The sequence below is a fragment of the Phaethon aethereus genome (genome assembly GCF_964289735.1).
Source record: "Phaethon aethereus genome assembly, chromosome: 1".
NCBI lineage: Eukaryota > Metazoa > Chordata > Aves > Phaethontiformes > Phaethontidae > Phaethon > Phaethon aethereus.
This window is the reverse complement of record NC_138575.1, coordinates 216,293,175-216,437,353: the sequence shown is the minus strand read 5'-3', so window position 1 is coordinate 216,437,353 and position 144,179 is coordinate 216,293,175. Positions and strand designations below refer to the sequence as shown.

Below are 144,179 nucleotides of genomic sequence, written 5' to 3'. Positions count from 1 at the left end.
AATGCAGTTCTTTCTAGGCACACCAAGGTTCTGGGTAAAATGTGCAATAAATACGATACCTTTTTTGGTTTGGAAATCTTTAAAAATGTGGTATGTGTCAGAATCCAGTCAGTAATTAATAATTCTCAGCCTATGGCTTATTTGTAAATCATTTGTTTGCATACTTTACTATCCATTACTCAGGTCGTGTGGCCGATTGCTGAAGGCTTTGTCTGCAATGCAAGAGGGATCTGTTCTTCACCTGGAGGTACCTGGGCCAGATCAGCTTTGCTCCCCCCAGCTGCATTTTTCCTTGAGTTTACAGAGATAGAAGCCACTGTGCCTTGCTTCCATTAGGATTTATACTGGGATAGCCAGCTGGAGAAAGACAGCTATTTTAATGGAAAAAACCACTGAGCTTGTGTTTGTTTTTTGTTTGCTTTGCAGTGAACATGTCATTTTTGTCCAAGACATTGTTTCAGCTCCCTAATTGAATGACGGAAATTTTTAAAGCAGAACAATGAAATGGCATTCTTCTGAAAAAAAATCTGGTTGTCATCCAACTATTTGCAAATAATTCTGATTGCAGAAGCCAGAGTAAAACAAACTCATTAACGTATTTGTGAATACATTTGGTATTTTGTATTTTTCAATAGATCCTGCTTACTACCACACTTGGGCATTGCTTTGTGCAGAGGAGGGAATCCTATTTCCCGTCCAGCATCACCGGTTTCTCACCCATTTGATCCTACTCAGTAAATAAAGTCATGCACCATAACAGCTCAGCTTTCCTCCATGTTATGCTCCATGAAGCTTTAACTCATTCTGATAAGAAACAAGATATCTAGAGGTAAGCAGGAGGCCCAGCTAAGAATATAACTGAATAACAAGCTCAATTTTTTAATGCCTTTCTTGTTATTTAAGGTCTGCTTTGTCAAGTGAGGTGACATTCAGCATTGAACTGGATCTCAGAATCTCAGCCTTAGTTGTTTCTGCTTAATGCAATAACCTCTTGAATGAAATAGTTTATTTCCTGGCAAAGGGCTTAACAGAGAAATTAGACTGTGCTCTGGCATGGCACTTACTTAAATTGGCTTCCAGAAAGCTTGTGATTATCTTCTGAAGCGGCTGAGCCAAGAGTCTGTTCTTTATCAGTGCTTCTTGGTCTGTTCTCTCCTTTTCATACCAGTTCCACACAGGACTTCAAGCTAACGTTGGAACTGCTTGGGAAACTGTTCTAATTTGGTTCAGGACATCACTCCTAATCTTTTTGTAGCTTCATTTTGCTGCAGCCTGTGTCTCGTGCACATGTAGAAACCCTGATCATTATCTTCTGAAAAAAATGACTCAAGCTTTTAGGCAACTGCTAATATTATTGATTATTGCCAAGTATTATTGATTATTCTTCCACCCATCTTTCCTTCCACTCATTTACTGCTCCACATGTTTGCTATTCCAAAGTCAAAGTGTTGAACTTCACAATTTTTTTCTAGTCTATGACCCACTGAAGTCAATGGAAATATTCATATTGACTTCAGTCTCTCTGGGTTATGGTCTAGGTCCAGAAAGACATTTTCAAGTTTTGATACTCATTATAGCTTAAGAGAGAAGTGTTTACCTCCAGGAATGTAATTCACCATGCTAAGCAGGCACTTAAAAAATATAATTATCTTTTTCAGCTTCTACAAAGAGAATTGTGTCTCATTCCTAGCAGATAAGTACCATTATAATTGTTCGAGGACACACTAGCATCTCAACAGAGAAGCCAATATTCAACTCGTGTATTAATGAAATTATCTTCTCTCTCTGAAAGGTTGTCCCTCCAGAAAAAGATTGGAACATGTGGGAAGGAAGAGATGTTAAAGCTTCCATTGTTGATGTTCATACAGTTCTTGTTTTTAATAATGTCCAGAAAGACACATTATTCTATAAACATGAGTTTATCAGATGGACAGCCTGACTATGGAAAAGAGAAAACCACTTTCATTATCAATATAATAAATCAATCACAAAGGACTATAGAATGACTTTCTTTTGTTCTTGAGACATACCTCTACAGGTAAAGTGGTAAGTCATCTCCCCACCATTCATTTTTTAGTCTATTAGCTTGGAAATGCCCACAAACTCACAGCAAATGCAAGGCAGTATGAGGTTTGTGACAGACATTCCCGCATAGGGAAATGGGACTGCAAGTCTGAGAGGTTTTTCAGTATGCTGCTGGCCACTCTTGAAACCATTACAACCTGCAGTCTAGAAGTGAGTCACTAGGAGGTGAAAAACTTCAAATCCTTTTTTTCTAATCCCTTGAGCTGATCAGGCCCTTTCCTCTATTGGGCATGAATGAAAAAATTAAATTTCCAGAATGCTTAAAACAACATCTCCACCTAAGTATTTTTGCATATGTGGGCAAAACATGCAAAACCATTAAAGCAACGATAGAAAAATCCAGAGGAATGTGAACTATTTTAAAACGACCAAATGTCACAGAAGCTTCTTCATGAAATTTATGCAGTTTGCTAGAGAAAAAGACCCTTGCTATGGTGTGTTCCATCATCCTGGATAACTCTGTAACAGGAATGCAAACCTGTTTAATTCTGGAGAGTGATCAAAAGTAGAAAGAAATGCATAGAAACAACTTTTGCTCTATTGACTAACAAGAGGTTATTGAGTTAAGGGAAGAAAACAGCAGGAACCACTGCTTGCATGGTGCCCTAAGAAAGGTGCTTCAACCCTGATCTGAATTGCTGACAACTCCCAAGAAGTTTAGGTGTAGCTGGTCAGCACAAGGTTCCAAAGCTGAAGTCTACAGAGAAGTTACTGGCAGCGTGCAAGGAACTTGCTCTCCTCTTCCTCGCTTTCCAGCCACTAAATTGCTTTAAAAGAGAACCTAGAAACACGTTAAATGTTTCCTGATAAATATTTTTCCACATACACCATTTCTGTACTTGTCATAGAGCTGTTATGACAGTGAAACGTTCAACAAGCCACTATTTCTGCAAAGATGCCTGGCACATAATGTCTGCGTTTGAGAACCTGGGATTTGAATGCCAGTAGATCCAAAGCAGAGGAAACCCGAAGAACTTCATAGCTCTAACAGGGATATGGAAAAGCTTCCTGGTTTAAAAAACTAATAATAATAAAAAAGCCTGTGAAAACTGGTAACTCCACATTTACGTCTGGCGTTATGTGATCCTTCCTCCCTTTGAGTTACAGTGGAGACCTTGTTCCACCTTCAGAAAACATCCGGCTCAGTGGAAGGAGGATGTTTGTTCTGTTCTTCTGAAGAAGTTTGAAGCAGAGCCCAGTCTGAGGCCCCTGATGAAAGGCTTCATGATGCCACACTCCCTTGAGGAGATTTTGAAGGAATCTAATTTGCTGTGAGATACAAATGAAACTATTTTCTTGAACAGGTCTTTCCCCTTCATGCATAATGTAATCCTCCTTTTAAGCTGGTGAATTCCTGTCCTCCAGTTTTGCTGAGGCACACACTGACTTGTTGTGCGTATCCAGTTATAATGTTAAAAAATATCGAGTGCTCTGACTAGCATGGCTGGGCTATTTGCAATTACGAGTTACCAGAATTTTCAAATTTTCTGGCCAGATTTTTGGTCCTAGCAACACGTTTCTCAGCTGATAATCTAGGTCACCCGGATATTTTTAAGGCTGATGTCATTCTTTGTTTCTTTATGATGAACGCAGAAGGTATAAAAAGAGTTTGTTTGTCTGTTTTACATTTATCCTGGAACAGAGATTGGAGAACTTGCAAAAGTATTATATAAGGAACCAAAAAAATGAGTCTTAATAAGCCAAAGTTTCTCTTGTTGCTGCCCATTAAGTCCAATTTCTGACACACACCCTGAAGAAAACTGTCTTTTCAAGATCCCATGCCTTATATTTATTTGACTGAAACCACTGAAAAATTCTCTGCTGAAACAAAGGAGAAAGCCGATTTCCAGATTTTTAAAAGATAAGCAACAATCAAATTCCCAATCAAATGGATTGTGATGCCTCGAAAAATAAACAAGTGAAACCATTTCTGTCTCAGATGCCTGGTTCTTATATTGTTAAAACCAGGGCAGTTTATCTTTCTAAACTGTAGCACTGTGAGAAGATCAGTGGTGCTGTGTGTGTCAAATTCCCCTGAAACGGCAATCCTGTCGTCTTTATTTAATAACTGGCCAGCTGGGGCCATGCTTGGCTGCGGTTAACATCAATGATTTGACTGAAAGGACTAAAAAAACAGTTAAATGCCTAAAAGTGATCACTCACGGAAAAGCATCCCTACGAGTCAGAATGACTTCAGCTTTACAGTAGCAGAAACAAGAGTTAGAGACTTGCCCGGTATCATTCCCACCCATGCTAATGACAAGTTCACTGAAGACAGCAGCTTCTGCCTCTAAATGCAGGATGGAAATAAAACAGAAATTTTGACTCCCAAGGTTTTTTCAGACTATGTTTGGCTTGAAGTGCTGGTCCTCATGTCAGTAGTCCGTGCTGGTGAGATCCCCCCTGCAGTGCTGCGTCCAGCTCTGGAGCCCTCAGCACAGGAGAGACATGGACCTGTTGGAGCGGGGCCAGAGGAGGCCACAAAAATGATCCGAGGGCTGGAACAGCTCTGCTGTGAGGCCAGGCTGGGAGAGTTGGGATTGTTCAGCCTGGAGAAGAGAAGGCTCCAGGGAGACCTTATTGCAGCCTGCCAGGACTTAAAGTATGGAGACAAACCTTTTATAAAGGCCTGTGGTGATAGAACAAGAGGTAATGGTTTTAAACCAAAAGAGGGTGGATTTAGAGTAGGCAGAAGGAAGAAATTTTTGACAATGAAGGTGGTGAAGCCCTGGCCCAGGTTGCCCAGAGAAGTGGTAGATGCCCCATCCCTGGAACCATTCCAGGTCAGGTTGGACGGGGCTCTGAGCAACCTTCCCTAGTTGAAGATGTCCCTGCTCACTGCAGAGGGTTGGACTAGATGGCCTTGAAAGGTCCCTTCCAACCCAACCCATTCTATGATTCTATGATTCTATGATCTGTTCAGCAGATGCCAAGCCCACTGCTTAGAAAAAGTCAGTCACCGTGCTCTGACAGTACAGCCTGCTCCTGTAAAGCCACTTTGGAGCAATCTTGTATCATCTGCCACAGAGTCAGAAAGGCTTAAGAGCATTTTTATAAGTCAAGCTTCTTGTTTGTTAAGTAGCAAACAAAGTGGATCAGATTTTTTCAGTTCCAGCTCCAGCAGGTACAGCTCCTATTTGATCTTGGTATGTTCCTTTCAAGTCTCACTGGGTGAAAATGGTGACATTTTCATTTATTTGCAAAAAGTCCTTGTGAACGTATCCACTGTTCCATTTGGGGGTAATTTGATAACGTTCAAATAACTTTTTAATCCATGCTGCCGCATGGGAAGATACAGAAAGCTGTTTTCACTTCTGACATCTCGAGCAGGAACAGTCCACATCTGGGTTTGACTTCTCTTGATGACATTCAAGAAATTCCATTGCTTGAGGAGTTCTGCAAAGAAATACAAGGAGACAAAATCACCCATTACATAATGCCTTGGTCCGGATGTCTTGGACCAGGGAAGCTAGCGAGAAATACCATTTTTATTATACATGATGAACTCAGACCCCTTGAGCTCCACTGATTTTGGACCAACAGGGGTGACACAGGTGTGCCTCCTCTACAAATCTCAAGCCCAAGAGTAACTACAGCCAGTCTGGCCTCTAGCAGAAATTAAGCCAAACTCAGTACTGCTCGTTACTTGAGCAATACAACCTTACAAGTAAATTTCAAATTTGTAAAAGAATATATATAAAGAGCACAATCTTGTCCAAGTTGTGTAGGCATCTCGATGCATTATATAATGTGCCTCTATGCATTATATAGGATGATAACAACTGATTAGATTCCCTACCTAAATGTGCTCTTGGCTTTGTGGTTTATCCATTACAATACTAAAAAAAATGCTATGTGAAAATTCACTTTAAACACTTCATTAACCTTCTTAACTCTGACCCAGCATGATGACACATGCTGAGAAACTAACAATATATTTTACATAGCTAATATATGTCTCTGTCCCAGTAGTTTCTGAGGACAGAATAAATAAACGTGGATTTTCCAGCTGTACCAGCTGAGGAAATTAAAGACCCTCCTCAGTGAAGCACTTAGCATCTTGTTAATTTGAATAGCTCCCAGGAAAAGCTTTAAGCAAAATAAATGACCGCTTCCCTTAACAAGAAGTTAGGGCCAGCAAATAAGCAAATTTGCATATGGGAAATACTTATTATTCACCAGCACTAAATGTTTCCTGTTCAAATTGGCAACAGAGAAGAATCTCAGTCTCTAGAGTGTTTTACTGAGGAGCTAGGAAGTTAATGGGAGAGCGAAGATACTACTCATGTCTACCTCAGAAAGCAGGCTAAAGCCAGCATTGATAGTTCTGCTGAAGTACTCTCATATTTTACATTAAATGGGCTCTTATTTTCTTTTTTAAATTCATATCTAAATAAGGCAGGTCTGAGGAGGGTGCAGGATTAATGCAGGTGGATTCTGATAATACAAACAAGATAGCAACTACAAGGGCAAAGATTAACTTTGCCAAGATTTTCAGAAGTATCTATGGCTTTTGGTACTACTCAAATGTGACTACATTGTGACAACTGAAAAGGACTCAATTTCACAGCTGAGGAGCACAGTTTTTCCAAAAACAGGCTTTCTGAGATATTTCAAGACTACTTGGATATTAAAGATGTTAGTGCATTCAAATCATGAGTATCTTTGGAAAATCTTAGCCACAAGGGAACAAGCTTCTTTAATAACGTTGCAAGCTGTGTGAGATAACCAGCTTGGCTTTACTTTTTCTGGCTAGCTCATAATGCAGCCCCTTCTGAGAAAAGCAAGGAAAACAGTTTGCTTGAAGTATGGCAAGAGGCTGTACCATTAGGGGAGCAGAAAAATCTTATATTCCTCTCATTGTGCAACAAAAGCCAACCAAAAACGCTCAGATGTCCTCTTTAAGTGACCTGAGAGAAGCTACCTCACCATTTTGGCAGCCGTCCAGAGTGTTCATTTTGTGTCCAAAGTTGGGGAAAAAAGGCCATAGAGGCAAATGATTTTTCAGGAAGATTGACACACAAAAAAGCAGTTGGAGTATTTTTAACAGAAGCAAATATTTCACACAGTTTTACTTTCAAAGGCCTGGCTGTGGCTTTTGTTTAGTTTCTTTTGTACTTGGCTAGATCCCAGTGTACAATTTGCAGAACATGATCTGCCTTTCCTGCACCTATGGGTTTTTTGGTAGCTCAGGATTAGCATCTGTTAAAAAACGCGTCTTGGCGATCTCAAGGCAGCACATTCAACTCCACTCACCAATATCTTATGTTAACGAGATCAGTGGCAGCGTGTGGGTTATATGACACGGGGAATAGCTCATCTTGGGCACCTCATCAGTCATTAGCAGTCATAAAAGCGATAGGTTTCCCACAGTGACTGAGCGTGGATATCAAATGTAATAGCAGCCAGAATTAAGTGTTTTTTAGGTTGGGGGATTTTGTTTAAACAGCTGTATAAATGGCAGAAGATGGACCCATTACAAATATGTAGCTCTTAGATATGGAGCACTGCATATACAATAATACTGTAAAGCAAATTTAAAAAAGAAAGTTCTCTCTCTCTCAGCTGCACGGGTGCCCCAGTGCATGCTGGCTGCCCTACTCCAGTCATGCACAGCAGCCACAAATTTACTGGATGGCCCGTGTGACACAAACAGCACAAGGTAGCAAGAATATGCTGGTAAATGTGACTCAGGAGAAGAGGGTACACATGCATGTATAAGGGATGTGAAGACAGACTGTGGCTTGGTTTAAGAACTGTGCATTTAAAACTGGAGAGAAAGCATCTGACACAGAGTCATGTAAGTGGACAGACAGTCTGGCTTTGGTGGCACCAAAGAGAGGTCCTTGGTCTCACCATAGAGAGGTGCAGGAAAGAAGAAGGACGAAGTTGAGAATGGAGCGCAGAGATAAAGAAAATATCTTCACGTCACCCCCACCTCTGGCTTTTATTGATTGTTGTCTTCATCTTCCTGCATCCTACAAACACTTCATATCATTGTGCTCTCAGCAAGAGAACTGCTCTACATGGAATATCCAGCCTGCATCACACAAGGGCTCCTCAAAGCCTTCTTACATTTCCTACATGACGTTGAACAGACAAGCTCTTTAGGCCACTCCCCACTGTCTCTTCCAGTGCAAGAGCATGGGGCCATCGGGTGAAGCTAGGAGAGGCCAGGTGTGGAACAAACAAGGAGATGGCTCTTCATGCAATGGTTTGACCATTGTCCCTTTCATCTCTGTGTTTTAGGGACAGGTATTATCCCAACTCTGAAACAATTTCAAAGCCCTCTCCCAGAAACTAAGCAGGGCTGAAGAGGGAAGGCAGAGAAAAGGAAAAGCCAAATGACTACAGGGAACAGTGACTGAAAAGACGGAAAGAGATAGCAATAAAGCTTTAAAAATTTAAAAGTAAGGAACTGGAGTGGGACAAAGAGCAAAGGACTCCTCACAGCACCACCACTCTGGTAAGCTGCTGAAACAGCAGTGCTATTCTGTCCAGGAGCAGGAGGATGAACGGAAACAAGCCTCACAGTCCTGGGGATCAGTCAAGCTTAATCCTCCTGTTAACACAATTGACTGGCTTGGCCAAGGCTAGAAGCAGGTAGGTAAGGAGGTCCCACAATGTGGGGGGCATCTTAATTGGGACAAGTGTAAATAAAAAGGTGAGGAAAAAAGTGAAGGAAGAGATTCTGGGGGAACAAAAAGAGGGAACATAGCCTGGCAAACTTGATCTAAATGTGTGCTAAGCCTCACCTTGCAAAAAAGGCATGTCAATAAACATGTTGAGCTGCTCTATTAACTTATTTGTGTCATAGAACCATAGAATCACAGAATGGTTTGGGTTGGAAGGGGTCTTTAAAGAACCTCTAGTCCACACTCTGCCATGAGCAGGGACGCCTTTCACTAGATGTGGTTGCTCAAAGCCGTGTCCAACCTGATCTTGAACACTTCCAGGAATGGGGCATCCACAAGTTCTCTGAGCAGCCTGTTGCAGTGTCTCACCACACTTGTCATAAAAAATTTCACTGCTTGAGTGGGAATTTTCCATTTTTTGCCCATAATTGTCAGAGGGATTATATCAGAATATAAATTGGGAGACTGGATAACTAAGATCAGTGGACAAGAAAACAAGAAGAGAAGAAGACTCACTCTCAGGGCAGAACGTCTTGGCTAGTGATTCCCCTGGAAATAGGAAATGAAGACCAAGAGATGCAAGAATGATGACTGGGTTCTCTTTGCATGTGTTTCCAACAGAGCTTGGCATTGTTACCAGTACAGTTTTGGTAGTGGTGAGATATCAGGGATCCTGGCCACAGGGCTGTCAGTGCTGTATACGCCAGCAGGCCTTGGCTCTCGAGCCCACAATGAATAAAAGAAACAAGAAGAGACAATAAACAGATGGGAAAACTATAAAAGAAAATGACAGGTTAAGGAGCGAACATCCATGTGTCTTACCCATGACATTTAGAAGATATCTATCACCTTGTTTTATAAACCCCAAACAAAATTACAGAATGTCCTAGAGGAACCACATATTTCTCTCTGCTCCTCTGGAATGACAGTGGTAGGTGAACTCAGTCTTAAAAAGATGATGGAGAGAGGCATCTGAAACTGGAGTCATTACTGAGACAGACAGCTGGATGGAGGAAGACCAGTTTGTGGCATAAATTTAAGTGCAAGAACACATATTTTTTGCCAGGTACCAGCTGTTTTGGAGACTCATTTGGATGATTTTTAAGTATATTAGTTGCTTGATCTGACATAGAATTCATAATTCTCTCAGGGAATCCTATCCAGCTCCCATGAGGCATGCCTTGTCCTAAGGGTGAGGGAAGATACCTATCTATCACCATGACATTCACCCACTAGGATATAGTCTTTCTATTAAGTTAGAGGCCCTGTTTTGCCACCCCCATACTTAGATTACATATCTTGTTCACTGGGTGTTATGGTCTTTGCAAATGCATTCCAAATTCTGCTTGATTTAATCAGTGTAATTTTCTCTTTCCTAATGGATTGGCCTTTCCCTCTGTGAGCCAGGAAGACTTCAGCTGCAGCAAGAGCAGGGAGGGCTCGCTGGTGTCACAGCAAACCTCCCACCATCCTGCTGTTCACCACATTTGTTCCCCGCTCCTCTACCAGCAGCTCCTCCTCTCAAGGTCCACTTCAATTCAGTGAAGGCAAGAAGCCCTGTCACTTCTTACGGCCACGTTGCTGCCCCTGTAAATACAGGCTCCTCAAAAACTCTGTGTCACTTACTGGCTGCCTCCCGTCTCTACAGTGACAAACTGCAACCTACGACTCAGACTGATGGAAAATTTATACCATCACAAAACCCCCTCTTGCTTCTTTTTGTCGTCCCCAGGACCTCGCAGAGACCTGACCTCCAAGGTCGTGGCAGAGCTGCTTTTGACATGCCCCAAGAAATGGTAGGAGTTTGCCCCAGACCTGCCCTCACATCCTAAATTTCCTCCCGCTACTTCAGCCAGAATTTAATAAATTTGGCTCTTTTCCAGGAATGGAAACAGAGGAGAGAATATCACCTTTAATCTCCAAGTCTTGCTTTCCCCATCAGTAAAAGAAGGATAATAAAACACATTTGCACACCTCTGAGAGCTGTTGTGAAGGATAAATTAGTTAATGCCTGTAAAGCATTCTGTAATTGCTCAAAATGTTGTCATGAAAAGCGTGAGCAGCATGTGAAAAAGGGATCACCTTCAGAGCCCAAGTGATGCTGAAGCCTTACAGAAAGCCGTTTTAAGAAGAGCAGCACTGTATTCTGAGCTCACTCTTCAAGCGGATGAAAACATTGTATTGTGGAAAGCAAGGAAAAGCCACCACCTGTGGGAAGAGCCATCCACGTTGGCCTAAAGCTCTTCCTTTGCTCAGAAGGAAAATAACTAGCTGTGGAGGTGCGAGCAGTACCTACCTGACATGACTTCCGAGACGTAGGCAGGTATCAGGAAACCTGTTGTACTGCTATTACACAGCACAAACTGTGCGCTTGGTCTGCGACCAGTTGTGAATGAGTCTGTGGGACTATGCAAAGGACATTAAAAGAGGCACTATCAGCAGCCCAGATCTTAAAACATCATGACTCAGATTTCATTACCATGAAATTTGCCTAAAAATCTCAACATTTCCTATAGGTAGCAATTGTGGAGAGGGGTTCCCCTTCCTTCCAACTTCTGAGTCCCTAAGTCCTTTCTTTGCAAACATTAACACCAGAAGCCTTTCAAAGAAACAAAAAAGAAGTTGAATTTCTCATGTAACCACTCAATTCCAGAAGCTGGGGTTTAATGTAAAATGCCAATAATTACAAATGTCAACAGCAGAGCTAACAGCTTGGTGAAGTATCCTCTGTTCTTGGCAAAGGCTTCCTACAGGTGGCAAGTTTGGGCTCTGTCTGCTTCTCATAACGCACAGAAAGGGGCAGGTTGAGGGAGGGACACTTGTCACAATATGATCCCTCACATCTAAAATCACCTCTGTGCAGTGAGGACTTTTGCTAAGGTATAAAGGCTGCATAGATTTGTACTGATTTGCTGAGTAAGTGACTTAGAAATAGGTATGGCTTCTACCTGTCCTCACATTTCTGAGTCATTAGCCAGCAAGGCAGTGGCTCAGTTGCTTTCCTCCTACATGAACAGCAATATTTACAGCACCCAGAAATAGACTGAGGAGGCGAGACACCCAATCAGTCTGAAAGCCAAAGAGCTTAGCTGGTTCCATAATTATGTTTTAAAATACCTGCAGTCACATCTGCAGAGCAAAGCAGGATATGTACTCTCCTCCCCCTTCCTCCTCCTTTCCATGTGAAAGGTATGGCGCTCTGCTGCACTGTCCGAGGGCTAAGGTCATGTTTGCTTTGATCTGATAACAAATTGTATAAGAATAGATGGTTGGCATTCAAGAAAAAAAACCTGCTTGTTTTAACTTGTGGTTTATCATCCGAAGTGGAAACAAGGATTACTTCTTTTCAGGGACACACCAAATGAAGGACAATTTGCAGGAAGCAAATTCCAGACAACTGGTCCACTCTGCAGCAACAACACAATAAACCCAGCTTTTAATATGGCTTCCAGCTACCTCTTGTACAGGAAATTTTGATGGTTGTGAGGTGGCGTGGGCTTGAAACCCAACAAGTCCCAGGTTCTGTTCTTGATTCTGCTACAGGCTTGCTTTGCAACTGCTTATTAGTTTCCAGAGAGGAACTAAAGAGTTCAATCTTACTTAAAATAAATTCCAGGGCATACCACCTTTGGCAAGCTTCTGTATGGAGATAATAGTGTTTGCTCCTTAGCTTTACAAGGGTATTGGGGCTGTTATTACAACTGTAGTACTTTGACCATGTAAATGCTACGTTGTCATAATTTTATCTCCTCTCTGTTATGTCTAAAACAGGACTTCAAGATTTATAGGTCTCTCAGTCATCCTTCTTTCCTGGGTGTCAAAGACATCAGGAAATTGTGCTCACCTGTGAGAAAAGCTTGTGAGTCATTATTAAATACATCTGAGGCTTTGAGTCCCTTTTGGAGCTTGTTATTACATCACTAGAAGGGAAGTTAACATGGCTAGAAACCATAGATCAAGGATGCATAATTTATCACCTGCTCTGTGGGTATCGATGGCACTCACAGAATCATCTTCTTGGAAAAGCTGGCCCTCTGACACCGTTGAGTTTCTTTATTTCAGGATCAATATAATCTTCCTTCAGGGACAGATTTTTACTGCAAATAAATATGCTTCAAATTCTATCATCTTCAGAACCATGACTACAAACTCTCTCCAATGCACATACAGAACTCCTATACAGCCCTTTGGATACGGGCAGAAATTCTGATATATAAAATGCTCCTTCAAATAAAGGTTGCTTAAGAATTCTGTTTTTTTAAATGCTTCAACTCTTTGTTGCTATTTGAAACCCTCTAAAGCCTCAAATGAAGATCTCTCTCTTTCTTCCTGAGCAGAAGTCCTGTTGCCTTGCTTAGTCATTTTGAAAGGCTGAAATCTCAATATTTTATTTAAGAACGGGGAGAAAAGCAGTGGAGTATTCTGTTTCACATTTGTTAAATACATAAATGAGATGATCAGCCACAGGGGACTGGGCAGGGAGGAGGTCTGGAAGATAAATCACAGTGGAAATTCAGTAACTGTATTTCTCTTTTAAAATAGCCTTGCAATAGTTTGAAAGGACATTATTTATAGAGCACCACATGAAATAAGAGTTTAACAGGCAAGGCAAACAGAAGGTTTCAGTCCCAAAGCATGGTTCAGTATTCAGTCACTGGACTGCCAAAGACCACTTGCACGATTTTCATATCCCCAGACTCCCACTCTTGCTTGCACGTTCCACCTCTCATCGCCTTTACTCTGTGCTGACACACTTTGGAGCCACATCACAAACTGGATCAGGGAACTCTGATCCGACTGAAAAAGTAACCCTGAAAAAAAACAGAACAGTGTTATTTTTTGGTCAGGTTAAGTTCCCTGGTTGGCTTCATCACCCAGCAGCACAGACGCTGCATGCGCAAAGGCAGCACATGAGGAAGGGGTGGCCGTAGTGGGAGGAGGAGAGGAATGTCACAGTGCCTGCTTAAGCCACCAGCAACGCCGACAGGCCGATTATTAAACTAGTCCTCTGGTGCCTTCACCCTGATGGTCTGAGGACAGGCTTCCCTTTGGACATGGTGAGTCATTCCCTTCACTAAATGGCACTATTCACAGCAAAGAAAGCTGAAGGTTGTCCCCTGTTCTTGTGACTTTTGTGGGATCCTGCAGTCATGTTACCCATGTGAGAATCTCAGCAGCCCTTTGGAAAGGTCAGTTTAGCTTGAATCCCTCCTGGCTGTTGAGGAAAAAAGCATGAAAGTCAGATCCTAACAGCTCAAAAAACTGAAAGCAAAAAGAGGAATATCACACCCATAACAGCAAAAATGTAACACCACCATAGCCCATACCATGTCAAATGTATGTCTTTTATTTAATTCCTTTTCATTAGCTATTTTTTTTGCTGTTCATTAAGGGAAAAGCAGCTTTCAATGCATCCTACTTTGAAAAGTGTGTCCCAAGAAGACAGCAGTAGAGTGTATGTCTGCATTAGGGGCACAAGAAGACCAAGGGGCAGACAGTTTTGGAAGGAAGATAAGGGCATAGGATACAACGGCAAGGTGGAAAAAATGTCAGGAAGGAAACAAAGACCTAAGGGTACATTTACTCCATACAGTGAATGAACTAGCTGGGTTGCAGTACACACTGTAGGTAATCTAGCTCAGCAATCCATCTCATTACTACACCTACCTGCTCAGCAGGCTGCTAGTGTGCTCTGTAGGTGTAGCCAGAATTGTATTGGCCTTGCAAAGGAAAATAAAGACCTCTGTGAAGATGCAGGAGGTAAGCGGAGACCAAAGGCAGGCATTTAAACCTGCAGAGAAGATAATAGCTGGCTGAGCAGATGAGATACATGGATTTTATGGCTGGTTTCAGCTCAATTACGGGGAACAGGAGAGAGTTTGGAGGGCCATTAGAATTTTTTTTCCCGTATTTTGTCATGCATGGGCCACCCAGGGATCATAGCTAGATCCTCACATGTTCTGACCAATGAAACTATTTAATTAAATGGAGGGTTGCTTCAGCATGATGCTGTGCAAGCTTCAGTTTCAATCATCAAAGCTTCTTCTGTTCCTGTGCTACAGCAAATGCCCTTGCAGCTTCTTAGGGCTTGGAGAAGTGTCAGCACAGTTATAAGGCAGGGCATGTGACTCCTGAGACTTGTGTCTTGCATGGAATCAAAGTTGTGTCAAAAGCCCTGTACTCATGGGAAATCCTCTCCATAATTAACATTTATATAACAACTCCTTTACTGGCCAAACACGTGTTTACATTCCTCCCATCTGTTTTTTTAAGAGACAGCGCTAGCCAGAAGTTTTTGCAAGAGCACTGGAATTAGGTCTTTGTTTTCAGCTATGCTCCATCTACCCATGAGATGTTTAACAAGGCTCTAAGGGGACAAATGCTCCCACATATCCCTTCGTTTACCAGAGCACCTGGATGCATTCTGCTTGTGTTGAGAACACGTATCAGGGAGAAGTGGCAGAAAGCCTGCGGGGTGACTGAGCCATCCTGCCTCCCCCCACCAGTGGGATATGGCATTGGGCTAGAAGAGAGATCTAAGGATCTTTGAGGAAGGTTACCCAACAAATGTCTCTCACCTAAAGAGGTCACAGCTCCGTGGAGTGTGCTGCAAAGTGAATCAGTATCTCTGACTTCAGGAGAGGCAGGATTTCTGCCTCACTCTCAAGTCTTTGGGGCCTTTCTTGTCTTTGTGCCTCCTGTCTTGGTGTTTATTGGCTGTAAAATGGATAGGCTATAATGATCTTCACCCACTATGACTATCAGATACATCTTATAGACAGTCTGATGTGTATAATCATCAAAGTCTCAAAAAATGGAAGCTGGAACAAGAGTAAGATGTGGTCCAGTTGGCTTTTCAGTAACTCCTCTTCTGATTGCAGGTTCCCCTTCAATCTGGCTCACAGCCCCAGAATTATCTAAATTATTTAATTTTGGTTATAATCACAACCTCACTCAGGACTGCTACAACCTCATGAAGGGTCAGAAACCCAAATTTGGGAACTATTGCCTAAGAGTGCTCATGTTCTGCTGTGGTTTCTGAAGGATAGTGTTTTGACAGGCAAACCATCTGTGCGGGGGAAAGTCACTCCTATGAAATGATGAGCTCTCCTTTCTAGGAAACAAAATTATCTGGATTAGGGCAATACCAAGAGAGATGTTCTGTGAAGCAGTTTGGAAAAGTTCTTCAGGTAACTGTTTCTTCTAAAGCCATGAAATGTCACATCTGGGAATGAGGCAATCTTCATAATTAAATTCTTGAAAAGAAATAGTAAGCATTTCTAAAGACAGAAAAGGCCAGTAAATATACATTTGTTAGCTGTCTGCACAGCTAGTAGGGGGACAGGGTTGCTCCCAAACTGAGTTGGGCTGTCTATGGAGAAGTGAATGGTGAGTGCAGCTGCCACATGCACGATTTTATTGAATATCCTTCGTAACCTTACTGGCAGGAATTCAAATTGCAATTTAAAGCAGTAAAACTTTGCAGGGAGGGTAGCAATGCCCCTCCTCAAGGTATTTCTCTGGATTCAGTCCTCACTGCTTCAGGAAGACTCAGTTTTATCTTTTTGTAACAGGACTGGTTTGAAGTCTGCATCTGATTTTATCAGAGGCTTTCTTATTGGACTTCTCATGTTTTTCATGACTCTTGAGAGTATCTTTGCTTAAGGATATGTGTTTGAGAATGACAGAAATCTACCCTTAAATTTGCACAAGAAAGTATCTGCTTAGTCAGACACTGCAGTTCCATCATGCACAGGCAGGGACTACATCTAGGCTAGACCTTGTAAGTGCTAATTACACTGATGTTTGTTCCTGTTTAATATCCCATGTTAATATTATACCTCTAACTTCACTGAAACCCCTCATGCAACTAGGCACATGGAAATTAAAAAGTGGTGGCTTTTAATATCTTAACATTTGAAAATATTCACTCAAGTTGAAACACTTTGCAATTTCATTTGCGATGAAAGACTGGATTCCCAAATCAACGAAACTATTTGTAGGAGATGATGTTACTCTGTGTCAGTAAGAACACCAGGGTTTGGCAAAAAGAACTTACTGATTTCAGTATGTAAGTAGTTTTCCTCAAAATTTTCATGTCACTGATAATCACATTGTCTAGATTTCATTTCTTTCAGTAGTCCACAACTTTAAAACCGTGATCTTCTCTTCTGTTAAAATACGTGGACTAATCTCTGGTAAACCACCATATTTGATTTCATTGAATATGTTTTAACAACATTTTCAGTTAGCATAGCTAGTTCACATGCCAAGTACTGCATTTTTTCATTCCCCACAAAATCAGGACAAACTGTACGTCTCCTGCTGTGTCCGAAGCCGATTTGGCTAACTTTCAGCTATGCTAATTACAGAATACAGCAATCTTATTTTTATCTGATTTTAAAATACTACAGATATACTGCTGGCAATTTTACTTGTTTTGATGCAAAATGAGTTAATTGTGCAAAAAGTTCAGCAGTTTGTTTTCTGTTATTCATTTTCACATCCATGCAGAGACACACACTCATATACATGCTATAATGCTAAGAGATGTCAAACAATTATAAAGATTTTTCAAATTCACTTCCAGGATAAGGTTTGAGAATATAAATTTGGATAAACTTCAGCAAACAGAATGTCACAGAACAGAGGAGAAGGTAAAAGAAAGAGAATAGCAGTACCGAGGTTTAAAGACCTTTACTGAACCGAAATACTGAAAATTTTGGCATGATACCAAAAAGTTCTGTTTCAAAAAGAATGTTTCTAATGTTTCTGAACACTTTATTTAACCATCTGAAAAAAAAATTTACTAAATAATGCTTATTAGCATTAAGCACTCCAGCCAACATACTTTAAAATATTGTGAACCTAAAAAAAAAAAGATTGATTTGATGTCCCAAGAGTAAAAGGGGTTTGCTAATTTGAAAATAAAAGCATTAAGATCAGGCAGGCACTAAATTTGCAGTCCCAACTCCCTACTCCTCACCTACACAATTTATTTCCATACTGCATTGGTAACGCTGGCTGTACTCTTAGCTTACAGGGGCAAAACCCATTCTGTTTGAAGTCGGTGGGCATTTTGCCATAGATTCAATAGGAACAGAATTTGGCATCTGAAAGCATGCTGCGTGTGATGAAATATGGACCTGCAAAGTATTTGATCTGTGGTTTTACCTGCCTACACTACTGTTTTCCTTTACAGATGTTCTTAGTTAAATGTTCTTTTAGGCATCTGATCTTTCAGGTCAACAAGCCGTTGCACAAACTACTTATTTTCTCCTATTTCCTCCAACCGGGTTATGTAATCTGAATCAGTTCAATGCATCTGATATTCATTTTTGCTCTTTATCGCTTGTTGGCTTTTGGGCTGTGAGGGCTAAAAAACGCAGGTGTACAGAATGTTCATCTGCATCTTGCTTTTGTAGTTCTTCTTAGGTTTCAGCTGCTGTTGCAATGCGCAAAATCTTTAGCGATGAATAGGCTCTTGGAGAATGTTAAAAGCAAGCACCAACACATGCAGGGTTAGTGTTTGACTTGAGAATATCCCAGTGCAATTTGAGAGACTATAATCCTTTCTCTTGGATCATTATTCCTTCCTTATCCCTCCAGCAGCAAGCACTGCCAACACGTCTGGCTTTCCAATGAAAAGGGACACTATGAAAAGGCAAGGGAGGGCTTAACTGGTTAGCGAAAGCACGGAGAAGAAGTGGTCCAAAGAGGAGGACTGGATAGGTGGGTGCATTAGGAATGAGATACAGATCCTCCACCACTCTTTGCTCCTGCATTCAGATAAAAATGACCAGTAAAAATTCTGGTGATTTGGTGATCCATGGAAAGTGAATTCGTTGGCCTGCAGCCAGCGCCCAGTGGAAAGGTCCACATGACACAACTTCCAACACAGCAGACCTCTTCTGATCTGAAGTCACAGAAGTTTGTTGCCAGATTCACTTGTAGCTTTAAATCGATATGGATTTACCAGGAGGCTACCAAGGGAATTTTGGCCTTACTGTAGCCCCCCTCCTACTCCACTGCTGTAGTGCTGGCAGTTCACTTGTTCCCAGCGTATCAGCTCATCCTCCCTCTGGTACCTCAGCCCCATCCCCAGTCGGTGGGGAGCCAGAGAGAAGGCACGGCCTGAGGCAGAACTGTGTGTATGTATTCTCCTGCATTTGGCCCTCCACTGAGGGATCTCCTCGAGGCCGATGAGCTGGCAGAAAGGTGGGTTGCCTGCCTTATGGTTGTGAAAGCAGCGCTGTGTCCCTGCCATTCACATCTGGCCTGCATCTGTCCCTGGCCTCAGTGGAGGAAACAAGCAGAATGTATAATCTGATCACTTCTAGACAGGAGTTGTGGCTGAAGCACATTATCAAGATAAGCCTGTACCACTGCTACTCTGAAAGTATTACTTTTTGAGCTCTAAGATATAGAACTAGGAAACACAGGATGACAGAGAGGTGAGAACAGTCACTCTGATATTACTTGTAATCCTTCGCTTCTCAGAAGATGAAAAATACAGCAATTTTAAATATCCAGCTAATTTCTTTTTTTATGCATTTCCTCCATTTCACTGAATGGAAAGCACTTTCCTTTATGTACTTGTGTGTACTGGAATGAACTAGGACAAATCCTCTACTGATTTTAAGGTTCAGAATAGCTTATACGCCATCAGAATGTTGTGAGGCATTTAGTTAATGTCCTTTTCAGTGCAGCAGTTTGATTTAATCAGCATGAAGTCTGCCCACGTGTAAATGCAGTCACTGACCCCTGAAGCCCGGAGCCAAACACCGATAGCCTGACTCACTCCAGTGGGCAAGATTCAGATCTCATATAAAGACCAGGGAGTGGGACTTACCTTTACAAGGTTTGAAACGAACTCATTGGCATAAATGGATTTATTCATTTGAGGAATGGAACCAGGATTTACTTCTGCTGCACAGACCCGGTCGTGAGAATACTTTTCACACATAGGTTCTCTTCTGGGTGAGAAGCCCCATTCAAGACCGCATTGGCAGGACTGGACCCAGCTATTTACTCTCTATAATTGGCATTGCCAGCATCAACATTTTTGTTTCAGCTCCACATCAAAATTCATGTGGGTGTTAAAGCTTTCCCAGACATAGAGCATGAGCACATGAGCCTCAACATTAATGAGGGAATCTATTAAGCTCTGCTGCATGTATGTGTGTGCAAGAGTGTGAGCATAAGTACCAATTATAGCTTGGCAGCAGACTGAAATGGCTGTTCCATTCATACCCTGCATTTTTGTTTACTTAGAACTTTCCTTAAAAATATCCCTTTGGGGCTGAAGTGTGTTACGCTTGCTTTTGGCTCAAAGGTGACTGAAGAGAATGATAGGAGCTGCTCCTGAGCTACAGGAGCCCGAAAGGAATGCAGTTCCTCCTGCACTCGCCCTGCTGGCTTGGCGCTTGTGAACTGGCAGGGGAGTGAAATGAATGACAGCGCGCTCCCAGGAGTGCCCAGGGAAGGATTCTTATCAAATGCAGTCTCCTGCCAAGTCTCACAAACACTGCCAGATTGGAATGATGGGGAGAAGCATTTGGCAGCTAGGCCCTAGGTTTTTGAGATGAAACTAAGGGGAAGGGATGGAGACAGTGTCACTAGCTGGGATCAGATCACTTGTTTTTCCTGTATGAAAGATGGTCTCCAGAAATTTTGGGGAAGTATATTGGTGCACTTATCATGCTGGTAAGGCTGTGTTGCAAGGTTTGTTTACCCCTTGGAGCATCTGAGAGAGTTACTGTGAGATTGCCCGCTGCCAAGAAAGGATGTGTAAAAAAAAAAGTCCTTAGGAAGGAGCAGATGGACTGCATTAGGAATGCTTGCTGGTGGGCAATGCATGGCAGACACCAGGGACAATGCACCTCTCGCTCTTCAGAGGTGTCAGTGTTTGACACATCCACTGGGAATTGTGAACAAAATGCAGGGGAGCTCGTTTCCTTTCTCTCTCACACTCCAAAAGGCATTTGTTACACACATTTGTCTGCCAGGTAGCAATCCTGGTTTTGAAGGCATTTGCTTATAGCATTAATGACACGATCAATTTTGCAATGTGCAAGTTACATGTCAGGGCAAGGAGAGAAAGGTGTTATAACACAAAACAGAATTCAGAAGCATCATATTTGTTTTCCACCTCTACTTAGATCTTCTCATATGGCATGGGAGCTCCTACCCAGACATCCTATTCCTAAGTGAATGCAGTTAAAATTAATTCTGATTGCTCCTCTCCTGTGAAACGGTACTGACTCACTTTTCTCCCTTCCTACCTGCTTTTCTCATGTCAAAATTACATTAGCTCTCAGGCAGCTGCTTTCTTCCTTGAAAAAGTCAGCTTCCTTTTGGGGAACAGAACAGTAAGGGACATCAACTACTAGTTAACTGAGGCTGCGTGAGAAGGTGACACAAGCTGCAGAGCTCAGAACACCCTGTATGAGGAAGGATGGTGGATATTGGTCTTACATAGAGAGGCACAAAAGAGGAAATGTAAGAGGAACAAAAGAAACATCAAAACTGGCACCATTTCCAGAAAGAAGGAAGAGAATCAAAGAAGAGATGTCTGATTCAACATGGACTTGAGGACATTGGCTTTGTCTGCAAGGACAAGAGGTTTTGGACTACATGTGAGAACAGAGAGGAACTAGAAGAAAAACAGGTGCCGTAAGAGGAATGCAGAGCAATAGGTGATTTCAGCAGGAACATTCTGGATAGGCTCAAGGTGGGTATCTAGATGGAAGAGGGTGATGTATTTGAAGCAGGAATGAACTGAGCATAGAATAATGATTATTAGGAAATGAAGTAGGTGAATACTTAAAGTTTGAATGATCACAGAATCATAGAATAATTTAGGTTGGAAAAGACCTTTAAACTTATCAAATCCAACCATAAGCCTAGCACTGCCAAGTACACCACTAACCCATGTCCCTAGTGCCATAGCTACACATCTTTTAGATACCTCTGAGGATGGTGACTCAACCACTTCCCCGGGCAGCCTGTTCCAGTGCTTGATAACCCTTTCAGTAAAGACATTTTTCCTAATACCCAAACTAAACCTCCCCTTGAGGCCGTTTCCTCTCGTCGTAGAAACACAGGTTCATACAAATTGGATACAAGAGAAGCAAAAGTAAAATCTGGTGGGTCATCATGTTACGTGTGGGCAAGAGGAATGTTGGAGGTGTAAACAAGCACATCTGGGGTAGTGGAAAGGGGTATAAATTAAAAAAGTAGCCCAACTCTGTTGTGTGTTGTGGCTATTTTGTGATATTCCGGCAGTCCTCAATGGTCGTGCCTCCTCCTCCCCCAAATGGAACCTGGCCACTTTGCATACATCTGCTGGCTGCCTGATCGTGGTGGCAGCATGAATGAGGAATGAGAACCACATGCCTGGGCTACTTTATTTCACTGTGACACTAACAAGTGTCACTTTGACCGTAACTTTTCTATGTCCCAGTTTCTTTATGTTTATCTTCTTAGAGGAGCTTCAAGAACAAATTAATTATTGTCCGTAAAATTATTTGATGAAGTTGCTATGGTCACACAAATTGTATTGAATTCTTATTATAGTCAAGCTGAAGTATGACTCTAAATGTCTTCCATAGAAAAGCAATATTGGGTAAATCTTTGCCAAAGTCTTTGAAAATTATTTTTAAATTATTATACAGCAGTTAAATGGGCAGAGTCCTCCTAGGCCAGGCAAAATTCGGCTACTCAGAAGAGCATCAATAACCTTGGATTGCTGTATACAGCCAGTGAGTGGCCTGGTTCTAGCTCTGCAGCTGCTCTGGAGTTCTACATTGACAGAGGTGCACGAGAAATGAACCATATAGTCCTAAGAAGCCAGGGACATGGGTACATGTCATAGCTAGGCACATTCAGGAAGCCAAAGAGCTGGTGTTTTCTGTGTCCTACAGTCTATTCTTTCCTATATCTTATGCCTTTAACTCAAACAGCTGCTAAAGTCCTGGGGCTGACATCAAATTCACCTTTCTTTAAAAGTTGGGGAAAATACTATAACCCTTAACAGCAGAGGCAACTATGGTGATTCTTGAAATGGGTCATGGGAAACATCTGGACTGTAGCATGTTTCTAAATCATTTATACAACACTAAAAGAGTGTTTTCCAACCTTAGTCAGGTGGCTTCATTGCCTCTGGCTTTCCTTCCCTTTGCCTCCTTGCCCCATCGCTGTCCCTCTTACCATTCTCTTCAGCAGTTCCATCTCTGTTCCGTCGGCCCAGCCCTATTTTAAATTTTTTTCCTCTCTGCAACTTTTCCTCATCAGCCCCCTTCCCTTCCAGATTATGCTTGCTGGGATTTTCTTGCTGTTTCCAGATATGCTCTCAAATCCTTCGTAAGGAGCCTGCTGCAGTTTATTAGCATGTGTTGTTCAGCTTTGTGCCTCACCAGTCTTGTGCCCCAAAAGGGCTGATTTCTAATAGACTTGAAATTCAGCCAAAACACCTGTTTTAAATCTGAAGCTACATCTGATTAATAGTGCCACCCAACCCACAGCTTTCCCAATCGTTTGCAATAGTATGAGGCATGGAGGAAGGGCATGGATGCCAGCAGCACTGCGAACACCAAAGCACCCAGTCAGATTGCTAGCACCACGCAGAGTAGAACTGACACTGTCGCAAGAAAGTGATATACATAATAAATTACAGAGGTCACACTGAGGCAAGATTTTCAGCACCATACAGTACCCATGGGGAGAAACAGCCCTGTCAGCTTGTCTGTCCTTCCAGGATCGCTGGATGCCAGTGACACACTGACACTTCTTTTGGGGGCTTGTGAATGGAAGATACAGTGTTTTCGCAGAAGCTGGATCCAGACTCTGGAAGGACTTTTCACAAGAGAAAAGAATGTTGTTTAGGTTTGCCACTTCGCTAAATATAGGACTCCTATCTTTGCATTAGTTTCTCTTCAGATATGTACTCCTTTCTCCTTTCATTCTCAAGCACACCCAGGCACACAAACAAAAACAAATGAGTTATAAACTAATCAAACTTGTTTTCTTCAGGTGGGAAAGGAAAAGAGATAATACTTTGATTTCAATTTCCAAATCTTTGGGAGGTGCTTAGATATTATCTATCACAGTACTTCAGGCTTCTCACTGTAATGGTATCAAGTGGCTCCCGAGCAATTAAAAAGCACCAAACAATTACAAAAATGTTTTCCCATAACTTCTCTCTCCCATTTCTGCTTATGAACAAAAATAACAAGCAGAATTTTTAACTGTGGGGTAAAACTGTGAGGTTTCTGTGCATATGAAGAGCGGTACAAAGGTTAAATTTATTCTAGGTTTTGGACCTCTAAGACTGAGGTCACTTTTTGTCCCTTTAGGAATGAGATTATTTTGTCCAAATCTGGTCTCAGTAACTCCTAGAGTCACAAGCTTCCTCTGTTTGGATAGTTTCACTGCTCCTGGAGAAAGTGACACGTGTAATCAGAGAAGGACTGATGGAGCCTAAATAACTTCTCCAAATAGCAACTTGAAGTGGGGTGTTTAAATTCTGGTTCTAGCTGAAGTTAGCGTAAAAAATACCAGCAGTCTCAAAATTATTTATAGTCCTGATTTACAGTACAATTCAGAAACAAGACAAAAAGATGATGTATTCACAGCGATATGTGTTGCCGTATCAATAGCAGTCTCAGTGTTTTCATGGTGCGAAGCTTTATGCTAAAGCTGTCTTATCTCAAACTCCGCTGCTGTACATGTCAATGATTTATTTCCCCAGCATGGATACTTGGGACTCCAGAAACTGTTCAGAAGACGCCAAGAAATACAAACACAACAGTATCTGCAAAGAGCCTGGCATTATGAAGGAAGCAAGTTCTACATGTGCAAGCGCTCCTTCCGCACACACAGCAATGGCATTATTTGGGTTCAGCTTTTGCCAGATGTCCTTCCTCTGACACCGATTGTCCTGATGCATTATAAACAGATAATCCTACTTATATGCCCTGTGAAGCAGACAGAGCTGAGTGTCATTCGTATACTGCTTCTGTTTTAAGTTGCCTAATAAATATTTCAGTGGCTTCATGGGTGAGGGACAGTTCCAAGATGACTCGTCAGGAGGCACTTCTGGGAGAGGAAGAACATTCGTTTGCTGGAATCCTGTGGTTTTGCTGCAGTGTTTGCTGCTGTGCGTTCGGGAAGGAGGAGAAGAGCCCTGGTAACAAGTAATGAAAGCTGCAGATAGCTGGGGGGCTGTGACCGGACTTGGCAACGCACCGTCGCAGGGAACGACTCCAGTAGCTGTTCCTCACTGTCCGCCGCTGCGTCTGGGCCATATATGTACCAGGCTTACAGCAGGCTCGTTAAGGAACAGTCAGCTAGCTTTTGTGAACCGAAATGTTAAGTGACTTTGTGCAAAATCCCAGCAAGGCAAGGACAGAACCACCGACTAAGTTCAAGAGTCCTGAGAGGCATTAGCTGAGTAGCAAAACAGTGGGAAGCTGATCATGAAAGACCTGAAAACCACCAATTTTTTAATGCTTGCCATGATGTACATTTGAGAAATTTTTGGCAAGCTTTCAAAGAAAAATAACTCTGAGGAGAAGCATGATCCGGCAACCACACAGCTCCAAACTCCTCCTTGCCTGGGAACAGATTTTTCCTTTGCACTTCCATTGTCTAAGGTGACACCGAAGGAGTTTCCACAAAACTTTCCAAGCTGAGAAATACAAAAACTTCCTTCAGGCCGGAGACACCCCACTTGGTCCACGAGATTCCACGCAGCGCTTTAGCCCGCCCTGCTGCACCCAAAGCGGGGCCCAGCGACGCTCCCACCCGCCCACCGCTGCCCGCCCAAGGGGAAGCGATACCCCCGCCCCCGGCATCGCCCAGCTTTGGGGGGCCGTGCCTCTCCTCCTCCCCGCGGCGCTGAGGGGACGGAGCTGAGGAGACGGAGCTGGGACCGGGCCCCCGCCTCAACGGTCGCCCCGCAACGGCCCCAGCTCGCCACACCCGCGGACGGGCGCGCGCGCTCCCACGTGACATCCTCCCCCCCCCCCCCTCCACTTCTTGCACTGAGGAGCTCCGCGCGGGGCGCGCCGGCGGAGGAGGGGCGGTGCGTGTCACGTGGGCGGGGCGCCGGGGATCACGTGATGCGGGCGGCCCGGAAAGATCCGAGGAGGAGCTCCGCCGCCGCCATTTTCCTGCGGAGCCCAGTCTGTGTCCCCTGTCCCCGGCCGGGCGGAAGGCGCGCAGGGGGAGGGGACGGCGGCTGGGGGAGGGGGGTGGGAGGAGGAGGGGTCCCTGCTCGGGTGACAGGTCCGTCCCTGAGGGCGGAGCGGGGTCCGCCTGCGGCGCGGCGGGGTGAAGAGTCCGTGCAGCTCCATCCCCCGGCTAGTCCTCCCGTCCCGGCCCCTGAGGAGGGAGCGGAGCCGCTCTCCGTTCCAGCGCCGCCAGCAACCCGCCATGTCCGGCCAAAGCCTCACCGACCGCATCACGGCGGCGCAGCACAGCGTGACCGGCTCGGCGGTCTCGAAAACCGTCTGTAAGGCCACGACCCACGAGGTCATGGGGCCCAAGAAGAAGCACCTGGACTGTGAGTACCGGGGAGGGATGGCGGCCGAAGGGCCTTCCCTGCCCGTCCGGCCGGGCTCCCCCCTGTCCCGGGGTCCTGTGGGGCGGAATACCCGCTGTGGGGCTGCCTCCTTTCCTGCCGGCCTCGTCGGGTGGAGGAGCTCTGTCTGCTTCAGCATAGGACGTTCTCATGGCGGGGAGGGGGGGTAGGGTCGGGGACGTGGCGATGGAGAGCTTGGGAGAGGCTGTTCAGTGTATCTGCTTTCCAGAAGGAGCCTTATTAGCCCTTCCCTGTGCACAGGGCCCTGGACAATGTGAGCTTCTGAAGGGCAGGACTTGCCCCGGTACCCCCCGTCTTGGAGAGAGAGAGAGAGAACCACAGAAGCCAAGCAGAGGAATGGACTTTAATTTCCTTACTAATTGATCTCACTTGTGTTTTGCTAGAGCAGCGCTCCCTCATTGTGTACAGGATGTACAGGAGTTTCAAGAAGGAATAGCTGATCAGTTATCTTAATTCTTTCCCAGATGGTCTACTAGGAAAAAAAAATCGCTTTTCTGTCATTCTTGTAACTCTTCCATATAGAAGAATATGTGAAGTGAGTGCTTGAGGGGCTAACCTCTCTCAGTAAGGGTGTTCTCAGTCTTACTGTTCCTAGTCTGTCTCACTCAGGAAGATGGGACTTCTTTAGGCCTTCAATACCTCAGCTTAACATCCTGTACAGCGACTGGCCATTTTTCAGCTTCTATTAAAAATAGATCCAAGGTGGAAAGGCTTAAAAGGTTTTCTATCAACTGTGTTCCATCCAGGTGATTATGAAGAGAATGATGAGCACCGAAGTTCATATTAGTGTATCTTCCACTAAGCTGTAAGGTCACAGGACTGAGGGTGTTCTTGGCTTGAATACCTGATTATCTCTCATCTATTTATTCTAGGCCCTTTAAGGACCCTTCTCCCCCCCCCCCCCCTTCATTCTCAACAATATGTAATGAAAGATACCAGAGAGAGATGTGTGTCTGTGTCTTCTGTATGCATGCTTTCTTCTTTTCTCCAACCCACGGCTGTGAGGAGAAGGTTGGGTCTTCATGTATCTTCAATTTGTTGAGTTGCTCTATATCCAAATGAAAAGACCAGATGATAGTACTAGGATTAATTGTACCATAGTTATTTTGTCTTTCCACCAAAACATGTCTGACTTAAACCTTTAAGAAATTCTTATTCTATGAGTACCTAAGAGGGTTGTGATATATTTTTTCAGGGTAGCCCCAGAACAGCTGTCTCAGTTTCTTTCTGGCATTCCCTCTTCCATTTCTTCTCTTGCCTGAAGGCTGAGTAGTAAGTGAGTGGCTTTGGTATTTTTGGTCAGCCCAGGATGTCAGAAGGCTGAGGAGATCTTTGGACTTTAAGTAACTCTAGTCTCAGGTAGATAAAACACCTTGTCATATGGCTTATGTATGAAGTTTTGGTGCTGTTGGATTTCACACAACAGAAGGGAGGCTTTCTGGAAAAAAACTTTGGCAGGTTTAGCCTGGAATAGTGCTAAAAGTGCAGTTTAAGTAATACGGTGTTTAGCAGCTGAATTATTTCACAGTAAAAGCTTTATGAAGAAAAAAACATCAAACTAATCAGACAACTCTTCTTCAGACTGGTGTGTGTATACAAGGGTGGCGTTCTCAACACAGTTGCTATGGGACATCCTAATTGAGACCTATAGGATGCTGCTGTAGAAGGGTGCTTGAACTGCCTTAGAAGCTATCTGGTAGTTGCTGGGTGAGAAGCGCATTTCTGTATTTCCCTTGTCTACTCTAGACTGTCAAAGGTCCTGGTTCCTGCCTCTTTCTCAGACAATTCTTTTATCAGAGCAAAGCAAACTTGGACTTTTTTGTTAGTTTTACTACTAGTCCCTTTTTTTAGTGGTTAACATAAATCATGGGTAGATAAGTTTTGTATGCTGCCCCTAATAAGTTTGTTGGGTGTCTCTTGTTCCTGGCATCAGGAAATAACACACGGTTTCGTATCTTGAAATTTTTCTTTCTTCATACTGTTTATGGTTGCGTGTTTAAAAATGAATGCTTTTTGCACAAGCTGTGACCCAAGCCTCACCTCTGAATTATTTGCACACATCTTCCTTTTACAACAAACAGTTTAACTACTAGATAAATCCTATGAACTGACATCTCACTGTGAATGACAGTTAATGTACCTGTCCTCATAGGTGGCATACTACTTAAATATTTTTCTAATTATGTGTTTATTGTGGTAATGATAGTTAAAACTTTGTTAAAGGTTGTGTTCTGGATGAGTTGATAAGCTGAGTTTTTCTAATACTGTCCTGGAATGACATTTTGGTTTTGTAGCATTTTCTCTGATCATGACATACGTTCTTGTTAATGTGATATTCTTGTTGCTTGTACAGATCTCAAAATCTCTGATTGTCCCGATTCTGAAATTCTTTAAGAATTAATTCTTTCTTAATTCTTTTAAGCTTGAGCCATCATGAACACATTTAAGTAGCTCAGCCTCACATTAACCCCTACAAATGGGGCGAAATCCAACATAGGTACCCATGCACATGATTATTCCTATCCTTATTTATCTTGCTCGTGACTGACTATGGAGTTCCAAAACTGAAGCGCTCACTATCCTGGGTTTGTATATTCCTTCTGTATTTCCCTCAGTGATCGTTACCTTAATAATGAAAGAATGTAAAATGGCATTCTTAGCCCATAATGTTAAAAAGATAATCTGCTCCAAAGAACATTCTTTCTCTCCCCTTACAAAGCTTAATTGCTTGTTTGGTTTGAGGGAGAAAGAATTACAATTCTAATTTACAAGTGGACATGGTTTACGATAGGTAGCAACAATCATCTTAGCCATACGCTTATGCTCAGGATATGCCTTTTCTCCTGTTTTGGGTGTCCAGTCTTATAGCTGGGATATGGAGTTTCTGTAATCTAAGCATAGTTTATGAAAAGTCTTTTACAGAAAACCTAGTTTCACTAGGACTTTGCCCTAGTTTTCGCACCTCTTTGAGCAGTGATAGCTCAAAACTGGTTTGTGGGTTTAGTTTGTATGCTGTGACTTCTGCAGCTCTTTCTTTTGTGTTTAGCTTTTGGTTGCTGTGTTCAGTGCTATATAGTGATGCTAAGAACAAGTTGCTTTAGGTTGTTTGAATGTAAATGGTGCTGGAAAACTTATCGCCAGATTTCACTTTTTTTTTACATGATTCTGTTGGGTGGGGGGAGTGCTGCTTCCATAGGTATATGTAGTGGATAATTCCTATTAGGAAGACCAGAAGACACTTAATACTTAATGACAAATAGGAAGTTTCACTCGGTCAGTTCAGTGAAACCGCTGTTGCAGTGATATCTCAGCAGCATAAAAATGTTTGTGTACGTGTGCATGTTGTGGAGTGTAGTTAAAACAACTTTGATGTGAAACACATTTAGGGTTGGGCTCTTGAATGAGTATGGCATAGTAACCCTATCTGCTTGTAGCTAATGGAGTGGTGCTCTTTAAAGGAGAATGTGGATGGATGGCTTGGAAGGAAGTTGCAATGCTGTAATTATCCATTCTTAACATGAAATCTCTCTATAGTTATGCCAGAGTGTAATTTCCTTGACATCTTGTTGTGAAGAAAAATCTGTATTTTTAAGGAAGATGGTAAACCAGCACCCTGCCCTGTGTTGTGTAGGTGTTTGTGAGAAGCTATGTAAGTGAAAGTAAACTTAATTGAGCTTGTTGGGAACTTATTTCCCAATTCCCTAGTGTCAGCTGTTTTGGTTTTGTCTAGAGGCTACTACTAGTACAAATAAGAGTCCAGGTAAAGACTTGCTTTATGTCTGTGCTGGGTACCAAATGAGGTGATACCCAGAGTGTATCTTGCAGAACTGAGGGACAAGGATCATTGCTTACCTGTATCTCACAAGAGATTTGTAGTAAAATGGGGAGAAAACGGCTTAAGTGCTCACCTGCATTTACATAGTGAAGCATAACTGGGTTATTTCAGTGATGTGGCAAGTTAACTCCTGTGTCTGTGGGTACTACTGTGTTCTGCAGTAGAAACAGATTATCCACAATCCTTTTATGGTATTGTAGTACTTAACCAAATTCATATTTTGTTTCTGGTTTTGGCAAGATTACCTGAAGTTTCTCGTGGCTTTGCTTCCCATTTTATAGTTGACTTAAATTTCTGGAGGCAGTCCATTGTTATTTTTGCTTAGAACTGTTCTGTGTAACTGTAATTACTTCAAATACAGATAATTGCATTATTACAGCTTTCTTTTGAAGTATTCCTTTTTTCTCTCTGAGCTCTTCCATGATTCCTTTATCACTTCTTACTTAGCCAACTTTTCCTAGCTTTCTACTAGAATTCCTCTGGAATATTTGTTTGTGCCTTTTAGTAGAGCACAAGAACTATCATACTCCTCTACACTGCCAGAGGGCCAATTTTCTACCACAGCTGCTCATTTGCAGAAAGAATAGCCATTTAGTTCTGCAGCTGTTGTTTTACTTTACTTAGCCTGAAGCAGTATTCTACTTCGGATGAAGTAAGAGGCAGGAACAAAGGAGGAGAAGCTGTAAGACACCTGCAATGAGCTTACTGTGAATCTTCATACTGCCATTGTTTCCCATCAGCTGTGGCTGTTCAGGTGCCCTTAGCTTTGGGCTGTAGTTCTAGTTGTGATTTTTTTTAATTTTAAAATTTTTTTATAGTGCAGTCATCTCTTCTAACTTCTAAAAGTGATGTTTGGAAGAGGCATTCTTTTGCAGTTCAGCCTATGACCTAATGATCTATTTCAGTCTTTAGTTCCTAATCTGAAGATCAGGTTTTGATCTGTAGATGTGAAAGTTTGAGTTGTTCCTAGTGACTTGGCTCACAAAGTAACAGTAGCTTGCATAATAATACAGAAGAGGTGACTTATCCAACATGGAATTTAAAGCTTCTCTTTTTTGCATTGTGTATGTTGCCTTATGTAAAGTACGTGATCGGTATGCTACAGTTGCAACTGATGTTAGTAGAATGTTGGGAAAGTTCACTTGTAAAATGTTGCTGACTTCTTTCTCTCCTTGGAAAATGCAACATGTTTTCTGAAGAAGAGACATCTTCTGTATTTGAAAGCTTAATTTTTTTAACAACCTTCTTAAGTTTCTCAATATCTTTAAAATCTTTTCACTCTCAAACATCAATTTCTACTTTAAAAATAGCCCACTGGTCTACTACTGGTCGGATATGCGTGCTCATATTTTCTGTAAATGGTGCAGAAGCTGTTCCTCAAGCATGTTAAAAGAAATCAGGTAAGTATTGTAAATGCTTTTTTATGAAATCTGGAACCCCTGTACTGCGACAGTTGTTAAACATTTCCAAATAGTTCATAACACAAGTTTAAAGCAATAATCTTAAGTATGTGTTCTTACTTCTGGGTATCTTAGGAAAGTTGTCTGCTGCATCAGCGAAAACTTTGCTTTGTGTCAAAGAACTGGGGTGTTTTTTTTGTCCGTTAGTATGTGAGTTTAACCATTTAGATTTCCTGTTGCTTGAAGTCTTAATGCTAGAGTAGTTTTAATTTGGAGCTGAATGTTACCTTGCAAAGGCTTAGGTAGGAGAGAGATTTTTCTTACTGAGTACGTCTGCACTGGATTAGAAGTAGACAAGAAATAACTGGCCAAAAAACTGCAACCAAGTGGAAAGGAAAAAAACCTGATGGTGATATAAAACTGTTGGTTTTGATATTTTCTTGCTCTTCTAGCAGTTTTCTCATTGTGAAATGAGATAGTGTGAGCAGGCAGGGTATGAACTTTTATTAACTATGCATCCTTCTAAACTCAAAGGAAGTACAAAAACTTTGCACTTCGTGTTTCACCCCTAGCTTTACGTCAGAGCTTTATCAATTAGCTGGTAGTTTCTAAACCTCAAAATTATGTTAAGTAAATTCAGTGCTATGTTGTGGTACTCTCAAGTCTACCAATGGCAAATCCAACTTATGAGTAATATGTGACAAATCGGGTATTGAGATCTGAGAAATTAGGGAACTAAGCTGTATTTAACTGTGTGAAAGTAACTTAATGAAGTTAAGCGTTTCATAAAGACTTAACGAATACGCTGGACTTTCTGATTGTGACTAAACATCTGCATTATTTTGCTAAAGGAGCTTTATTAATAAAGTGAAGCTTATCTGGATCATTTGTAATAATAAACCTGAGTAAATCAGGCTTTTATAAGTTTTACCTCAAAACAGGGGGTGTAAAATAGCATGGTCCACACCAAATTCTAGGTTGGGAGTGTCAATTCTTAGCATGAAGCATAAGAAAATTTACTGGAGTGAACACTGGTGGCATAAAGGGAAATCCTGTGGTTTTGTTTTAATTTATGCCAAGACGTATACATGGTCTATAAAAAACACAAAAGGTAGGGTTTATACTCATTCTAAGCCCTCCTATATCATTTCCTTCAGACCTGTGTTCATTTACTGAGGAAGAGCTTACCATATCAACACCTTCTTTTTCCCCTTTCCAACACATTCTCCTGAGAAGACACTTTGGAAATCTTCACTTAGTGTTGTTCTTTATTGCTTCCTCCCAAGCAAGCTGTCCTTCAGCTACAACATCTGTACTCTCTAGCAGCGGTGCCATTCTAGCAGCAGTGATTCTTTTGCTTATATGGGAAGTGATAAGTTTGCACAGGTTGAAACTGCACTCTGGTATTTCACATATTTACTCTAAATATAGTACTTGCAGTAGCATGTAGCTCAGCTATTCCAGTTGCCAACCATGTGTTATGACATCAACAAAGTATCTCTATTGTTTGTAACCTTTGTTGATTTTTTTAAAAAAATAATTTATTTAATACAACTTAAAGCACAAATTATGAATCTTTAATAATGCTGTTTCCTAGTCAAATAGTTAGTGTATAAAAAACACATGTTATGTGAAAAATAATATCCATGTTACTAGCTTGTAAAAACTGGTTTTTTTTAATCCAGCTGAAAAAGGTGGTAATGAAATTCATATCATTCCTCAATTAGGTTTGTTCAAAAAAATCCCCAAAACCAAAAGCCCAACAAAACAAAAGCAACCCACTGGTATTCAGCTGCACGGAGTAAGTTTCTAAAGTTACAACAGTAAACTGGATTTCCAAACCCAGAGTGGGTAACATACAAATTTTTAAACTAAACTCAGGTTACAAACAAGTAAGCATGTTCTAAGGTGGTTTTTTTGTTTGTTTTGGACTTTTCTGTGCCTTTAATCTGGCAGTAAATCCACTCAGAGCAGCTCTGTAATTTGTTGCTCTATCTGCCCAATCAGAAGGTTGAGTGTCTTGGCTTTCAACAGGTAGAAGTAGGTGTTCTTGGTTCCCTGGTGTTCTCAACAGCTGCTTGTAAGCTGCTTTGCTGTTGGTGATCTCTGGATTCTTCTGGGGTGGCTAGTGAGCTGTGAGGCGATATGGCAGTGTTTCTGTACCTGTCTTTTGCTGTTCAAGTGTGTGCTTTTTGTTTTGGGTTTAGTTTCTTTATGTAGTGTTGTGCCCCTCTTTCCCCTCCTCCCCATATGTTCAGAAATCACATCAGCATTTCACCTACATTTGTTTGCAGTTGCATGTGGTTTATTTGGCTGATATCTTTGCTCTTGCTGACAAATGAGTCAATATTTAATTGGAAATCAGGTCACACTTGAATTTGATTTATCCACTTCCCCTCCACCCCCCCCCCACCCAGTATTGCCATCATAGTTGCAGCTGTCATTGCAGTCTATTTCAAACTTCATGAATTTTTTTGATCCACAACTCTGTGTATTCTTGACCTGACCTAATTTTTGATGTAAAATGTTAAAAGTTGTTTAAACTACTGTGATAAGTAGTTAAGTTACGGTTAAGCTGCCATACTGAGAATGGTAGTATAATTTAATTGGATTTAGTTGTCAGTGCCTTTTTGTATTTGCCAGAAGCCATTGGTATTCATAATTCAGCAAATATACTGTTACGAAGAGATTAAAAATAACTTTCATTTAAAAATCAGTCTGTTAGGAATACTTACTTCATTACATATAGCAGCTACACGCAGCTGTAGTTCACAAAGCAATTCTTCATTTCTATATTGATGTAAAGCTAGCTTCATAAAGTCTAGCTTACTCATGCCTTCATCCTTTTCTTCTCTCTGACGAGTGGTACTTAAGGTTAATATTTACATAAGTGTGTGCATTTGTAAGTTTTGGGGTGAAATTCATATGTTTTACTTGCAGTTACTTCTTACTCATCATGAGGTACAACTAGTACTGTTCAAATCATAGTTGCAGATAAATAGGAAAAAATGCCTTTCTGAGCAATATCCTTGTGTTCTTTTTTCCTCCTGAGAAACCAGGTTTGTTTACTTTTTAGAAATATACTGTAATCTTTAGGTAGATTTTAGTTTCAAATTAAGTCTCAGGGTGACAGTCCATGTCACTGCTTTCATTGATACAGACATGCTGTAATTAGCTGTTTTTATTCAAATCACTGAATTTGGATTTATTATCCCTTAAATAAAATTTTGTCTAATATATTAATAACCTGTATTAAATTCAATAGGAGTTATTTCTCCCTGTTTGCATTTCAGTCATGAGTGTCACAGTACAGCATTGCAGAATAAAATTTAGAGTATCAAAAATATGTGAAGTGAATTTTAATCATAGGAATAAAAGAAAAGTCAATGGAAGCCAAATATGAACTCTTTTGCATTCCTGGACCATAGTTATTTATAATAAGGATATGAAACGCATAGTAAGCTGCTGCATTTGATTAGTTGTCTGATGGAAAAACTCAAGACGCATAACTCCTAGCTGTAAACTGTTCGAAACACAGGGACTAGCACATGATGTTGTGCTTTGGGAGAAAATGATGGTCTGGATATAGACTTTTATCTTTAGGTTCTTGATTGTTAATAGGGAGCTAGCTCAGACTTTCTTCCAGATCTGTTCAGTTGGAATGCTTTGCTACAACAGTAGCATCATTAAGCCTATCAAATGTAATTAAAGCTAAAACATAAATTAAGTAAATTTCCTAGCAGATTACTTTGCATAAAAAATACAGAGTACGTGAAGTTTGTTTCAGTGTTGAATTTGGCATGCAAGTGGATGGAAATCCAGAGAAGCTTTTGTGTTAGTTCTCAGATACCAGGGGACAGCATGGTTAATGGAACCTCTGATGTTTGGAATTACATTGAAGCTCTTGCGTTTCCAGGGGCTGATTTTCTGTTTTGTTGGTTTTTGCTTTTTGTTTACACACAGGTTTTTTTATGAGGAGACTTGCTTCAGATGTAATTATCTGTAAAGGAAATACACTGTGTTGGAGGAGATACTTTTGTCCTTTAAACTGTTAATGAGGAACCTTTGTAGGTGGGAATGTGGTCAGCCTCTTCGTATATAGTAGGGCTCACACAAGATGTTACAACATCTAGTTTTACTATAGCTCCATATTCTTTTTAGCTCTCTGAGGTTTTAACCAGTGAACAAATCTTATTTTGAAGCAAATGGAATAACTATATTTTGCATTGTTAGAGATTTTCTTTATGGAACAATTTCATTTCAAAGATAGAATCTGTCTGAAGTCACCTTTCTTTCACTGAGGATCAAAAGGCAGATGATATTTACTTCTGCTCTTGGCTTTAGTTTATCTTAGAGGCTGTTTGTGATAGGGACATGTCTGTGTGCATGGTAAATAGAGAAATTCCCAACTGAAAGCTGTGGGATACGGAGGAGTTCTTTCTGTGTACAACTTCCCTTACCGGTCCAGTTTCAAACTTATGGGTTTGAAACTTTGTTTGCTCTAAAACTCTGTGAAACTTTATTAGTGACCACGTGGTTATCAAGTGGTCATGAACGATCTCTAAAACTGGGAGATGAGGTGAAGAGCTGATCTGGATTTATGAAACTCGGACATAAAAGCATGGTTGTAAGAGGGTGGATTCCTTTTTGTAAGCTCCTTTGCTTTATCTACTGAAAATCACTAAAGCTTAATGTATGGTGCTGGAAAAATACACTTCATTTTCACTCTCCATGTTCAATGAAGACCATTCCTGTTCCACCCTAATCTGTATCACAGTATATTTTAAAACATCTACTCCGAGCAGCTTTGACATAGGCTGTAAAGGGTGGTTTTGATCCTCTAGCTCTTGTGCCCTTGTAAAAGGGTGCTATTCACATCAGCATTGAAGCTGTACTTGGCATGATCCAGGATGAGTCTTGTTTGCCTGGGGAGCTCCAAATATCTCATGGGAGATGTTAGTCTAAATTGAAGAAGGAAGTAAAAGCTAAATCAGGCAGGCATTTCCAACATTTCTATTAATAGCATGGAGGATTTTAGCTGTTCCTTTACTTGACTGCCTCCCTTCATGGGAGAGCCGCATACTTAGAGTACATGAGTGTCAGTTGAAACAGTTTTGTAAAGACACCTGTGTTTTGATGGGGGAGAGGTGATTTTTCTAACTAGTTTTTTTTCTTTGAGCTCCAGTGCTCAGTTTTATCCAGTTCGCTAACAGTTCATGTCAAAATCTGATCTGATATTAGACAAAAGAAAAGGTATAAAAGTGTCTGTCAGTGACAAATCTCCTTTAATAAGTTTACCTTCTTTAAGTGTAAAGTGTGAAATAGAATATGGAATTGATGGAGCTTGTGTTAAAATGGCTGCAAGAAGTACTGTAGGTTCAGGTATCTTGAATTTTAGTTGCTTAAAAATTGGTAATTTAGAAAGTAGTGACACTTTTTAAACCAAAATTACTAGAATTTTGTACATCGCCAAGTATGTTAGCATGGAGGGAGCAGCTTCATGGGTTTTGTTGTGGTTCGTCCTGCTATTCCTGCTGGGAAAAATTAAGATTAGTCCCACTTGGGAGTAGACAGAAGTCATATAGAGATCGCTGGTATGTAGATAGCCTTTCACATGAAGAAATCACATGTGAGATGGGGGGAAGGAGCAAGGAATAGAAGGAGAGCAACACAATTTCAAGTCTAGAATTCATTTCAGACTTTATACTATCACCTCAGTCCCCATGCTTTGTTACAAAGCTGGCTATTTTTCTTTCAGTTTTTCAGCATAAAGTAAGAAAGATCTCAGACACATTTTGCAAAACTGTGTATTTAAGGTGTTTTGGGTAACATCAGGGAGTACAAAACTTATCCCGTTTGATCTCTGATATACTAGCCCAAGTACCCAACTGTGTAAACCTGTGCTGTCTTGCTTGGCTTTCTGCCAGTCACTTTGTAGGAGAAGGACAGTGTTTGATTTTCACTGAATGATAAATATTTGAAGTTTGGGGATTTGCTGCTTTGCACATTCAAATAATTTGTCAGGATTTTTTTTTTCCTTTAAGAAAACGCATTGTATGATATAATAGGCAAATAACAGACCAATGAGGAAAGCAATTTAAGTTAACTGCTATTTGGTAAGGAAAGCTTTGCAGCAAGCTTTGAGCAAGGGTTTTTGTTGCCCCTGCATTCTTAGTGGAGAGAGAGAACTCTTATGGTGAAATTAGTTACTAGTTGGGTTACTAGTTTGGGGTTGACCAGCTTCTTTTTACAGAAACCACAGAAAAAAAAATGATTCCTCAGCAAAACTCCCTCATGAAATGTGTTTTGTGTTGTTGCTTATTAGCAGTGTGATTTTCTTGACTTTGCCTTATTTTCCCCACTTCTCCCCTTTTTCCACTTTTGTTAGGCTACTTCATATGTCATGGTTTACAAGGTCTTAAATCAGAGCTAGTTTTCATTAAGACCTGTTAAGCTCTGTTTAGTCAGCTAAACCAGCCAGCAAGCAATCATCTGACAGGGCACTGTGGGGGCATGCTGTAGGTATTTCCTGAGAGATCAACAGAAAAGTAAGATACACAGATTTTCCATGCAAAATAGGAAACATTTCATGTCTCAATTGTAGTATGATGTGTGTGACGTTTATTCATAGTGAGAACCTGGGCTGAAGCCTACTATCTGAGGAGTTTTGCTCTAACAGGTGGGCATCGTGATATTTATAAGGAAAAGCATGTCACACTGTTGTGTAATAAATACTACTAAATAAAAACAAAAATCTAAATAGTTTTGACTTGCTTCTGTTTCTTATATGCCAGGAAATGCACCACTTTCAGTAAGTTCATGTACTGGGCTTTTGATACTTCCTATATTAAAAAGAATGTAAATCACTTAAAGTGTTTTTTGCATCTTTATGATGTTCGAAGAGCATGATTTAATAATGGTTCCATTTTAGGATATAGCTTAAACTTCTCTGATGTTAGGTGCAAAAGTTTCTCAGATTTTTCCCTTTATTGGGTTAAACTCCCAATTTTACCACTCTGTAAGTATATGAAAAGCAGTTAAATGTGGAGTGTGTGTTTTTTAGCCAATATGCTGCAGGTGCAAAAGGACATACAATAAATGCTGTTGCAGCATTAGAATCTCTTGACAGTACAACTTATTTTGTACAACAAACTAGCATGAACTCTTGAGAAAAGAAGGCATATTTCCACTAAATGATATGTGTGGGGTGGTTTGTTTTTTTTACAGTGTTTGACTGGACAGCCCTTTACTGTAGGTGAAGCTGTAGAGGATGGTATCTGCCAAGAAATATGTCCTACTGTGCATTTAAATATTTTTATGATTACATTGGATTTATTGTCTTCTCTAATTTCCAGTTTGCTGAGGATACCAGTGCACTTAGTGTGCTGCAGGCATTACACAGTCTGGGAGGCTGTGTAGTAGATGATGTTTTTTGGCATGAGTGCTTTCCAGAAACTGGAAAACCTTTGTTGTAAAGAAGGTCATAGTCTGACCAGAAAACTTTGTTGTACAGAGGTGGATATACACATCTTCAGCACTGATGGAGGTAGGCAAATACAGAGGCATAACTCCTTTAACTCAAATACACGTTTCGTGACAGCTCCCAAAGGCATTCAGGAAAAATGTGCTATTCTTTCTCTGAATTAGATTCTGTTTAGAAGGAAATCTAATTTCCAAAGTCTTATTCTAAAATGGGAGAGAATAACAGATATTCCAAACAATCTTGTGAGAGTGAGTAAGACTTTTGAGCTAGTGAAATGAGACTGGTATTGAAGCAGGAAGACCTCAGATCAGATGGTTTTGGTTATTTCTTACCTTTAGTTATGTCTGTTAAACTGTCTAACTAAAGATGCAGCACTACCATTCAAAGGGGAAAAAAAATGTGAATTACATGTGTGTGATTGGTTCTAAAATAACAAAGATCAGGAGAATTTTTTGGCTTGAAAATCTGTTCAGTGCAATCTGGTGGCAGGAGGTCAGGCTAGCGTTAACACTCGAGAGTGGTTTCGGTTTCACTATGCTGTGGAGTGATGGTAAACCACTAATAGAAAATTACTTTGACATGTTTTTTAGCATAAAGTGATGTGGAAATTTGACTTCTAAGAAACACCTAAATTGCACTTGTGTGAATACTTTGTATATTTAGAAGATACATATATTTAGATTTAGAAACTGTGCTAGAGTGTTTACTGACAAAATGTGCTGTGCATGAAGGCAGACGTGTTTTCTCTGTTGGTTTGCCTGTAATGCGGGATTAAGGAAGTTGCAGGTGTTGGAAGGCAGTGTTAACAGGTTTGATCTGAATCCCATATGGACCAGGTGAGCTCTGGGACTGGAAGCTTTGGAAAGGCCATTTAGCTTTATCACCAATGGTGGCATCAACAGCTATGGGACATACTCCCACAAGTTGAGATCTGGAGTTCTTTGCGGGATTGAGGAGGGTTAGATACGGAAGTAAACCGTTGTTATGTTAAAAGCCCACCTTCTTGAAAAAAATAAGGCGTCTTGCTGCAAAACAACTACAGAGTTGTGCTTATTGAGGGTTTTGTTCTGCAGTGTCTGCTGTTGACAAAATGGTTTCTCTGTTCCAGTAGGCTGTGTTACGATAATGTTACTGTACCACTGCTAGCAAGCTGCCAGGTAAGCGCATATTGTTAGTACTTTGCGTGAGTCTAGGAGGCATTTGAGAGCAGACTGCAAGGACTGATTGCTTGCTATTGGCAGTACAGCAGCGGCTTGTCCATCTATTTCACAAGTCTCGTTTTTAACACATGTCCATTAGCACAACTTCTTTTTATTGTATGGAGGTGTAATAGCTATGAAATATTTACAGATTATGTTCCTTTGGAGCAGAAGGAAGGGGCTATAAGTGCATACTATAACCAAAAATTTACAGTATGCAAAGGCAGATGGCATTATTCTTGTCAGAGAGAAAGATAGAGAACAGCATGATAACATATTCAATGTGTACTTGGTGATGAAGAGACCTGAGGGTTAATGTCTTTGGCATCACATACTGATCTCTCTCAGCTATGTATAAACCATGTTATGTGCCTTCTCTATGCACCTTAAGGTAAAATCATAGGAGAAACTCACATGTATGCAGACTAGTTGCTTGAAATAGCTTCCTGTTTGCAGTAGGAGATAAAAGTAGTTTTAAAGCTATACAATTTTCAAAGTAATTAGTCTTCATCAAAATAGAAATGTTCCACCTAATGCAATTCATTGTGCTTCCATCCACTGTGTATGACTATCCACACTATAAATATTATACTGGATACTTAAATATTTATTATAAGAGATAATACAGTAATTTAATATTATACTCTAATATATTAAACTTGAATATTTATTTCAATATTGAATCAGGCGGCTGTCATTCAAAATCAAAGCCTGCCTCACCACCTGTCCTAATGTATTCTCAAACAGCACTGCTCATACAGAACCCCTGAGGTATGTGTCTGCTTTCTAGCTCATCAGAACATGATGTGGATGCATCCTCAAGTGTTTGCAGTTATGTGCTCTGAAAATACTGACTGAATGTTGAAAAAATAAGTTCATAGTTTTATTCATGAAAATGCATTGAAACTAGCTTGTGATTGGTGAAAAAGAGTATTTGTTTCTCCCTGGTTTAAACAGGCCAATGTGTTAAATACTCAGATTGAATGTACTGGTTATGCAGGAGTTGCCATGTTAGTTGGCTGATGCAGGCATTTTTCATCTTGTAGTCAAGAATCGCCTTTAGAATATCATTCATAAGCTCATTATTAAGCATGTTTTGTAAAGATATGATCAAAGCTCTAAGTTTACAGACACTTTTCAGTGAGAATGAAGTGCTAGTGTGTGTGTGGGGGAGCTAATACTTATTTTGGACTAGATTTAGTGATAAAATGCTCTTAAAAGGTACTGTAGGAATTGAATGTGGAGTAAAAGTGTTCAGTAGTATTAGCATGTATTGTATATTTCTCAGCCTTAGGGTGCTGAAGCAGTAGTTGATTTATCTTGTTTAGAGGAAGAACTTAAGGTCTTTTCTTAAGAGTAATGCAATATTAATAAAACTTGGAACTTTGCAAGGATAGTGCTTCAGCAGGAGAAAAATACTTGGATATCTGAAAAGCTGTCATAAGAAGTGTTACTTAAATTAGAGGGGGAGAAAAAATTTACCTTGTACAATCTTATACATCTGTTTCTTCTTTATATGAAAGAGAAGCAATTAGAAGTTCACAAACTTTTAAAAAAATACAAACAATGTATGTGTGTAGGTGTGCAGGAAGAAAAGTTTGACAACAGTGTGTGGCAGAAAATGTTTTATCTTTGTGACTTGGCTCATTCATACTGATAGGTCTGCCCTTAGTTTCAATTTATTAAACTTGGTGTGCATATTTCAGTTAAGTAATAGTGTTGCACTTGGGAGATTGTAATTTTTGAGAGGTCTTTCAAACTGCTACCATGGTGTGTAGGAGAACAGTGTTACTACTTTGAAGTATGAAAGGATTGAAAGTCAGACTTTCAGGTCCTCAGCCAAGACAGTTCTAGTGAGCCATACACTATTTGATGTAGGCCGAGCTGACAGAAGCCTCCAGTGGTATGAACGTAAGTTGGGGATCGCTGTTCACATTTTGTGCCCAGGATAACTGTGGTCTCCTGTTCTTTGGTCTTTTTAGCTTGTATTCATTGAGCATGACTTCACCATATATAAACAAGATCACTATATGTCTGTTCTTAAAAATTGTCTCAGCATGTTGGGTTTGTAATAAAAATGTGTATTTTTGTGCTGAAAAGAGCTTATAACTCACTCTTTAAAATGGCATACTAAGAAAGCTGTGATGGGGAAGAAAAAACAATACTTGTTTAGGGTATTGTATTTAAAAGAAAAACAAAAAAAAAAAACTCGTGAAACTGTAGAGAATCCAGAGGAGATCAGCTGAATTAAGACTGGAATATTGGGAAACACTGAAAGAAAAATACTACTTTCTTAATAAAAGTGGTTAACAGAATAGTGTTTTTTCCATTGTGTTGATGGCTTTTATGCAGAGGGCACATATTCTGTCTCCACTGAGAAGGACAAGAGGAACGATCTGCACCAGAACATTGGGCCTTTGGAATATAAGATAGGTCTAAGGAAACTTTGAATTATGGAGATGATGTGGAGTAGCCATTGAAGGCCAAGGCAAACATCTTTGGAGAACAGTAGATGACTGTAGTTGGATGGTTGAGTAATGTAATGGCTCATTGTTGCTGAAAGTGGGGAGGACCTGTCTGCTTCCTTTTTTTCCCCCCTTCTTTTGCATGCCATCATCTCCTCTTCTATAGTGGCTTTTGCCACTTTTGGTCTTCTGTGAACCATTTTTTTTATCTTGTAGGACAATGGAAGAACTGTGCAGGGTGTTGTCCCCTGTCGTCCCACCCACCACCACTTAAGTTACGGGGTTTTTTTTCTTTTCTGTGAAATTAATATGGTTCAGAGGGAAGTACACCAGTGCTGGCATAACATAAGCAATGGAAGTGTGTGGCTGTTGGCAAGGTAGAGGCAGGAATGGGACCACCCTGTTTTGTGCCAGTGAGCTGTCATGAAAACATATCCTATGGGTAATTACATCTAAGATGAAGCAGGGGAATTATGTGTTGACTGAGGTCCTTTCCAAACTTTACAGATTTCTGTGATTTGATAGTGATTTAGATGTGGTAGGCTGAACCTAAGTTATGAGGGGCTTTGAAAATAAAGTATATGGTGTTTCAAATAATATAAAGGGTAGTTAGTTGATAGAGTTGGAAGGAAAGTGTAATTTAAGGCTTATTCTTGCTTCCCTGTCGATGGTTCTCCTAGTATAACTGTTCACGTAACCATTCTGACCTGTTCTTATGAATTGTGTTGGTCTAAAAAAACCCGATTTACGTGATGTGTTTAAACTTGCATCAAGATCTAGGTGAATTAAGCTATGGTTTGTATTGAACTTGAAGAGTAGCAATATTGGGGGAATGAAGGCATCAGTTAGCTTGTAGCAGTAGCCACATAACTTGGATCTATTAGCTCCAAGTCCATTCAGTTGTTAGCTTGATAGCCTTTTCCTTCTATGAAAAGCGAGAGGAGAAGTCATAAAACCGAACAAAACTAGTTGTCACTGATACTGATTGCACAGCTGGATGTCTTTGAGAGCTTGTTCCTCAGAGGGATCTGGGCTCCAACAACCTGTAAGTTTAGCCAAGACTCTGCAGCAGCTGAGTGGAGCTTGGCAAACCTAGTTGGTCTAAATGGACCTGTTTCAGATGTGGGATTAGACTAGGTGACCTCCAGAGGCTCTGCCCAACACGAATTATTTTATAACTTCATGAACCTAAGTATGTATAACTTGTCTTATTTATTCTGCTGTGATCTGGCAGTTCAGGTTATTTTCTTATATTGAGCTTAACAGAATATCAGCAACTTCTCTTGTTTGAAACTATAACACAATGATTCTTGCAGGATGAACGAAACAGCTTAAAATACTCACTTTTTTGGAAGGAGAAATGTATCTGATTGGATGAGCAGATAAGAGGAAGGATCGTGGTGTTGGTATATTCAGTTTCTAAACTGCTCTAACTTGTTTATATGCTGTCATGGTACACTTATGCTTGTGTAATTGTGCCTGTAACTGACTCTGGATTAATGAGGCAAATGTAGTTGAATTTAGAGTACTGTATTTACAATATGTGGCTGGGGCTGTTGAGAGAAAACTTAGTAGTATTTTGATGTTAGCCTTTAAAGTGTGATGGGAGTACTCAGCAAGTTTAAAGGTAAGAAATTATTTGGGAAACAGTGTTCTATGTCTTGAGAAATTGATTCCATAAATGTAGTTTAGCCAGACTTGTCGTTTCCACAGTATTTGTAACTGTGGAGAACTTTGAATAATCATTATGAATGGTTGATCAAAATGGTAATTTGGCACCTACCTGTATGTGGGAATTAAGATGAAAAATTAAAAAAAAGAAAAAAAATCTTGTTTGTCAGTGTGACTTACCTAAGCGTTTTGAGTTGCACTTCCCTTATTTTTAACTTCTTGTACTGTTTCATTTATTGATGCATAGAGATCCCTAATGTTACTTGGAGAGGTCTTTGATGAAACAGTTGTCCTGCTGAACCCATTTGTACTCTGTTTTTCACAGAAAGTATCTTAATCATTTTTACATTTCTCCAACATAAGAAAGAAAGGTTAGTCAAAGAGTTCCTGTAAGAGTAAATCTAGGCAGTTAGAGATACCTGAGGCAATAATGCTGAGTTCACAGGGTTACTGACAGATTTAAAGTAGTTTAAGCATTGCACTTAGAAATTGCAGTTTTAGGTAGGAGAGATAATATGATAGTCTTCTTTAAATTGGAAGAAAAAGACAAGATGCAACTTGATGAAATGAAAATATAAATTGTTGGCTGTAGAACAAGTTATTCTACTTTATATTAAACCTGCCTTCTGCCTTTTTTATCCTGCTTATCTAATATAAATAAGATTAAATCACATTCCTTTTTAAACATGGAAAGCCCTGAACAGAGTTGGTCTTCTCAGATTGCTTTAACTCTTCCATTTTTTCTCCTGAGTCAGTGTGTCTAGCTCGTAGAGTAACGCTATATGCAGAGGAAGAATTTTCAACTGGAATTTTCATTGTTGATTATAAGAAATGTGTGGTCCAGATTTTCTTGTTGCCCTCTGGAGGCGACTTGGGTGAAGCCACTTGGAAGCCTGCTGTAGAAAATTCATTCTAGTAAAGCAGTTTGGTGCAAATGGTGTATTCAGAAGAGAAAGAAAACTAAATTTAGAATAAATATTGTTTATGACATTTTGTTTTAAACTGCAAATGTAGGTATTTTCAGGTAATCGTGAAAATATTTACGTATTACTCAGTTTTCAAATACATGTGGGTTATATAATATTCTGTTGGATTAAATGTTATGTACTGGCTCAAACTGAAATTTAACATCAGTCTCTTCCTAGCTTGATCACTTAAGTATGCCGTTCAGGGTTTCTTTATTTTGGCACAGGCTTCATTTGCAGTTACCAAATCAATCTCTTTGAAAAAATAATTTTTAAAAAAATTATCAATTTTACATGCTTGAATTTGTGTTCAAAACTACTTTGATTATTGGTTTTAGACAGATTGTTTGGTTCTGTAATGAAAATTACTTATTTACATCCAGGAACTTTCTAATCTTGTTTTCCATATTTAAATAAGGACATCACCTGTGGAAGAGGTGGGAAATTATTTAGAAATTTACAATGTGCATACATGAAGTTACCTGGGTTTAAAATATCAGTTGGAATGTGTAGAATCGGGTTTGAATGTGTCAGGGTTCACAGCCATCAGAACTGTTAATCTCTACAAGTAGATTTTAATAACAGATTTGACAGCCAACCTCTGTACTTTGTTCTTATTTCAGTATTTCTTATTTCTTGTGGTTTTTATAAGTGTCCAAAATCCTTTCATGGCACAGCTAAATCCTCTAGTGTTTAAATATTGAAGAAGAGTACATGTTAAGTATTCTGTAAATGTTTTCAAGGTGTTTTGATAGAGTTCAGAAACTTTTCAAATAAAACTGGTATGTATTTGTGAAGTAACTTCAAGTTTTGGGATTTTATTGAAAAATATTTTTTGAAACTGGATAGAATTAGGATGAGAAATATCTTAAGTGCTTGTTACCTTCATTGTCAAGGTGAGTAGAAAAAATAACCACTGTCATCCAAAATACTTGTCATCAGCAGCCAGTTGAAAAACTCTTCTCCTTGATACTTCATACTGGACATTTGAAAACAAGTGGCTACCTTGACTTGCCTTCCGTTCAAGGTAGGAAGATGATCTGTTATCAAAGTTTGAAGAAAACAATGCAGCTAGAAATAATATCTAATATAGAGAGATTAGAATTATCTAATCTTTTATTTTAAACTTCACACAAACCATCCAGGCTAAAAAGAAATTTTTAGTTCAGCAAATGATGGAATAAAAACTGACCATGGAAAACTTTGCAGCTGCTGCAATATGTGCCTGAATTCAGTTTCTGCTTCATTTGAGATTTGCTGTCAAATATTCCATTAACTTATCTGGAGTGTCTGTTTGTTTGGTTTTTTCCTCAATAGCACCTATTTTCCCTGTTGCATAGCATTTTTCCATGTCCTCTTGGAAAGGAAAGGTGTGGCAGGCATGTGTGCCTTGCAGAACCTGTGATGGCACTATTTTACATCAACATGGGTACATAGATCATGTTAGCTGTTTTAGGGGGGTTGGGGAGAAGTTAATCCCAAACCTGTGAAATTTCTTTAGAAATAGTAAATTAAACTTTATACCCCCATGAGTGCTTGCTGTAACTATATTCCTAATACAAAAATCAAAGGAGGGAAATCTTTGTCTAGTGGCATAAACTCCATCGCTTCAGATCATCAATTTGGCACAAATTTGCTGACTTCTGATCTTTAAAATTTTTCGCCAAATTCTTAAAAACAGTTGACAGCGTTAGCTGCTGCTACACTGTGTGGCATTATGTAGGAAACAGTTGTGTCTGCTGACATTCTCATCCACCCCTTGGTAATGCCTTACCTGTGGAACTGTGTAACATGTTTATATTGAACATTGGCATTTCAGTTAAGATCACTTGCCAAATGAAGGAACACTTCACATTCGTTGCTCTGTTCCTGTGATCAAATATTTGTCTAGAGCGAGAAGTGTTAACACAGGAAAATGAGACCCTAATATAGCACAAAGTGGTATAACTTGGGATTTATAAGATACAAATTGAAATCTAGACAGCTAGGGAAGGGACTTGAACTTGAGTCTTAGCAGAGCAGACACCTGTATGGGTGTGGTTTTGGTTTTTTTATTTCAGCTGTTAAGTGGAGACAAAATTTTCCCTGCTGTACATGAGTTTCAAAAGTGGAATAAAATCAAATCATTTCAGTTTTCAATGTTCTGTGTTGTGGAGAAACTGTTCCCCTAGAGGGGGGAAAAAAAAATTCCAGTATCAAACAGGTTTTTAAATCTCAACTGCTTTACTAAAATCCTTTTGTATAGCCATAAGTGAAAAGGGAGAAGACTGATCATAAGCAAGTGCACACTCCTGAGTAGAATTATTTTAAATGTAGACACTGTCCCATATTCCACTATTAATGATTAGCCAGAACTGTTCCCTCATGCAAGTGGAATGTCAGTCACTAGCATGTTACTACTTCAGTTTGAAAGCTGATCCATATGCTAAATGGATTGTGTTCTACTGAACTCTCACAGAATCATTAAGGTTGGAAAAGACCTTTAAGATCGTCAAGTCCAACCATCAACCCAACACCACCGTGCCCACTAAACCATGTCCTGAAGTGCCACATCTCCTTTATGTGGACATAATTTCATAAGAATAATTACTCAACTCATTCAAGAAATGTTTTATATTTCCTTCTATATTTAAAAAAGAAATGGCTTTGCTATGTGTTTTGGCTTCAGTTATAAATTTACCAATTAGGTAAACTTGATCTGATGCATACTTGGCGTATACTTTGGATACATCAGTATGTATTTAAATTATAATAATAATTTTTGGCTTTCTTCCTGTTAAGAAGAGATGAAGTGTTAAGGCAAATGACAGCTTCCTGACAACTTCATAGACATTGTTGGGTAACTTCACTTCACTTCTCCTGGCATGCTGAACTTCTGTTAGTTTGTATTTTAGAGTATTTAGATTCTGACTGTTCTGGAAGAGTAGGGTCTTGAGAATTTTTCATGATTTAATTTATGTGTGGTTATTTTTTTTATATATATATCTATCTCCCTTTTATCATAGTATTTTTCTTGTCTGGACATTGAGTTTATCTGAAATAAAGCAGCATATGCAGTCTGAAAAGTGTGTAGTCTATTTGGAATGACCTTTAAGCTTTGACAATACCTTGTGGCAGGGCAGGGATACATAACATGCACACCTGCCCAAAGGTAATGATACAAAGAAATTAGCTATTCACTTAATTTAATGGGGTGGTCTTTAATAATAACTTTTAAAAAAATCAAAGAACTATGCATATATAGGACATGTTATTGGGTGTAGCTGTGTAAATGTGTTTGTGGAAGATCACAGGATAAATTGGAGACTCCTGTTGGACCTGGAGCTAAGCATCTGCATATTTTGAATATATAAGCTCAGGCTGTTAATATGTGGTTTACTTGATTCTTCATCTGTAGTGTCTTTTGTATGTTGATTTTATGTTGGCTTGGGAGAAATCAAATATTTGTTTAATGTGGTGCAGGTATACATGCCTGTCTTTAATCATGTCTTCTACTTCTAGTGTTTGTTAGTTTATGAAGTTAAAATATACATTAAGGCAAATTTTGCCACTGTTGCTGTTCAGATGGCTGTTTCCATATTGAGTCTTGCACTAAGTTGCAATGCTGCATTTGTGACACCACTTTCTGTGTCTGTGGGTGGATGTGAAACAAAGGCCTGACTCCTGTAAGAAGCTCTTTTGGGGGACACTGTTATAAAAACTCAGTAGTACCTCTAGCAGGGATCTAGCATTAAAAAAACTCCAAAAAATAAACTGTTAGCATGTTGGAGAATAAACCAATTATGTGCTCACTCTAGCTGCCATCTTTGGTATAATAGATGAAAAAGCAGTAGTTAGCAAGATGGGAATCTGTCACAGTTGCTTGACCTATTTTGGAGTAACTAGAGGTGTGGGGCACATTTTTGGGCCTGGAAGATCAGGTTCGTGTAAATATTTTCAGGTTGATACTTATGAATAGAAATGTTGTTCAAAATGAGAGGTATAGCTAAGCCATTGGAAATAATCAGTACATGAGGTACATAATTCTGGCATATGTTCAGTTTACTATTCAAGTTACTGCGAATGATACAATCTCAGTTAGCAAAGCCTATTTTCAAGTCAATTCTTTATAATCTTACTGCAAATTAATATGTATAAGATTCTGGAAAGAAAGTAATAAAAACCACGTTTGGCTTACCTGATGGTTCTTTTTGTGGGGAAGTAAACTAGTTTTTCATAGCTTTGTCTTAGGAAGCTGCTTAGTGCAGAATGAGGTTCTGCATGAGGAGTTGGGTCATGTGTGCTTTCAACATGCGCCTACGTTTTCTAGGATAATTTGTGGCAGATGCCTTTGATGTGTTACTCTAGCCTGATTGCCTCGTGTTTGCCATGGGTCAAGAGTCTCATGATCACATACCATGGATTGGCTAATCCAGATCTACATGCCTAGTGTGGAGTAGATGCTGTACTTCAAATCAACATCTTAGCCATGTAGTAGCTGCTTTGTGTAGAGGATTGCTTCTTGTTTCTTGGGTATGAATCTCCAGTTATTCTCCAGTCATGCTGTACTTTTACTGTACTCTTCACCTTTATACTGTTCTTACCTAATAACTATTCATTGTATAAAGCAATGAATCATTTCGTTCTTTCCTGTAGTGAAGGCTGAACAGTGGTAAAGACTGTAGATATCTTGTCTGGGAGTGCAAATGCATTATTTTTCTTACCCAGAGTATTATACAGTATTTTACTGCTTGTTTGTACTACTTAACTTCAGCAGGACTAGGCAATACAATGCTTTTGATACAGGTGCAATTGCAAATCTTCAATGTTACTGAAATGTTTGGAGACCAGACCTTTGTTAGGATTCCTTGCAAAGTCCGGTTGGAAAAAAGCCATAAATCCAAACAGAACTGAATTATGTGAAAGTAATTTAGTGCTAAAAATTTTTAACTGTTATAACAAAAATATTGTTTTGTTTCTTCTAGTTGAAAATAGTTCTAGTTTGTTTTTTAGGAAAATCTAGTTTTGACATCTCTGCTTAAATATGCTGTATGATTTAGTGTAGGTAGGTAAATGGAGTTCTTCAAAACATAAGTCTTATCGCTTAAGTAGGTCTAAACTTTTGAAATCTTTAAAAATACACTCCAGTTGGACTGGTCTTTTGGACTTTAACTTACTTTGTAAGTCACGTCTCTGTTTTTGCTTGTCTCCATTTTTCTCATTCTCTTCTGTGGACAGTACATATCATTGTAGATTACTTTAGGTTGGAAGGGACCTCAGAAGGTCCTCTAATCAGTCCCCTGCTTAAACCATGTCAAACTTCAAAAGATTTGGTTGCTTATGGGCTCTTCTGCCTGACCACTTTCATTGTGAAGGTTTTTAATTTCTTCATCTGATAAGAATTTCCCTTGTTACGGCATGTCTGCTGCCTCATCCTTTTGCTGTGAACTTCTAAGAAACATCTGACTGTGAAGATAGCGTTTATATTCCGCGTCCATGCCGTTAGCCTTCTGTTCTGCAGATGGAATAAGCCCCCCCTGCTTCATCCACTTCTTGTGCATCAGGTGCTCTAAGCCCTGGTCAATCCTGATGGCGTCTCTCTGCTGTCTCCAGCTACATCTGTGGATATGACACTGCATTCATAGCTGTCTAAGCTTCCCTCATGCAACTCTCCCAGCCAGCTGCAAGGTTAACTTAAAATTCTTTTGCTAAGTGCTGCCTTCTTTGAAACAATGATCAATGTTTATTTAATATCTACAGAATCACAGAATCATTAAGGTTGGAAAAGGTCTTTAAGATCATTAAGTCCAACCATCAACGCAACACCACCATGCCCACTAAACCATGTCCTGAAAAATCTATATCCTGTGTGTCTTATGCTATTGAAGTTGTAGCAGCTTTTAGAGTTTGGAAGGTGGTTTGTACTTTCCAGGAGAGTTTTTCACACTTTTTCAACTGTGAGGTGTTGTGGGCATTAATGCAGAAGAGAGTGAGTGACTTTCTGTAGTATTGATGGGGGTAAGTATTCAATTCTCCTCCTTCTCTCCTATGACAAGAAGCTCAAAGATGAAACAGGCATCACGCTTTCACCAAGGGTTATCCTTTTTGTTTGTTTCTTTTTTGTTCTTTTCTAAGGTTAAAACTATTCACCTTAGTGCCTTGCCCTTTGGTTATATACCTGTCTGTTGTATTGCTCATTACCATACCCAGTAACTAACAGTCTTGAGATATGTTGCTTTGGACACTTGGGTTTCAAAACACGTAGCTAGTATTTTCATAGGTGGGTGTGAGACAAGTTGTGTAAAGTGTAGGATGTGATAATAATTATATATTTGTTCCTTTCCCTTAATGAAGGGTGTCTGTGGGACTAGGATAAATAAGCAAGAACGCTGTTTGTGACGGTCGTCTTGAACAGGCAGTGCAGCAGTGTGGGATGCAGGGTACTGTCTTCGCTTCTGCTCTGTCTGTACTATGCTCCTTATGGTTAGCACAAAAATTGCTGATGTAATTTGGATTTAACTGTACAAATATTTCTTTAACTAATTAGCATTGCTTATGCAAATACTTTCAAAAAAGCTTTTAGATGTAACGATTCTGAAATATATGTGATGTAGGCACTTTGGGGTATCGGGACATACCAGGTTATTAAGCATCTCTGTTGTTCAACCTGCATTTTGTAGAGAAAGAAACATCATGTTTTGCTAAACTTAGTAACTGGTATCACAGTGACTCTTGCCCTTGTTTGCAGTTTTAAATTTACTTTCTTCCATTCAAGGCTAGACTTGCCTGTGTACTTCCGTTCTTGCCTATGTTCTCTCCCAGAGAGAGAACCCCCTCTCTCCCCCCTCTGCCCAAGATCGTTCATACACTTTTCACGTCAACACTCATCAGTTCTCTGAGGGGTGATTTTTCTGCTGGGTTACGTTTTCTGCTGAGTTACAGAGCCTGTTTTCTTTTACACGCTGCAACAGATACCAAAAGATGCTTTGAAAGGCCAATGGCATTTTAGAAAACATTCCTTCCAGCACAGAATATCATCTAGAACAGATAATAACTTTTTTAGTAATTTTAGATAGTGGATTTTCAAGTGGCACCTCTTTCTTTGTTACTGTTGAGTAGTTGGCAAATCTTGTATTTAAGAATAGAAGTTCTCACTTTCTAACATGCATTTGCACCTCTTATGCCAAAATGTATGACTTGACATCCTGTGATGCATATACCTTTGTATTTAGTGTGTGTTCCTGCCAGATAGCCTTGCACAAAACTGCTGGTGTTATTGCTTAGGTGGGAAGACCTGAAGATCAAGAAGCTGCAAGGCTTGGTTTTAATGATCCAGTTCAGAGCATGTCTCTTGCTGAGTAATATCCTAGCATTGTCTCAACAGCCCCAAATCATCATCCAATAATAGATAACCGTGACTTAAAAATGAGGTCATGAATGCCTGTAGTCACCACAGCTTTACTTGTAGATAAAGGAATGGCTAATCTCTCTCATCACATTTTGAATGTGGAAATCATTTCCTGCTTGCTTCCTTTAATACTTAAACTTGTAAATAGCAGCTTTTTCAGTTCGGACCGTACTAGTTCAGAGTTTGCAGTAGCCATGCTTACCTGCTGCTGTGGCTGAAGGAAGGTCCTGTCTTTATGGAGTCCTTTGTGATGAATGATTGTCCATAGCAAGATGTAAAACTGTCTTCAAAGATTAAATGTTTGCCTTCAGATTAAATGGATGTTTCCAGTTAGTCTTAGTAGCCCATAGACAGACAGGCATAGGCCTTACTCAGGTCTGACCCTTATTGAGCTATGGTCTTCGGCAGGGCTGGCAGTGTGAGTGAAAATGACTGTTTTATTTTGGAGGTTGTAGTAGTAGTAAAATGTCACCAGTACTATCTTGCATTAAGTTAAGCTTCATATTGAATGCTAGCAAGCTGTGTTACAACAGGAGCAACTATATTATGTGATACATCTGTCACTGTAGCATCATGATCTTAAGTCATCGTTTCCTTTGTCAGCATTTGGAAATAAGTTAGTGGGTTATTACTTGTTATTGTATTGATTGTGTTAAATGTATGGCTCCTTGTGGTTATACAGTTGTGACAATAGCAAATCTAGAAGACCGGGAAACTTTTTTTAACAAGTACTTGAAGAGTCGCTAGATCTTGTCTGCTGGAAGTCCAGCTTGAACAAATGTTGGATACCTTTGTTTTAGCTAGCCAGCCTTGGGTTTTGCTGTGCTCCTAACAACCTTTTCAGTTAACAACCCACTTTCTGTAACTAAATTAAATCTGTCCACTTCTGGCATTGTAGTTAGAGGCTCGTTTTTTCACTTGTTTCTTCTGCCCTTTTGAAGGTTTGATTGTGTTGTATCAAGACTAAGGAGTATTTGAATCTTCTATTATTCCCATTGAACTGATGTCTAGAAGGGTTTACTGCTTTGTTAAGAGGCCAGAAGAAGTCTGAGGTTACAGCTAATTCTAGTCATAATTTTCCAGCAAAACTTGACTAAATTGTAGCATTTAAGAATTATTTTGCTATTTAATGCTTTGGATGTTTAAAAGCTGGGAGTTGTTAGTCAGAGATAGTGCAAGTCATTATGGCACTTCTATTCTAGGACTACCTAAGGCAACTGCAAAAGCAATTGAGGACTGAGAAGCTTGGCAGTGAGCAGAGTGGAGTTTATATTACAAGGTTCTGTTAGACTGGTGCCACAGTGCTTTTCAAGAAATTATTTATTTTACTGGAAAACCCCTCAGTTTTCATAGAAAATATTACTATATAAAATGAGTGTACTGATATTTTTTTTTGTTATTGATCTTCTGTGACAGAACTCAATAATAACAAACATTTCTGTATTGCAGACTTAATCCAGTGCACAAATGAGATGAACGTGAACATCCCACAACTGGCAGACAGTTTGTTTGAAAGAACTACCAACAGTAGCTGGGTAGTGGTCTTCAAATCCCTCATCACAACTCATCATCTAATGGTGTACGGAAATGAGGTAATACAAAAAATTATGTGTCTGAGAACATTTACAGCACTTCGTTCCTATAAATGTCAGCTAAATGCTTCCACCAGTTATCTTTGTAAGAAAATCTTTATTTTAACCTTTTTTGTGTCTAACTCTGCATGAACACAGGTCTTGTTATATGTTTGTCTACTTAGTTTGTTTCTACTTTGAAGTTTGTAATTCTAGAATCAAAAGTAAGTGTCCTAAATGCTGGAGGTACCTTTTTCTGTAGTGTTATTCTAATGATAAAAAATAAACCAGCAGAAATTATCTTGAATGGGATTCTGAAAGCTGAAAACGGAAGCTTTTTTAGGTTCATGCTCTAGCTAATGCAGGTGGTCTTTTCTCCTAAATAGTTTGATTCTGAACTGGTTTCCACCATCACCCCTAACCTTTTACAGTGATGGCAAATATGTGCATGTGAGCATCTAAATAACACCAAATACTGTAGAACAATAAACAAACAAAACCCCAACTTAAACAAAAAGGAATAAGCTTGGTTTGTTCCATAACTTGAATTCCCATGGGGCCTTGTTTTTCAAGATACTAGGTCAAGCACAGCAGCAGCTTGAATCTTCTGCATTTAAAAAACCCAACAACTATACCTTTAAGGCTTTCTTAGAAACTTTCCTTTTTACTGCAAGCAGTCAGCAATATGAATTCTAGAATTAAGAGGGATAGCTTTAGAAAATTACAAGCAGGATTTGTAGAGAGGACCAAAATTTTTCATTTCATGTTGCATTCAGAGTTTTTATAGGTTGTGTAACTGCTTCCTTTGCCTGACTGGCTAGGCTGTGGGGGTTAAATTGGTTTTGTTTGTGTGGGTTTTTTTAAATATATATCTCTCTATATATCTATATCTATACTGGTTTCTCTTGCAGGTTAGCTGCAGAGTATTTCTGTTGTTGGTGAAAATCTTTTCTTTGAAGCTAAGTAAGCCACAAGAGGGCAAACTTCTCATGTTGACTTCAAGCATTATCACTGGAATAATTAGCACTTTCCAAAACAAAGTCTATGCACTTTTGCTGTGGTTGTACTTTGGTTCATATAAATTCTAAACTGATACGAATACACTGCATAGTAGTTAAAGGTGTTTCATGGGACCACTGTCTGAAATACTTCAATTTTAAGAATAAAACTACTAAAGAAATTTTGCTTGCCAAATGTGTTACAGAAGTAATGAGGATAAGATTGCTGCTCAAGATGAAACTTTTCACAGCTAGAAATAGTACTTGGACAATGAACATGGAAATTGAGAAATCGAGTGCTTACAAAAATGTGTAGAGGTTTTTAGAGAATCTGTAAATCCCTTTGAAAAAATCTGAAAAGCCTCCAGGCTTTTGCTTAATTAGATATAAAAGAATTAAGCAAAAGCTGGAGGACCTTTAATTAAGGTCCTCCAGCTTTTGCTTAATTCTTTTATATCTAAGAACTGAGTGCTTTTACTCTTCTCCAGTCTTTTTTCTATGTAACCTCTGTATTTATGCTGATGAAAATAATTCAGTAGTACGTTACACTAATCAGACCTATTTCTTCCTCTGTCAAAATGTTATTACAAGTGATTGGTTTATTTTTGTAGCAGCTCTCTATACAGTGGTTCATAAGACAAAATTATTTTTCCTACTAAATAAGATGTTGTGTCAGTGATCTGAAATGTGTCTCTACAAGTTGAAAATAGCATCGTTTTTGTGAAAAGTAATTCAGAGTTCTATGTGACTAATGATATGTACTAAGTGTGATACTGTGTTAATGTTTTATGTAGATTCTTACTTTTAACCTTTTTTATAAGCAAACTAATCTTTACATAACCTTATTTTCATATTTAAATTAAGTACTGTTAAAATTGTATGCTGAGCAAAGATTCCTTGGCTAATTGGTAAACTTAAATCAACTGTTAAAAAATTGAAGTTAGTGAAACAATTGTGAGTATGTAAAATGAAAACTTATTTGGGTGCATTTTTTTTAAGAAGTTTCCAGTTCCATATCCTGGCTTAAAATAAACGAAGTCTTTCAGTCTTCATGCAATATCTATGTGAATTTGATTTGTTCATATATTTTTACATAAAAAATAATAACTAGCTTCATTTGAAAATTTAGCTGAGTTTTTGTGATAGTTTCCAGATTTGAAATCAGTCTTAAAGCATAAAAGCTGAATTTCATAAACTGGATAAGAAGAGTTTCTAGTACTGTTACCTCAGTTCCAGCTCACTGATAATATAATAAAAGCATTCAAATTTTTCCTTTCATCTAGCGTTTTATCCAGTATCTGGCGTCCAGAAACACATTGTTTAATTTGAGCAATTTCCTAGACAAAAGTGGATTGCAAGGTAAGGTGTCTTTTCTTCTTACCAATATACAGCTTGGTAACTCTAATGGACTGTGGCATTTAAGAAGTAATTTTTCAGTCTGTTTTATACCAGACTGCATTTCTTAATTTAAGATGCTGTTGTGGCATGGCAGAAGCTGTCTGCTGGAAGCATTTGTTGCATCTTTTAGGAAAGGCTTACTTATAAACGCTTCTAACTTTCTTAGCTAAACAGATCTGACCTCGTATTCCTCCTATTTCTGAAGAATATCTCCATTTGAAGAGGTATATTTTGATTAGTGAGTTAAATTTAAAAAAATGTATCATAGGTGTATCAGATAAAGTGTGTCCGTGAGACAGGATGAGTCTGAAAAAAAAAAACCTGTTTGGGCGATTGTTTGAAGACCATTCCATCCATCTTTGAGAATAATTCTGTGAGGAGATAAGTTTTTCTCTGGTTCAGATTTTTCAACTGAAATATCCTTCCAAACTGTTACACTGCGGTTCAGTGCAGTTCTGATCATACAGGTAGTTGTCATCTTTTTTTTTTTTTTTCCTCCTGAGGTGGTTTCTTACTTTCTGCATTGCTTTTTATATAGCTGGTTCTAATTTTTGCCACAGGTGTACTAAAACGGGCACACAGAGTGGTTGACAGAAACCTGCTCTATGATAACCAAGGGTCTACTGAATTGCCTCATTTTATTGAGTCTTAACTTCCATGATCTCAGTATATGTTATGAACACAGCTTTTTCTTGGTCTGTGTCCTTAGACTGACAGTTATCAAAATGTTTCCTATCACAACTATCTGAACATAGAAAAAATTCTGTCATGTCTTAATGTTTGCTTCAATGTCTTTTTTTTTTTTTATTCAGTTGTAAATTAATGTGGTGTGGAGTTGACGCGAACATCTTCGTGAATGCATAGTGTAATTTCTATCATAGTATGAGACATCTTGCATAAAAATAATTTGTTTTGCTTTTGGAAGTAATTTCCTTAGGAAGTAAAGTGTTAACTTTCACGTAGTTCAGGTCTTCTAGGTATTTGCAGTATGGTCTGTTTGATTTATGTCACAACTATGATGACGTGATGACATACAGTTCTTTGTAGCACAGATTAACTATACAAAATCAGCCAAAAATATAATGAAGCTGTCCTGCTTTAATATCTTGCACTTTATTTAGAGTAAGGTTTTTGATCTTTAATTGACTAGGTAAGTAATAAGCTTCTAAAACTTCTCTTTTAGGTTATGACATGTCAACGTTTATCAGACGGTATAGTAGATATCTGAATGAAAAAGCAGTTTCCTATAGACAAGTGGCTTTTGACTTCACAAAAGTAAAAAGAGGGTAAGGACTGAATTTTATTTTGCTTATCTTGAGGTTTTGTCTTACATTCTGTAATTCAAGTGGAAAATACCAATGTACAGACAGGAATGTCTGCTTTTCCCAGTTGGATATCTCCCATGACACACAAAAGCTCAACTGCCCAGTTACGTATATTGCAAAAATATTTTACTTTGGTTATTGTAATTTTACTTCTGTAAACATTAATGGTTTAACATAAAGAAATGGTATGCATCAAAGTATACATCAAAAAAAGTAGAAGTTTGGACAAATCTTCAACAATAGATTACCAAGTTACTTTTGTCTTGCCTGTAGCATAGGGGACTTCACAATCTACTTGTGTTTCTAGCTCTGGAATGTTTAAATGTCAGGTGTTTTGTGAAACACATTGCAGTCCTTCTTGGTCTTTCTCTATTCTTGTCCCAAAATGTGTGAAGTTTACTATCTTTGTAAAGGTAGTAGTATATGCTACTCAGAAGAGTTTGTTTACTGGAATTAAAATTTTCCCCAGCAAGTGAGCTCCTTTAAGAGAAATCAGATGTCTGAGATTAGGCACCTGTTTACATGTAAAATAACACAGTGCAGGGCACCAGTAGTTGGGTAAATTGCATGTTACAGTGAATGATGGAGTTAATATGGAGATCTCCTTCACTGGGAAGGCTGCTAGTACCTTGTCCATTATCTCTGTATGCAGTGCTTTTTAAAGTTTAAAAACATAATTTTAACTTTACACTTGGGCATCCTTTATCATCCATACACAGGATAATTTATCTTGATGCTTAAAAGTTAAGAATTAACTAACCCACAAAAATCTCAACCTAAAACTGTTAAATGAGTTAACTGCAGTAGTGGGCTGCCTAATGATACACTGCATTAGTGTACAAAGCCATTTGAAATTGGCCTGAGAAGACTGTCCAAATCCCTTATACCTCCTTGATAATACTGTACAGTCCATTTTGTTTTGAAATGTGACAGTAAAGGAAAAGGGGAATGCTTGGGCTCCTTTCACTGTTCCTGCCTTTAGAGATGGTTGGACTCCCAAGGACATAAAACAGTCTTTTCCGCATACAGGATGTGTGTGGTCGGTGGCTGCACATACACTAGAGTTACACAGTTCCTGTATAATCAGGTGTTTTATGCCTAATGAGGTGAATTATTTAGCCCACAGCATGTGCCTGGAGGTCCTCCGTGAGCCAGCAGGAATAACTGTTCTGGTGGCAGCGATCTACCTTTTCCACATCTCATTTTTTTTCTCGGGGGCTCTGCTCCCATGCTCTGCCATGTTAGGTTTATTGCAGTTGCTGTTTGGTGTTAGAAGGGAGTGTATGGCACCAGTAGAAAGCTGGGAGCAGTGTGTTCCCCATTGCTTTCCAGGCTGGAAAACAGCCACAGCCTTTTCTGTGCAGATGCACTGTAAGATTTGCACTTGCAGGAAACATTTAGTTTTCTGTGTGAATGCTGATGCGACTGCAAGGCTGTCTGATTTGCCTTACAGAAAGCAGTTGTTTCTTGTCATTGAGGTAATTTAGTCTTTTTCTCCGTTGTTGCTTTTCTTGGATAGTTTTGGTCTTGGTCTATTTAATCTGGACAATTAATAAACAACCAAGTGTTGGTAGTCAGCCATTAAAAGGAAGTGTCATGTAGTCTTTATAATCTTTCTGGAAAAGCTTGAAAAACATGTTTGTCACGTTTGTTCTTTCTTACGGCTTTTAGTTGAAAAGAAAATAATCCAAACTGACACAAAATAATAATCGGGTGATTGGAAAAAACATAGGTAAAAATATGCTTCAGAAATAACCTTCAGAGCACTTTTTTGATTGCCTGATGCATCATAGCTTTGCTATATTTCTAAGTGCTATCAGTTTCATTTCCTCTGAATAAAAATTCATCTTGGATTCATATTTTGGCCAAATAAAAGTTGTTGCTTTTGTATACTGTAGTTATTACAGTTGTATTGGCTAGACAGCATTCCTAAACATCAAAATGCTTGCAATGATTTAAATGTTTTCTTTGACCTATTTTATTTTGTATGTTGTATTTCTCACTAACAATTGCTTTCAAAATTCAGGTGAAGAATTTTCTTTTGTTTTGCACAACAGGGCTGATGGAGTGATGAGAACAATGAGCACAGAAAAACTCTTAAAAACTGTACCAATTATACAAAATCAAATGGATGCACTTCTTGACTTCAATGTAAGTTTAGCAACATGTACATCTCTAACATACTGTTGACTTTGTTGTACAAGCCTGTACAAGCTTGTAAAATAGGTCAAGGTTAAAGGTCCTGAACTTGGTTCCATGTTATCTGTATAGCTTAAAGAGCACCGATCATTTTATTCATTGATATACCCCCAAGAAACCAGAAGAAAGAAATATGATGCTTACTGGAGAGAATGCTTTTTTTTTGTGCTAAATTACCATTGTTTATTGTGTACATTGTAAGAATTTTTTGTTCACTTGAAAATTAACTATTTGTTGATTGTTTCTGTCCTCTGTCTTTGAGTTATATTAGTTAACATTAACAGTAGTTAACAGAAATGTCTGCCAAAATGATTTGATTTAATTCTGTGCTGAGTGATCCTATGTTGACTCGCGATGGTGCTACTTTCCGTTAATAGCCAGTGAGATGATTGGAAAGCATGCCTTGGGATAGAGCACTGGAGTTCAGCTAGAAGTTTTCCAATAAGGAATCAATTCAGTTAAATTAACTTTTTTCTGATCTTCCTAGGTCAATAGCAATGAACTTACAAATGGTGTAATTAATGCTGCCTTCATGCTTCTCTTCAAAGATGCCATTAGACTGTTCGCGGCATATAACGAAGGGATTATTAACCTTTTGGGTAAATATAACTGCTTTCTGAAATGTTAAATTTTGGGGAGGGAGCTCAGCAAACAATTGCAAAGAGCTGCTCTTTTTTGAGAAGTTGAAATAATCATGCTGTAAAACAACAAAATACTGCTGTTATTTCCAATTCAGATTTATTTCCAAGGTTTTTCTGTCCAATTGCATTTTCCATTGCATTGTGTACAGGGATGGGTAAACTGAAAGCAAAGCTAATTCAGGATTTTCTTCACTGAATTTTTTTTCTTGCACTACTTTTATTTGGTGGGGGTTTTTTGTCTCATTGAAGTGTGTGGCAAACCTGAATCATGATATTGATGTGTTTTTCTCTCAGAAACAAGATTAGGTTTTGTTTAAGTGGAGTAAGTCATGGTCATTTACAAATTTGCAGTCACGGCATCTGCAAGTGCTTGGCTATCACAACTTTAATGTTGGTCGGTTTTAATGATTGGTTGGCTTCTGTTTCTAGAGCATATCGTATATTTTAAGGGGAACTACTAATTCAGGCGTCAGGCCCTTTCACTTGCACATGCTGGAGATGCAGGGGAGCCTAAATTTGGAAAATAATTAAGTTGAAAGTAATCTGTTGATTTGCTTGGGTTTGTTGTATTCTGTGATTGGATCAAACTACCTGATTGCTGTTATTACCCAACACTTGCAAAATCCAGAATTAGTCAGTAAAGGACAGTCATGCTTCCAGTCTGAAGCCCTTGTCTACTTCTTTTCCCTCAGTAAGAACAGCTAGTATGCAGTTGCTTTCACTCGTGTTTTGAGTGAAACTTAATGTGGAAACAGGCCTTGAAAGCGCTATTTCAAGGAGGAGGGTGGGACCCACTTGCTTTCAGCACTGGCATTTGGTAATCAGTTGCACCTCCTTGTAGACCACACCATAACAAGAGGCATCAGTCCCGCAGAGAACATAAAGATCTTGCCTGATATGTGGCCACTGGAACAGAGTAGACTGACTGACACATTATAAAATTTCCTTTTTTTTTTCCCCCACCCAAGAGGATGAATTTACATTTCTTTCGGTGACCCATTCTTAAACTTGATTCTTAAACCACTCTTCAGGGTGGTTATGCTTTTGTGAGATCTAGTGCCTGCAAGGTGTAATTGCATACATCTAATAATTAGCTCATGTGCCAACTGGGCTTTTGTCATTTGGTGCAAGGTAGACATAGTGATTTCTGCTGTTAACGTAATAACACAGATCTGCAGGCGTTTTCTCTTTGTCTTGTTTTATATGATTTTACTTTGCATGTCCTTTACAGTATGCTTGATTTCTTATTTAATGCAAATATTCTTACTGTTTATAGAAAAATATTTTGATATGAAAAAGAATCAGTGCAAAGAAGGCCTTGATATATATAAGAAGTTCCTCACTAGAATGACACGGATCTCGGAGTTCCTCAAAGTTGCGGAGGTAAACTTTAGTCAGCCAAACTTTCCCCTTTATTTGAAACAACTTATAGAGCACTTATTTTCTTATAAAGCAGATACTTCTTCCTTCCAGCCTAATTGCAATTCCATCAAGGGTCACGTTGTCAGTCTCTACCCCGGTGATTAATTCATTTGAGGACTGTATTGAAAAACCTGACTACCAAATACTTACTGGTCTATCTTTTACTTGGGGAGGGTGTATTTGTAGACTAATTGTAGAATTTCCTCAGTTACATAATAATTGTGAGCTTTCTTCAAAAAAGAGCCTTGCTTTAAAAAAATCAAGTAACTTCATGGTAGTCTGCTGCTTTCTATGATTCTAGATGTATTCCAGTTTGAAACCCACAATTCTGCTGTAAGTTTTAGATGACATAACAGCTTCACAAATAAGAAATTGAGGCAAGCAGATGAACACGTGATTATTTTTTTTTTAAAGATGTCTGGGGTATAGGTGTGTTTATAGAGGAAAAAGCAGTTAACTTGCAAAATGTTTTGTGTTTTTTTAAAAAAATGTATTTAGTCTGTTGCATTCTTGTTTCTGAAGCATTGCTGAATTGATGTCTTAGTATTATGGAATTCCTCACTTGAGGTGTGCTCTTGTTCTTGTTTTGCTTTCCTTCATTATTCATGTGTCTCTTAAAAAAAAGTTAAGCCGTAAAGCTTAGCTCGCTGTCTGTCCTGACAGAAGATCTCTACCAGAGATACTAACTTCAGCTATCTTTGGTTGATAACATTACCAACTGAAGTTGAGCAAATTAATTTTTCTATTGTAACAATATATATCCTGTGTGGAATGTCTTAAGTTCGATCTGTGTTTTAGAAAACAGCTTCTTTATAAAACTTTGAAGGTGCTTTGTTTTAGCAAATATATGCTCTATATCAGTAGGTCTGAGAGCTTACCACCTAAATTGTGGCATAGGCAAACTTCTCTAGCCTTAAAACTTTGAAACACTTGATTCTTATGCTGTTTTATTTCTAAGGTTGTCTCTGTTAAAATAACTCCAACACACCTAATTCAAATGTATATACATTTAAGAGAAGAATTTATTATAACCAACCATTATAGAGTTCAGATTGTGGAGATGTAAAATGTATATGGACAGGTTTGTACTTTTTATATGACTGTGTCTTAATGTTGTTTGCTTTTTTGAGCATCTCTGCCTTTAACAAAAGCAAACAGGTTCTAAAGCTCATTTGTTTTATTACAGCAAGTTGGAATTGACAGAGGAGACATACCAGATCTCTCACAGGTAGATAAACCTCTTATGTGTTTACCAGTATATGTCTGTTTTGGGGTTGCATAATCAGAAAAACTTGGCATTAAGGCGTTCACTTATGCTTTCTTGCGTATATTGACACCAAGGTATTTCCAAGTTTGTGGTTCAGTCCAACTTCTGTCAGAGCCTGGCTTTTATATGCAGTGAACCTGTTGTAAAATATTAGAGAAAATTTCTGTCATACTCTAATTGAGTTTTAAGAGAACCTTATTTCTATCATGCTTGAAGACACAGTTTATATCTGTGAGTTCACATAATGAAACTTTTACATGATATTATGAAGCTGTGGTTTTTAGCAAGGTTGCTTTTGGCTATATGCCCACTTAAATCATTGTGAAGGCTTGCAGAGCATGCACACTGAAATGACTTTAGGTACAATTTCCGTCTTACTGTCTCTTGACATACTGACTGCTTCCGATTCTCTGCTTGCTGTTTCCTAGCTGTTAATTTTAACATCTCTTGACATATTTCAGTTCTTACTAGTGAGTCATTATGACAGAGTAATGTAGTGAGGAGAGTACATCACCTGATATTTTAAGTAAGTAAATATGTACAGGATGCCAAGATGTGGTATAAGTATTCTGAGCTGTTTTACCAGTTGCCCTACAGCTGCATTCTCTGAAAGTCTTTTAACTACTGATTTGCTTTGCCTTAGAGTTTTCAAACCTGTTCCTGAATGTGTGTCTCTGCAGGCACCGAGTAGCCTTCTTGATGCTTTGGAACAACACTTAGCTTCTCTAGAAGGGAAGAAAATCAAAGATTCCACAGCTGCAAGCAGGTGCCTATGTCATTGTCCTTTTGAACAATTGTTGAAACGAATGTTAAATCCATTATTTTCAATTTTATTATGAACTAAGGCTTGTGTAAGCTATGTTGAAGACATTGTATTAGCAATGATAGAATAGCAAGTTAGATCTTTTGCTGAGTACTTAAGACAATAGAACTAGAATCTGAGGAGCTGCAAGCACTTTCTATAGAATCCTTTGTGTAGTAATTATATAACTTTTTTATAATCTTGAACTTTTGAAGAGAAACTAAGATTCTTTCATTTACTGCCTGCAGAGTTTCACTTTATGTTAATAATTAGACTACTATAAGGTATGCAACACTTATTCATTAATGTCCTTAGATTTATATATCAACTTTAATCCCTTTTTTGTCAAGAGCAAGGAAATGCTTCCAGAAGTCCTTACATTAAGAATGGATTTTTAATGCAATTGGGGATTAAAGCCATAAGGTATATGGTAAAAGGTACTCACTGATTTTGAGTGCTTGCTGAAACACAAGGTGCAATCTGGAAAAGTCCTCTAGGCAACTAACTTCATAGTTTAAATTTTAAAAAGCTTAATATTGGGGGGAAGACTTGCAAAATTAAGTAGGATTTCTTTTTGCATGTTCAAAAAATAAGGCAGTAATATATGGGTTTTTTATGGTAGTGACAATATTACGGTTTAGCACCATCTTGTTAGATAGATTTCACAATATTTGCTTTCTTTTGTAAGATTGCTTTTAGTTCATTTTAAAAGTTAAATATTTATTTGAAATCATCTTAAAGATGGTAAATGGCAGCCTTTTCCTCTGGGATATACTAGTTCCATTGATAGTTTCTTAACTAAACCTGTTAAATTAGCAACAATTTGAATTGGACCCCAGATTATTGGAGATATCTGTGTTATCTACAAATTAGGCAAACAGGAGAAGAGCAAAGGCTTCAAAAGTGAATTCTGTGATGCATCGGAGGGGAAACATTTAAGGGGGAAAATCCAAAATCCAGCGTATAGGAGTAGATAGCATGATTTCTAAGCATTTTCATTTTGCAGTTCATATGGTATATCTTATTTAAACTTAGCACTTGGTATTGTACGGTGTAAGATATGACCAATGTTATAAAGAGTTCAGAATGAGACTGGGTGGGTACAAGCACAGTGTTCTTTAGATGTTCCTATCACGTGTCACCTGTTAACAGCCAGCTTTTCTCCTGTCCAATTACTTTAGGGCTACCACCCTTTCCAATGCAGTCTCTTCACTTGCAAGCACTGGCCTGTCCCTCACAAAAGTTGATGAAAGGGAAAAACAAGCTGCGTTAGAGGAAGAACAGGCTCGCTTAAAAGCTTTAAAGGTAGGAATGCAGAGTTTCTAATTAAAAACACTTTTCCTGTTGTCTTGTTGATAGCTTATTAGGATTCTTAAAGGAGCAAAGGGAAAAAGCAGTTTTCATGTTACTGAACATGTACTGTTGGCAAGGCGCTGGAAGTAGAATTTTATGTACATATAGCATACAACCTGTGGAGGGTTTGTGAAAATAGTTTGTGGAGGGTTTGTGGCACCAGTGACTCTTGGAATTATAAGTAGCTGACACTAGTACGTGGAATAAATGAAAAGAATTCTTTAGTTCTGCTTTACTTGCATCCCAAAGTCATATACACAAATGTTGTTTCTGGATTTCTTATGCCAGCTCACTTTCCCAACAGGAGCAACGTCTAAAAGAACTTGCAAAGAAACCTCATACCTCTTTAACCACTGCAGCTTCTCCTGTGTCGACTGCAGCAGGAAGCATAATGACTACACCAGCCATTGATATTTTTTCTACCCCTAGCTCTTCAAACAGGTATGCTTAAGGGTGGTGCTTCACTGTGAGATGCACTGCAGCTAGGGTTTCCTCTAAATTTCTGTTGCAGAAAGTTGGTTGGCTATAGAGTACATTAGTGATGTGATAAGAAATGATGTTTTGGGTAAAGTTGATGGGGAAAACAAATTCTTGCCATAAATAACGTAAAAAGTATTTTTGCATCGTCCACTTCCTGAATAGTTTCCGATACCAACTAGCTGCTGACAGCCCTCATAGCTGCTCTGAGTTGGTGAGCGAGGTGGTTGGAACTGCAAAACAAACATGCTTTGTCCCCAGAGAGCCTTACAAGTGGAAAAGTAAAATAAAAATTCAGTTTGGGAGGTCATACAGATAATACTGAATTTAATGTTGCATTTCTAGATCTTTAAAAGTAGAGTGATTACAAATGTTCTTGGTAGATTTTTCAGAAAAAAGAAAGCCTGAAACAGGGTTTGAAAGAAAAGAGGCAGGTTTTGCAGTCTTTAGTTGTATCTGGAATATCTCTGTCTGCAAGGACCTGCAAAGATAGTGCGAGAGTACTCAGTGCAAGCTAATCCTGATCTTTGACTAGCAGGAGCTGTTGGTGTGAGTGAGTGTGTGATCTTCATTCTGTGAAATACCTGTCAAATCAAGCAGTAGCAGAATGTACAGTGCTTTTATCGGTGTAGAAGGAAATAGCTCTCTGAAGGCATATTTTTGCTTTGGGTGTGGTCTTAAACCTAAAGTTGTTCTGTTAGAGCTCATGTAAGAATCTACTTGCCTCCTTTAGCTTTTTGCTGTTCTTTGAAAGTAGTCAGCACTTTGACAGCCTTCTTCCCCCATTAGAAGGCTATTGTAGGAAATTACTTGACACCAAGTATGTGGAAAATAGCTGAATCGCACCTAAGGAGCTAGAGAATCTGTCAGTGTTAGTAACTGAAAGACTTCCTTGAAAAAAGATTTTCTTCTAAATTGCTTTTTAGAGGCCAGAATATTTGAAAGGGGCGTATGCTTTCAACTAGTAACTTTGAATTATCTGATTTTGCTTTTTAAGAGGTCTGAAACATAGAAATGTTTGATAAAGCTTCTTCAAACAGCCATCAATGCTACATAGTGAAGACAAGAGCATTTTCTTCTAAAAAAACAAATGGTAGTTTGTCTTCATGTTTAAATTCTGTTGCTGGCAGTATGACTGCTATGACCAAAGAACAGATTTTGCAGCAGGAACTGCCATGAAGGGGATATGTTGGGTTGTAAATTCAGTTGCTTGCTATTAGAGGCAATGTGTCTGATTAATTCCTATCATTACCTTGAACAAGCTTTACCTTGAAAATTATCTTGGTTCTGCTGCGCACATCACAGGACTGTGCCAGACCATGCTGCTTTTTAATAGGAGCAGTAGCAGCAAAATATTATTTCAATCCCTGTTGAAATGAAATAGTAAAAAACAAATTATACAAGTGACTGGATTAGCAAGAGAATGTACAGACATCTAGGATGTGGCTATGAGCCTTTAAACTCTCCTGCCGGTTTCATTTCAGAAGATGCTTGGATGCCACAGTGGCTTAACTTCTGCCCATAATAGCATCTGTACATGGAAATTTTGGTTCATTTCATATGCTAAGAAGTTCTGGGTGTACACCAGTACTCCATTTTTTTCCAGGACTGATTTTAAAGTATGTAATGAACTCTCTGCAAGAGGATGAATTTCACTGTTCCTGTTTGACTCTTGAAATTATTGCAGCAGTTGTATTTGAGACTTCACTCTTCATTTCCATGTGATGTTTTTGGGTCTCAATTTGGTTTTGAATAGTCTAAAATGTGCATTTAAATGAGTTTTCACAGGACTGATGTGTTACAAAGTGTTTTAAGGCTTCTTATATTTTGCTTTCCCGAGTTCTTTAATAGCTTATAGATGTAAGCCAGTTTCTCAGCAGTGGTTGATAGTGGGAAGATAGAAGTTGTGGAATTTAGATGTAACATTTTGGTGGCGCAAACCATTAGAGTTCATTCTGTCAGTCTCCTTTTGTCATACTGTAGGGCTTTCATGAGGTTATTTTAAAAGTTGCTCAAGATGGCTGCATATAACATGCTCTAGCCCTGGTCTCGGACTGTGAGGAAGATGAGAAGACTGGTTGTCTTTCTGTCTTAGACAGCTTTGATAAGTCAGTGGCATAATGTAAAACTTAGCTTGCTAAATTAACACTGTTCTACAGACCTGAAAATGTGAAGTTCACCAGACTTTCTGATTTTTGACTTAGTTCTCTCCATTTTGTAACAATTAATTTGTAACAAAGCTTTCTTTACTGTTGACAGTCGCTAGCATTTGCCTTGTATTGAAATCTGTGATGTAGTTCAAACAATTCTATTAATTTTTCTTTGTAGCACTTCAAAGCTGCCAAATGATCTGCTTGACTTGCAGCCAACTTTTCATCCGTCTTTACACCCTATGCCTGCTGCTCCACAAGTAGGAAGTACCTGGGGAGGTAAGCATTCTGAATCAGATTAACGTTCTAATTGCTATGGCTATGTTCCTGTAAATGTTTCCCCTAGTCTGTGGGTTGTTTCTTCCTTGAAAACAGAGGTCTTGCAAAGACAAGCTACAACTGGATGAAGGTAGCAGAAAAAGTTAAATCTAGGTATGGATTCAAATAATGTAGCAGCATGTGGTGATCACAAAGAATGTTGATATGAGAGTTCTTAGTAGCAAAGTTCCTTTAATTGTTGACCAGCTGTCAGCCTCATAACTGCTGTCTTCAAGGTTCACACAGCAAGCTACAGAAAGTTAGCTGTGAGAAGTCAGTTCTGTGAAGATGTCTGCCATACAGACTATGTTGCATACATGGGAACTTTAGAATAGAGAATTCTATAAATACATGTTTTAATAGATAATAGAAGTGATAATAGAGCAGGACTTTGAGGCCTGAAAGGAGGCAGTTGTGACAACTATGCACAGGAAGCAAGAAAAGGCAGACTTAGTTATTGAAAACAAAATAAGGCACCTCTACAAATTCTCTGCTGTGTTTCATTTAACTACAAAGGCAAATTAGCAAAAAGCTGTGGTTGGATCTCTTTAATTGAAGAGACAAAATTTATAAGGTACTCTTCCCTCTAAAATTTACATCAGAACGCCCAGACTGTTCTGCCCAGTTGCTAGGAGGGACTCAATGAGATGTTAGATTATCTTACTGATACAGGCAAGTCCTTAAACCAGGGAGGCAAGTAAGAGCATCCTAGAAAGTCATGGATGTTACTTGAAGATTAGTTTGAGTATTAGAGCATTTAGTCATTTACTTAACGCCTTTTTTCTCTTGTTTTCCACAATACTTCTGATATAGGTAACGCATTGCTTACTTGCACCACTGGTTATACTGGTGGAGGATTCAAAAACCTTATAAAGGCGTTTCTTTTTACATGTCTACATAAATGATGCTTAATAAAATAGCAAAATCCTGAACTTTGTGGCTATTTCCAGATTTATTTTTACTTCTATAAATCAGATGCTTGCAAAAAAAGTTGGGAGTTGCTGCTTCAGAAAGTTTTGTAGGCATTGTAATAATCCTGTTCTGAAATTTTACTTCATTATTTGTTTTTAAGAGCTATAGCTTTTCCTAAACAACTTTCCAGTTATCTAACATGTCTTCATAATAAGCAGTGTATGTATTCTACTTTCCTATTTACTTCTTGCTGTGTGCTCTGCGTTTTGTGTACCTTCTCACATTTGTTTGTAGAGAAATAACACATAATTCTGAATGACAGAGGCAATACTAATATATGTGGTAGATTCAAAAAGAAATAAAAGTAGTTTACTTGTGCTTTAGTTTTTCCTGAGTAGAGCATCTTTTGAGAAAGATACACTGAGGAGTGTATTGAGTTCTACGAATTTCAATAGGCTTAGAATTTAGAAGTGGAGAAAAATGTTTTTTGTCTCATTTTATTTGCTTTCCAGAAAGCATCTTCTGTTTCAGCTTCTCATATTTGTTTTGTGGGTGAGAGAAAAGGGGGAATTGTCTTCCTCACGAAGGTTACATCACAGTCTAGCATTTCTTTACTAACCTGAAAATTGAGCCTGAAAGTCTGTGTTTGTCCATTGTTGTGTTACCCCTGGTAAGAGTTTTCAGGAATAGTCACTGGTATGTCTGCTTACTATTGACACATTTCTAAATACTTCTGAGATTTAATTAACTGTGAAGATTTTTGGTTTGTCTGCTAAAATTTTGAGCTAGAATTCTGGGATTACCATTTTTGTACCTTTTATTACAAAAAAAAAACCCCAACAACAAACCCACAAATAAACTAAAAAAACCCAAAACCAAACACCACAACCAACCAACCAACAAACATCTCTTCAGCTTTACAGACATGAACACTCACTTCACATAGGTGAGGTAGATAAGAAGTGCTTTCCACGTTTTACAGATGGGGAAATCTGAGCAATTAACTGACTTGTCAGAAGTCATACGGCAAGTCAGTGGCAGAGCCAAGGATGGAACCTGAACTATTTCCAGTCCTGTGCTCTAACCACTGCACAGCATCCCTCCCTTAGGTAATTTTCTGACATGATGATGTTTGTGTTTGGTGTATATGGTGACTTTGAGGAGCGTAGCAAACCAGCTATGAGTTGCAATGGGCTAAAATCAGTTACTGTTAAAAAATTTATGCAGCAACTCTTCGGTGTGTAATAAAAGGATAAATTCTTATGATGGCATTATATTTGGGTTGCTGCCTTTTGTGTTGCGCTTCCAAAAATGTTAAAGCTACCGAGGTTAAAAACTCCTGGAGAATGGGTTCTGTAGTTGTATGTTTTCAGTTTACTTTTTTCCAAACTGCAAGAGATGCCACTGGAAAACGTTTGTCATTGTTCTCTCAGGTAAAATACTTCTAGCTGGATAACTTAAAGGTAGAAGTTTGCAAAATTCAAATTACTCTTTTAAATGCACCTGAATCATTAATGCCTAATGATAGCCTGAAGGTGCAGAGTGATTCCATTGACACAAACAGATGCTATATGTATTAAAGGATGAAATTGGGCTTTAGAAACATTGAGGTGCTGCTGTCAGGAGAAACAGCAATTTTAAAAATCCAAATATGCAAGGATATAAATTGCCCAAACCCAATTAATTGTCAGTTGCCTTTGTCACTAGCACTGGTGAATTTTGAGAGTCAGACAAGACTGAACACACTGGCTAGAATTAGAATGAGGCAGATGAGTGAAGAGTCTGAGAACAGATTACACTTCTGAGAAAATCTTGATAATCTAAAGTTGTACTGCATTGTCGTCTTAGTCAAAACACATGAAGCTCTGTATACAACCTTGGGATTTTGGAACTAAGTAGTATGTAGTAATTTTCCTCTTGAGCGTATGTGTAAAATAATTCCAGTTGGCAGTAGTTTCAAGCAAGTATGGTTAAAAACTTCTTTCCTTCTAGCTTCTTTCATATTGTTTTATCTGAGCTGTTTATGGGATTGTTCAGAGACCATTCTAGCTGTGTCTGGTATATTTGCAAGCTATCAATTTGTAGCTAAACTTCAGAAGCAAAACAAATGTATCGGTGTGGAAATAATCAGTTTGACCTATCTGTTTGGATTTTTTCCGATTACAAGGAGAACCAATAGAATCAGAAGAATGTAAAGCAGCAACAGAAAAAGCAAACAGGAGCTGATTAAAGGATAATCTGACCTGTTTTATTGTCAGACCTATTTTTTTTCTACAGCTTCTAGCATAGCATTCAAAGCAGATGACAGTTTTAAGCAGTACCTGAAAGCAAGGACTCGGTTTCAGGTGACTGGCTGATTGGCATGTTCACAAGTGCATTAGTTGGTAATATCACTATCTAAAACATGCATAACAGCAATACAAAACTTTGAATTGTCTTATATATTACAAATACTGTATTAGCTTATTCTGCTTATCCTTTATAAAGTGTTTGACACTGTCGTTTTGCTGACTAAATGATTTAGAAAAAGGCTTTTTAAGGTATTTCACTCACTCTTGCAACATAGCCAAGTAATTTGGGAGAGAAGTCGGGTCTTACTGAGTAAGATATCTTGAGCTTGCAGAAAATCAAAGAGTATATTAAGTGTGCAAAGAAGAACGTGGTTATAGTTCTAAAATTTCATTTCCTTTAGCACTTGCTTATGACTGAAATCTACATGTTATCAAGCTGTGTGGGATTTATAGCTAAGAATTGGGAGGTCGGATTCAGGGAGAGAAAATAACTTACAGTTTGAAGCTGCTGCACACATCATGGTCATATTTACAAGAGTTGTGGGTAAATTGGTAATCTAACCAGGTTTAAAAAACAAACAAAAAGGCCAGAAACTGAACTACTTAAGAAATTTCTCTTATTATTCAGGCTTTTCTCTGTAGTGGTTTTGCTTAGAAGAGTAAGCTGCAGTTCTAGGCACTGATAAAACAAATAGGGCTAGATGCAACTCTTGCTGATCTAGTGAGTCCTTGAGTTTTCTATCAAGGATTCACGTGCTTTGAAGCCAGACAGCTAAACCACCACTCCTTCCAACAAGTATTGTAGCTGCCTTTCCTATCCTGTTTATCTCTTGGATCATTGGATACAGGAGTATTTTAGCCTGGCAATTGCATCCCTCCTCAGGAAACCTCAAAACTCCTGTATGCCTTGGGAAGGGACTCACAGATCCATGTTTCCTTTATTCCCCAGTATGGTCTGACAGTTTTTTAGTAAGGAGCATTTTCCTTGTCACTGGCTGTTGTCCCTCAAAGCTGAGCAGGTTTTTGCTTGCTTGCAGCTAATGGCATATCCACAACAAGCTTTTTTGCTCTTGATGCCCCAGGTAGTAAGGAAAGTGCTTTTGTCCTTTATGCTACCTTGGTGTATTCATATCTCTCAAAATTCATGATGCCCAGTATAAAAAAAAAAAAAAAAAAAAAAATCCATAAGCACAGTTTAAAGGAGGAAAAGTACAGCTCCATTGTTTTTGGTTTGTTCAGGTTTATAAAGCTGTCCTCAGGATGGTCTTGCATCAAATCCTCACTTAGCACCTGGAGTTCTGTTATGCTAAGAGGCAGTGTCCACTCCAGAGAATTTGTTGCAAATGTCAGGACATAACTGAGTGAAGCAAAAAGTGATTATGTTCAAAGAAGGAAAACATACTCATTTTCAGTATAAAACACTCTATGGAAGAACGCTTTGTAAGACCAAGATGGTATTAATTTAAAAGAAAAAGTCAATTTTGGACAATAATTCTGTCGATTTGAAAATGAAACAACTAGCTAGGTTATCCCAAGTTTAGAGATGTCAGGAGAAAACAATACTTCCTGGACTCTTCTTAACTCTTACTCTGCTATACCTAGGAAGCAGCATGTAACTAAATCCATGTCCCTTTTCTTCTTTCTCTTGCTCTCTGGAACTGAACAGATCCTTTTTCTGCTACTGTTGATAGTGTTGATGATGCCATTCCAAACCTAAATCCTTTCCTTACAAAAACTAACGATGCTGCTCATCTGTCTGTGTCTTCTGATGTATCTACTTTCACCAGTAGGACACCCACACATGAAATGTTTGTTGGTAAAGTACCATTTTAAACTAACTTCCTATTTCCTAAAAATTTTAACATTATTTCGGTTTCTAAAGTATATTTATGGGGTCTTTCAAAACTAAAAGCTGGTCATTTGGGGCTGATTTTGTGCTATGTTGGAACTTGATGTAGTAATTGTGCCATGAAAATGATGTTAAAAATCCTTGCTTGGCTACCTAGATGGTGTTCAACCTGATGGGAAGAAACTTGGTTATAGTTAAAGCATTCTCTTATGCTTAGCATTTTTAAGGTAAAATACTACATATGCCTGAAAATGGAAAGAAAATTCTACTTCTTTTTGTTCCTCAGGTTGAAATGTTCTTTTTAAATATACGAGCTTAATCTACTTTTTTTGGTAGTGCGTGTTTTTCCCCCAGTGGTGTTAGCATTAACAACACTGGTAAAGCCATGCGCATTCTGGTGCATGGTCTATTCAAACTGTTTACCTACTAGGCAGTAAACAAATGACTCACCTTTTTAAAACTGTTGAAATCTTACTTTGGAAGTGATTCAGCATAGCTGTCATATTAGAAATCCTTCTAACATTTCTGTTGGTGCAGCTACATGGTAATTTAATTACTCTTCAATATGAAGAATTAAGTAGCTTTCATAGACTAAAAATCAATTTGTTACATGTCAGTTCTGGTCTTAAGCAAAGCTAGGTTTAAAGACAATCATGCTGCACCAACAGGCTTTCTTTTTGCAGGTCGAGCCCCACTAGAATTGATCACAGAAGAATCCAGGCTCTTGTCACAAAGAGATCCTTGATATCTCTGATATGTGTTGACAGAGATAAAGCAAAAGGACCTCTTTAGAGATATTAATACCACCTACACTTTGTCACCTTAGCTAACTAGTTTCCTAGCTTGTCTTTGGTTAGTGAAGAGAGAAAGCGAGCAAGATCAGGTACAAGAAGTCTTGCTGTGAACTTCTCTCCACAATTCTCAGGGAGCATTAGTTGGTTGAGGCAGTAGTCTACAAATACTTTAAGCTGGTACTACTGCGTAATAGTCTGGCCTGTGCTTCTAATTGGTCATCCCAATGCTTCCAATTAAATTTGTATGGTTCATGTGAATGTAGAATGATCATTTGAAATACAGCTGCTTTTTTAGTGAGGTGGTTATTCAGTCAGATCTGTTTCCTCTGTATAATTTGTTCTGGAGTCATACAAAAAGTTGTGGCATGCAGGGCTGTGAACAAGGAGCCTGGTGGGGTTTTGTGGCACTCACTGGTTTGCATAGTATTCATCACACGACAGCTCTGAAGTAGCTGGAGATGGATGGCATTGATACATTGCATTGCCTTCCAATGTCTCATTCCCTAAAGATGTATCTAGAACCAAAGTGCAACCTCCTGAGAGATTGATACGTGAAATGTAAGGGCAATTTTAGTTGTAGCACAGACAAAGGTGCTGCGATAATGTGATTGTGGATTTAAAATAACTCTTTCTGGTTCTTTAGATCATTGCAATCCATTTACTGAACTAAATCCCTTTGTGGCAACCAAATATGAATCCACTATTGGGCTGTATCCTTATACTTCAGGTATAAGAAAAATGCCTTGAAGCTTTTCATGCTCATTTTTTCCTAGAGTGTGAATCATGGCATTTGCTTGGGGGGGGGGGGAAGTATTTATCCTAATATAGATATATCTGTAACTTTGAAACCGTGCTTTCCCCTTTTGTGTTATAGGTAATGTAAACCTGTTTCTTACTGTATGTCTGATGTGTATTGATTTCATTCCATTGGTTCTGTGTTAGAGTATATGTGGATTTATAGACTGATCTGAAAATAAAGTTTTGAATAGCAGATAAACAGTATATCTTGGTTCTCTTTCTGTAACTCTCCCTCTTCTCCTTTCCTGGCTTTCTCTCGTGTGATATGCCTTATCAGATTCTTTTTGTGGTCCTCAAGCTTACCCTAATGCTTCTCATTTCCGCAATGAGCCTTCTTCTGTAGCTGGTCTATTCGGAGGTAGGTAATGGGATACAGCCTTACCCCAAACACAGAAATTTGAATGTGTTGTGTGCCTAGAGCTAGTAGGTATGTTATTGGCTACAGAAGTGTGTTGTTATAGCAACTCCAACTTCTATTCATATGCTTGTGCTAGGTGTGTTGTCACAAATGGTATATATTTTTTTCAGTTTGTGCTAAACTAAGGCTTATTTAGTCTAAACATGAAATGAGTATCTCTCCATTTCAGGATCTCTTGTAGTTTACATGTTGCTACATACCACACAAGACTTGCATGTTATAAGTATCTTCTCATCTTTCTCTGCCTCATTGTTTTGAAGATAAAGGGATTGGGATGTTCTTGCTGCTTATGGCATTTTTGTGGATGTATTACTCTTAAACAGTGCACTAAACTAGTACAAAGCTTTGCAATAGAACATGAGAAAGAGGGATCCGCTGCATTAAATTACTGGCTAATCATTTGTGCAGCTATGTAATACCTGTATAGGAACCCAGTACTAATGCTGGTCCTGGAATATCATCCTAGCAGTTGCTAGATGGGCTGCGGACTGTGACAGAAGATAATCTATCTGAACCAGATTGATCAGGGAGTGTTAATGTTGCTATGCAAGTTTTAGGAATACCTTCAGTAAATGTTTTGTGGAAGAGTTCGTTCTTAAAAGCACCTTAAAGTCACATTTTGGTTTAGTGTCTTTGAATAGAAAATAGCTAGAGTCATTTAACGACTTAAGTACTACGTATGACTCTGTTCCCTTTGTTCCATATCCAAAAGCAGGATGATTAGTTTCTGTCAAACCTTGTTTATTCCCTCAAAGCAACTCCATTAAAAATACTGACCTTTGCACCTTTCAAAACATCCATGTTAGACAAAATGCCCTGGGCTGGTGGTTGATACCAGGAGTAGGATTTGATCTTTTTCAGAGGCTGATTCAAAGGAGTCCTATGTATTGTTTTGTCTTCTGGCTTGTCTCATCTCGTTAGCTTCATACAGCTTGAAACTTCCTAAAACGTTGAGAGCAGGAAACTCGGCTTGTTTCAGTTGAGGCCATTTTCTAAAGAAAAATATGAGCTACTGCAAGTCAAGTTTTCTGTTGGCACAGGCACGGTTTTTAAGAGTCACAGGACATCCTATAAAAGGAATTCCTATCAGCAGTTCAGAGTCTCTGAAATGGCTTGTTACAACTTGACGGTATACTTGTCATAAAGATACTCATTTTATTTTGTTGATTATTTACTCCCTATCTTTTCCCACATTACTGCTTCCCATGTTTTACTGTGTGCCATTTTCTTTGAGTTGTTTTTAAAAGTACATTGTTTACATTCTTAGTGGTGGATGCTTTTGAGTTATGAGTTGTATGTTTCTTTAAGTCAAATAGGAAGGAACAGGTAATCCAAATTTTTTTTTCTGTGAAGTTTATGTTAAAGGATAGCATCCTGTAGTTACTCATTTTTTAGGTGAAATGTGATTTATTTCAGGAAAACAGTAACATTGAAATGAGGTGCTGTCACAGCAAGCTAAATTAAATCCAAGAAGTATTCTTAGTCAGTTTTTCCACTCACTGTGATGTTTTACTGATGAAGTATTTGTGATTCTTTTTGTCTATTTCTCTGTACCATAAAAATTTCTGTTGGAAACCAGAAGAGCTAGTTTTCAAGATGGTATTGTATTTTTTTGGTGTTTTTCATATGAAGTAATAATTACTTATGTAACTGCCTGAATATCAACATGATCTACATGCACGGTTGTGTGTTTGGTCATATGTAACATTAAAAAAACACAATTTTAGAAACAAATCACTATTCACTTCCATATTACTGTTAATACTGCCGAACATCATTCGCAATGCTTTGTACTGCAATAAACTTTCACAGTGTTAAAAATTTGTGTATTTGGAGAACACTGCTTTATAGATACACAGGAGACAGATGGAGTAAGTTCAGACAGAAATAGGAGTTGAAACTTGGCTTTAGCTCCCCATATCTCACCATAATTACTAGAAACTTACCTGCAAAACATGGTCGCTTGCAAACTGTGTGTCCAAAAATAAGTAAGTAAGGACTATAAAAATTATTTATATTAGGAGTGTCTAATTGAAGGCATTACTGGTCAGACGCCTCAGGATGGTTTGGATCTTACTCCAGTTGTATCTAAGAGAACTGCTCAACTAATATAAAACATGGAGGGAATAATCTGCAGGCAGGTAATCTTGAAACAGATTCTGTACCTAACCAGCTTCTTTTTCTGGAGAAGCATGGAGGTTATTTCCTCAATAATTTTAATTTTATTGCAAGTATTTGGTAAAAGAGTAAGGAGGATGTGAATAGCTGGTCCAGAGGTTCAGCAGTTGTGGGGAGGAGTGTCTTTTATGGCCTGTCCAGTTTTTGAGACAAAACCTTTCTTTGGAGGAGTCAGTCTCAATAAACTACAAACTGCTTCCAGCTCTTTCTCTTACATGCTTCAGTGTCAGGGTGTAGTCTGGACCTTTGAGATATTTCTAGTCTTTCTGCAGTACTTAAGTAATCTATGTACTTATTTGGCTTGTCTTGCATAAAGAAGGTGGATTCATGGTAAATGCTCTATGAAAACATTCAACTTCTTTCTTTTTCCCCACAGGGTTCACTCCCTCTCCTGTTGCTCAACCACAGCCATCAGCTGGCCTTAATGTTGATTTTGAGTCTGTGTTTGGAAACAAATCTTCTAATGTTGTCCTAGATTCTGGTGGTAAGACACTTAATAAAATAGATGATGTATGTCCTTTAACGTTTTTTTTATTCTTGAGGTATAAATCTGTTAATCTGTATTTACTCATACTGCTGTGACAGTGTTCCAGCTGAAGAAAACTGACTTTAAAAGGTCAATAGCAGCATTCTTCATCCAGTTTTTCTTTATTAATCAAATATTTTTTCCTTACGCGCTATTTCTATGTGCACCCTGCTGAAATGTTTAACTTTATTTCCTTCACTTAAATATTTTGTGCATTAAAACTTCACACAGTGAACAGCCTTCACTTTTACATGCTGTCCACTGAAATTGTGTATTTGTAGAGTGTGGTTAGAAGAGGTGAAGTTTCATCCTGACTTTATATGTGTGTGTAACACACTCGTGGCACGTCTTAGTCTAACATTTTACTCTTTTGATGTTCAGATTATTTCAGAAAATGATAAATTATCAAAACATACACAGTTAATTTGGACTGTAGTCATAGTTAGTATTCTTTCTGTTCTTTCGAACATCTGGAAAGTAAATACTTTCTCATCTTTTGACATTGAACTCTTGACATTTGAGCAAACCGGTGATCCACTAAAAGCAAATGCATAAGCTGTTTTATAAGACTGAAATACTTTAGATATTTATTCTTTATTTTGTTTTACATTTTGATTGCTTTGCAGTCGTGAATCCATTCCATGTAAAACTGATGCCATGTAGGTTAAACTAGTAAAGTCAAATCTCCTTTCTCTAGTAGGTATCTCCTTAATCAAGAGGCATAATAAGTTCTATCCTTCTTGTATAGTGTAGCATCACTCAATTAAAGTTTAGCCATTGTGTTGAACTTGATGTCTACTTAATTGAATGTCACAATGTTCATGGGAGTCCTGTGATTCAAATAACTTCTTTTATGTTTATTTCAAGGCTTTGATGAACTAGGTGGTCTTCTAAAACCAACAGTGGCCTCCCAAAACCAGAGTCTTCCAGTTGCCAAAGTACCACCTAACAAATTAGTGTCAGATGATCTGGATTCATCTTTAGCCAATCTTGTAGGCAGTAAGTATTGAACCACTAACCATTTAATCTTACTTATATAATTCTTTTAAATGAATAGAATTTTCAGTAGTATCTTTTTCTACTTTGTGACAGATTTGGGCATTGGAAATGGAACTACTAAAAAGTGAGTATACTTAATCAAAAGTTGAGCATTTTTATTTTCTTGATAATAAATTTTTATGAAAGTACAGGTTCAAACCTGTGCATAACAACATAATGTTAACCTTCAGAGCACGTTTGGGATTGTTCTTTGTTTCTCATGCAAGGTAGAATGAATTGTTGAAAGCTGTTGGAAGGTGACTGCAGACTGAGCAGTAGTGGCAGTGATAACAGCAGGCAAGATGTCCTCCTGTCTCTGATTCCTTTCAGGTTTTGTATATATTCAGGAAATGAGCTCATCAAAATGTTTCTCTGTAGTTGTAGGTAATCTTGGGTCACGCAAAGTTTTTATAAGGTGTACTGAGTGAGTGCAGAGCTGTATTAAAGATTGTGAAACTACAACGTTTGACTTGTAGTTGACCTTTAGACAAGTGAATTTTGAAGTCGGGTGTATTCTAGAATAGTGAACGTCTGCTTTAGCAGCAAAGTTGAGAATGTGTTTATCAAATTTCAGGCTTATCGGGGCCATTTGAAATCATTCAGAAATCTAGTATGCAGTTGCTCCTAAATAAACTATCTTGACCCAAGAAAAGTTGGCTAGACTAACTCACCTATAGTGGGGAACTTGACTGAGATTAGATAAAGCTGAGATGGCTCACGCTGAACATCTTGCCATCTGAGGCCTTTTATCAACTCCTTTTGCTAAATGAGTTTCTTCACTAACAAAAGAAGCCACATTTCCAAGAGGAAATGTTGTTTGCCTGAGGGAGTTTTGTAAGAAAATCCAATGTTTTCTAACAATTCTTTAAAAAATTCATTTGAAGTGATGTGAACTGGACTCAGCCAGGTGAAAAGAAACTGACGGGCGGTTCCAACTGGCAACCCAAGATTGCACCTACAACTGCGTGGAATGCTCCAACGTTGGTAAGCAAGTACTCATTTTAAAATAGTGAGTTCCCTGCAACTTAGATATGCAGACTGATGTATAACAGAGAAATTTGAAAGTGATCTTACAGTTGCAGTGAAAGAATGGTAGAAAATTGAAGAAGTGGTCAGTTGAGATGTGTACTACTTAGATTTGTTTTTCTTAACTGTGTGGTTCTAGTAAATAGTTTGTGATGTGACATGTGCAGGTTTAGCATAAACTTCAGTAGTGTTTGACCAGCCTCTCTCTTGGCAGGATAGCAACCTTCGTGTTTCACTCAACTGACATAAAACTGAATTCTGGGATGGGGGGCAAGGGGGCACGTTGCAATCTAGAAAAGTAGAAGTGTGAAAAGTATGTTCGTCAGGTGCACTGATACATCAAGTATGTTCACATTACAACTCAGCCTGCTCTGGGGGTGAGAAAGGGCCGAGAGATTAATCCCCTTGGTACCTGTAGAGGTGTCTGTGCAGTGATAAGGGCTATAGCTTTCTTAATGTATGTAACCACTGCTTTCCTGCCCCAATGTGTGCAGTTGTTTTTAATGCATGTCAGTTTTGGTGATCAACTTCATAGTGTCTGTGTTGGCGAGGATTTGGAGGTAGCATGTGGAGTGAGGGCTTTTAATTACATGTACAAAAAAAGGAGGTTGGGAGTTTACGTGAGTAGTTTTCACAGTGCTAACAGAACATTTTGGCATGTGAATCCTACTCTTTCACCAATGACCTGGAGAACAGTACATGCACAGAACGGGTGATAAAGCACCCCCGAGGATTTATGCACCTGACTCTGTAACTGACTGGGGGAGGTTGAATCCGCAGCGTAATAATACAACATTGTGGATCTGGAAGGTGAGAGCTTGTCTCCTTGGCTCCACCACCTCTTCCCTACTGGGTGTCCCTTATCAATTCACTACATTTATGTAGGGAGAAGTGTTTGTGGACCTTACTAGAGGGTGTGTAGATACTGAAGGAACTGTAACTACTCACCTGCTTTAATGACTGGTGGTTTGAGTTTACGTGTGTGCTTGAATCTGTTTAATAACTCGTGTCTTGTATATACATCTTCTTGTGACAAGTCATTACATTTAACAGCTTTTATTTTTTAGAGATACTATTGAGACACTTCTCTTCCTGTGAAACTGTTTTATTAACATAAAAATCTTAAAACAGAAATAATCTAGGGGGAAAAAATTTTGCTTTCCTCTGCTGGTCTATTTATTGTGGAGTTGCTGCTGCTTGCTAAATAAATATGCTTTTGAAAATAAGGCTTTCTTGTCTTTGGGAAAAAGGCATATACCAAATAAATGGACTGTGCAAAACAATTACAAACCCAATAATGCTGACAGTATCACAGGTGTATGTTGTCCCAGTAAATGACTTGAATTACAAGAATGTGTTGGGGTAAACATTTAATGTATTTGTTGAACTAAAATGCTATCTGTGTATATTCTGTTGTGTAAGTATTTGCTTCTAATCCAGTGTTATTGCATTATGTAATTGTTCTCCCTGGGAAATACAGAATGGCATGCATTTTCCACAATACGTAAGTGAAACAACCCACAGCCTTTTTGCAATCAACTGGCATGCTGATATTAACCACTGCTGTTGCAGAATCTCATAACCTTCTTGCTATTTACACATTTCTCATTTTAAAATCTTTGGTGTGCCAAAAATTGAGCTTTTCCTAGCATACACAAACTTCATAGGTGGTCTGCAGGCTCTTGACTCGAATGATGGCATGGGAAATACCAAGATTATTTTTCCTTGCTTTCAACTGTACCATTTGCTGCCAGAGAGCTGGGGTGTGTGTCTGTGCTGCCTTTAATGCACTTAGTGAATTTTGAATGAAGATAAAATTGTTTGTGTTTGAATAACTGCATGAAACCTCACGGGCTTCTGTTATACTTGGCACTTTATCCACATTTACCGTAGCTCTTGGTTGTTTGGGGTTTTTTTTGTTTTTTTTTTTTTAGTGGGGAGAGACCAATATGTCATTAATGCTCATACGAAAACAGAAAATCCATGCTGACAGTTAACAAAGGGCAAGCAATAACCTGTGCTTGCTGTCCGAGGAATGCAGTCTTTCATTTCAAATGATTTTTTCGTTGTGTCAACAGTGATATTGGTCTTTGCCTGTATTCTGGTTTTATTGCAGGGTAACTCTGTAACTAAAGGATGGTAGGTTCATGCTTGAGCACTCAAAAATAAATTTAGTCAGCATGTTTGTGTGTAGGTGTGGATACACAAGCAAAACAAAAATAACCCCTAATTTTCAGGATAGTTTTGCCACCTATGTGAAATATATGGATAATACACAGTCTAGGTAATTCTTTGTAGGGGAAATCTGTTCTGGTGGCAAGTGAAGTGCCAAGCTACTGCCTATGAAAAGGCAGCTGATACCTTAGAACTGAATTCAGAAGCAGCTCTGCTGATGTTCTATTCTTGATTTATCTGATTTAATTAATCCAGTACTATCAATATTTTGTTTCCCTCTTTTTTTGTATCAATAATCTCTGGGTGCCAAGAAATGCATATGGTCTGTGTCTTGTCTTGAATAGTAATCCCCACAGCAATAGCATGAAAATTAGACTGTTTTTTTCTTAAAGGAGAGACGAGTTATCTGAGTATTTATAAGCACCAATTTATAGGCTAAAAAAAAAACCCTTTTTTTGTCCTTGTAAGGGTAATTTAGAAAGCAGATAATGAAACTGTAGAACTAAGAATATGGTTAGAATATGAAGAACTGTCTTTAATATATTTTTCTTTCTAAGAGTTATCAGCTGTTTTTTTATGTATATGTTGCCAAGTTGTTTACAAAACGTAGCTTGACCGCAGGTTTTGTCTGCTGACAGCAACCTTACTGTAACTTCATAAAAATTAACTTAGGTTAAGGGTAATGTAAACATATCTGCTATGTACTAAGAGGGCTTTTAACCTGTTCAAATTCACTGTACTAAGTGGGTGACTGAGAGGGAGTGTGAGTTGGATATTCATGTTAGAGTTGAATTTATATTGAAACACGGTAGGAGAATCCCCATAGTGTGTACATCCTGGCTAAAGAGAAGAGCATTCCTGTAATGGCGGCAAAAGCAATGGTAATTTGGTATTTCAGTCTTGAAAATTCTTAAGACTCCTTGTGTACCATTACTTCTGATTTTGAAAAATAAGTATATACTTCATGGGATTAAAAAAAAAAAAAATGCTTCCGCTTCCTGAATTTTCTTTCTCACGCTTCTGTGTCTCATACTCTGTTCTTTAAACAGGATGCTGAGAGAACGGTAGCTAGCAGGTTTGTTTAGTCAGCCAGAATCCTAACAGGTTAAAAGCAAATACATAATTATAGATTTTCCAGGATCACCTAGAAACTTTAGCTGAGGTATTGTATTCCATCTGAAATAATTTGGATACTCTCTTAACACAAGACTGCAAATCCAATTTATTCTCTGCTATATTCATAATAAGCCAAGTGCTGCAGCTGACCCCTAGAAAGCAATATCTCCGCAGTATGCCGCTGGCTACTTCTCCTCTCAGTTCACCGCTGTTTTTTCACACCAGGCACCACCTGTAATGGCGTATCCTGCCACAACGCCAACAGGAATGATGGGCTACGGGATGGTGAGTGGAACTCCTGCACTTCAAAGTCATCAGATGCTGTATATCATTTGGCTGCTTCGACTTTGGTAGCAGTAGTTTTTCTGAACTATTTTACAGAAGACTGAATTTCAGCTCCTATCAGTTTATTCATTACCAAAGCATTAAGTCCTGGTTTTCTGAACTACTTCAGTGGGTTTTGTTTGAAATTAAGTGTGCCCTTTCTTAACCTTGGTTAGTTTTTCATAAACTTTTTAAAATTAAGAGAGTGTCTATACTTGGTGGGCTTTATTGGTGTAGAAATAAGGGTATTGTAGAAATAAGCTGTGCTTAGTTGCCAGCTGGGGTTAAACCATGACCGTGCAGCTGCTCACTCACCCCCTCACAGTGGGTCGGGGGAGAGGATCAGAAGGGTAAAAGTGAGAAAACTCATGGGTTGAGTTAAAGACAGTTTAACAGGGAAAGCGAAAGCTGTGCACACAAGCAAAGCACAACAAGGAATCCATTCCCCACTCCCCACGGGCAGGCAGGGGTTCAGCCATCTCCAGGGAAGCAGGGCTGCATCACGTGTAACGGTGACTTGGGAAGACAGACGCTATCACTCCAAATGTCCCCCCCACTTCCTTCTTCATCCTGACTTTATATGCTGAGCATGGCGTCATATGGTAGGGAATATCCCTCTGACCAGCCTGGGTCAGCTGTCCTGGCTGTGTCCCCTCCCAGCTCCCCGTGCACCCCCAGCCTCCTTGCTGGCAGCCCAGCATGGGAAGCTGGACAGTCCTTGACTGCTCAGCAACAACTGAAAACATCAGCATGTTATCAACATTTTCTCATCCCAAACCACAGCCTCACACTGGCTTCTGTGAAGAAAATTAGCTCTATCCCAGCTGAAACCAGAAAAAAGTGTATTGTGATTATAGCTACATTCACAGCAGGAATGTTTTTACGACTTGTTCAGAAGTGTGCAATGTCTGAGCAGATGGGTGAGATGGGCCATTACAGAATGACTAGCAGGCTTTGTGACATCCTGAAAACTGTTCGGGCTCATTCAAACTTTACTCGGGACACTTACTGCCAGGAATCTCTGAACAACCCTGGTGTTTAATTTTTCCTAAAAACAGTAGTAGGTACCATAGTTCTAAGCGTGGCCGTTCCTAAGTGGCAGTCTAGTAGCAGGCTTTTCCCTTGGTGAGGGCATACTGGGACAGGCAATTTTGTTAGTACCTTAGCATTCCCTGGCTGCTGGTTCCTGTGTCTTCATTGTGCCAGCGCTTATTTTTAGCTTACTTTTTGTAGGGTGTTTTCACCAGGGTCAGTTTCTTGAATGGGTTCTTGAGTTGGCATGATAGGAGGAGTATCAGGATTAGTCAAGGAAAAGCTGCTTGGAATGGGGATTGCTTCAGGAGGGTTGCTGCTGGGTCTCAACCCGAGCCTGAGGGGAGTGCCAAAAGCAGCGCCAGAGATTGGCACCTATGTCTAAGACCATTAATATATATGTTAAACTTTTAATTTGGCTCAGCCAGAGTGTCGGTAACACTTCAGACTTTGATTGCATAATGACTGAACATTAATTGTACATATAGTTCAGAGTTTTCAATTTTTCTAGAACTCTGTCAGCACTGCACTGATATCTCTAAAACTGTTCTTGTGCTTCCAAAGGCAGACAGGGAAGTGCTGTCAAGTCCTCGGTTTTGGGAGCAAGAAGACCAGCACAAATGCTTGTGCTTAAAGTATTTTAGTGTTTCGGATCTTTGCACCAAGAGATTAAATGGGCTCAGTTGTTACTGAGAGTATTCCTTGAGAAGGCTCTAACATTCCTTTCTAGTAACCTTTATTTGCAGAATATTGCAGAAAGTTCTTCTATGATTCCATACATCAAATATGACCAAGATTTTTCACCTACTTACCAGTTTCCTTTCTTTCTCTAAATACTTGTGATGTATTAATGCTATGTGTGACTTGATGTTGTCTGGTATTTTTTTAGCCATCGCAGATGGGAGGTATACCAGTAATGACACAGCCAACTTTAATATACAGTCAGCCAGTCATGAGACCACCAAACCCTTTTGGCCCTGTACCCGGAGCACAGGTGTGTATATACAAAATAATTGCTGCTAGAAACAAATTACAGCTGGGTCAGTTTCCTTAAAAGTATTTTAATGTTTTCTTGTGTTGGACAAATGTGTTGCACAAGCCCAGTTGTTCATGGAAGGATCACTTCCTGGCTTCATATATCCAGGTTGGCAGCATCAAGTTAGTTTTACAGAAGCGAAGAGGATGGCCTTTTAAGGCATTGTTTTTCTGGGAAAAGGACTGAGATTATCCGCAAGGATAAGAATAGGTAATGCCTGTGCTGTTTCCTGAAGACAGGCTTCTTCCCCAAAGTTCACCTTCTCTGCTGCTTTACCTCTGCATGTGGCTTTGAGATTGTGCTGTTACAGCTTTTTTCCTAAGTACATGCATTGCTGTTCTTTGACCTGTCACTTGAAAATATTAGATTATAAAGTAACCAAGTCTGGCAGTAGCTGTAAATTTATAAGCATGCAGCTTACACTTAAAAAATACGACAGCATTTTGCAGGGTACAAACAGGGTGTATGTAGCCTTTTAAGTCTATGGATGTTGTAGATGGGTTTGAAAAGAAAGTGGTATCAAACTTGGTGAAACTTCACCCCAATACCTGGTTGTTAGCACTGACCACTCGCAGTGGGAGGCACATGGCATGTTCATCTAGCTTTAGCCTCTGTATTCTCCAAAGGTCTTTGTGTTCCTCCATGGCTTTGCAGAAGACAGTGTTTACAGCGTAGTGGAGATACTCAACAGCTGTACAAATCTATCTGGCCTTTCGCTGGGAAGTGAGGTGTTACGTTAAATGGAGTGTTCCTTTAATTGCCTGCTTTTCTGCTTCCCCTGATGTGTTGCGTGTAGATTCATTACCTAATGTACTGGAACAAAAGAGTGTGCTGAAGAGTTACTCTGACAAACAGTGATAAGAACTGACTTTATCAATACAGGAGTTAAATTACGTACCTTATATTGTTTGGTTTGCAAACTTCTGTCACTGGGAAGTTTCTACCCAAACACACTTTTTTAGCCCAATAGCCATCTGAAGGTGTTTTTTTTGCAGTAGGAAAAACTTGGGGGGATATAGAGGATTGGGGAATGGACAACATTGAAACACCTTTGTACTATTTTCAGAAAATATTGAGATCATTGAGTTTGTGTTTGTGAACTGTAGTTAAAGGCAGAGCCAAGTTTAGCTGGCAGATTGGAATTCCAGTATTAACAGTGTGGTTTTACTTGCTAGTCAAATGTTTCTTTGTCAGAGTTCACACTGTACAACATGAGTCTTAGAAATACATAATATATTAGGACTGTGTTTTGATCTTGACTGTTTTAAAACATGCATGCATAACTTCACTTAAGTATATGTTGGTGTAAGGTTGTGGGTTGATGTAAGGTTTTTGGGACTAGAGTATGGAGGGAAAAGAATTCAGCAGTAGGTTGGAAAGGAAAAGAGCCTCAAGCTTTTCTTCAATGCCTGAATGGGATCCTTTAACAGGAGAGGCTGTATTGTGTGCTGCCAGTAGGCAGGTTGTCCATTTTCTTCACTAAAACAGATATTTTTCAAAATTATTTTTTTAAAAAGCATTATCTGAAAGGGATGCTGTTAGATTTCTTTAGCTAGAAATGCAATTTTCAGTTGTTTTTCTGTTGAACTTCTGAGAACTGCTTTGCACACTTTAAACAAGTGATTTGGTATCTTTCACATGGGTTTTATACTATTTCAAGGGGGAAAAAAGTGTCATGAACACATTCTTAAGAGGATATCAAGTTAAAAGGATCCTTAAGGATTAGAGTGGGGTTTTTTTCTGCAATTCCCAAAACATCAATTTTGAAATGTCCCTTTAAAAATATAAATAAATCTGCCTGCCTGCCTAATTCAGTTACACACAGGTAGGTAGGTCTGAATAGCTAGATGAGCCTTTCTCCTTCATTTGACATGACAGGGCTTGGTCTAGGTTGAATCCCAGCTGGCTGTCGTAACAGGACAAAGAGGAATTAGTCACAAGTGAGGTGTGTAGAGCTGTATGTATTGTGCTTCTCTGACAACATGTTTGGCTCCTGTGAGAATTAATTTGATAAAAACCACACCGTTGGAATCAACATTTGCTGTGTGACCAGGACTCGGGGTTTTTCCCTGAGACACATGGTCCATGTTGCTTGCAGGTGTGGCATTTTCAGAACTCTGACATCAGTAAAGCGACTTCAATGAGACAAAGGCTGCGTGTGAGAGCCGCTTCCCCATACGCAGCAGAGATGGTTTTTACTAACGTATTGCCACGGAGGGAATTTACAATATTATCACACTAAACTTACTGTATGCTTAGTTTTGAGGTGGTTCTGAGAGTGCGTTTGTCTGTTTAGGTTTAGTTAATACTCCTGTTGTGCCAGAAAAAGAAATAGGAAAATAAAGAAATGAAAATGTGTGTTTTCTTGAGGTAAGGAAACAAATCTTAAAGAATGAATAATGGTTGTCCGAGAGGCACACAATTCAAGCTGCCTACATCCCATGTGGACCACTCTAAACACCATTACTATGATACAAGTTTTGTCCATGGTGTCATCATTGCCAAAAAGTTAATTGTTTTTAATATTTATGTTTAAAGCACTAGATTGTATCACTTGCCTCTAGTCTGTGGGTAGATTCTGGTTGCTGTCTACAGTAAAGAAGCTTGAAGGTACTTAACAGCATAATGACAGACGCAGAATTGTTGCCGAAAAATTATATTGCCAAGTTGTAGTGTGTTGGGAACTCCTCCTGCTTTGTATGCAGACGGGTAAAATAGGCATCCCAGTGTTGTCCTGTTTCTTTATAATTTAAACTGGTGTTCCTAACTGGATACTCTTAAGGTGTTGTCTTTTATAATTTTCCTACCTCTGGACATACCTGTTTTGCCTCTCCAAGAGTTCTGTTTACATGCATGCAACTTTATCTCTAATTGTCACTATCAAAAGCAAGGGTAGTTTGTATTTTTTAAGGGCAAAGTTTCAAAAGTTTGAAAATCTAAGTGCAGAGGATATTCATAGTTATAAAAGAAACTGACGCATACCTTTTTTCCTTGAAATGACTCCTCTTGTAGTACAGTCACTATTTCCTGCTTGAGAAAGGAAAATAATGATAAAATACTTCTTTCATCATGATAAAATAGCAGGCTTTCCTCACTGCAACATATGGTACCATGCTACCCAGAGCAGGGAGAATGGTCAGAGTTGTGTAATTAAATTTTAGCTGGTGGCAGGGAGAGTGTGTGTGTGTGTATGAGGAAGGGCCAGGCTGAATCAGTGGCCAAAATGAGGTTAAAGAGTAGCCAGAGTGATGGCAGATGTGACACAGTACAGCAAACGCAGAACACTTCAGACAAGCCGGATCTGAGTGATGTGCAGTTAACTGGAACATAACTACCTGTTGTAAGTCCTGAGTGCCGTAATGCGCAACAACAGTGCGTGAATGTTCACCACCATGAAAAACATTATCATGTTGGCTAATATAAAATGACACAGTACGGACAAATCGGTGATACGCCATTAAGTGTTACATATTGTGCTCTGATCACCCCCGTCACGACACAGCCTTAGGAGGGGAGGCAGCTGGGTAGTGAAAATTTTAAGATTTAAAATAGAATAAAGAAATTACTTGGCCTGCTGCCAGCCTCTGCGTGAATTGTAACGCTGCAGTTGTTAATGTCACTGAATTGTACAGAAAAAGTAGTAGGAGTGATTGTCTGGCGATGGGGAAGAATAGGTAAATGTGCAAATGAGGAAGTTGGCTGGGGGTGGGGGAGGTTCATAGAATCACAGAATGGTTTGGGTTGGAAGGGACCTTTCAAGGCCATCTAGTCCAACCCCCCTGCAGTGAGCAGGGACATCTGCAACTAGAGCAGATAGCTCAGAGCCCCATCCAGCCTGACCTGGAATGGTTCCAGGGATGGGGCATCTACCACCTCTCTGGGCAACCTGTGCCAGGGTTTCACCACCCTCATTGGGGAAAATTTCTTCCTTGGATCTAGTCTATCTGCCCTCTTCTAGTTTAAAACCATTGCTCCTTGTCCTGCCCTACAGGCCCTGCTAAAAAGCCTGTCTCCATCCAGCCCCCTTTGAGTTCTGGCAGGCTGCAAGAAGGTCTCCCCAGAGCCTTCTCTTCTCCAGGCTGAACAACCCCAACTCTCCCAGCCTGGCCTCACAGCAGAGCTGTTCCAGCCCTCGGAGCATTGCTGGGGCCTCCTCTGGCCCCGCTCCAACAGGTCCATGTCTTTTCTGTGCTGAGGGCTCCAGAGCTGGATGCAGCATTGCGCGGGGCGGGGGGGTGTCTTCCCAGAGTGGAGTAGAGGGGCAGAATCACCTCCCATGACCTGCTGGCCACGCTGCTTTGGGTGCTTTGTTTTTTTAATTTGAAATTGTGGAAGAACAGGCTATGAAGTTCAGGACAGTTTTAGGCCAGAAAGTAAGCTTTACAGGTGCTCCTTTTGGCACACTAATCTTAAAATATATGCTAAAACAGCTTGACAGACTTGTTTAATGAGAAACCAGTATCTAGCTAATGATGGGAATCATCACAACACTCACTTGCGGATGGGTTCTTCTGTCGTACTGTGACTCCGGAGAGTTTTTGTCTTTGCTGGAAGCGGCAAGAAGTGACAACTGCTGTTGCAGGTGAGACTCAGCCTTGAGTCTGCTCCAGTACGGTACAGCATTTCAGACCACACCAGCGCTGGGCAGTAAGGAGGCTAAGCAGTTTTAAAAACCATCATATTGGTGCTAGAGAAGCTGATGGCCAGTGCTGTTTTAAATGCTGCTTCTTAGAAAGTGCTAAGGTAGGTTTTGGTTTTCAGATGTATTTGTAAGCTATATTCTGGATAGATGCAATGTAGGAAACTGTCTAACTACACTTTCCACGTTTTTTAGGCCTCCTTTTTGATAATTAGAGGAATCTTGTTAAAATATGTATTTACTATAAGGTATTGTGTCTTGTCTGAATGTGGCTGTGGCATCTAGGAAGTAGCATTGTCAAGTTTTTTCCCAGTATTTAGGCTGAACAGGCTTCCTGAAATTTCAGCTCTGTTTCTGGTTACCTGCTGATGTTGCACAAATGACACAGCTCTAAACCTACCGGTCTTCCACACTGCTTTCAAACTGGGACATTGCTTTGGACTTGATATCAATTGGAGATTTGGCAACTCAATTTAACGGGACTTTTAATATGTGGCTCCAAGCTGTTTGCCCATGAAGAGGAAGGATGCCTCATGAAATCAAGTCGCAGCAGGTGTGCCTTGCTTGAAGTCATGACTCTGTTGGACTTGATCATCAGGCTGGCTCAAATCCTGGAGAGTGGTCGGATGTGTGAGCTACAGCTTTCCAAAGGGAAGAACCAACTTTAAAAGGGGAACTTCTGACATCCTGAAACTGCTTCTTGAGCACTTCCCATTCTGTCTCATGACTCTTCCATAATCTGGATCCGAGTGCCACATTGGGAGTGGGCTTTTGAGAGGGAGATAAAAGTTCCAACCCAGATAGAGAGTTGATCCTAAGAGATCCTAAAAGAGCTCCTTCTCCTCACATAGTTTAAGATAAACATTAAAGTGAAAAAATTAAATTTGCAATGACAATATTTATACTCTGGGCACTTCTGCAAGCAGATCCCATAAGCATGTTCCCTGTCATGTATAGCTTGGCAGGCATTTGGTATTTCTAATGGAAATACGATGTCTTCATATGATGTTTTTGCAATGGGCATGAAGTGCAAGTATGCACTTAGTGACTCCATTATGAGTGAACTGTTAGTGATGGAATCTGAAATGGAGAAAGCGGACTTTTAATTGTAACTGCAAAAACATGCAAGCTCTGTGAGGTAGGAGGGCAAATAGAATTTAATAAAGCACTATTAATAACTGGGAAAGCACTACAAAAAAGGGAAAGGGCTAAAAAAAAAGAAATCAACAAATAGCAGATACTCCTGCAATTACAGCCTGCAGGTTATTGGTCCCTTCCAGCAGCAGCAGCTTAAACTCCAGTATTACCTACTTGTAAATTCTGTGCTTTATATGGCTGAATTCGTAGCGTGGTGCTTTAAATACACAGCTAGAGGATGTGACTTTTGTTAGTGTATTGGTCTCAGTCTTCAGTTGTCACCTAAAACAGCAGCAGTTGACAAACTTTAATCTATTTTTTTTTTTCCTACCCCCAGAATATATCCTGTGTTCTAGGCCCTAAGTTGAGAATTATCCGTTATCTGCTCTCCAACTTCTTTTTATACACACCCTGTTTTGGGAGGAAAAGATGCTGAGAGCTGTTTCTTCTGGAGAAGGCATCTGGAAAGTTGCCATGCTCTGGCCAGGCCCCCAGCCTCATCTCTCCCTGCCAGTACATAGTTTTGCCAGTAAAATGGGGAGAGCGCTAACCCATTTCACAGGAGCATCAGGCTTAACGTTTTGCATCTTCTTTTGATGAAACCTGCTGTGAAAGTGTGAGGTTATCTGCTTATTTGGCAAATGCCAACTGAAGTTTCCTTTCTGGAGGGTCATGTCCAGCTTGTTTCTGCATTACACCAACCATTGAGGAGGCTTTCTGTTTTCCATATGACCAAACACCTTGTTTTAATAGTTGATTTCTGCCAACTTTGCCTCTTAACCTCCCCTTGTCCTTTCATTACACATTCAGCTTTCATATTCTGTCATTCTGAGACCTTTTTTCTTTTTCTTTCCCTTTCTCTGTCGTCTTTCCTACTAGCTGTCTGCAGCATCCAGCCCTTCCAGTCAGAGTCCTCACAGAGCCTCAGGAAAGGATCCCTTTGCAGAGCTCTCTCTCCAGGATTTCTTGTAGAACAACTTAGGTATTGTCCATTATTCTGGGGAGATGCTGGTTTTTGTGATATAGAGCAAAATTAAAGTTCTAACTCAAGTTTTATTAACATGGCTAGAACTGTTTCTGAAGAGAATAGAAACAAAAGTTATGTTGAGTTGGAAGCATTGTGGAAGTGAGTTGGAAACTCGGTATACTTCAGTGGTTTAAAGGCCTGATCAAATCATTTTGCTTCAGCCCATTGGAAATAAAGTTTGATAATTCCTTTCTGAACTGCAAGAGCCAGCAGATGTGGTCCGGTGCTGCAGCTGGGGAGACAGAACCAGTCCTTCCTGGTATTTACCATTTCATCAGGAAAATGTTTAGGGTTCGTGGTTAGCAGCAACCACCTGAGTGCTGCTGGCAGTCTGCTCGTGCGCCTCACCAGAGGGTTCGCTTTATGCAGAAGGAGATTCTTGCTTTCATGTGTGCGAGGGTTGAATTTTGGTACAGATGTGCACTGGAGTTCTGGTCGTCTTTATCAGTCAGGCGCAGGTGGAAGTTAAATACTAAATTGAGTGAAAACATGAAAAAATCCAAGAATACATAGTGTAAAGAAAGAGTGGGCTTTATTGCACGCAGTGTTCTGCTTTTCTGTGTGCACTTTCTCTGGTTCAGTGTGAAAAGTGACCTTGAGTTCTTTTCATAATGATGTTGATCTGTTATGCTGCCGCTGGTGGCAATATTGCATGGATGAGTAGATGGTTGTTTTTTTATTGTTGGACAAGCCAACTTAATGCAAAGAGACGTTCCAAAGGCTGGTGTAGTTGGAAAAACAACCTGCTGGCCCTCGGTTGTTTTCTGGCCCTGATTTTGTAAAAATTTTTGTTTCTGTTCAGAACTTCAGATATTGGGGTAGGTTGGGCCTTTGAAGAATGGAAGTTTTTGAAGAAAAGACAGGTTTATAGTGAAGTCCTACTTCTGTTGGATGTTAATACGAGGGTTTTTCATCTTTCCAGATTCAGTTTATGTAACTGTGTTAGATGGAAGAGAAAGGAACGTTTCCAAAAAGATGTGCTCACCAATAAACCCCCACTTCCAGGAAAAAATGAACTTCAGTCTCTCAAACTCTCCTCTTTCATTAAACAATGCAGTGAAATGATGAAGACCGATGAAGGAACCTGGGACAACTCCATCAGAAAACATCAATATACAGTACCAAGCCAAGAATTGCCATGAATTAAGACTAAGATCTTTTTTTTTTTTTTTCTCCCTGTCCTGGTGACTAACACGTCAATACTTTCAGCTTCTAATAATATCCATGATCGGTAACATACGGAGAGAAGCCTTTATTCTGGAAACTGAGATTGGTATTTGGAAGTGCTGTCTGGAGTGGAGATATGTCCTTTACTGTAACTCAAAACAAGACTTTGGGCAGGGGAGGGTCAGATCCTAACTCTTAATTCTGCAGTTCCCTTTTCTTCAGTCCTCACAAATGTAGGCACAGCAGTAATGGAAATTAACTTTTTTAAAAATTATATATTCAGTTTGCAGTAGACATTCCTTATGTATTATTGTTTGTATTTATTTATGATTATCAATTTAACATTAATATTGTATCAAAAAAACCTCCTTATGAAAATGAGTATGGATGTATACAGTATGTCTGATTTTTATCCACAAAGAATGAATCTGATTCAGAATGCTTTTCAGCTGACATACAGAGCACTAAATATTTTAAAGGTCTGAATCTAATGAATTCTCAGTATATATGGGAATTAGGGAAGAGCTGTAAAATGCATTAATCCTTATAGTCAACTCTGTGCCTAGGATTTTGCAAGGGAACAGTTAACTGACTAGGAGAAGCACTACATTTTTAATTCAGCATTAGTGCGTTGGGAAGGAACTTTATTGCTTTGTGCTTGGCATGTCATTATTTTTACATTTGACATTATAAGGCCTTTCCAAAATGAATGTGAGGAATTGCTTTCATTTTAAGACTTTCCTTCTTTTCTGTAAAAAAAAAAAAAAGGTGTTGTGTGTTGGGGGGAAGCCTTTTCACTTGGCTAGTGCCATGTTTATGATCATGTACCTTTCAAAAGTAAAAAAAAAAGGGGGGAAGTAGCTTCCTTACATACGTCTAGTGGGTATTTAGTTAACGAAGAATTAAAAGTAGCACTGTTGATCGGTGCTTTGTGTAAATACATCATAACTTTTGGGTGGAGTGGGGCCTTCAGAAGGATAGTCAATGATATGAAAGCAATTCTGTACATGAATTAAGCATACTTGCTGCATTGTCTCTGCAGATTCTATTTTTGTTTAAAATATTAAAATGTATGTTAGTAAAAATGGGTGGATTTTCAAATAAAATGCAGCTTCCACAGAACTTTTGTTACGGTATGAAAGTCTGAGGTGCTTCTTTTCTTTTTGCTGCTTAAAATGTGCACTGATAATTGCTTTGTTTACTTAATAAAATACCAAATGTATTTCATATGTGCATACTGTATGACAGGGAGTGCAGTGTTATGAACCTGAGAGTGACATGATCCATACACCAGCTTCCTGGCGGTGCAGCAGTAGACGGCTGTGCCTCCACTGCAGTGAGTTGTCTCACTAAGAGCTGGATTCCTTACTGAACATGATTTTTCATGATCTAGTTTTTCAAAATATTCACGGCAATAAGCTTGTACTGTTTGTAACTGAGCAAGAAGTATAAATATGCCAAAATAATTACTTGGGTATCTTCCCTAATCTTCCAGCAGTAGTTAATGGTGGTGAAGCTTTGAACAGCTTGCTTAGACCCTCGTCTACATTAGATGCTAGTTTTCCTCCCAGGGAGTTGTGATATAAATGGAACTTCCCTCTTCTCCGCTACCTGAGGCTTGTCGTGAAGGAGGTACAGCATGAAATCATCAGTGCAGAGCAGTAGGTGTAAAATTTGTTTCTAAAACGATGAATTTTAGATGTGAACATGGTTGGGGCGTGGTGGTATTAGGTTGATGGTTGGACTTAATGATCTTAGAGGTCTTTTCCAACCTTAATGATTCTATGACTCTATAATTAAAAAAAGCCCAAACCTGTTACTTGTACAGCATATAGTGCACATGCCCAGAGCTGGGGATGTTTACTTAAAGATTTACCTTCCCACAACTGAGACATTCAGTGTGGGACTGTACCACCAGAGAACAACTTTTTTGTTTTTGCTTGCACTCAGAATATCAAAAATGTGAATGGCCTGAATCTGGGGTCAGCTGGAAAAAAGGTGCACATTTGTGTCCTGTTAGGTAAATCTGTAACTACCAGGGTACAAATTGTTCTGAAACACAGTCCATAGCTTGCATGAAAGGTTAAGGCAGACCTTCCTCCTCCTCCATAGCCCAGTGTGCTGGGTTATGATAAAAACAGACACCAACCTCCTCATCCATTTAGGTTTATGATGCACTCTGCCCAGTGGTTTCAGTCTCTCTGAGGCTACTGACTGAGGATAAATCTGCTTGCTTAGATCTTTTTGGTCCCTTGGACCCCCTCTGTGGGGCTGTGGACTTGAGGCTGCAAATCATGCAGGTGCCAAAAATCCCCAGGCAAACAAAACCACCTCTTCTGCAGGGATGATGAATGCTTCAGCTGTGCCCCTTTACAGCTCACCCAGAGTTGCTCTGTGCTCTTTAGCACAGCTGCTGTGCAGGCTAGGCTTTCTTTTTGGAGGCCTTGCTAATAAGCCTTGCTTTTGGTTTACTCTTCAGAGACAAACTGGCTTGAGAATTTTCCTGAGGATTATTTTCCCATTTACTTTGCTCCTAATAAGTATGTTTGCTTTTGTTATTGCTGCAATAACACTCAATTGTAGCTTAATTTAAAAAGCATAGCTCATAGACATGTTTCTTTTGCATTACTGGCCATTTTCAATAATTGGGCGTTGTGAAAACCTGGTTCTCCCCAAAATTGAGTTCAAAGGCTGCTTAATCTAGAAGAGCAAACTGTCTAGGAAAGCTGTCTGCTCCTGGCAAGGAGGGGAGGATATAGTGCTTTGTTAGAGCACTGCGGTTTCTTTTAGAGCTTTGCGAAGGAAAATAGGGTGTCAGAATCATCACAATATTTTTTAATTTTTTAAAATCAGTCATATAATTAAACCAACTGGATTTACCTCTTAAGACAATTATTCCTGCCACAACAAGAATCTGAACATCTAGTAACTTCATGGGTTTTCTAAAAGCCCAAATGTAGAATCTTCATTTGAAGCCAAATCTAAATTCTTTCGCTGCTTCTGTTCTTTCAAAGCCACAAACTAAACTGAACTGTTCTGTGCAATAAATTGACACTGACAGTACCTCAGGAAACATTTAAAAACTGTTTTTATGTGACATCAGAGCGTCCATTCAAGCAGCTACTGGAATAAGTCACAGTCCCTCCCAGCTGCCACGTGGCCCTTCAGCAAGAAGAAGGGATGGGGTCAAACCCTGCATCTTTTATTAGACACAAAGTGCCTGTTTTCAGAGCCTGGTATAAATGTCACTACAAAAATAAGTGAGTTGCAACTTGAAGGCCAGAATATAATTGAGATAAAAGATTATGGCAGAAAAATGAGAATTAAGTGCCAAAAACACTGGGAAAGATAGGAAATGCTGCTGGGAGCAGGAGATAGACAAGATAATGTGAGGGGTTGTGAAGAAATGTGGGGAATACAGAAGAAAAAACAATGGTAATGGAACCATATGCAAACTAAATAGCTTCCTCCTTGGCCTGTTGGCAATCTTTTGACTTGAACTTTGCAGCTCCCGTACACTTGCAGGGTCCAGGGCAGAATCAGTCTTGCCATCTTTTGCCCAACAAAAAAAAAGTGAGTTACCAACATTTTCCACCTTCAAGCTGACAAGTGAAGGGACTTGGCTGAGCAGTATGCTATGTCCTGGCTGCATCAGGAGAATGAGCGAGGAGGAAAGAACCCTGAGGGGGTTCCCCGGAAGGTGCAAGGTTGCTGCCACCCGCTTGGCACCCTTTTGTAGCTGAAGGCTGAGTAAATACTATCTCCATTTCATTTGTGGGAAGTGACTTGCCCAAGATAACAAAATGAGTTGAGTAAAACACATTTCTCTTTTTTTCCTTGCTTCTCTGCTGATGAAATTTCCTGAGGCAAAGATCAAAAAAGCTTTGAAACAAACAGCCAGTTTCCTTAAAGGCTCTGTTGTGTGAGCTGATAACGCTACTGAAAAATTGTTGGCTGCAAGCAGATTGCTCTGGAGATCCAGCAGCTGTGGTACACGTGGAGAGCTAAGAGCTCAGGTTTATTTTTATAGCATCAATCTCTGCTTTGTTCACAGTGGTAACTGCTGAACTTCCCCATGCCAGCTACAGTAATTGCACAAGTATTGTTTTTCTAGAAGAGCGTTACTTTATACAATTTTAGCCTCTTGCTGCACTTCAATCACTAAAAGTGATGAAAAGATCCAGCACCATGTCAAATCCCAGTTTTCCGCGGCTCAGTGGAGATGTTCTGTGGGTCACATATGGGAACAGTTGCTGGCATCTCATTACCATGTCATGTCCTAAAACAACATAGTGTTTGTGGTAGCCTGCAGAACATGAGCTCTGAAGGGTGGTATTACAGAGAAACGGCCTCACTTCTACTGTGGACTCAAAATCCAAGGGAAAGTCCTTTTCAGAGGAACATCCAGCTGCAATACATCAGTGGCTTAAGACACTAATGCCATTAGATGCTCTGTTCCTTGCTTGTCACTACAGCGTAACTTTTCAGTCCATTACCTTCTGCCTTGACCTTATTCTGGCAAACTCCCTTTAGCCTACAGAAGCAGAGCGTTTAATAACTTCTCTCTCAGAAAGCAGCCAAACAAGCACAAATGCTGCAGAACGAGTCTCCCGCCCTCGTTTCCCAAAACATGCAGGTCTGAACCTGTGGAAAGATCTCCTTGTTACATAACCTAGTCTCTGCAACCTTTGCAGAGGCTGCAAACCTCTCAAAAACCAGACCGAAAGTCAAGTAACCTACATTCCCCACAGCTCAGGCTGGGGAGAGATCATGCTTGCACAGCCAAACATTTATAATAAGCAATATAATCCAGTTGCTTGACTCTACAGGGAAATTGCTCAGAGAGGGTTCAAACCATCAGTGTGCTGAGGTAAGCAGCTCCTTTCACCACTTGAGTGGACACAGGCTAAGCAGTACACCCCACCCCATGGTGCTTTTTAGGCATTTGATGGATTGATGTTTCTCGGTTACAGCTCATGGACTTCAGTTCTGTTAAAACAGCTTTTATTACCACATGCTTACATGCAACTTGAGTGATGCTCATATTTCTTTAACTTTGAATTTCCAGGGAACACAGGTTTTTTTCCTGTTGAAACTGCAAGTTTCATAGAGTTGTGTGCCAGTTAAATACATGACTCCAGCTCAACCAAGGTTTTGCTTTGATTGTAATTGTGGGGACACATGGACACCTTCCTGCATCCTGTAGCCCAACTCGTGTCCTATAGTTGTCTTGTGCAACAGAAACACAGTGAAGAAAAGGTATTTCATAATGGTGGGAATCTAAGGGTGACTCCTGCAAGTTTTGTCCTAGCTGGAGTAGCAAACCCTGACTCCCACTGCTTAAGCAGGAGTTGGAAGCATTGGCCGTGCTGCCAGAAAGTGGACTGATCAGCCCTCTGTTTTACAACATGTTGCTCATTTCTGAAAGATTTTGCCAGTAACAAATTTATCAAATCCAGATGCCTCATTTGCTGAAGACCTAGCTTTCTCCATATAAAAGCCTCACACTGGCCTTAATGCTAATCTTACAGAAATCAAAGGGATTTGGGACACTTCACTAAGTATGTTTTGCTACAGGCTGTTGCTTCTGGCTTGTGCAGGCTGCCCGTGGCTTGTACCCCAATTAGCATGTTTCAGATTTCTTTTTAACTCCCTCTCACCCACACAGGCATTTATGGTAAAAGGCTAAACAGTGCCTTGAAGAGGCAAAAGTTCTTTTTTCCAAGGTACAAGTTTATGTTGTCCTGCCATATGTCCTACACATGGTGGTGTGCATTATGGCCATAAGCAAAGTGAAGTCTAGAGATGGGCTCACTAGGAAATGTAAATGCCCTCTGGGGAGCGATGGGAGGAAGAGGAGGCCTTTCTTTAACTGAAAAGCTGTTCAGCATAAGCCATATTCTGATTCTGCGGCTAAACAAAAAGCTAAACTAGTTACTGAGCAGAACTAATTTCTCTTTCAAGTAAGCCATTTCATGGGCTTGCATTTCACTCAAAGAAAGCCAGTGTAGCCGAGGAGGCTTCTGTTGTGCTGAGAACTTTACCACCTCGCAAGTACAGATCCCCATTCTCTCGACACTCGAGCGCTAGGTGTCACCTCAGTCTTTGTGGTAACTCAATTGGGTTACAGCAGGGACACGTCCAAACTCATTTAACTGTTTACGACACGGCAACGCAAGTGAGATTCAGTCTGAGATAAAGGCTCCTGCTTTACAAGTCTGCTTGTGAGCCCAGTTTCTGAGGAGCTGCAGTCAGTGGAGCCCAGAGAACAGTCCGACTCACTGCAACTCAAGGAGAAACCTGCTGGGCAGGAATATCTGAGCTCGCTTGAAAAATGAACAATGTTTGCACTGACATACAAGATGAAACATGGCATGGATACGGGTTGTTTAAAATGTTTAAGTTTTTTAACAAGTTTTATTCCAAACAGCTGATTAACCCATCAAAGGTTTAAATCAGATTATTCAATGCTTTCACAAGTTTCTAACAAGGTAATGCATAGGTCAGGAGCCTACTTGTGCTTGTGGGGAAGTAACGGCATTGTGTACTCCTGATAGGGTGTCCAGGATGTGCAATGAGAGTGGGAGAACCCCCACTGAATCAATGGACTAAGATATACGTTCACAGAGACTAGCCACAAACCAAAGATACAGGGTTTCACAACATACTTGGCCAATTAAAAAAAATAAATAAGACTTTGATGATTTTTATGCTCTTTTTGGTGTTTTTTTAAAATTAATTTTTGGTTATTTCAATATATTTAAGTAGGGGTTTTATGGAGACAAAATGCATTCAAACATTCAATTTCTAGCAATAGTTGAGTTATGCTTGGATAAATTATATTCTGCTTTAACGAAGTATTAAGTATTTTGTAACAGGTCTACATTTTATGGCAGCCTGCATCTACCCATTCAGTGTCTGATCAAGAGGGAATTCCACATTTGACAGACTGCAAGTGGGGACCACAAAACCTAAATATTAACTTGGATCCTTTATTGGATACATGTGCAGCTACTTGGATGGAGAAGCCCAAAAAATGCACAAGAGTTCTCACAGAGGTAAGAAAAGCGACCTTTCAATTGGCCATCTGCACACAGACTCTCGTTAAATTTATACGTGTAAATCATGATTCAGGCACTCAAAGATAGTTTCCACAAAGCCCAGTGCCACACACTCCTTGAAGAACACAGGAAACGTTTAATGAAGTGAGAAAGTTACATTTCTATGTTAACAGCACAGCTTGCCTATTTTTTGCCAAACTTTTCTTTAGATAAGGCCTTGATCATCTGAGCTGTGATGCGCCCATCTGATTTACCAATAATGCCATCTTCTTTGTGGCTCCTGGTTGGCATTTCTTCTGGTTCTTTATGAATAGGCATGGCTTTTCCAACAACACACATTAGCCTTGTCTCCAGAGGACCCAGTTTTAAGTATTCCTTAAGAAGAAAGAATTTATTCTTTTGCAATTACATCAAAAAGCAGCCATTCTTAAAGAAAAACAGCCCAGCAACTTTCCTTCTAAAAGCAACTGTAAAGATGCTGCCCTGGTGTTGCAATGTTTGGTAATGTCAGTGTTAATGGGCTTGGTTTACAAGCCAGCTCATCTTAGGAGGCTGCAACCCTGCTGCCCTCTTCTTTTCCTGTGTTTTTTTCACCAATAACACTTTCTCTGCAAACCAAATTCCGCTCCCAAGTTCAGTTCTGTGAGAAGAATTAAACTAATCCAACAGCTCACTACTGCCAAAAGAGAGAGGTCCAAGTCCAGCCATGTGCTTCCACCACGCCTGTGCTGGCTCTGGTCTTCTCCAAACCTCTGAGTCAATTTGGTTGGCTAATCCATCAGAAAACTAATTCAGGAGGAGAAAAAAAGGCAAACTTTTCTGCTGGGTTAGTGAGTGAATCAGCTACAGAAAAGGTTGATGTGTACTACGGGTTCCCTAAGGGCAGGAGCAGGACCATACAGCCAAGGCCAGGGAGAGGGAAGAAGGAATCCAACAGCACGAGCTCTTATATCACCTCTATTTAATAAATGCTTTCATAATAGTTGCCAATGCAACTCCACTGTTTGCAATTATACCTTTGTTGGTATGAAGTACAGGAATGTCAGCAGCACCTATGTCCCTCAGTAGAGTGGGCTCTGCAGTGCTAGCAGCAGGAAGAAAGAACTAAAGCTAGTATTCCTCTCCCAAGGCAACAACCACAAGGAAACAAACACCTGGACAGATTTTTTTTGTCAAATGTTCAGCTTTTCTCTGTAATGACTCTTCAGGACAGAGCCACTCCTTACGTTACTCTCTGATCAAGGCTACAGGATAATTCTCTGAGCACAAGTTGCAGGGTATTAATCAAACTAATGCCAAATTTCTAGAAAAAGAGTTGTTGTTTGGTTTGGGGGTTTTGTTGTTGTTTTTGTTGTTGTTGTTGTTTTTAACTGATCATTAAGTTTCAATACAGTACTCAAGAGTAAAGAAACATTCTGGAGAAGTATCTTTACACAGCAAGCCCTGCAGTCTGTACCACGTCTATATCATCTTCTTTAATTTGCAGTAGAAATCGATGATGTAGAGTAATAGATTTTCTGAGAGAAATTAGTTTATTTAGAAATGTATTCAAGTTTTTGTAACTCAAGACTGTACTATCAAAGGCACCCAGGAAAAATCTTTTTGCAGTCTAGGATCGAGGATCTCCTGAAGCAGGTGCCACCACCTCTTTCAAGAACCACACAAACTCTGCCTATTTACATATAACCTCTACCTTTTTATTTCTCAAACCTGTATTTTGCACCCAGGAACACATTCATCCTAGCTTTCCGTTGAAGGATTAAGTGACTTGTTGATCCTTTAATGCTACTATGCAACATAAGTTCTAAAAGGACCAGCACCCAAGCAAACAAGAATCTGTGTAATACCATAGAAAACTGTTACTTGGTGACATTCAGAATTCTTTCTAGGGGGAATTTGACACTCACATATGCTGATTCCTGGGACACCATTCAATTGCCAAAACAATGCATCTCGTGCTATCAGAAATGCCATAAGGCATCCAAAACATCCACGTGAGGCTGACCTGTATGACAGACCCTATGCTCTTTTGGCCCAGCATCTGAAGGATAGGGAGTGTCCTCACCATCTCAACTAGCACCAGATGCCTATGATTAAGCATCTGAATTATACACTAGGTAAAAGACATTGGAATTTTTTCTGCCTTAACACCCCTGGGAGTAGAATGCTTCTGGCAGTAGCTCATGCTCCACACTGAAATATGTTTTTGTTAGTGAAAGACTTGATTAACTCATACCTGGAAATCTTTTTCATCTTCATACAACAAGCTATCAAGAGTTGGAGTGAAAGACTTTTCCCGCAGCTCCTCATCACTGTCTTGAGGCTTCTCATTCTCTGTTTTAGACTGAATCTTTGCAAAGGCCTTATTTTTCTGACAGGGGACTGTGGCACTTCTGAGGCTTTCATCTCCATCTGCTTTTGCTTTTTAAAGAGATGAACAATGATGTGTATGTAATTGTTAAGCTTTATAAAGATCAGTATAAAGATCAGAATTAGTATTCAGTATGAGCATTGCCTGCAATCTTTAACATGGTTTGGCCAGTGTGATGTAATAAACAGCTTGGTAAGGTTTTTAATTGGCAATCCAAGCCAACTGTTAATTTTGCTCACTGATTTTACTGATTTTATTTCTGTTCCAAATTTCTCATCAGGATCAGGGACTGAAACTGATTGGAAGTTAGAAGTAATGGGTTTGTGGGATGGGGCACAGGAAAAATTAGCTTTTATCAGTTCAACTTCAATCTTATATAGCTATTAATAGTTAAAAAAACAGGAAAGGCAGCAAAACGAAGTAAAAACCTTTTCTATATCAGTGTATATATCTCTATATGTACATATATATACACACCTGATGGTTCCAGAAAAGCCCACCTATGGCTGGAACTGATCAAAACTTCAACAGACTTGTTTATGTGTTCATAACTGTATGGAACTTACTTCTTTGATTTATTTTTGTCCTTTATTTGCCCTCTTTCTTCTACTCACACGAAGTGAGTAAATAAAACGTGATACTAAGGAATCCATACAAACCATCCTGGATGGGTAAGCCCACTCAGTCCTTCTTGCCTAATGGTATATCCTTTTCCTGGGCACACCCACCAGAACAGATGGAGGTTCAGCCCAAAATTCAGTACTGCTTATCCAGATTTTCAGCTCAGGCTGATCTCCATGCAGCTTCATCTGCTCTTGCTAGGGATCTATTTATAATTTAACTCCAGTGTATCTTTATGAGCTGGATGACAGTAAAGTGCATGTAGACTTCAAGTGAAAGCCAGTGTAGAGTTCAAAAGTGTCCTCTCAGGGACAAGATATAGTGAAGTTATGGTGATACGAATCAGTAAAGAACTGATTAAGATATGAATCATATCTTCATAAAAGATGGCTGATCCTATTAACCACATTCCAGGATAGCTCTATATGAGTAATTACATTCAACAATCTAAACACCGATTTCAGTTTTAAAACTTTATTTTAAAGTTTTATTTTGTTTATTATTATTTTATTATTATTTTTATTTTAAAAATAGATTGTGGTTTTGTCTTCTTAACGCAAACTACAGTCTATCATTGCTGTGGTGGTTGCAGTTAAGTGTAAAATTAAGTGTTCATCATGTAAAACCAGCAGTTTGATAAAAAAACTTAAGAAATAAAAAAATATTTAAACTTTCAGTGACTTATCAGTTCTTATAAGCTGCTGGCATGTGCATTACCTGCATATTCTCTATACTCTACTTCTTTCATTTCATCCTTAGGAAATCCATCCTGCAAGCCAGCTGCCTGGGTAAGAAACAAATGTCTATCAAATAAAAAATAAAAAAAAGAGTGAAACTCAGAGGTATGAATTTTCTTTCTAAATTTTCCTGCGCAATCTTTTGGGGTGGAGGAAGATCACCCTTTCTGAAAGCTATTTGCTGCTTAACCACAAATGCAGAATAGCGCAATGTTTTAAAAATGCAACAGAGGCAGCCAGGTAGCTTAGTGGCTAAGAAGCTGCTCTTTTTTATTCTTAGTGCCTAAGTTCAACTATGTCCATGAGACTAAAAGAAAACAAATGTTATAAGTCTCCAGTCAGTCCAAGATTCAAACCACAGCTGGCAGCTCTCACTTAAAAGCAGTCCAAAATTTGGAGAGGAGTGAAAAATGGCCACTTCTTAAGACTTGGAACTTTATTATGCAATATGGCTGGAATCACTGAGCTGAGACTGGAAAATGAAGATGGATCATTCCCATTGTTACATTGTGCTTTTGATACGATTAGTGTTGACATTTTACAGCTAAATTAATCTTTCTCTAGGGAACAAGTTAAATAACTTCAATATAAAATAAACTAATACTACAGACACCTCTACAGACAGATGTATTCCAAGGCCTCTTCCTTACTCAGTACTGGGTCATCTGTTTCACTTGATATTGCAAAATCCCATATATTTGCATATTAATCTCCACATCCTTTAACGTTTTGCCAACAGTAGAGGAAAAATCTATTACTCAGCGCTTGGTCTGAGAAGCTGGGTCTGAGACAATTACAACAGAAAGAAACTATTTCCAATCCCCAATGGTATCCCCACTAAAAGAAAGTGAGTGTCGCTAGGTCTTAATAAAAAAACCCAGTTTCTTCCCTGAATTTTGGTATTTAGAAGGTTACAATGTCATTGTCATCCTTCAGAGACACAAATCCCACACATAGTCAAATCCTGCCTCCCCTCAGCTAGGAAACTACCTTGGCTTTGTTGTGGGAGAGCCCAAATAGCTTTAGAGGCAGGAGAAGGCATTATCTTTTTTAAAAAAATTAAATCACTTTTGACTCTGTAAAGGCATCATTTTACCTGGGTACTCTCAGATTCTGAAGTCGGCCATCAATCAGTTTTGCCACTAAACTGATATTTTCTTCTTCCAGGAGCTGAATAGAGGCTTTCAAATCACTTACTTCCTTTTGGTACATCTTAACCTTTCGACAGTTAAAACAAACAAACAAAAAAAACCCATACAAAAAAAGGATCATCTCAGAAAGGCTATAGCTATTTTGGAAAGCTTTCATAGTAACTATCTTAATATCACATACCTAGAAAGAATGCAGCTGTACCAGCAAGACTGCACATTTGGAGGAGAAACATAGTGACATATTTTCAGGCAAAAGGCAGGCTTCTCTGGTTCTTTCTACACCTCTTTTAGAACCCTTTACTGGCACAACTCTGTCAATCACAGCCACACATTTGGGCTATGCAACCCTGATAGCAGAACCTTTTCATGTAGCCAAAGAGGTCCAGGAGAGAGAAGCTCTGGGTTTTTCTTTTTTGGTTTCACATCAGAGTGTTGAGAGAGAAAAACCATCTTTTTAGACTTAAATTCAAGCTCTTCCTCAGTAAGTGTTGCTTTTCTAATTCCTGTCTATACACAAAACCTTTCTTACCCAGAATTATTGAAACTTTCTGTCCAAGTTAGCCATGACATTGGCTAAACCGCAGGTTGTACTTTTTTTTGGACTGGTAATTGCCCCATATTGCCATGAAGTTATATTAACAAAAGGATACTGGTTACTCAATTCCTCTCACTTTTCCTGAAAAACAAGCAAGTTCTTAGCCCTTCGCTGGGAAGCGAACAAGTGCTGTCCCTCACAGGTCCATCTTCAGACCAGTACTCTTTAGTATCTTCATCAATGACATAGACAGTGGGATCAAATGCACCCTCAGCAAGTTCACAGATGACACCAAGCTGAGTTGTGCAGTTGACACACCTGAGGGACAGGATACCATCCAGAGGGACCTGGACAAGCTGGAGGAATGGGCCCGTGAGAACCTCATGAGGTTCAGCAAGGCCAAGGGCAGGGTCTTGCACCTGGGTTGGGGCAACCCCTGGTATCAGTACAAGCTGGGGGATGAAGGGATGGAGAGCAGCCCTGCTGAGAAGGACTTGGGGGTCTTGGTGGATGAAAAACTGGACATGAGCCGGCAATGTGTGCTCACAGCCCAGAAGGCCAACCATCTCCTAGGCTGCACCCAAAGCAGCATGGCCAGCAAGTCGAGGGAGGGGATTCTGCCCCTCTGCTCCACTCTGCTGAGATCCCCCTGCAGTGCTGCATCCAGGCAGCACTGAAGGGTCCACAGACACCTTATTGCAGCCTTCCAGGACCTAAAGGGGGCTTAGAAGAAAGATGGGGACAGACCTTTTAGCAGGGCCTGTTGCGATAGGATATGGGATAATGGTTTTAAACTAAAAGAGGGCAGATTCAGACTAGATCTAAGGAAGACATTTTTGACAATGAGCATTGTGAACCACTGTCACAGGTTGCCCAGGGAGGTGGTAGATGCTGCATCCCTGGAATGAATCCAGGTCAGGTTGGATGGGGCTCTGAGCAATCTGCTCTAGTAGAAGATGTCCCTGCTCATGGCAGGGGGGTTGGACTAGATGGCCTTTAAAGGTCCCTTCCAACCCAAACCATTCTATGGTTCTCTGATTCCATGATAAGTGGAATGTACAATGGGACAGATACCTTCCCAGAAATCTTAGCCACACGCACATGTTTAAAAACAATACCTAGTGATCTGTATGCAGCTGTTCTCACCAAAGCCAAATTAACCCAGCTATAATAATCTGAATTTGCAGTTAAAAACTAGTTCTCATGTCTCCCAGGGATTAAAAAAGGTGAAAATGACAGGCCCTTAACCAGTAACAGGATGTGGCTTGGCATGATGAGGTGATGCAGCTTTACACCATCTTGGTGTGACACACTAATCATGGAAAAATGTGACTGAAGTCTCCAAATCTGTCCAAATTTGGAGGTAACTAGTTTAGGGCTGTTTTGGTAAGTAATTTTTCAGTTCAGGAGCCAAACTGAAGAAAACGATAAATTTTGAACTGGGACAAACCTGAAATTTTTGGTTTATCTGCCCAAAAGAAAATACTGGAAGAGTTTGTCAGCTACATATAAACATTAGCCTGAAATAAAATATTTCATCTGTGTAAGAAAAGCAGAGAAAATGAATGGGTCAATTCAGAGGACTGGAGAAGTTAGTGATAATAGTTATGTTTTCCACAATAATTCAAAGCACTAATTCAGAACACAGGAAACTAGTAACATAGGAAACTAATTCATAACATAGGAAACTTCTATTTGAGAGGAAAGAAACCCAAATCCCGCAACTCTGAGGCAAGGGCCTGTCAGGATGTAAGAGTACTGCAAAGTGGATCTCCCTTGTTGACACTGCCTAATGTGTGTAAAATTCGTTAAGTGTTCAGTGAGGCAGAGAGATGGGAAGGGAATTCCTGCTTATTCAGTGATAGGATATATAGATACGAGCTCCTGTTTGTTTATACAGGTTAAAACCTTAATTGCCCCCTGTTGAGCCCTATCTCATTGCCTCAGAACCTGTGGTTTGGACACCCTCCCTGGAAAGCTAAAAATGTAGGCTCAGAGTTCATTAAGGGGAAGAAGAAAAGCTGTATCCCTGCATACTGGCAAGTATGTTAAACTAGTAAGTAAAATGGAGAAACCTCTGCCAGGTTTGTTGGTGTGGCACCGAAAAATAAGAAGTTCATCTATTAATTTCCCAGAAAGTTTTGCTCAGTTTAAACTGTGAGCTTGTAAAGGTGGGGAAGGGTATTTCCTCACTCCAATCTCCTGCTTAGATTTGATTGCAACGAAGAATCTGTATTGACTGGAATAAACACAATCAAATGTTCACCGTGGAAAAATCAGTTTCCTAAATTTGGCTCACCAAAAAAAGGGTTTTTTTTTTGACAAGAAAAGTCACAGCTATCTAATATATAGCTCTAAATTGCCATTAAAGGACAGTATAAAAGCTATCAAGTATCGGTTACAACTATATACAATTTTGATTTTCCTCTCTTCAGTTTACTAATTTCCAGGGTTTCTTTATTATCTCCCATTTAAAGCTGTCTCAAGCCTTTTCTCCAAAAATGTTTCCAACATCCATATCCATTTTCTTTCAATTTGGCAGAACTAGAACTTCAATGCAACTCAAAACTACACTCTTCAGATACTTACATGGTTGAGCCTTTACACTATTTAGTATTCCAGTCTCCACAGAAATAAATACTTAATTGTATGGAGCATTGTAGTCCTTCATAAAACTGCTTGGGTAGGAAAATGGGTCCTTCATTTGTGAAAGCAGATATTCACCTTTTACCTTTCTTCACCACATACACCATTTGCTACTCAGGATTACTGATTAACTACAGGACAACCACCCTCCTTTTCCTAGGAAGGTCTTCAGAGGCCCATCACTGGGGGAAGAATTAGGACTGTAGGCCACTGTATTTCAAACCTGAGCTGCCATCATAAACTGTACGCAGGTGATTCTCTTACCTCTTCTTTTAGCCATTCATTCTCTTCAATTTCTCTGCAACTGTTTTTGTCTAAGTATCTTACAGCATTCTGAGAAAACACAAGTTAAAATAATCTCATCTGAAAGCAGGACTTTGACAGTGCTGCACGTTATAAAGAAGAACCTTCTGCTGTTTAGCATGAAATAATTAAGAAACACCCACACAACAGACTGTAGCATCCCCTGAGGGATTACAAGGGGATTTAGTCCACAAGACCAGCTGTTTCTTCTCCATCATCCTGTCAAACGCAGTTCATATGTCAAGCAATTTACCGATATAATTTCCCATATTAAACTAGGACATTTTCTTCTTGCCTAACAAGTTTTGCTATGTTCCCACTACTGCTCAAATCTTCCTGTTTTCAGGAAATCAAACCTTTAGTTGTTAAAAAATCCAAGCAAAATCGCAAATGAGGCAGTACTGATCAGGTCCTGACAAGTGACTCAAACCATTTAGATGTCTATGCTAATGAACCAAGGCTACAATTTAATTATTGATATCAGTAAGAGGAAAGGAACAACTGGGAGGGAAGATGCCCTTGTAGGTGACCATAAATACAGTCCTTTGTATTATGTTCTCACATGACTGAAAATTCCAGCGCTGAAGTCAGGGAATTTAAATACTTAATAGACCCAACCAGTGTTTTGGACTGAAGCATGCTTTGCGTTTTGTGAGTATAAGAAGTCGTCACCATAAATACTTTGTAAATCATATTTGCAAATCCAAGCTGCAGAGATGACAAAAAATCTGTATGTCAATAAGCCTAAATTTTCCTGTGAACTGCACTATTTTGGCATTTTCAAAAGTTTGTGCTTTACAAGTACAAACCAACATTTTTTGCCTTATTTTTTCCATATTGATGTCTATTTCCATGGAGACAATCTCTTACTGTGCTGTTAATTGTTTTTTGAAATCTATGCAAATGTCAAAATTAAGGTCACAGCAAAAGTGACATGTTCTTGAACAAGATATAACAGTGCATGTTGCTGCAGTTTCCCATGCCTTGTTTGTAAAACACCCTCACATCTACTCACTGTTAGCTTGATGTTAAAAAAAAAGTACACGGGTATAACAATATCCAATGCCATATTTAGTAAGAAAATTTGCAGTTTATTTTACTCTCAATTTACTAGAAAAGTTCCAAGGCTTAATTAGAGTTAAAATAGTTATTAACGTAGAGGTACATGAATCCTAACTATGATGTAGTTAGCACTTTTAAAAAAGGCAGAAGGAATACCTCAGGTGCCTGTTCCTTACTTAACTTCATGTGCCTCTCAACCAAGCTGTCATTTTCTTCTTTCACTGCTTTCAAAGCATTTCTATAATATTCTTCAAAACAAAAAAGATCAGAAATCATTATGTGACATCAATTTCTTCTGACAACAAATAGATAACTGGCATGTTGTTCCTAAACTGGACCTTATCAGCCAGCATCACATGCTTAGATGCTCATGCACATCTTATGCAAATGGCACCTTTTTCAGTCAGTTATTATACAGAGCCCAAAACATTTTCTGACTTATCCAAGCCTTCCAGGGGGTTCTAATTAGACAACAGGACAAAATGGTGAATATGGCAATTTCCTCAATGATTTGTTTTCATCGTTACGTGTTGTCGTTATTTAGAAAGCGTGTTGTATACCTAACAATTTGTTTGGCTTCAAGTTCTAGTCACTTGCTATTTAATTATTTCATCCTTCCCTTCAGCTGTTTTTGTGCTGTTCTAAATAGCCCACTGCTGCCTTTTGGAGGAATGAATGAGACTGTAGTAATTTTCTTTGAAGGAAGGCACTTCATACTTGTTCCAGAGGCTTGAAATTCAGCCTACTGAAATTCAGCTTCTGTTGCACACAGTCTGTTGCTGATCTGGCTGTAAATGATTGTCTGGTCATGGACCTCATGGACCCACTGTGGAGTCAAAGGCAGTCATATATGGAAGGTGCATTAGCTGTGCAGGAGTTCTCAATTTAACACTGTGGAAGCTGGCCTGCCTTAATCAATCCACCATCTAGGCTTGGCAGAATGAAATGGAAGTACTTACACTCTATAATTAAATCAACTTTTAATTCTTTCAGACAGCTAAACAACCCGAGTTGTACTGGGAGAATGAAGAAAAGGAGGAACTGTTCCGACATACTGTTTGTAATGAGGCTATTTTCCCTAGCTCTCACTGCAACACTGTTTTCCCCAGACCTCATGTTAGTATATGGCTCTCTTTTGCTTCCTCTCCCCTCCAGCAATTTTGTTTCACATGTCATCTCCAGACCACATGAAGTACACCGGCGTCAAGACCTTTAGTGATACCTACAGAGACAGAAACCTCTTAACTTCTGCTGATTCCTAAGCCTGTCACACATTGGAGGAATGAACAAGCCCAATTTCCTGCAGCATTACACTGGAAGCTTGTTAGATTTTTTTTTTTTTTTTTGTAGGCTAGAAGACTCTATTCCCCAGCCACTTTGTAAGTTTGATTTTAGGAAGTTGAGTAAAATAGTATGCTAACATCCAGTACTGGCAGCATAATTTTGCAGTATGTTAATTAGGCAACTGCTATATGTACCTCTGGAACAGTCTTTCTCTAAATACACTTCCATTCAACCACAAATTTTTGACTCTGTACCCTGTGACATGCAGGATGTCGGACTGAATGTTCCTACTGGCTCATTGTGGCATTCTATATAAAAGCCCATTCTCTTTTTCATTACATATTTCAGCAAAGTTTTAAATTGACTAAGAACATGGAAAATGCATAATGAAAAATATCAACTTCTTCCGAATACAGAGATGGATATCTGACAAGCTATCTGGCACTATAGAAAACACAGTGCATATCTTCATCACGATAAAACGTGTTCCAAGAGACAAAAAGATAGCTATCTGGCTCTTACCCACAGTAGTTGATGCCTGGTAATGGTTGGCACAGAATATACAGAGACCCTTAGAGCAGTGTCACTGCCTGTTACTACCAGCTGCTTGGCTGTGGTCATGCATACTGAGAGGGACATAAAGGAAGAAAACCAGGACATCCTTCTCCCATTAGAAGCATGGGTTATATAACAGCAAAATATTTAAATGTTTTAAAAATAATGCAGTAGTAAAGAAATCTTTGTAAAGCACTCAGCACCAGAATACATAAGCTCTCAAATTAATTCCACTGTTGTGTCAGTACTGAAACAGTTCCCAGTATTTTTATATGGCTGTACTGGCAAATTTGAAGGGCCTCAAACACAAGACTATGCAACTGAGAGGCAAAGTTCAGACCACTAGCTAAACAGCTCCCTCTAGTTCTGCATTTAAACCAGTGTGATCGGTTCAAAAGACTGTCAAAAGACTTTGACTTTCTTGTCAACAGAGTTTTCAACATGTGAAATGCTTCTAGCATGGTGAGAAGCAGTAAGAGCGGAGTCAAATTTTTCAAGTATGACTGTTAAGGGACACCTGTGTGTAGGCAACCTAAATACATGTAGACTTACTTTTAGAAAACCACTGTCCTTCACAGTACCATTTTTGAAATATGGGTTGCCTGTATTTTACAAGAAAATCACCAGAAGACAACAGTATCAGTGTCTTTAAGTGTTCATCATTTCTACAACTTCATAAAATTCTTTACTGAGGGGACTTTCATGGAGATAGAGGGAGAGTTCTTCCAATTTTTAGGATTTTTGTTCTATAATTCTATGATTTTATAGGATTATGCAGTCTAGGTTAGGTGCACTGCCTTGCAAAAGTTGATATAAGTTACGATAACTTGACATCAATCTAAATTTATATTTTATTCACTTCCCAGAAGTAGTACAGAAAGCGCTTCCAAGACTTACATTATACTAGCTGTAAACTGACCTGTAGCCCTCTGAAGGTCATCTTCGACTTCCTTGATGTCTTTTTCCAGATTCATAATCTTGTTGGCCTGTGTTTTACATCCTACATTTTTATACTCCAACCAATAATCCATCTCACCTTGCTTTACTGAAAGTCTTTGGTCAGTTTCTTCAATCTGAGACTGCAAATCTATTAAAGTAAGAACATCAGAAGGCAAGTTCATTAACAATTCCTTGAACTGATCCTTCATAATTCTTACGACTTCATGAAATTCTTTATTAAAGGCACTTTTCACACAGAATCACACAGAATCACTAAGGTAGGAAAGGACCTTCAAGATCATCAACTCCAATCACTAATCCAGCGCCACTGTGTCCCCTAAACTATGTCCTGAAGCACTACATCCACACGTTTTTTGAACACTTCCAGAGATGGTGACTCCACCACCTCCCTGGGCAGCCTATTCCAATGCCTGACCACCCTCTCAGTGAAAAAGTTTTTCCTAATATCCAATCTAAACCTCCCCTGGCGCAACTTGAGGCCATTTCCTCTCATCCTATTGCTTGTTACTTGGGAGAAGAGACCAACACCCACCTCACCATAAACCCCTTTCAGGTAGTTGTAGAGAGCGATGAAGTCTCTCCTCAGCCTCCTCTTCTCCAGATTGAACAACCCCAGTTCCCTCAGCCGCTCCTCATAAGACTTGTGCTCCAGACCCCTCACCAGCTTCATTGCCCTTCTCTGGACACGCTCCAGCACCTCAGTGTCCTTCTTGTAGTGAGGGGCCCAAAACTGAACACAAGATTCAAGGTGCAGCCTCACCAGTGCCGAGACGCTGTTGGCCGCCTTGGCCACCTGGGCACACTGCTGGCTCATATTCAGCCGGCTGTCAACCAGCACCCCCACGTCCCTTTCTGCTGAGCAGCTCTCCAGCCACTCCTCCCCAAGCCCATAGCATTGCATGGGGTCATTGTGACCCAAATGCAGGACCTGGCACTTAGCCTTATTAAACCTCATACAATTGACCTTGGCCCACCGATCCAGCCTGTCCAGATCCCTCCGCAGAGCCCTCCTACCCTCCAGCACATCAACACTCCCACCCAACTTGGTGTCATCTGCAAACTTACTGAGGGAGCACTCGATCCCCTCATCCAGATCATCAATAAAGATATTGAACAAGACCGGCCCCAGAACCGAGCCCTGGGGAACACTGCTTGTGACCAGCCACCAGCCGGATTTAACGCCATTCACCACAACTCTCTGGGCTCGGCCATCCAGCCAGTTCCTCACACAGCAAAGAGTAAACCTGTCCAAGCCACGAGCCGCCAGTTTCTCCAGGAGAATGCTGTGGGAGACGCTGTCAAAGGCTTTACTAAAGTCCAGGTAGACAACGTCCACAATCTTTCCCTCATCCACTAGGCAGGTCACCTGGTCATAGAAGGAGATCAGGTTGGTCAAGCAGGACCTGCCTTTCATGAACCCATGCTGGCTGGGCCTGATCCCTCGGTTGTCCTGCACATGCCCTGTGAGCACTCTCAAGATGAACCGCTCCATGATCTTCCCTGGTATGGAGGTCAAGCTGACAGGCCTGTAGTTCCCAGGATCCTCCTTCCGGCCTTTCTTGTAGACGGGCGTCACATTGGCAAGCCTCCAGTCTTCTGGGACCTCTCCTGTTAACCAGGACTGCTGATAAATGATGGAGAGTGGCTTGGCGAGCTCCTCCACCAGCTCTCTCAGTACTCTCGAGTGGATTCCATCAGGTCCCATAGGCTTGTGGGTGTCCAGGTGGTTTAACAGGTCCTTAACTGCTTCCTCCTGGATTATGGGTGGGTTATTGTGCTCTCCATCCCCATCTTCCAGCACAGGGGGTTGAATACCCTGCGGATACCTGGACTGGCTATTAAAGACTGAGGCGAAGAAGGCATTAAGTATCTCAAACTTGTCCTCGTCCTTGGAGACAATGTTCCCCGCCATATCCAGTAAGGGATGGAGATTCTCCTTGCCTCTCTTTTTGTTGTTAATATATTTGTAGAAGCATTTTTTATTATCCTTTACGACTGTGGCCAGACTGAGCTCTAGCTGGGCTTTTGCCTTTCTAATTTTGTCCTTGCTCGACCTAACGAGATCCCTGTACTCTTTGTGAGTTGCCCTCCCTTTCTTCCAGAGGTGATAAACTCTCCTTTTTCTCCTGAGTCCCAGCAAAATCTCCCTGTTCAGCCAGGCTGGTCACTTTCCCCGCCAGCTCTTCTTACGGCACATGTGGACCACCTGCTCCTGCGCCTTTAAGATTTCCTTCTTGAAGACTGTCCAGCCTTCCTGGACCCCTTTGTCCTTCAGGACTGTCTCCCAAGGGACTCTCTCAACCAGTGACCTGAACAGGCCAAAGTCTGCCCTCCGGAAGTCCATGGTATCAGTTTTGCTGACCCCTCTCCTTACTTCACTCACAATTGAGAATTCTATCATGTCGCTAAGCCCAAGATGGCCTCTGACCACCACATCTCTCACCAGTCCTTCTCTGTTTGTAAACAGCAGGTCAAGCAAGGCACCTCCCCTGGTGGCCTCACTCACCAGCTGCGTCAGGAAGTTATCCTCCACACACTCCAGGAACCTCCCAGATTGTTTCCTCTCTGCCGTGTTATACTTCCAGCAGATATCCGGTAGGTTGAAGTCCCCCACAAGAACAAGGGCCAGCGAATGCGAGACTTCTGCCAGTCGCTTATAGAATGTCTCATCTGTCTCTTCGTCCTGGTTGGGTGGTCTGTAACAGACTCCCAGCAAGATATCTGCCTCATTGGCCTTCCCTCTCATCCTTACCCACAAGCACTCTACTTGGTCTTCACAATCATTGATTTCTATGCAAACAAAACACTCTCTAACATACAGAGCCACCCCACCACCTCCCCTTCCTTGCCTATCCTTGCCTATCCCTTCGGAAGAGCTTATAGCCATCCATTGCAGCATTCCAGTCATGAGAAGCATCCCACCATGTTTCTGTGATGACAACTACATCATAGCCGTCCCGCTGCACAATGTCTTCCAGCTCCTCCTGTTTGGTGCCCATGCTACGTGCATTGGTGTAGGTACACTTGAGCTGGGCTATCGATTTCAACTCCGACACACCACCCCTAGGCTCAACTCTAGTGAGCCCGGTTTTATCCCCTTCCCCCTTCAAATCTAGTTTAAAGCCCTTTTGACGAGACCTGCCAGCTCATAAGCAAGAATCCTTTTGCCCCTTGGAGACAGTTACACTCCATCTGCTGTGAGGAGGCCCAGTGCCGTTTAAACCACCCCGTGGTCAAAAAAAACAAAATTCTGGCAACGGCACCAGCTTGAGCCACCAAAACCACCCCCATCAGGTGGGCTTTCCTATTCCTTTCACTGTTCCTCCCTGTCACTGAAGGGATTGATGAAAACACTACCTGTGCTCCCGCTCCATTGACCAGTCGCCCCAGTCCTCAAGTCCTTTTTGACTGCCTTTGGGCTTCTTAATACAACCTCATCGTTGCCAACCTGTAGGACCAACAGTGGGTAGTAATCAGTGGGCCGAACCAGACCAGGGAGTTTCCTGGTGACATCTCTCACCCAGGCCCTGGGGAGGCAGCAGTCTTCCCTGTGGCTTGGGTCTGGTCGACATATTGGGCCCTCTGTACCCCTCAGAAGGGAGTTGCCTGCGACAGTTTAACCTCCTTTTTTTCTTAACAGAGGATGTCTTGATGCGTGGGGCTGACTGACTCACCCTAGGCAACCCCCTGGATGGACCTGTGTCAGGGTCCTCATGTTCCTGGCCCTCAAGTTCCAGAGCCCCATACCTGTTGTGTGAGGGCAGCTGGGATGGTGAGGGAGGCCGGGAGGGGATTCGCCTGCCTCTCCAAGCAGTGTACTGCTTCCATTTCCCCTCATCTCTTAGGTCCCCTTCTTCTGCCCGGCAGCAAGAGGACAGGGGATCTCCTGCTGCTTGTGGAGCCTCCACCAGCTGCCCCTGCCTCAGGGCCGCCAGGGTGTGGCTCCATCAATCTATCTCCCTCGCACACTCCCTAAAGCTCCTCAGCCTCTCCACTTCCTCTTTCAGCTCTGCCACCAGGCTGAGCAGGTCACTCACCTGGTCGCACCACACACAGGTGGTGTCTCCGCTGGTCTCTGGTACAACCGACAGGCTCAGGCACTCTTTGCAGCCGGATACTTGGGCAGCCGCGTGCTTGAGCGGGAGCTCTGTCTGTGTCACCACACTCCTTCTGGCCATGGTTTTCAGCTGAGTGGTGACCATGGTTGAGCCTCCTCTGTGAGGACAATGGCCACTCGTCAGAGAGCCTCTAGTGCCGGGGGTGGGGACTGAGCCCTGCCCGCACGCCTTCCTTGCACGCCCTGCCCGCACGAACTGCCATGCAAACTGATGTGCTACGTCCTTCTGATGCGCCACGTCCTGTTTGCCTGTCCTGTTCGCCGTGCCCCAGGTCGCTCGCGCTCCCTGCGACTGCTCTTGCATGCGAGGGGCTTTGGCCGCCGCCGCTCTAGTTCCCGCCCATGCTGAGTCAGAGCTGCCGCTCGTCAGGAGCCCGCTCTGCCAGCCGGCGGGGTGGGTCTGGGGCACCCTCTCTCTCCCTGTGCTGCCGCCTTTGCAGTTTGGCCGCTTCAGGAGGGGTCCCCTGGCGCAATCCTTCGCTCCGGAGCCCTTCGCCTCGGTGGCTTTTAATGGGATTAGAGAATGAAGGGTGATTCTTCTACGCTACAATACATTACAACATGATGGCCTCACAGAGCGACAAGGGCCACCATCATTGTAGAAAACAGCCTGATCTTATTCTGCCAAGGAGAGACAACAGTTCTCACTGAAATGCTGTAACCATACACACGTGACTTCACTCCCATTGAGAATTGCAGGGATGGCAGCCAGAACTTTCAACAATGAAAACCACTCATTTTTGCTGCCATCATTTTTTTTTTTTTATCTTCTGGTGGAGCCAGTGCACAGGGCTTTCATGAATTTCAACTTAATGGAAAATATGAAGCCTCTGTACTTGAACAATAGTATACATCACTCAGAAGGAACAAAACAAAGTCTAATATATGGGATCTGTTTCTATAAAAGACCCACTTGTTTTGAATGTTAACTCAACAAACAGATCTACTTATACGCCCTCCACAGTCTCATAACATGTTCAGAGAGCTTAACTTTGGGGAGGAGAAGCTTTATGCTTTTTATGCAACAAGGAAGTTGAATTTATATTTAAAATACATAGAAAAGTACTCAATCTTAACTATATAAACTGCAAACCACACTTCCACAAGTCACAACATACCTTTCAGAAGTTGTTCTTTGTCCTTAACATACTGCCATACTGCGTTCAGTGACTCTTCCACATCATCCCTAGTTACAACCTCCTTTTCATCTTGTTCTTTCTCTACTTCTTCCATTTGTCTTAGTATATGCCTGATATGTGCCTCCTGTTCTTCCTTCAGCAGGTCATTCTATGAAAGAACAACAGAAGATGTCATCTATCTGGACTTCTGTAAGGCCTTTAACATGGTCCCCCACAACATTCTTCTCTCTAAATTGGAGAGATATGGATTTGATGGGTGGACTGTTGGGTGAGTGAAAAATTGGTTGGATGGTCACACCCAGAGAATAGTGGTCAATGGCTCAATGTCCACATGGAGATCAGTCACGAGTGGTGTCCCTCAGGGGTCCATACTGGGTCCAGTACATCAATTACATAGTGGGACTGAGTGCACCCTCAGCAAGTTTGACAATGACACCAAGCTGAGTGCTGCAGTTGACACACCAGAGGGATGGGATGCCATCTAGAGGGACCTGGACAAGCTCGAGGAAAGAGCCCATGAGAACCTCATGAGGTTCAAAAAGCCCAGGTGCAGGGTCCTGCCCCTGGGTCAGGGCAACGCCCAGTATCTATACAAGCTGGGGGATGAAGGGATGGAGAGCAGCGCTGCTGAGAAGGACTTAGGGGTCTTGGTGGATGAAAAGCTGGACATGAGCCTGCAATGGACGTTCACAGCCCAGAAGGCCAACCGTGTCCTGGGCTGCACCCAAAGCAGCGTGGCCAGCAGGGCGAGGGAGGGGATTCTGCCCCTCTGCTCCGCTCCAGGGAGACCCCCCTGCAGTGCTGTGTCCAGCTCTGGAGCCCTCGGCACAGGAAAGACATGGACCTGTTGGAACGGGGCCAGAGGAGGCCACAAAAATGACCAGAGGGCTGGAACAGCTCTGCTGTGAGGCCAGGCTGGGAGAGTTGGGGTTGTTCAGCCTGGAGAAGAGAAGGCTCCGGGGAGACCTTATTGCAACCTGCCAGGACCTAAAGGGGGCTTAGAAGAAAGATGGGGACAGACTTTTTAGCAGCACCTGTAGCAATAGGACAAGGGGTAATGGTTTTAAACTAAAAGTGGACTAGGATACAGACTAGATCTAAGGAAGACATTTTTGACACTGAGCATGGTGAACCACTGGCCCAGGTTGCCCAGGGAGGTGGTAGATGCCCTATCCCTGGAACCACCCCAGGTCAGGTTGGACCGGGCTCTGAGCAACCTGCTCTAGTTGAAGATGTCCCTGCTCACTGCAGGGGGGTTGGACTAGATGACTTTTCCAGGTCCCTTCCAAACCAATCCATTCTCTGATTCTAGGAAAAGACACGCATTAAAACATTTTCAAATTATTTTTCAAAGTTACAAACTTAAGTAATGAAGAAAACTAAAATCTGACCTAGTGCCAGCATGCACTGCAAAAACACTCAGGTAACCACCTATTTTTCGTGTTCAGAAAGTAGGGAGCAAGAGAGTTTGCAAATCTCAAAAGTTTCTCTGTAACTTCAAGACCATTACAAGGAAATGAGAGACAAATGACTGCTGTACTTGGTGCAGCACATGAATAGTCCTCCATTGCCTGGAAAGAAAGTTCCTTGTGGATCAATAGCAAAATATATTTGTAGGAGTTATTCACTTCACATCAACATTTGTCATGACAATGTACCACCTTCATGTAGAAATGTCATTAGACAATCAGGTCGCTTGCATGTAAGCACAGTAGAGAGTCTTGTCAGAGCTGGAATTAGTTATACGTACTGATTCCACAACTGTGACTATACCGCCTTGCCATGATCCTCTCAAATTATTTGAAATTATTGATCACGTATGTTTGCTCCCAAAGGATACCATAAAGGAGCAGATAACCATACCAGCCACACTGTAACAGTAACTATGCAGTAGAGAGAGTCTCAAGCATTCCTCACTTCTAGAAGGATTAACTAAACTACTCAGAAACATTAAGCAGGAAACAAAGAATGGAGCTCAAAGAACTGCCAAAACATGGATAAATTCAACAAATATCACTTCAAGCATGCCCTGAAGTACCTTGCACAGTCTAAAACATGGAGGAGTCCTTGAGAGACCATGAACTAGCAGCAAATTGGGGGAATAACTGTAAGAGACTTCAGATGTCTGCAGAGAGACGGGCCAAATGCCACTTTCACTGATAGTTAAGGCAACAAATGAAACACGATCCAGGCTTCAAGACTGAAAGGAACACCAAGAAAATGTAAACAGATGAACACTTAGAAAAGCAGGGCAAGTACCAGGCATGGGAAGGACAGAAAAACATTGTTTCCATGCTTTGCTGCTAAAGGAAGTGCAGCCTGCAACATTGTTTAATCCCATGATCCAGTTTATGGATTTTTGAGAGATTTTAATTAATTTCATCAGGTGACTATGTATATATATCCACTTTCAAAGTTCACTGCTCTTAGTCATCAGATGCCACATTACATTTCTTTATATACAGTTCATTCATATGGCTCTTTAAAGTGTCACTCAGGTACAACCAGTAGTCATGTAACCGTGTTCAGAAAAGAGCCAGCACAACTCTTAATTGACAAGAAAGTGAGTCTTTATCAAGCAGTGCCAAAAATTGCACCTAGGCAATTGTGTGATACTCCTTCTTCTTTGACCAGTTTTCATTGTCCCTGCTCATCGCAGGGGGCTTGGATTAAATGAGCTTTAAAGATCCTTTCCAACCCAAACTATTCTATGATTCTAAGTTTGCAAGAATAAGTAAACTCTCATAGAGGCCTGTGCTATTCTATTACCGCAGAAATGGTTCAAAGTCAGTCAGCAAATCTCAATACTTTGTTAGATCTGCTAATACTACTGACAAAAATGAAGTTAATACAGTTTCTTCTTCGTGATGAAAGTGTATTCTTGAATTCCTTGAGGAATATTTGCAGGATTGTTTAAAAAGACACATCTGAATGTCCTGCAGTAAAGTTACCTACTGAAAGGAGGCTCGCTGTCCTGTATTTACTGCAGAGTAAGATTTGAATACTTAGGTGGTTACAGATGATTTCATGTGCACTGGAAAACACCTTCACTGAACTCACTTTACCTTACTGCTCTGTCCTATTCTGCAGTGTTCTACTGCTGCAGCCTCTTTTTTGCATGGTTATATTTAGGACATTTATGCTTTATGTCACATTTAATTCAGACAACACTTTAACTTTTAGCACATAAAGTGACTTACTAACTCTAGGTTCATTGACTGTAAGAAATTCACAGGAATGACTAGTTTTAATGAATGTAGTATTAGGATTAAAAGAATAGAATCAAATCTCTGAGTTAAAATACCACATATAAAATGTGTTGGCAGAAGGATGCGTGGCCACTTACTCTTTTATGATATTCTCTGTTCTTTTTTTCCACTTGTTTCAGATCAGACAAAACCTGATCAATTGCTGCTTCTTTTGTCTCAATTCTGTGGAGAAAGAGCAAAGAGATATTCTTACAAAAATAGGAGAGAGGAACGTTATTTAAGCTAGAGTAGATGTAAATACTACTGAAATATTTATTTTTGTATCATATTGCTTGACTCATTTGGGTAAATACAACTGTCCACACATAAGGAAATTATTTCCCATATACATAGAATCATAGAATCATAGAATCTTTGGGTTGGAAGGGACATTTTAAGGTCATCTAGTCCAACCCCCCTGCAATGAGCAGGGATATCTGGGCCTTCATGTTAGTGTGGATCTCATACTCCTACTGAGAAGCGGACTCCCTGATTATACAGTTCCTTTGTAACCACTAGAGAGGATTAAGCTGGTTTATTCTTTCTGGATGTGGTTTAGCTGACCTATTGTACAGGTCTTTTTTAGGACAAGATTATTTGTGCTCCAGAAATATTTATTACGCACCACTCACTATAGAGGAAGCCTAGGCAACTCACTTGAACATAGGTCAGATGAATCCCAAACTGGAGAATTAAATGGGATTCAATTCTTCTGAAAATGTGGTTTGATGAACTTCATAAACTGCATTTGTACACCAAGAATCATAGAATCTTTGGGTCTTGTTAGCTTTTAAGAAGCACTAAGGGAATAAGGACTGCAGCCTGAGTAGTATGTTTATATATTTGTGTCAAAGAACTAGCTCACCACTTTCACAATTTTCATAGACTACTTGTCATCCTCTTTGCCACAGCTGTAAAATAAGTATTTTTTCTGATGTTCTTTACTCTAGAATGAGAAACATTGGATTGCAAATGCTATCTATTTGCATAATTCTTTATAATCTTTCCCTCTGTTACTGGAATTTATTCACCATACAGCACAATAGAGCCAAGGATGACAATTATCACAGTACCTTTTACTGTTTCAACAGTGATTGTTCCTTGAGGTTTTGTTTTGGTGGTGTGTTTTTTGTTTTTTTGGGTTTTTTTTCCCCCCACCATATTGTATTAAGTTATTTTAAAAGAAGATTATTTTTTCCTGGCTAAGTTTGCATTCCTCAGTCATGCAAATTGCAGGTTACTGGATTTGCATCCTCTGGTGTCAGTGTGCTCCAAGGTATTCTTCAGGTTTCCCATTAAGTACGAGGATATTCGTTAGAGAGAGTGAAGCAGAGACATGGGGGCATGGTGGTTATGGCTACAGCAAAAATATGTCACTTACTACACAGAGGTGAGAGCTTGGCCACACAGTGTGACCTCCTAAATTACCTGCCATTCTAAATAATTTCTGTATTTTGAATACTGATGCTGATCTTAATTTCTGCTACTTTAAGATTTTCCATGAAGCAGCAATCTATATCTATCACTTTGTTCATGGCAAAAATTTAGAAGACTAGAATTTACTATTTTGTCTGCTACATATTGAACTTTACTCTTTAGATTATTTTTCTATGGTATTTGTCAGATTAAAGCTATGAAACAGTTAGACTGATGATTCCTTTGATACTATGTTGCTCAACTCTGTATACTAGGTTTCATCTATGTGATTTAATCATCTAGAAGCAACATTCCTCTCCAGTACCATGACAGTTTTGTCAGCCATCTATAGGATGTTACTAGGGGAAGTAATTAACGGGATTGTTGTTCCTAACCAGTGCTGAACAGAATCTGTACTGAAAACGCAAAGGAACAAACTTGCTATGAACAGCAACCATTCTTCAATGTACAAAAAAGCAAGAATGGAAGTTAAATAAATACTACACACTTGATAAATCCTAAAGCTGAATGTGACAGATACTCTCTTGTATGATTATGCTGCTTTGTTCAATCAAGTGGTACAGAGAAGTTATAGATTGCAGAGGTGAAGAGAGAGGGAAAGAGAGAGCAAGAGGGAAAGAGGAGAAAGGGAGAACAATAAATACTTTTCTTCCCTTTTCCCCTACTACTTTTGTAGAAACTGAATATGCTGTGTCAGTACAGCACTCATTTCAGTGGAAGACTCTTCAGACAAATGAGCCATTTGCTTAGATATTTGAATATGCATAACAATAATTTTATTAGAAAGTGGTGTGGTTTGTTTCTCAGCCTAGTAATACAGTTTGCTTACTTCTTAGCAAAATTGATGGGTTGGTTTGTTGACTTTTTGGATGGTATTTATTTGTGATATGATTCAGCTAAATGTGGTCTGTTTCGCTATGGAAACCTGTACTCTGTTCTTTGTAAAATGAAATGGAAAATCCCATATAAACCCTGGAAACCTCTATAGATGTCACTAGAACTATAGGTGGTTGCTCTTCAGCTTGCTTACTCAGCAAATTGTAGTTTCATTACTACACAAAGCACTACTCCTTGCTCCCTAAATGCTGATAATTGTTGAATATTGGGTACTTTGAGGTTTTTCCTTTTCAATTTCTGTCTGCTTGATAAAAGTCACAGAGTTTAATTTTTCGCCTTTTAATCATCTACTCAAGAGGTTGGAGATAAATAAATTGAACTATTTTGTATCTACTTCAGATATTCCCCTCTTGGCTTTTGTTTTTCTCTGCTTGATTTTAAGAGACCTTTAAGTTATCCCTCCATTATTTTTGAAATAAAACACTTTCCTTTGTGCTTCACTCTCAGCTGCACCAAGGGAGAAAACTGTAGACCTTGAGGCTCTGGCTAGTGACTACATGCCTTTGTGAACACCAAGGAATCGTAAAAAATACAATCAAACATGATCTTACAACTTCTGAGTATGATGATCAAAAGTTTGCTACTAACAGACAAAAACGTGGGGGTTTTTTTGTTTTTAGTAAAAATTTTTTTCTCAAGTTATAACCTAACAGCACAAAAATATTTCTGACCTACTTAAATGTGTTCTTATGGGTATAGTTTAAAAAGTGTGTTTCCAAAATAGCCTTGAAAACACAAAACAAGAACACAAAAGTACAGTACACAATGGCCACGGACAATCAGCTTAGGCTCTGAATTGGATAAATTGTCTTTGTTGTCTACTTTATCCATTCACATATTCTGTATGAGTGAAAAGTTAAATATATTAAACCTACTGAAATTCTAGCAAGGCTTCTGGGAAATCTGATTCAGGTTCTATCAGTTGCTCTTCTGGTTTCTTCTCTTTCTTATTCTCTTCCATGTTTTCTGTTGTACTTGTGCTAGAAGTTAGATCTAAAGGGAGGAAAGGGCAAGCAGAGATGAAGGGGAAAAAAAAGAGAGAGAAATTAATGATTTACAAAATGTCGCATGTTCACCAGCCTTTGTCACTTGTGACTAATGATTCTGAAATACACAGCACAAGATATTTTGTTGACAACAATAATCTTGCCCAAGGCAGCACTCAGGCCCATGTTTTTGGGACATCCTGAATTGTTGTCCTGAGTAAAGATATGCTCGTGAAGAGTAGCCTCTATCGCTGGTTACTTACTGCATCCCTTGCTGTGGGCTGTGTTTTACATTCTTGCAAATCAAACAAGCAGTTGTTTCTTTTCCAGTCCTTTGTTTCTTTATCAGGCTTGTTTTATTGAGTTTGCTTGTTAATATGCATCCCTTTCCCTCTCCTTCCGTTCTTCTAGGACTATGAATATTTGCCTTTCACTGCAACTCTGATATCAGTTTTCATTGTCAGAGCTGGAACAAAACCACTCTCTGAAGGGATATATGCATGTCAGCAGTATTCCCTGGGTGTGTTGTCACAACTACCAACCTCAGAATTCAACTGACAATGAACAGTTCTGTAATGGAACTGGTAGCATATATTACATAAAATAAAATCATCAGAAGAAAAGGGCACTTATGAAGATTCCTCACTTTTAGTGGTTACATAGTCAAATGCCCAAAACTGATTAGTTCATATAACATAGGAAGTTTTATTACTGAATGAATAGAAATATTGTATATAACCCGCTTTCGTATTAAACTGCTTTTCTGAATTCAAGTTCTGAATTCTAACAATTACCACTCTAATAGGTAAAATTGATACCAACCTGTTCTGTGACTAAATACAGCAGGCTGGATATTTTTCCTATAAAAATGAGCACAAGGAAACAGAAACAAAAAACAGTGGAAAGCCACATAGCAAGCCTGCCAAATCAATGTAAAATCAAGGGAATGAAGTTCAACCAACTGTCGATAGATGCACTCTGATCCATCTGCTGGTGCATGCCTTCTTGCTGCCTTCACCATACCCTGAAGCAAGGCAATGTCAGCTTTCTGTATATGAAATAACTTTCTACTCTAAATGAATAGTTGATGCCTGCTGATGAAACAAGTGAGGGTGCTGAAGGCAGTCAGAGTGCTGTGTATTGTAGGAAGGCATATAAAAGGAATGCTTGCTGTGTGGCAGCTCTACAAGGTAAGTGAAAGAAAAGGTAAACATACCTTGGAGTCTATGTCCCCACACAGCTCCTTAGATCTTGGAATATCTTTTTCATAATTTTTTATGCAGAAGAACTTTACTCCTACTCTGTTGGAAAACTGCTTGTGCAGTTTTTGTCTGTTCTGCTGCTGAAGAAAAGTTCACACTCAGAGGGACAATTGTCTAGAGCTGTCAATCACTGTCTTTGCACCACCTCATTATTTGTGTCTGCAATACAGCTAATTCCATTCACAGAAACCTGGAAAATTCTGACTCCCACCAGCAATGTCTTGAACTTCTGAAATGTCCCAGATCAAAGTTCTAAGGGTTGCTACATATTAGTAAAATATTTCTATTGTGGAACTTCAATGCAATCACACCTGTGTCACAGTATCACCACAGAACTGCAGTAAACCTTACTGACATTTACCATCCAAGAAAAAACCCTTTTATACCTGGGCATCCACTTGAGTCTGAAGATATATTAAGCCCTTAATATTCACACACAACCTTTGCAGATACCAGTTTAAGTTTCAGTTTATTGAGTACAGTATTTTTCATTAAACTTTTAAAAATCCTAAACATATGACTGTTGTAAGGTTGAGATTTAAAAAAAAAGACCAAGTGAATTCAGAAAAAATCTCTCTGAGACAGGAAACTATGTACCTAGCTCCCCTAGACTCCTTTGAAATTTCCAGCCCAAATGCACAAGTGCAGGATACATTTTTTAAGTATAAAAAAAAGAATCTGTCATCCTTCTTCAGTGCAGAATTAACTGGGGTGGTATTGATTCCACTTTCACTTGAGCATTTATTTTACTAGTTTTCCTCAGAAATGGAAGAACACTGCAGCAATCCCTAGCTTTTTTTTTAAACTATTATTATTTCTATCCTTTCCACTAAATGGATAATCAAATACCCTGCTTAAAACTGGATACAAACTAAAACATTTTGAGCAGAAGTACACTGAAAGTGTTTTGGGGTTTTTTTGTAACTCCAGCCCCAGGTGAGCTCCAGTGATATATTAATGAAATTCTTCCTGTGCAGGGAGCAACCAGAAAGAATTCAAGCTGTACAACAGGGTAAAAAACCCCATACTATAATAACAGATTTGCTGGATTTTGCAAACCATAGAAAATACACACACAAGAGACATATGTAGGGGGACTGAAAATTGACTGCAGATTTTCAACCAGCAGGAAAACATTTGCAGAGGGCAAGATTTATTTCTTGTCCCAAACAAATAAATCATGAGGCATAACTCTTGACAGACCTCTACTATCGCTACCAACACTTTCTCAATCAATAACTACATTGCCATTACATCCCTAGAAGAAGCAAGCAGATCCCCGACACTGTGACCCAACTACTACTACTCTACATCGCAGGGACCACCTGTATGGCAGCTCACCACTCACATGAGCTCAACAACCATCATCAGTGCCATCCACAGCAGCACTTGCACTCACACTATTACCGCTGTACCTCAAGCAGCTGCATTACCAGCAGCCTCTGCTCCCTCAGATCCCATCAACAACTACCTCAGCACTCTGCAGCCAACCAACACTTACCCCCCAATGGTAACGCCTTCCCAATGCCCAAAGCAGGCTAACAATTCCCTCTGCCCTCAACCCCTTCCTGCATGTCCCTTGCACGTATTCCCTGCTACCCCTTCATCACCAGACATATCAGTGGGTGAGTGGGTGAAACTGGGCCACTCCCCACAGTGGCCAGAGCCTCTCTGTCCGCAGCCAACAGACGCCACTGGTACCGTCACTCGCTGCCAAAGCCCCTCCATACCGTCCCCCACCACCTCTGAGCACCCACCACCAGAGTCCCGTACACGACCAAGCTCTGAGGAATCTCCCCGCACCCTGCCACCACCCACACCAAAGTCCCCCTCACAGCCCTGGGCACCTGCCCCCCCGCGGCCTAAATGGTCACCACCCGTATCCCTGTTGCACCCACACGCTGTTTCTGCTCGGCGGCAGCCTCGCCGGCCCCGCCGCCCCCGGGACCCCGGCCCGACCGCGGGCGGCGCTCAGTCAGGGCCCACCGCCCGCCGCGGCTCCAACGGCTGCCGGTCGCCAAGGCAACGGGAGTCCCCGCCCCTCGGCGCGTTCCGCGGGGCGGCGGCGCCCTCTGGCGGCGGCGCGCGGGCCCTACCGCAGGGGAAAGCCCGCGAAAAGCGCCCGGCCGCGGTGTGAGGAAGCCACCGCTGCGGGGGGATAAGGCGAAGCACTTCTGAGCCTCTCCCCTAGAAACACTGTCAGGTGCCCTGCGAGTGGATTTGCTTTGTGATTCCTGTGCGGGCACCCCACCCTCAGAAACGAGAAATGCAAACGTTAACAACAGCACAGGGGTAATATAGGTCTGAGAGGGATTTCCATGTGGCAAAGGTCGTGGGCCAAGCCAGAGTTTCACCCAAATGGATACCTACAGCAGCAGGCTTTAAGAGCGTGAAGTAAAATTGCCTCTGTCTTCAAGAAAATGAGCATTTCCAAGCCCCGCAGTGGTAGTTGCAGTTCCATGCCAAATGTGAGCTGGGTCAACCATGGCTGCGGGGCTGCTTTCTCAGGAACAAGCTGCCTAAGCCATCCAAGGCACTGAGACAGAGCAAGCTCCTTCAGCCTAGTAACAGGCAACCGTCCGCTACTGCCTGTAACCCCCTTTGCCCCATATACCAGTGTTGTGCAAAAAGCCATGCTCCAGCAATGGGGACAGGGCCTAAGAAGATGGAAAGGAGGGCTGGAGGCTGATCCCGAACCACTTCTGCTTCTCTTTTGCTGGCCAGTGGACCTCCATTGGTTTTGGATGGGCTCTTTATGTCATCCTCCTTCATAGGACATCAGTGTCTGAGCCACGTAACCCTGGGAGCCATATTCTACCACAGAAATGAACTGCGAGTCACTATAATAAATGCCTTTGTCCTCATTCTTGGGCGAATTCACATTTACCGACTTTGTTTAGAGTTTTTGGACAGTCCTGTGAGAGCTTATCTGACCCTATGACAAACCCTATCTTGTTTGACAGAGTACAGCAGTCTCTGTAATTAAGGCATATTCTTTAAAGGAAGGACAAAACACTTTCAGTCTTATAGGCAGAGATCATAATTTGCAACGCACCTGTATTGAAGAGAGTAGGAAGATGCTGTTTATGTTCATTCAGTGGCCCTGCCTAACTGTTCAGAGGAGAAAGCAAAAAAGGAAATAAATAATTAAAAAAAAGTCATAAAAAACTAGTGACTTTTCATTTCCTTCTCCTATATTATGGATTGAATTATGTTATCAAGACACAGGAGCCAGCTGACACATAAGCCAGGAATTGAATAAAAGGTGGTGAAAAAGAAAGAACAGCGTCTTAAGTCAGCTGGCAAAGATAAACACAACTTTGACCTTCGTACTTTGTAGCACAAGTTCTTTACCTTGGACATATTTAAATCCCACTATGCCAAAAAGTAACAGTGCTTAAACTTGACTGTGAGCAACCTTTGTCTTTTTCTATTTGCATTGGCGGACAATATTTATATCTTTTAGAAAGTCTTATCTTACAGCCAGAAAGAGAAAATATTCATTTGAGTCGCCGTATTGCAGGCTAACAGTTTTTTTGCCAGGATCAGACGGTGCTTTCAGCTCTTCTTTGACCCTATGTTAACAAGCTTGAACATGGGTGCCAGGAAGATCTGCTCCATAAAATGTATGATAATGCAAGATACTCTCACACGTACATCATTTACAGGGGGACTTTCTCCCCCTTCTTTTGATGCAGTTCTGGAAAGATACTCAGAAGGTGTAAATCTCAGCTTCCATGACCAGGAAGTCGGGGGAGTGGGGGGAGATGAGTTTTGTGACAAAATTTACCCTTTGTTCTGCTATGTGGTCAGAAATGTGGTCAGAAACTGGCTGGACTGTAAAGAAGTGGTGAGAGTTGTGGCTTCTGCTGGTCCTTCAGCAGTGGCCGCGATGCTGGAGCTCACCTGCCTTTCTGTGTAACGATGGCATGTCAGAAGTGCTTTGGGAGGAAGCAGCTTGTCTTTGAAAATGTCTGGAGCTGGAAGGAGCTGCTAAAGAGCATGGAAATGCAGTGTGTGTGTGTATTCCACCTTACCACCTCTCCCACGAGCTGGGCCTGGAGAATTCCTGCTGAGAACAAGATGAATCCCAGTGGCCTTTCAGTCAGAAGAGTTATGGGTACAAAAGGAGGGAAATACTCCTTATCCTCTTGAGCAAGCCGTTTTCTTTCAGAGGAATAAGGGAAATAATTATTTTTGGGAAGAGGCAGCCTGTGCCTGGGGGATGCTGAGTTCAGTAAGGTTCAGTTGGAGCAAACTTCTCCCTTCCCTGTCTGCAGCTCAACCAGGCCATCACCAGAGCTGTGGTGGCTATGATGGGCCTCCTTCTTCACAAAGAAGAGTTTCAAGGGCACGTATATGGCCAGGTGTCCCAGCTGACAGAGCAGGGTATGCGTCTTCTGAGGATAGGTGGGTTAAAATTGCCCCTCCTCTTTTACATTTTCTCCTTGACTGGGGAAAGATGTCACCACCTTCTGCTGTCCTACTCTGCCTCTTCTCTCTGGTGCCCTGTCCCAGACGTCAGCCTGGGTATGAGACTGTACCCAGGGAAGGCTTTCAAGATTTCTCAAGTGTTGCTTTGCTTGGGAAGCCAGGGAAGGCATGACCATTCTGACCTGGAATTTCACGGTCATTGATGCATCTTCCTGCATCATTTCAGCCCCTTCCTACTGACTGCAGGAAGACAAGCATCCTACTGTGCAGCAGGCAGCAGTTCAGGTCCTGAGGAACAACTGGACAGACCTGCAAAACCTTCAGAGCAAGGAGGAAGTCATCAAAGAGCACATCCCACAGGGAAGTGAGGAATAGGAAGATCACACAAGCAAGGAAATAGCAGCTAGGCCACAAAGAGTTGGCTGGCTGTGTTACCACGGAGCCAGTGCAATCAGCAGAGAAGAATCAAGCATTGCACATTGAACAGAACCCAGGGGTGCTTCTTTGGGACCCAGGGTCTCCTGGCAAAACCTTGTCTAGAGTTGCAGCCTTGGGCTACTTCTGGGAGTTCCAACTCTAGGTGTTATGTTGCCTAACCATCAGTGGGGGCTTGCCCAAGAAAAGCCTGGGGAATATCTGAGGAGGGAAGGAGAATCCCTGTTTCTTGTATTGCAAAATATCCAAGAGTATGTGTTTGAATATACTGGGAAGTGTTCGAAGTCCTGTTCTGCTCTTTTTAAAACCTGCTCCTCTGGGAAGGCTGAGATGGGGTGAGGGCGATGGGCTGTTCCTGGTGGAGAAACAAACAGCTCTGGCTATACTGAAGAAAAGATGTACCAAGAAGATGTTCTTCTCTCATGTGCTCCTCCTGAGCCATACAGAAAGCGCAGTGAGAGTCTGAGGAGGCAGAGGTAGAACCCAGGAAGGGCTCTGAAAGGTATGGGACATGGAAGCAAGGCAGAAACAGAGCATATAGCTCTAGAAGTCCTGTATTGCACTGACAAAATGCCCATCACAAGAAAGAATGTAAGACAGCGGAGTATTGCTAGAGCTAGTTTTGAACTGACAAGTCCTGCTGCTTTCAATAAAGATTGATAAAAGGGTAGGGGCAGTATGGGCAATTTGAGTGGTTGCCTATTTAAGTAACTAGAGAAATTAAATTTAACCTTTTGCAAACATCCTTCTAGGACTGGAGGAGAAGCCTTTGCTCTTTTGGGGCATTTCTTTCCAGAATTCTCAGCCTTGCACCCTGTGGGAAAGAAACCCAGGAAATGCAGATTGTGCCAAGAAGAGGCATTGCAGAGAATGTGATTTCCTTCTCAGTGACCTTCTAAGATGGGCTGTGGAAGGTGCTGCTGAAGCAAAAGTCTTATAGCAAAGTTCACTCCAGAGAGATGGTTCCTATTCTGACCCCTTCCCTAATGCTGAGTTTCCCACTGACTTGACAACTGGAAGAGAATTTCTCATGTTTCTTTAAACTTTTTTTTTCCTTTTTTTTTTTTTCCTTTTTTTTTTTTTTTTTTAAGTTTGGAAATCTGATAAGAGAGGGTAAAGCCACGACGAGACTGGAAATTTCCATGCAAAGCGCCAGAACCATTTTTCATATATCACTACATACAGGACAATTGCCACAGACTAAAACTACATATGGAAAGGCCCGGAAAGCACCTGGTATAAAGAGTTTAGTGACAAAGGACTATCTAATTAAACACGAGACAGCATTTCTCATCAATTGCAAAGCAAAAACTATCTTGATCAGTCCTTGAGGAAAACTGTAGTTATTCATAAACTCTTTCTCACCTCCTAGAAATCATCAAACAGCAAATTAGAGTTTCACAGCTTTTCCTCAGCTGGGCATGTGAGAGCGATCTCTAGCAATGCTGCGTAATAGCTCAAATTTAAAGATGTCCTGGTCAGCAGGACTTACGTTTGTTACATTTGTTCGGTCTTGGAGCAAAAGTGCAGGAAAACAATCGGGCCCTATTCGTGCACATTTACTCTTGAAAGCCATCTCTTTCATGATCGTTTTATCAAGCCAATCTCTTTCTTACCACAGAGAGCACCATCTACAGCTAAATTACCCGCACTGTTTCCTTTCACAGTTTACACATTCAGCACACATATTCTTGTTACATTTTAAAAGAATTATTAAATTATTTTTAGAAGATTTTTGGAGACTTACTTTTTAAAGATGTAAAGAAATGCCAAAGAAATGGCAGAGGATTTTCCCCTCCCATGTGACATGACCCAGCAAAAACTCAGAAGTAGAACCCCCATACACACACATGCATGCAGGATAGAGAGCCACTCGCCACCCCCAACCCCCCCAAAACAAAGGTAGAAATGGAGTTTAACAGAAGACAGGACAGGTGTTGCTCAGCAGGCACAGGGCATGGGCAGACAAGCACACCAACCAGCCCTGTTTACATGTGACTGTCCCCTTTTATCCCCTTATCCCTCTGTTTTCCCATTCTTGTTCCTCTCCAAACCACCTTTACCCATTCTTTCTCCCCATCTTTGATTCGTCCCCTGAATATCCCATAGTAAGGCTTGTGCAATCTGCAAATCCTCTTCCCTTGCATATCGGAGTGTGTCCCACTGCCACAGGCAGTGATTCCCCTGGGACAGCCCTGGGTGAGGCTGTGTCTCTGAAGGGGTTATTTGGGCTCCTCTACCTGCCCTTGTGCCTCTGTGCTCCTTCTTGTGTGTGAAGATGGACCTTTGATGGGCTGATAGCTCCTGTGGTGGGCTTGGGAGCAGCCAGGCAGGGTATTGCTCAGACTTCTCCACCTGCCATCGCTACCTTTCATTGTGCATGTGGAAAAAAGCCTTTTATCGCAGAACCTAGCAGTGCAGAAAGTTTTAAAGGGGGGAAGAAAAAAAAAAAGACCTTGGGGTCTAGGATCCAACAGAAGGATGCAAAGAAAGGGGTGATGTGGGCAAAGCCACCAGCCAGGAAAATATGACTACAGCAATGAAATCAGTGGTATCTGAGTTAGCTGTGATTTGTGTTTGTTCACATCAGGGAACAGGTGAGTGTTCAAAGGAGACTGAGGTTCTCTCTGGATGAAGCTGGAGGGAGGAAAGCAGTATCAGGTGGATTTGCTTCACTGAAAGTTACTGTTTCTTCAACTAATACATGCTGTTCTGTAACTGTATCAAAGCACTCATTTATTTTTCCTTTAATGGAAGAAGATGGGGTGACTTCCATTTTACTTTGGATAATGGTTAGGAAAAAGGCGTGTTGAATGAGGGGGTGAAGGAAGAAAGATGATCCACTTTCTGACTCCGATAGAAATATCGCTACACAAAGATACCTGCCGGCTTTTTTTCTAAAGATGTCATAACACTATGTTGCACTGCAATCAAAACCCTGCTGTGCAGGGTCTGTCTATTTATGGGGAAGACTAAAAGGAGAGTTGGTAGGGCTCACCCTTCTATTACTAGTTTTGGTCCTGTTGGTGCCACCTTGAGAGTGTTCAGTCTGAATTCACATGAAACACAGCCACTCCATGCTTATACACAGAATCAGATTCTTCAGATCTACTACAACAGTGCAGAGCAACTGTGGGGACGGGCTGTATCCTGGTTGCAGGCTCTTTCCATCTGAAGTTACTGAGGAAGTCTGAGGGTCCTTGCCATGCATGTCGTTCAGGTATTTTCAGTATTGTAAACACTCAAGCTATGAACTGGCAACTGGTGTGAGCTGGGACAACCCTTGCACACATAATCCCACAGATCTCATCTAAATCCATTTCAAGAACAAATCACTAAACTAAATGTGAGTAGGAGAGAACACTTACGTATTTTCAACAGACACAGCACATATCCCATACACAGTTTTTCAGCTGCCACTTGTCACAATGCTGGAGGCCTCTGCCACCTGGACCCTCCCAGCAGCAAGGAGCTGCTTTTCCCTAAGCTTGAGTCCAAAGTCCTTGATTAAAGGGGGAATTGGTGTGGGCAATGAGTGCTCCAGAAGACCCATCAGTTCCAGCTTTATCCGGCAGGGGCCAGGCATACCCACAGCTGCCGGCCGAGTCCGGCCTAAAAAAGCTCAGTCTTACTCCTTCCTTCCTTCTTTGGAACTGCTGTGAAGGGGGGGCGGGAATAGATATATTTAACGCAATAGAAAAATATGTTCCGTGTACCTAGAGTGCCAAAAGGTTTGAATAGATACAGCTTAGCATGCTACATTAGAAAGAATAAACAGGATATGTGGATAAGAGATGCTTGAATTAAAATTATTACTGGGAGAAACCAAGCTTTGAGCTTTCACAAGGTCTCAAATTCACTTTGATCCTTGTGAACAGAATGGAGGCCTTATTCAAAGCTTATTAAGCCAGCATTTTACTGGAGAGTGGATAAAACATGCTCTAGTCCCTAATTTTGTCATCGGGAAGAAAGAGGCACATATAAAACACATGAAATTGAAACGACACATAATTTACCAAACCTTTATACCAATGCCATGTATACAAAATATTCTCTAAAAAGCATTAAATTGTTTTACCGTATCCAACTTTGAGTAGGAGGTAAAACATAAGAATTTATGGTTAGTGGGAAGCCGGTGCTGATGATCTAGGATTTGGGGAGCACATGGATTCAGACTGGGAACGCAATGGGGAAGTCCTTTAAAAAACTGGGATCCTGCAAGAGAGACCGGAGCAAGCGCCTCATGGGCTGCCCGCAAGGCACAGCAGGGCCCACTCCTGGGCGCTCCAGAGATGGAAATTCTCCAGCTGCCCTAAAACAGATTTAAAATAGAAAACAAGCGCCATGAGAAGAACATGCATAACGGGAACATAACAGCACACCAGCTCTCCACATGACAGGGGGTCGGTGCTGTCACCTGCTCCCCAAGGGGCACCAGCTTCAGACACCACCTTGGTGCCTTGGCTGCCGAGACACGCTTCAAGGGGAAGGTCCTGCTGAAACACCCTACGAAATGGCGGTGTGTGTATTTTGTGCCACTAATTAAACAGAAAAGCACTTACAGTGGTTTCCTGGACAAATAGATGGCTGAAACCTCTGTTACTGCTGCCTGTAGCTTTACGGCAAACAAGGGCGTATGTTCACACCTCTTAGGCTGCCTATCACCAGGTAAAGGGAAATTCTGGTCATTTTACCTCAAGGCAGCAAGTCAAGCCAAGAGGATATCCCCTGCGCCGACCACATGTGAAACAGCCACTTTCGGTCGCGGAGCGAGCTTCTGCCTCGGCAGTGGCCTCTCAAACCCGCCGCCGAAGGCTCCCGCCGCGCCGCGGGCAGAGTCTCACCGCTCCGCCCCCGCTCCCCCTAAACGCCCTCTCGGTGCCACAGGTGACACAAAGGCGAGCGCGGCTCCGGCGTGGGCGGTGGAGGGCGGCCCGAGGGGCGGGGAGCCGCCGTTGGCCCGGCCCCGCCTCGCCCCGGCCCGGCCCGCGCCACCGCCTCCCTTACCCTCAGACAAGCGGGGAGGCGGCGTGGGGCAGCGGCTGCCGGCCGGGGCGAGGTAAGTGCCGGGAGGGAAGGGGAGGGTTGGGCTGGGGCAGGCGCGGAGGGGGCGGCGGGAGGGGTGAGGCTGCCCTGAGGGGTTTCAGGGAGTGGGGGTGTCTTGCTGATGGAGTGACTCAGAAAAAACAAAAAAAAGGCGCAGAAGCCACCCGTGCCCGCGGTGCTGGAGCAGCGTGAGGATGAGTCTGTTGGCAGCTGAGGAGTCCTGACTCCGCGCTTTCGGCTGCCGGGCTGGCGTGTTTTGCGGGGCCCGTTGGCCTGAGGATGGGGGAGATCTCACGGGTGCCTCCCCTGCCTAGCCCCTGCTACTGGAGCCGGAGCGAAGCGCCGCTTCTCAGCGGCTTTCATCAGAACGCCCCTCCAGTGGCGGCGTGAAGAACCGCGGCCTCCCCGCTGCAAGGGGGCCGTGCGCTGGGACAGCCCTGCCCCGCCGAAGGGAGCTCCTGTCTGGCGGTGAGAGCTGAGTAACTGTAAAAACTTACCTGCACCTTGCTTCTGTAGAGGCCTGCTTTAAGAAAAGGACTCTCTTTATTTAAAGAGGGCGCTTAGATCTCTGTTGAGCGATGTTAATGACCTTTATGTAAATAGTAAACACTTCAAAACACTAAATTAATTGCGTCTTCCACACTGTCTCTGGAGTGACTTGCAGAATTGGACATGGCCCTAAAGCCTAATGCACTCAGTTGTCATTCCTATGTGAGCAGAAGGATCTGTTTATACGAATGCCATTGCAGGATAAGGGACACTTGAATCTGGGGAGAGATTGTTAAGTGGCAAGACGAGTATTTCTGAACTTTCTCAAAAGTTTAAAGGGAGGAGACTTAAAACATGCTTGGCAGGATGCTCTGAAAAGGCGCTTGATTTTTCTTTGATAAAAGATGCAATCGGAGTGTAGCAACAAAATATTTGTGTTTATGTGTATCAGAGAACTGGAGATGTCTGTGATAGAGAGATGGTTTAAAAGGATCAAACCACTTTGCTAAATTGATATATGTCAACAATACAGATTTCCAGTCATGATTTCTTAACTACCGTCAGTCATTATCACTACGTTTTCTAAGCAGTTCTTGACAATCACATCTGTAAGTGGTAGTAAACCTGTGAGTGTACAGTGCCATGGACCTGATGCCCGTAGCGCTCATGACTACAGTTCTTGATGGTCTCAGTTGCCGAGGTCAAGATAAAGTGCTTGAGAGCTCTTTGGCAAGAGAAGCAGGAATCAAAGTGAACATCTTGTGATGTTTTTTTTTTCCTATAAATTACCATCTTTCTTTGCTTATTGTTAGTGTTTTACAGACCTTGCTGCCTCCCTGGGAAGAAAAGGGGGTGGTCTTGTCTGTCTTTGACATAGTTCATATTATTTTGGGGAGTAAGACTTAGCCTAGTTTTGCTAGGCATCTTTCTTATTTATTTTGCAGGATTACTTTCATTCCAGAAGACATATGTCCTCATTGTTCTGCAGTTTTATTTTGGTTTCACCTGACATCTTTCCTGCCCATTCTACATCCTTTGCTCTTATCTTGCAGCTTCTACTATTTACACACGTTTTCCTGTGCACTATTTGGGGCAAGTATACTGGAATTCTCTGTCTGTTTGTTCTTACCTGTTATTTATACACTTATACATAGCTATGTTATAAAATACTACTAGTAACATTACCATGTTAGAAAATGCTTATGTGTTGTTGCCAATTACCGTATTTTAGTGTGCTTGTGTCTGGGTTTAAGGCAAGGAAATAATAAGGATATTGCTTAGTCTGCTCCTGCCTTATCGGTGCAGCAGGCCTCTGCTTTGGCTGCAAGGCATGTTGTTGAATTTCTGAAGCTGTCATTGGACCTGTGTCATGTTAAAGAAATTTCCTTCTAGCATCTCATGCAGCCCAGAATAATGTATCATCAGTTTCACTGTCAGACTTTTAAAATTCAGTGAAATAGATCTTCATGTTCTTGTTTACCAATGCCAACAAAAGCCAGAGTAAACAACACCCCACTGCCCCCAAAAATGAATGACAGAAAGGTGAATTTGTCTTTCCTCTAAAGCACTGGATAGGGGCCATGGACAGATACAAAACTCCTTATATTCTGCAGGAGACACTTGCCAGATTCCAAGGTAGAAGTATTGCTCCAATTTGGTACTTGGAGAAAACCTTTGATGCTTGCACAGAAGGTGAGATTTTTAACTGTTGCATCTAGGAAAAAAGCTTAACCAGAAAGCTAAACAGGGGGGCAAAGTCAAAGGAATTACTTCCTTTCTACTCTATATTGTTTCCTGTGCTTGTGACAGAAAGGAACAGAACAGACTTCAAATAAAAACCTAATAAGAAAACATTATTTGCAGGGAAGCATGAAAGTAACTTGTAGTCTCTCAGTTTTATTTTATCTAACTAAAAGTGATGGTTCTGTCCTATGGAAGTCAGTCTTTCTTCAACAGTGACTTGTTTTAAACCATAGTAAAGAATTTTTTTCCATGCATAGAAAGTGCTCTTAATCCAGGATGGCCGACTAACAGATAACTGCTAAAAGCAGTAGGTAACCTTCTGGTGCTCAAAGTCAGTCACCTGTTACATTTAAAGTCAGCTTATTTAGGTTGCTCATAAGTAAATTTAAGGAGGCTCCTTAGTTTGGTCTTCCAGTGCCAGAACACTTATGCTTTATGGTATGTCAAGCCAGCGATATTGCGTTTGCTGTATTAGCAGGCTCAAGTTCTTTAGCTTATTTAGGCATAAAGTGAGTGACAGTTGATTTTAGCAGACTTATTCATGCTTCATTCTTGTGGCAGGGAGTCATTCCAATTCACCTGGGTACAGCAACTGGCTGTGCTAGATTCTTACTTCATGTTATAAGGTTTCCTTGCTGTATGTAACTTGAGTCTGTTTATTGCATTGAGAGCAGCAACGGGAAGAGATGTATGGGTGAGGAGGAAGAAAGGAATATTTCTCCCCTCTTCTTATTTTATAGCTCTTAATCTGGATGATAATGCCTGTTTATTTTTCACATGAATCTTGCTCAGTATCCTGTGCGTATACACCAAATTAATAACAACTTGACAATTTTTTTTCTTCCATCTTGCTATACTTATTTTTCTCTGTAGTATAAATCTTCTAAAAGTAAATTTTCTTCTCTTTTCCTCTCACAATCAAGGAAATTTTTGCATTTCTGTCTGTGTCTCTGTATAAATAAAAATAAAGGTAAGAACAAAGGAGATGCTTATTTGCAGAGTAACTAGCAGAAAAATATCCTAGACTCATTACCAGGTGTTTTTGTTCTACAAAAGGATCAAACTAAATATTGGTAAAGTCCGTATGAACTTGTCTGCCCAGTGTTACTAACAGTCTGATTCTGACTGACAAATTAATAGTGATTTACTTCTGTACAGGCTGGATGGACTATAGTTAGACTATGTAATCTCAGACATGTAACTAGAGCTCCAGAAGTAGATCAGCATATTCAAGAATCCTGGGTTAGAAATGGTTTTAGACCATCAGCTTTTTAGGTTTTAAAATCTCCTCCAAGCTTTTTTTCTCTACTGAATTTAAATGGCTTATGTCCTTCAAAAATAGCATTAAAAATAGAACATCAGTTATAAGGAATTAAGGATAAAGTAAAAAAAATCCTGTGTAATTGCAGTTTAGGCACTGTAAGCAAAAGGTATATGTCTAAGTCCTAGGCAGAAATCAATCAAACAACCAGCAATAGTGAGCCCTTCTCCTCCTTGACCTTCTATTCTTGTCCTGCCCACACAAAACTGTTATGGTCTTTTTTTTTTTTTTTTTTTTTTTTCTGACTGCTGAATTTGCAGGTTGCCTGTATTCCAATACCCACCTGGGTTTTGGATGAGTATGTAGCTCTTTGAGTTGTGGGTTGGGTTTTTCTGTTTGTTGTGATTTTTCTTTTTTAAGCCTGAGATAACTTAAGTTAGTAGAAATGTCATTAATTTTGTCTTGTTTCATAATGATTCCAGGTCTCTTAATCTCCAGAGCAGCAGTGAATTAAAAATTAATACCCTAGGGTTACTCTCCTGTTCCCTCTGCCGTACTAGAACCGGACTGCTGTGTAGCCGGGAATGCAGAGCTGGCTGGATGAGAAGTCAGGAGAGAGAGCTTGATTTGTGATGTGGTGGCCTGACCAAGAGAAAGTAGACCTGTGTTCTTGTTTCTGCTTGCGAGGTTGTGAAATCACTTCAATAGTCATTCTGTGAGATGGGTGGTTTAATCCTTGGTAGTGCAGCCCTAGGAAGGGTTAAAAGTAAACCAAGTGAAACCTTCAGAAACTGTCATATATTTTGGTAAACGAGGGGATGTGAGTTTGAACCCTCTTGGGTTAAGTGGTTTTGGGGGCACTCTGGTTTTGGCTGCTTCCTGCTGTAGCCATTGGGCAAGAGATAGCTAACACCTTGCATAGCTATGCTCTTAAAGAATGAGCCACTCCTGCAAAACTAAATACCTGTTCAGAGACAGGCATTATGCTCCAAGCCCCAGCCTCACAAAGTCTAAACTCCTGACTTTGCTACCTCTGTCTGAGAAACAATTTCAATCACAACCACATTCTCCCTCTTTCCTAGCCCTGCGCTATTCGGCAGCTTTTATAGGGCAAATCCCACTCATGCAGTGTGATTTGACACCATGCCTCCTCCAGTGTAACTGTAGGCTGCTACAGAAACTGTTCCTTGCTCCTCACTTCTTGTGTGTAGCAACTGGGTTTAGCTTGCACCGTGCCCTTTTAGGCTCCTTGCATCACAGCGCACCTTGCTTTTTGGTGCCCGAGTTCTCTGTTTGGATCTGACCATAAGTATTCAGTGTAACTGGTACCAGTCAGGGAAAAGACTGGGTTTTGCATGATATAGCCCAGCCCAGCAGTGCAAACAATCTCATGAGTGAAGTTTTCATGGCTGATAGACTTCCTGTTATTCTTGCAATTTAATATCACTATTAAGGAGGACTGATGTTGCTGCTTGCTGGTTTCAACTTAGCCAGAATGAACTTGCTAGCAGATGGAATATTCATATTATGGGGCTATCCATTAAAACATCGTTATGCACGGGAAGATGAGTGATTGTTCCTCTTAAGAAAAAGCTTACTGTAGCTCCCTATTAATGTTTTCTTAACGTTTTCTTAATGTTTTCTTAATGTTAAAAAAACAACAATAACTCTAAAATAAAAACTTCACTGCAAACATGAAGTTAATTTTGGTGACTGAGATGAGACCTGATTCTGACTGTTCTATCTGCAGACTGTAGTCTAGCTTTTTTTTTTTTTTTAGACATTTTGATTTTTAACTTCTCTGGAAACTTCTCCAAAGTGCTTTTTCTCCCACCTCCCTCTTTAGCTTACTTATTCTTTCTATGACTGCAGGACTCCTAAAGAACATTCTTTTTCCTCTGGCACCTGATTTCTGCTGGTAATTGGATTCTGTGTGAGGCCCTGTTTTCAAGTAGGTGTGTGCCTCAGTTACTATAGCAAGGATTGGATTAATTGACGCAAGCTTTCTTAGTAGCCTTCAGATTACATCTGTTACTAGGTGGCTAAGTTTAACCTTAAAAACTTGCACGAGTGAGTGTCTAAATTCAGTGGTTAGTCAGTCATCTCATGAGAAAGGACAGCCAAAGGGCTTGTTTTGTTTGCTGGCTCTATGCACATTAGTAATCAGTTAAACCAAGTTGTAGTCACAATAACAAGGTTGGTGGCTGAAAAGCAGGGGGGCTGCAGTGACAAATTAGAGTGATTTAGGTGAGGAAGGGATGATTTTGTTTCCTACAACTACTTGTTTATACAGTTAATCGTGTTTGAGAATGGAGTGCCTTTTGCAATGTTCTGCCTGATTCCAGTTTTGTGTTGGGCTACAGGCAAAGCTGCTCTGGCGAAGCAGAGATCAATGGCCTCCCTCTGGGGATGCAAAGATGACGTAAAATGTTGCTCTCCTGATTTGGCAGTTTTGTGCTCAACATGTACCACAAAGCTGTATTGTGCACCCCGTTGCAGAGGAAATGTGCTGCTACGGGTGACCTGAGCAGTTGGCTGTGACAGTGCTTTAGAGCACATCAAAGTGATGCGTAAAAGGGGAAACCTATTAACCCGTGGGTTCGTAGTTTTACAAACATAGTGGAGTAAAACCAGTCTGTCAGTGATGGCGGCTGTCCTTGCTCAACTAGCTCATCACCTTGACTCAAATGAGGAGAGTGGAGACTCTTAAACTCACAGGGATACAACAGATACTGACTAATGGATTCCCACACCAGTGGGATAAAAGTCATCAGAGAAGTTGTGTGGACAGGCTTTGAAATGAACCTTTTTCAAAGTTACTTCAGAAACTGTATATTTAAGAGTCTTGCAATTAGTGTCCGAGACTGAAACTGTTCTACAAGATGTCTTACTGTCAGCTCAACAGAGCAAGCATTAGTCTAAGTAAGTATTTGAATGCAAATCCACGTCTGCTATTCGTAACATGAATTTCTTTACATCAATGCTGCTAGCCCCTTAGTAAAGTCCTCTTGTGGGAAAGTTTGCATTAGCAAAGAGTTCGAGCTACACACTGAGTAAACTGCAGCTCAGTTCTTTGCTTTCTTATAGAAAAGATTATCTAACCAAGATGCAGGAAGTGTGTCACTTCCCAGTAGCCACTGATGGGAAATACTTGTTAGTCGCACTGTTTTGCACGCTTCCATTCTTGAGTGGTACAATTTCCAGTACAAAGTCCTAGCTAAGAAGTGCCCAAGTACTTCCTAAATAGTAACAGAGCAAGGAAGCAGTGTAAGGGTAGGATAGTTCCCCTGCAGTCTCCAATATCTAAACATGTCAACACCTCTACACTGGGAACATTGTCACTTTGATTTGCTTACAGCTAAAAGTTGCTAAAACCAAGAACAATACATTTAACAACAGGGATTTTTATTAATTCCACAGCACTACTCTTTGACATATATCAAGGGAACTAGTGTAGAAAATGTCTTACAAGTACAATGAAAACTTTGTGAACACCTGCCTAGGAAGAACCTAGTGATGTACTTTACTTTGTTTATATGGTTTACTGAGGGCTATAACTGCTCACAGAATCTGGGATTATTTTTTTTTTTTTTAGCAAACAAGGGGGGAATATAGGGTTAGTTGCCTTTCTGAAATTCTAGTAGCACAGGGAAAATTACAAACCAGGCAGAGACTCCTTGTTCTGATATTTTTGGGAAAGTTCTTTTCAGATTTCTCATATGTACAAGCATCTAAGTGAAGGAAAGCCTAAGTTGAATGAGGGAGAAGTATATTCACAGCACAGTCTGTGTGGGGCAATTCTGCCACTTTTTTAATCATTTTTGTTTTGCCTTTTTTTTTTTTTTCCAAGGAATTCCTACTGCATAATGGATGTTTTTGTTTGACTTGCATCAAGAAACAATGCTTATTGGCCTAGTGCAGGGAATGCCAAACCTCAAACTAGAATTTGTATGTTTTTTTGAAGAATGGGGCAAGGGAAGACAAGGAAAGGGATTTGGCAGCTCCTGGTTATATGCAAATGGTCTCTGTGTGACACGGGCTGTGAAGAAGAGCAGGTGTGTTTTCCACTCTACAATAAAAGTTTGTGAGAAGGGAATGGAGGTGCTGTTGGTCCCTTCTCACTTTTATCTTCTGTACTAAACCTATACATTTAACATGGCATCAACCACTCTTCTTCTGGAGACTTGCCAAGTTGGGTGGGAGTGTTGATCTGCTGGAGGGTAGGAGGGCTCTGCAGAGGGATCTGGACAGGCTGGATTGTTGGC

At 40.4% G+C, this 144,179-nt stretch overlaps 2 protein-coding genes across 5 annotated transcripts; one reads left to right on the top strand and one right to left on the bottom strand.

Annotated features, from left to right (window-relative positions):
* Positions 1–26,156: 26,156 nt before the first annotated feature.
* On the top strand, positions 26,157–92,912 carry PICALM (phosphatidylinositol binding clathrin assembly protein; the record flags this gene model as incomplete). Of its 4 annotated transcripts, XM_082010451.1 has the most annotated exons (23): positions 26,157–26,286; positions 54,180–54,322; positions 56,583–56,658; positions 57,881–57,983; positions 60,080–60,173; positions 60,709–60,820; positions 62,139–62,245; positions 63,471–63,512; positions 64,232–64,317; positions 65,535–65,658; positions 66,011–66,147; positions 68,512–68,612; positions 73,521–73,670; positions 75,141–75,224; positions 75,573–75,653; positions 78,268–78,375; positions 79,285–79,416; positions 79,510–79,540; positions 80,340–80,439; positions 81,962–81,985; positions 83,998–84,057; positions 86,018–86,122; positions 92,820–92,912. In XM_082010451.1, the coding sequence occupies 23 exons, from the start codon at positions 26,157–26,159 to the stop codon at positions 92,910–92,912; spliced, it is 2,223 nt and encodes a 740-aa protein (XP_081866577.1). The 4 variants fall into 4 exon arrangements, with proteins under 4 accessions (XP_081866577.1, XP_081866579.1, XP_081866578.1 ...); XM_082010453.1 differs by lacking the exon at positions 75,141–75,224; XM_082010452.1 differs by lacking the exon at positions 81,962–81,985.
* An 8,466-nt stretch (positions 92,913–101,378) lies between these two features.
* On the bottom strand, positions 101,379–125,219 carry CCDC83 (coiled-coil domain containing 83; the record flags this gene model as incomplete). Its single annotated transcript, XM_082014967.1, has 10 exons — positions 101,379–101,570; positions 103,432–103,616; positions 104,905–104,990; positions 106,021–106,142; positions 109,521–109,589; positions 110,778–110,869; positions 113,380–113,547; positions 118,656–118,824; positions 122,023–122,107; positions 125,134–125,219. 10 exons carry the CDS (start codon positions 125,217–125,219, stop codon positions 101,379–101,381), a joined length of 1,254 nt encoding a protein of 417 aa, XP_081871093.1.
* Between the last annotated feature and the right edge of the window lie 18,960 nt (positions 125,220–144,179).